The 140,623-nt window shown below is 54.7% G+C and overlaps 4 protein-coding genes across 6 annotated transcripts; 2 read left to right on the forward strand and 2 right to left on the reverse strand.

Annotated features, from left to right (window-relative positions):
* The first annotated feature begins 51,587 nt into the window (after nt 1-51,587).
* LOC102444210 (uncharacterized) lies at nt 51,588-53,611 on the forward strand. 2 transcript variants are annotated; one of them, XM_075917381.1, is made up of 4 exons: nt 51,590-52,230; nt 52,305-52,583; nt 52,665-52,706; nt 52,791-53,611. In XM_075917381.1, exons 1-4 carry the CDS (start codon nt 52,027-52,029, stop codon nt 53,370-53,372), a joined length of 1,107 nt encoding a protein of 368 aa, XP_075773496.1. In that variant the 5' UTR covers nt 51,590-52,026; the 3' UTR covers nt 53,373-53,611. The 2 variants fall into 2 exon arrangements, with proteins under 2 accessions (XP_075773497.1, XP_075773496.1); XM_075917382.1 differs by lacking the exon at nt 52,665-52,706 and having other exon boundaries at nt 51,588-52,230.
* Nucleotides 53,612-54,262: 651 nt separating this feature from the next.
* On the reverse strand, nt 54,263-55,950 carry LOC142825444 (uncharacterized). Of its 2 annotated transcripts, XM_075917383.1 has the most exons (4): nt 55,644-55,950; nt 55,291-55,569; nt 55,168-55,209; nt 54,263-55,083 (listed from the first exon to the last, which is right to left on the reverse strand). In XM_075917383.1, the coding sequence occupies exons 1-4, from the start codon at nt 55,845-55,847 to the stop codon at nt 54,502-54,504; spliced, it is 1,107 nt and encodes a 368-aa protein (XP_075773498.1). In that variant the 5' UTR covers nt 55,848-55,950; the 3' UTR covers nt 54,263-54,501. The 2 variants fall into 2 exon arrangements, with proteins under 2 accessions (XP_075773498.1, XP_075773499.1); XM_075917384.1 differs by lacking the exon at nt 55,168-55,209.
* Nucleotides 55,951-63,759: 7,809 nt separating this feature from the next.
* Nucleotides 63,760-81,613, reverse strand: LOC102462091 (BRI3-binding protein-like). The gene is made up of 3 exons (XM_075917378.1): nt 81,187-81,613; nt 78,728-78,830; nt 63,760-69,902 (listed from the first exon to the last, which is right to left on the reverse strand). Exons 1-3 carry the CDS (start codon nt 81,367-81,369, stop codon nt 69,493-69,495), a joined length of 696 nt encoding a protein of 231 aa, XP_075773493.1. The 5' UTR covers nt 81,370-81,613; the 3' UTR covers nt 63,760-69,492.
* Nucleotides 81,614-114,782: 33,169 nt separating this feature from the next.
* On the forward strand, nt 114,783-116,295 carry LOC142825447 (uncharacterized). Its single transcript, XM_075917385.1, has 2 exons — nt 114,783-115,603; nt 115,799-116,295. Exons 1-2 carry the CDS (start codon nt 115,054-115,056, stop codon nt 116,293-116,295), a joined length of 1,047 nt encoding a protein of 348 aa, XP_075773500.1. The 5' UTR covers nt 114,783-115,053.
* Nucleotides 116,296-140,623: the final 24,328 nt, after the last annotated feature.

The following is a 140,623-nucleotide window of genomic DNA, read 5'->3' on the forward strand; positions in this document are numbered from 1 at the left end:
GGAGTAATGGGCTTAAAGTGCAGCAGGGGAGGTTTAGATTGGACATTAGGAAAAAATTCCTAACTGTCAGGGTGGTCAAATATTGGAATAAATTGCTAAGGGAGGTGGTGGAATCTCCCTCTCTGGAGATATTTAAGAACAGGTTAGATAAACATCTGTCAGGGATGGTGTAGGTGGAGCTTGGTCCTGCCTTGAGGGCGGGGGGCTGGACTCGATGACCTCTTGAGGTCCCTTCCAGTCCTATTATTATTCTATGAGGTGTCAAATGAAAGCTTATGTTATGCTGACTCCATCTAGGCTACTCACGTACTTGTACACTCTGTGTGTGTAAAATTATGAATACGGGCTTTGTGTTGATATTTGAAATGTTTTCTGCTGGGAGGGACAGTTGCTCAGTACTGCATAGAGAATGTCTCAAGTGTTGCCAATTGACACCTGAGGAGCACGCAATGGCCCCTTGCTTGAGAAGAACACACCTGAGGACACCATGGCTCCTTGACTAAAGAGGACAGAAACTGGTTTGCGGGTCATGTGATCAGCCTATTTTGGGAGGCACCAGCACGCAGAAGAATGGGTTTTCCCTCTGCATGGGCCAGATTATAAAAGTATCCTGAGGGTGCCTCCATCTTGTCTTTACTCCGGCCTTCCGCTCCAGAAGTACCAGTGGTTAGGACAGAGGGCCCAGAAGGATTTTTTGACCCATCCTACCATAGGATGTGCACCAGAGACTTTTCAGTTGGCAGTTTGTAACATCTCTGCTAAGAGCCTGCATCAAGAACTACTTGATGTATGTAATGTATTCTCCTTAACAATCTTACTCTCAACATTTTCTTTCTTTTATTAATAAACCTTTAGATTTTAGATTCTAAAGAATTGGCCCAGTGTGCTCTTGTGGGTAAGATCTAAGGTATAAATTGACCTGGGACTGTTGCTGGTCCTTTGGGACTGGGAGAACCTGTTTGAAGTTGGTGAGATTGGTTTTATAACTTCTCATCTGTGTAAAGTGTGGTGCTGATTGTGGCACGGGGAATGCTGTGATGGACCGGGCCGTGTCTAGGCACAGCTGAGGGCGTCCGCTCAGGGCGAATTGCTCGAATCCGGGGCTCCTTACAGCCCCCGACTGGTGACCTCTCCAAACAGGCCACAAACCAGTCCCACAGAGCGCTTCAGCAGCCTGCCTGAAGCCTCATGAGCAAAACCCCTCCGACACCCCAGCAATATCCATGCCCCAGATGGCCCCGGGCCTATACACAGGTGGTGGGGGGGGTCCTAGCACCCAATCCCACCTACCCCGAACAAGTTCTGTCCGGTTCCAAGAAACCAGCCACAGATCCCTGGTCAATTTACCCTCTGGACCTTACCCACAAATCACGCTGGGCCAATCCTTTAGAATCGATATCTAAAGGTTTATTATTACAAGAAAGAAAAGCCTGAGAGTAAGGTTATTAAAGTACAGTACGTTACATGCACCGAATCTCCCAGTCCTCGATGCAGGCTCTAGCAGAGATGTTACAGCTGCTGAGTTAAAAGTTCTTATTGCACATCCTACGATCAGGATGGGTTCACAGGTCTTCCGGGCTCTTCGATCCCTGCAATGCTGCCTCTGGGATGAAGTGCTGAGCTGAGAACAAAATGGCATCGACCACATGGCCTCTTTATACCTCCTTCCTGGCCTCTTCTAGTATGTAGCAGGTCACCTGGACAGAGGCCAATCTCTGTGTTACCTGCTGGCTGCTCTCAGGTGACAGCCCCCATTCTTTAGGTGTGTCCTTGGCTCATTGAGAGCCATTGTCCCACAGGGCCTCGGTAATTAGCATGTCCACAGGCCCGGCCCTGCCCAATGCTTAACCACATGCAGGGAAATCTTCAGTGTCCATACAAGTACATGCTAATAATTGCACACAGACATTATACAAACACATGAACAGCGTACATAGGATTATCAGATAATAAGCTTCTATTCAATACCTCACATGGCCCCCTCCTATACCATTTTTGGGGCCAACACCCCCACCTATGGGTGCATCAGTGATCTGGCTGCTCCCCTCAAGATCCAGCAACGTGACAGTTGTATTGCATGAAGGCCAGATCTTTGCTATGTGGTAGAGTTCTGGCTCTTATGAGTCAGAAGTAGCAAGTACTAGGTGTGATGCTAGTTGTTTTGTAGGCTGAAACCTTATTTGCAAGCTCTTAGAAACATGCATCTGTCTATAAACCCTGATGCCATGTGTTAATGTGTTCTGGGGCCTCCACTCTTTTTGAGTTGGGTGCATCTACACTGCAGTGTTTTTCCAGAAAAACAATACTTGTGTCCACACTGCCATTGAGTTCTTTCGACAGAAAGTCAAAAGAATGGAGGGGTTTTTCCGACAGCGGTAAACCTCATTCTATGAGAATCAAGCCTTTTTCCGAAAAAGCATTTTTAGAAAAAGGCGTGTGGACGCAGAAGAGGGAGTTCTTTCGAAAGAGGCGGTCTCCAGGAAATAACACAGGTGCCCTGGTGGCCACTGCATCCAGACTAATCACAACTTAAACGTGAGAGTGTCCAATCAATGTGGATGCTCTCTTTTGAAATAAGCTTTTCCGGACGATCTCTTCCAGAAAAGCTTCTTCCGAAAGAAGCTTGCAGTCTAGACGTAGCCTTAGTGACATACACAAGATGAAAGTTTCAAACCAGGAGAACTTTTATCTGTTTATACGGGTCTCTGTTTCACTTGTTCTTCTATGGCGTGGATCCTAAACATTCCCCAGAGAAACTGTATAAGCCTGAGTGAATGCCTTTCCCTCTCCTTTCCAGTGTCACGATATTGTATTAGTCATGCTCTCCTTGCAAATACTATTTCTAGTTAACTCCATAGATTTGTTTAGCATCTTAAAGCTGAGCTATGTGTGGATAATATGCATTGTGGTGTGTTTACTAGCTTGAGTTGTTAGAAAGGATGATACAACATGTACTCCAAGGGTGGTGTTAATTTTCTTTTTATTTGATTTCATATTAAATGGGCTTAAATTGCAGCAAGGGAGGTTTAGGTTGGACATTAGGAAAGACTTCCTAACTGTCAGGGTGGTTTAACACTGGAATAAATTGCCTAGGGGGGTTGTGTAATCTCCATCACTGGAAATATTTAAGAGCATGTTGAATAGACATCTATCAGGGATGATATAGACACTGCTTGGTGTTAGAAAAAAACCTGCCCCCCCAGTAAAAAGTTTGGCCAGGCCGCTTTTGTTATAGTGGGCTGCAGTACTCCTTGGGAGAATCCAGCCGCACCCTTCCTGCACACCATTGCCTTTAGAAAAAGGGAAGGTGTGAAAAGGAGAAAACAGCCTCGGACTCTCCCACCTGTCACCTTGGCGTGAGAACTGCGGGGCTTACCTGGTTGCATGAAACCTGCTCCGTTTCGGCCCAACCCCTGCGACACAGACCCCCCACTTGGTGACCATTGGGCCACATATGGTAATATGCAAGTGCGGGAAAGCGATGTGCAGATTTGGGGATAAATACCCATCGCACAGTTCGCTCGAAGAGGTCTTCACAACACATGTACCACCATGCGTGTGCCTTCCCGTATACTCCAAAGCACTGCCGGCCTGATCAACCGACCAGCCACCTCCCCTGACTCTCGGGCGTAACCAAGGCCTTCGCAACCGAACTGATATCTTTGAAATGTTCCATGTGCTGTGTAAGTTGGTATGTAGGATTTGATTTTTTCTTGTTGTATAAGCTTAGTGTTGTAGGTGTTTTGGGTAGTACATAGAGTTTGTAGTTATCACTGTTATTTAATTAGTGTAACTGAATATTTTTAGAATAGAGAGTATTCCCCTCGTCATTCCCATCCTTATATCTGACACGTTTAACTAGAAATCATAGAATAAATATAATAAATACTGTAAATTCATTAACACTGTCTATTAAAAATCTCAGAATAAATACTATAAATTCATCACTGTTATAAATAAATATTTTTTATTTGATAAAACGGTCCACCTGGTTCTGTCCTTCCCCCCTTGGGTATGCATCATCGGACCTGTGATTCTCGCGACACTTGGTCCTGTCGTGAGGGCAGGGGATTGGACTCAATGACTTCGAGGTCCCTTCCAGTTCTAGTATTCTATGATTCTATGAAATAAAAATTGTAACCATTGCTCCTTGTTAATTATCCCTTGTTTTAATATATTTTCTTCCACACCTATGGACTGTTTAAAATATATATTTATATCTAGGGTTTTTGTTTGTACTATTGGTGCACATCCACACACTACCTCAGTATTGGTGTTGCACATGAGAAATTTCAACCCACCCAAAAGAAAGTTCAGTCCCCCCGTAGGGGTAACATATTAATGTATTGAAAATGATTCCCCCAAATGGAAGCGACTCCCCATAATTTGTTCCCCACAACTTAAAGTGTTTAGATTTATTATTATTATTGCCCCTTTAGAATATAATGTATTAGGTCATGTAACTTAGAACTGTTAAGAATATAATCCTATGTAGCCAGAAACAGCTACCCTCTGTGTCCCAGGGCATGCTAAAGCTTGTGCAAGGGGCTGTTTGAAATTGACATTGCAGAGATACATTGTAACAATGCATTGTCAAGCCACTAACTCTGCTATGGGAGCCAAGCCCTGTAATTGACTAAGGGCATTGTTACATAATTGACGCCTGTTCTCGTTAAAACATTGTAACTTTACTTAGCACTCAGAGAATGTTTTAAGCAATACCACCCAGAAACTTTTGTAACTACAACTTTTATTATTATACAAAATACTGTATAGGAAACATTAATTAGGGAATGTATGTAAGAGAGAGAGTGCTTGGACGATGAATGAATGGTTCTGAGAGGTGCCAGCCTGAGAATACAGCAACAAAGGGCTGAAGAAGGAGTCAGGTGCCAGTGCAACCAAAAGGTGTCAAGTGGAGAAAACCAAGTACTGGAGGTCCACCCGATGAGATCACTGACGAGCACCTGGCAGCCACCCTGAAGACATCAGGATGATGCAGCAATTTCCAGACTGGCATAGGAAAAAATTCCTATAAGAGCTGGACTAAAAAACTATGGAATCAGAGTCCAAGGTTCTGCTGCCAGCCTACCAGGCGCTTCAGATGCACATCTGATCAGGACTTCGCTCCCTACTACCATCACTTGTGTACAGAATACCTGGCCAGTATTCTGTCACAAGCAACTTCCAGGCTGGTAACTATAACAAATACACAGAACCTGAATGAATGGATGAATGAATGTTTATATGTATAAGGGTTAAGTAGTTAAACAACGTTGTTTGCTTCTATCTTTTCTTTATTTTTTTATTATTATCTTTACAATAAATGTGGCTTTTTGCCTTATCCCCCTCATAAGATCCTGCTTGCTTTTATTGGTACAACAGCCCAAGGATGGAAAATGTTAGAGGGGACACTGTCTCCAACCCAGGGATGGGGCATCCATGACTTACATAAATGTTGGTTGCAGAGAAATGAAGGAAACTCCTGCACAAGTGGTCTGAGGGTCTGTCCACCTGTCTAGAGAGGACAGTTTATCTCTGGAACACAAGTTACTCTGTCTAGACAATGACAAACTCAAAGTCAGACACAGGACTCACAAATTTGTCAGACCACTCTGTTTATTAGCAAAGCCGCTCTGCTAATACACCCAGAAAATGTGAGTATCATACAAGGCTCAAACCCCTTGATTTATACAGGCAAAAGAAAGCAAAATTAACATGATCCAAAAAGGAGGCAAAACTCTCATGATTAGCATGAGACTAGTCAGATATCTTCATTTCCATATCAAGCCTCAGCAATCTCCTGTCCATATCCCCTGTCCATATCTCCCTGGTTATCTCAATTACTTTCTGCCTAACACCTAATGTTCCTTTTCCTGTTTTCCCACACACACCTGGTTCCACTCTGATCCATCCTGCATACCTACAAACAACATTAACATAATCCTTTCTTTCCTGTTCAAGGACAAACAGTATTCCTTGAACTTTTTCCATTATTACAATATAATTCTTTCTACTTTCACAACAAGGGACATATACTGATTCTAGTCCTCCCTGAAGCCTCCTGAGGAATAGTCTATCATTTTACACCATGTAGCTACCTGCTGCCACATGCCCCAGAAGTCTGAGGAAAAGCGTGCACTGTAATAATGGGATGTGCTTTTTAGATCCATGAGTGGGTCTCAGATCTTTTGAAACCTTGAGTGGGTGGAAATGCTCTGGTTTGAACAGCATTCAGGAATGCTCTGATAAATTACTCTTTGCACAGGTTTTTAGCATTGATCTGACTTGAATGAGTAACAAACCCAGTGTATTGCAGGTGGACTGAATGACAACCACACTGGACAGCACTGCCTATCACCAACCACAAATAGTCTAGTAGCACCTTAAAGACTAACAAAACATGTAGATGGTATCATGAGCTTTCGCATGATACCATCTACATGTTTTGTTAGTTTTTAAGGTGCTGCTAGATTTTTTGTTTAAGTTTTTCCAGTTACAGACGAACTCAGCTATCCCTCTGAAGCTTTATCACCAACCAGTCATCCAGATAGGGGAATGCATGAGCGGCGAGGAGTCCTGTGGCACCTTATAGACTAACTGAAGTGTAGGAGCATAAGCTTTCGTGGGCAAAGACCCACTTCGTCAGATGCATGTAGTGGAAATTTCCAGAGGCAGGTATAAATATGCAGGCCAGAATCAGGCTGGAGATGACGAGGTGGATCCAATCAAGGAGGATGAGGCCCACTTCTAGCAGCTGATCTGGAGGTGTGAATTCCAAGAGAGCAGAAGCTGCTTTTGTAGTTAGCAAGCCATTCACAGTCTTTGTTTAATCCAGAGTTGATTGTGTCAAACTTGAAGATGAACTGTAGCTCAGCAGTTTCTCTTTGAAGTCTGGTCCTGAAGTTTTTTTGCTGCAGGATGGCTACCTTGAGATCTGCAATTGTGTGTCCAGGAAGATTGAAGTGTTTCCCTACAGGTTTTTGTACGTTGCCATTCCTAATATCACGAGTGGGTCTCAGATCTTTTGAAACCTTGAGTGGGTGGGAATGCATGGGTTCCCAATTCTCTCAGGTCCATAACTACCTTACCTTACTGTCGCAGGGCAGCTTTTCTTTCCCCCCTCCCAGGTCTACTGTCTGCCCCGCGCGCTCTACCCTGGGATGTAGCCTGGCCCCGACTCTGGGGCCTGACGGGCTGCAGAACCAGAACTGGTCATCTAAAAAGGCTCGCCGGCCCACTGGCCAGAGTCAATACACAAAGTCACGGGTAGGGGGGGTATACCCCTGGTAGGGGAACCCAGGCCCACCCTACTCTACCAGGTCTCGGCCCAGGGCCCTGTGAGTGGCAGGAGGACTCACCACTCGCTTGGCGGGGAATCCATCCAAAACGCGCCAAGGATTCCAGGGTGGGAGAGGTGGCTCCGGTCCCCTCCCTACCTGGTCTGGCGGGATAGAGTCCCAGGTGCTCGCCGGGTCCACTACTTCCCTAGGGGCTGCTTCTCCCTCATCGATGGCTGGGGAGACGTCCCAACTGGCCCTCGGGTCTCTCTGGCAGTCAGCCCAGACTGAGCTTCCTTCCAGGCTTTTATACTTGGGCTGCAGTCTGAGCATGCCCAGCAGAGTTGTGGGGGCAGGGCTTCTTCAGCCAGGTGGGCCTGATTAGGCTCAGCCTTCGGTGCGGGGCTGATACACCCCATCACACACCCTCTCCCTTAAGAGGGACACCTGGGAGGCTGCCCCTTCACCATCCTCCCCAGCCTGTACAAAGATGTCTGCATTACCATGGGCTTTCCCTAGTCGGTGTGCTACGTTAAAAGCATAGGGCTGAAGGGACAGGTACCAACACACAATCCATGCATTGGTGTCCTTCATCGTGTGGAGCCACCTTAAGGGTGCGTGGTCTGTGACCAATGTGAACTGACCCCCCAATAGATAATACCTGAGGGTTTCCACAGCCCACTTCACCGCGAGGGCCTCCTTTTCTATTGTTGCGTACTGCGTCTCTCGTGGGAACAGCTTCCGGCTCAAATATAGAACGGGGTGTTCTTCCCTGCCTACCTCTTGAGACAGCACCACTCCTAGACCAACCTCAGAGGCATCTGTCTGCAAAATAAAGGGGTGGGTGAAGTCTGGCTGGATGAGTACTGGTTCCCAGGTCAGCTGTTCCCGCAGAGTCTGAAAAGCAACATCGCAATCGTCTGACCATTCCAAGTTCCGTGACCGAGGATTCTTGGTGAGATCTGTAAGCGGGGGGGACACTAAGGTAGCAAAGTTTGGTATGAAGCGCCAGTAATACCCGGCCAGCCCTAAAAACTGTCGCACTTGCCTCTGTCTTTGGGTGGTGTAATCTTGTAGTGCTTGCACTTTATCTACCAATGGTCGGCGTTGTCCCCTACCGCCCATGTAGCCCAAATAGCTCACCTCGCACTGTCCCCAGTGGCATTTGGCTGGATTAGCCGTGAGGCCTGCCTCTGCCAAGGCCTGCAGTACTTGGGTAAGGTGCTGCAGGTGTTCCACCCAGCTCGCACTGTAAGTTACAATATCGTCAATATAGGCAGTGGCATAGGCATTGTGCAGGCTCAGCACTTTGTTCATTAGCCGCTGAAAGGTGGCTGCAGCCCCACGCAGGTCGAAGGGCATGGTGGTAAACTGGAACAGCCCGAATGGGGTTGGGAATGTTGTTTTTTCCTTGGAGGCAGGTGTTAAGGGGACCTGCCAGTAGCCTTTGGTAAGATCGAGGGTGGATACGAACTTGGCTCGGCCTAATCGTTCCAGTAGTTGATCCACGCGTGGCATTGGTACGTGTCAAATCGTGATATGGCGTTCACTTTCCTGAAGTCCACGCAGAACCTAACCACCCCATCCGATTTAGGGTCCAGGACTATGGGGCTCCTCCATTCACTCCTGGACTCTTCCATTACACCCAGGGCTAACATCCGGTCCAGTTCCTCCTTCACCATGTGTCAGCCGACGGTCAGGGCAGTGTGTGTGTGTATGTTTCCGAGAAAAGGTTTAACGTCCGTGTCTTTACTGCTAGGACCGGGGTCCCGGCGCAGAGGGTGGCCAGCAGGCCAACAGACGCCCCGTTATATAGGAAGAACTTATTACACCTTAGATTTTAGCTGCTAGAACACAGGGGTTCCTTCGCAGCGGGCAGCCTAGGAAAGGCTGGAAAGGTGCCCCAACGGATCTTGTCACCTGGGAGTGACACAGATCCAAACGCCCAAGCTCTCCCTATGTCTGTCCCTTTATGACCGGCTGAAGTTCTTTTAAATTGTGCTTGGTTCTATTACAGCAACTGAAGGAGTCAGGTTAAAGCTTAAACAGTTACAGGTTTATTAAAGAAGCTTATAAATCATATGGTTACAATGGCTATTGCTCTATTTCTTAAATGCTAGCAAATATATATATATATATAGGTCTTAAAAAGATTACAGGAAAAAGGTAAAGATAGAAAATAGAAATAATGGTACCAAGTGACAGCTTAATCTTTAAAGAGCTCTAACACTATGTATATATATACTTAAACAAAGGACCACATCCAGGTACAATTTTTACCCCTTTCTGTGCCTCTCGACTCCAGCGTGTCAGGCCAGGGCCGGTCTCTCAATTCCTCGGAAAGACGAATACGAGGTGGACGTCCCCTCTGGAACCTCGGGAGGTCAAACACCAAACCCGACCAGCAGATAGATGGTAGATTTTCTCTGAGTGTCAATGTGCTGCTGGACCCATCTATATACCCCTGGGGGCCTGTATCCTCTTTCTTATCTTAAGATGCCAAATTGTACTGGTAGGTTTTGTGGCGCCAGTTCTTACAAGCAAGTTTCAAGTTAATTTACACTTGCAAGAGAGATAACTAAATTGTGTGTACTAGACATTTTTTTACTGGGCGAGAGATTCCTCCCCCCGCGGACGGCTGTGTGTTCGTATCAATATGGGTTAAGTCAAGGACACTCCTTGGGGGCCTCTTGGTCAGCAATTGGCGTATCTCTGTTTACAGCCATTCATGGTCACAGCAGCCTGGGCCTTCTGCTCTGTGTGCCCTGTATGCTCCAGGCAAGCAAAAATGGATGTTACAGGGGGGTTCCTGTCTGGCTATACCATGTCCCACATCTTTCTCGGGAGTGGTGGTCTCTCACCTTCTGGCCTGCGGGGGTGGCTATATGGTGGCACATTAGTTTTTTTTTTCCTGGTTTAACTGACAGGACATGCACAAAGTCCCTCAGGAGCCTGTATAATTGTTCTCGCTGTTCTGGGTCGAGTTCTTGTCCAATATCGATGGGTGATGGGTCTGGGGCCCTCTTGGTCCATGGTCCCAATTCTGGCTCTGGGGGATACGGTGTGATCATCAGGGCCTCCTGCTCCTTCCAGGCCTTGAGGAGGGTCACATGATACACTCTGGTTTCTCTCCGACATCCTGGGAGCCACACCTCATAATCTACCGGTCCTACTTGGCGAATCACCTCAAATGGTCCTTGCCACTTGGCTAACAGTTTTGACTCAGAGGAAGGCAGTAGCAGTAACACCCGATCTCCCGGCTGGAAGGTCCATGTTTTCGTGCCACAGTTATAACCTACAGTTTGGACCTCCTGTGCCTGGCGCAGATTTTCCTGGGCTAACTGGCTCAATTCCCGCAACTGCTCTGAGTTGTAGACTATACTGCACTGACCCTTGAGCGTGGGTTTCCTGTTCCTCCCAGATCTCCCGCACCAGATCTAGAATTCCCCATGGCTGATGCCCGTGGAGGAGCTCAAAGGGTGAGAAACCTCTCGAAGCTTGGGGAACTTCCCTCACCGCAAACATCAGGGCCAGCAACAACTTATCCCAATGACGGACATTGTCTTCTACAAACTTCCTCAGCATGGACTTGAGGGTCTTGTTGAACCATTGTACCAACCTGTCTGTCTAGGGGTGGTACACTGAGGTCTTAAGCGTGCGGATGTTCAACAAACGGCACAATTCTGCCATAAGCCTTGATGTCACATTTGTCCCTTGGTCTGTCAGCATTTCCCGCGGCAGCCCCACCCTTGAGAATATCTCCAGGAGTTCCTCCGCAATAGTGCGGGCTGTGGCTGTCCATAAGGGCACTGCCTCTGGGTACTGTGTGGCATAGTCCACTACCACCAAAATATACTTATATCCGGTATTACTACTTTCTAGTGGGCCCACCAGATCCAGGCCGATTCATTCGAATGGGGTCCCTACTATCGGTAAGGGGACTAAAGGGGCTCGGGAACACTTGTGGTGCTGGTCCTTTGGCACTCCAGGCATGACGTGCAATACTTGCACACTTCCTGGTGGATCCTGGGCCAGAAGAATTGCTATGCTACCCTCTGGAGTGCTGTAAAGGCTTCCCGCTCGCCACAGCGCCACCTGCCGTCGAGTTGGGGAATTAGCACTGCTGGCAGGTGGCCAGATCCCTTTCAGGACACTGCCCTCCGGCAATGTCCACAACAGCCTGAACTTTTCCCCCTTCCGGGGGGGTTTGTGATAGGCCGGTGGGCCTTCAGGGGGCGGCTCCTCTGCCTCCAGCACATTGGGAGACGTGCCTGCCTCCTTGCGTTACCGCGCCTTACAACAGTCCAGGCGGGCGAGTCTCTTCCCAGCCTTCCTTCAGGTCGGGCCCAGAGGTAATCGTTCACGTGCCTGGCCTTGCTTCAGGTCCAGGCCGCAGAGAAATAAGCCCACCACTTGTCAGTCTATTTTCATACAGTTCTGGGCAGGGAAACCGTTCTAGTCCTGTCCCTTTAAGAGTTTCCGCCCGATGCATGGACGGTCCCAAACGCACCGTAGGTAAGTCCGGGCTCTTGAGCAGGGCAGGCAATCAATACTGTCTATTAGGTTTGGCCCTCGAGCAGGGCGGTCAACAAATACAGCAAGCAAAACCCAGGCTCTAACTCCGGGCGGGGTGGCCAATGGCAGCCAGGCCCTGACGCAAGGCATGGCTGCAACCAAACACCAGTTTGTAGAAGTTCCTCATTCAGGAGCAGGCCCGGGAGGTCACCAGCAGCAGCGGTGAGAGGGAGACTACCACCCGGTTAGGGGGTGGCGGGGGGGCGCGCAGGCCCACCCACCTCACTGCGCCCCGGCCCAGGGGCCCTGAATGCAGCAGTGCAACTGCGACTGGCTCAGCAGGACTCCGGCCCGTAACTTGCTGGCCGTGGGCTGCTCTCGGCCCGGGCTACCCCAAGGCCACTTCTCGTCTCCCTGTTCCCAAGTACCTGTAGCTCCAGCATGTCCGTCAGGGAGTCAAGGCACCGTCGTCCCCACAGCGTCCGACGGGCCCAATCCAGGGGTCAAGGGGTTGGAGCTTTGCAGTGTCCCGCACGCTCATCCGGCCCGGCGTTCCAGTACCCATCGGGGGGTCCAGCCGGTCCACCAGGTCGGGCCCATCCTCTGGGTCCACGGGTGGTTCTGCTGGCGCACTTGGCCAGGCCTCAGTAGCCCGGGCAGGGAAGCCTTGACCGGCCTCCAGGAAGGCAGCTGAGAGCAGCCTAATCCGGGTCTTAGCCTCCCTAAGCAGGAGCCCCGGACAGGCCTCCGGCTCCTTCAGAGACTAGGCCCTGACTGAGCTCCCCAGCAGCCTTCTTATAGTCCTAGCCCCGCCCTTTGACTTCCAGTCAGGTGAGGGGGCGGGGCTAGGCTGGGCCCAAAATGGCTCCCAGAAGGGTTCCTTTGCTTCTGGCTCTGTGGGTGCCCATTCCCCTGCACTCCACTGGCGAGAAGGAGACGAGGCAGCGGGGTGCAGGGGCTGCTCTCTTCCTTCTCCCCCCACCCCGTTGGTTCCTGGTTCCTGCTCCTGCACCAGCCGGAGTCCTCCCCACCCAGCTGCCTACCCGCCCGTCTGCTGAGACCTGCTCCCCGGACGTCACTGCACCCCACCACCACCACCACCACCACCACCTGCTGCTGTTGCTGCCTGGGGGGAGAGGGGGGGCCTGCCAGCTGCCCTCCCTCTCCCCTCCACCACTGCTCCAGAGGAGGAGGACCACCCCACCAGCACCTACCACCCGGAGGCCTTCCACTGCCATCTGCCTGCTGCTGCTGCTGCACCCCGCTGAGGGGGAGAAGAGGAGATCATCACCACTGAGAACAGTGGAGGGGGTTCGTTCACAAACTGAGCTTTTTCAATCTGCTCCGGGGTGGTGGTGAATTGAACTGTTAAAAGGGGGACTGGGGGAGAGGCTCAGAGCCCTCCCCCCAGTCCAGTTGCCCCCCCACCCCACCCGCTGCCACCACCCCCAACGCCCCCTCCACCACCCCTTACCATCTGGACTGTCTCTTCTCCCCCTGGTGGGGTTTGCTGCCCCGCCTGCCACCTGGGACTCTGCTGCAGCGGTGGGCGAGGTTGAGCCCCACACAGTGCTCGTGGGTGTGCTCCCTCCCCCCTCTTCTGGACTTGGCCCCCCTCCCTCAGCTACATCTGGCTGGGGGGCCACCCTTACCCCCGGTCACCCACCCTACCCCAGCAGCTTGGTTTTTCCCCCACTGCCTGCCCCTCCCTGTTAGCTTAGTTTGGTTCCTTCCCTCCCTTCCCAAATCCACTTACCCACCACACCTGCTCCCAAAGTCATCTGCCACGCCCCTGCCCCAGCCAGCCCAAGAGTGTGTGCCCCGCCCCACCCAGCTGTTGTTTGCCTCCATTTTATCCCTCCCCACCCCCCCCCAGCCCTTGAGCACCACCTGATTTGCCTCGCCCCCTCCCTGCCCTGAGCGCTTGTGCCCCCCCTTTTAGTTAGCCCCCTTGTTCACTGCACCTCCCCAACGGCCCCACAACCCCCCCCCCCCCCCGTATCCCAGTGCAGCCGGAGGAGCCGGCCCCCGCCCTGTACCCGTTACCTTGCCCCCTGCCTGCCCTGCCGGCACCCTCCTCCTCCGCTCCAGCCTTGCGGGGAGGAGTGGTTGCTGGCCCCTCGGTTCCCCTGCTCTATCCGCCCCTTTTGGTTCTCTCCCTCCCAGCAACCAGTCGGCGGGAGGGAGTAGTTGCCCCCCCTTTTTCCCCTTCTCCCCTTCCCTCCCAATTATACGCCCCCCCCACCCTTCCCTTCCCTTGCGTGCCCCCGCCCCCGTATTAGCGCCCTCCTCCTCTGCTACAGCCTCAGCAGGGAGGTGAGGCTGCTAACTCCCCCCCCCATATCTTCAGTTGCCCTCCCCAAAACCAACACCCTCCCTCTCCCCCACCCCCTCCATTTCAGACACCCTCCTCCCTCGCCTGCTGTCTGGTAAGGAGGAGCGGTAAACCCCTCCTCCCCTTCCTGCTATCTGTGCCTCCTTCCTACCCCCCCCCTTCCATGATGGAGGCAGTCCCTACCGCGGCCCCCTCACTACCACCAGGCCCGACAACTGCTGCGGCTGACCTCCCGACCCCAGGCCCGAGCTCCGCCGCCGCCACGGCCACCGCTCCCTCAGACACGGGAGCAACCATCACCTCGGCCGGAAAAAAGGGCGGGGGGAAGAAAAAGGGCAAAAGCCCGGCCCCGAAGGCCAAATCCATCATGGCCAAAGCCGCCCCGCACTCCGCAGCCCCTCCTTCCCCTGCTATCCCCTCCACCAGCTCTGGGGGTGACACAACTAAGGCCCCCAGAGCGTACGCCCAGGTGGCCGCTGCTACCCCCTCACCTGCCCTGTCATCAGCCCCGACTGCCGCCTCCAGCTCCATCCCTGGCGGCCGCGGCCCCTTTCCCACCATGACCAGGAGGCACGGCGTCCGCTGCCTCCTGGTTGCCGCCTCGCCCCACATGGAAACCTACGTGCGGGCGATGGCGAGGGTGGTGGGGGCCTCGGCCGTGGTGGCGGCCTCCAAGATGTACGGCAAGGCGGTCTTCTTCCTTGCCTCGGAGGCCGCCGCCCAGGAGGCGGTGGAGAGGGGCCTGGCGGTGGGAGGCGTGCACGTGCCCCTCGAACCTTTGGAGGACCTGGGCGTACGGGTGGTGCTCACCTCCGTCCCGCCCTTCCTCCCTAATGCCGCCCTGTTACCTTCCCTCTCCACCCTGGGGAAGCCCATCTCGACCATCAGCCCTCTCCCGCTGGGCTGTAAGGACCCCGCCCTCCGCCACGTTCTATCTTTCCGCCGGCAGGTACAACTGCAGCTGCCGCCGGCGGCGCGTGGCGGGGAGGCGCTCGAGGGGTCCTTCTTGGTGCCCTACCAGGGGGCCCATTATCGGATTCATTACTCCTCGGGGGAGACCCGGTGCTTCCTCTGCCGGGCGATGGGGCACGTCCGGAGGGACTGTCCCTTGGCCCGGTCGGAGGAGGCGTCCGGGCCCCCCGGGGCCCGTAAGGGCGCCGGCCCCACCACCGCCGGCCCCCCTGGTAGTCCGGGATCCGCGGCCGCCCCTCCTCCAACCGACGGCCCTGCTCGGGAGCCAGAGGCGTCCCCCCTGGCGCGCCCGAGCGGGCAGGCGGGCCCCACCTCTAATCGGTCAGTCACCGCGGGGCCCGAGGAGGAGAGGGTGGCGCGGTTGCCGCAGGGCGAGGGAGAGGGCCCTCCCCGGGTGGAGGTATCCCCTTCCTTCCCACCCTTGCCACAACGCCGTCCCCGAACCCCAAAAGTGCCCCCCGGCCTTGCCCTCGCTGACCGGCCCTCCACTTCCACCTTGGAGGGCTGGACGCTCGTCGGGGGCAAGCGCAAAGCCCGCCGGTTGCGGGCCCAATCTCCCCCCTCCGATGAGGAGGGCGGGAAGGCCCCCCTCCGAAAGATCCCGAGGGGGGCCAGCGCTGCCCAGAGCGCCCCCGACGAGCATCAGCGGGAGGCGCCGGCCGAGGAAGCCGCGGCGGCGAGGGGGGACGACGCCGCCCCCCCTGCGGAGCTTCTCCACGAGGAGGCCTCGGGTGGAGCCCCCCCGACCCCGGTTCCAACTGAGCCCCCCTCCGTTCCCGCTGAGGTAATTGTTGCCTCGGCGGCCGGAGGGGAAGGCTCCGGGGCCGAGGGGATGGAGCTTAGCTCCATCTTCGAGGAGATCGAGGCCCTGGGTCTGACCCCGCTCACCCAGGGGGAGGACGACCCTCCGCCAGCGGGCCTCGGTCTGGGCGGCGACTCTATGGCGCCGCCCCCTCCTCTCCCCGATCCCGTGTCCCAGGTGGCTGACCCCGTCCTCACACTTGGGGCGCCCCTGATACTGCCCACTGGCCCGGCCGACTCGAGCGCCGGAACGGATGCCGCCGAGCCCTCCGGGGCGACGGCTGGCGCCGAGCGGCCGGGTCCCGGGGTTGGGGGTGCCCCCTCTCCAGCTACCGAGGCGGGGCAGTCATCCCCCTTTCCCGTTGGGGGCCCAGCAGAAAATGCCATCCAGGCCGACGCCGTGGCATTAATACCTGCCTCTCCACCTGAGCCCGGCGTCGGCGCGGGCCCCCTTCCTGTTCCCGACCCCCCACTTTCCATTCGGGAGGCGCCGCAGCCCGGTGGGATTGCCACACGGGACCCTTTCCCAGACCCCGTCCAGGATCCCGATTCCCTCCCACGTCCCGATCCTCCCCCTACTCCCGCTTCCGCCCTTTACGAACCCATCTCCAGCCCCGAGTCCTCCCCTGTTCCCGATCCCTTTCCTACCCCGACCTCTGCCCCATTCCCTGCCCCCGACCCACTGTCCGGCCCTGAACCTACCCCTCCCCCCGGCTCTGCCGTGGAGGTAACCCCTCCCTTGCCGTCCCCCCCTTCTTTTCCCATCCTGGTCCCCGTCATGTTGCCCGATCCGTCCCTACCGCCCCCCCAAACATCCGCCAGTGCCACCCCCGCGAGGGCCGTCTCGTTCCCGCTAGCTGCGGGCGGCCCTTCGGGGGTCGTTTTTGTATCCCCGGTCCCCAACCCGTTGGGGGCTGCCTTGTTCCCTCCGCCGCCTCCTTCCCTGCCGGGGTCGGGGGCGGGCAGCGCGGCGCCAGCAGCAACGGCGCCGCGTCGGGGATCGGATCCCTGTTTGCCCGTCTCCGTGGCCCGTGAGCTTCTTCCGGGGGCCCGGACGGAGGAGAATCCTGGTTCCCCCTCGGTGCTGAGGGGCGAGCTGCGCCAATTCCTCGCGGATAACCGCGGGGCGAAGGGAAAGGTGCAGCTCGCCCTCCAGCGCTGGGGGGACTTCCACTCCATCCTCCAGGCCACTAGAGCCTTGTTGCAGGAGGGGAGAGGGACCAGTAGGCAGGACGACGCGGCCTACCGTCAGACCCGCAGGTTTCGGGACGCTCTCCTGACCTTCGGGTCGGGGAGCGGTCTGCTGCGGGGCCTGCGTGAGGCCGCCGACTCGCCTGTCCGCGAGGATCTACCCCAGCCCTCACTATGAATTCTACCATCTTCGCAACATTGAATGCCCGGGGCTGTAGGGCGGGTCTCCGCAGGAGCCGGGTGCTCTCCTTCCTTCGGGAGGGGGGGTACTCGGTGGTTTTCCTGCAGGAGACCCACACGACTCCAGCCGTCGAGGCTGGCTGGCGGCTGGAGTGGGGGGACGGGGTGTATTTTAGCCACCTCGGCGCCCACTCGGCCGGGGTGGCCACCCTGTTCTCCCCTGCCCTACGGCCCGAGGTGCTGGGGACCGCCGAGGTTGTCCCGGGCCGCCTGCTGCACGTCCGGGCCCGCGTGGAGGGGCGGACGTTGAACCTGGTCAACGTCTATGCCCCGAACGCGGGCCCGGACCAGGTCACCTTTTATCGGCAGGCGGCCACCTTCCTCGGCACTCTGGATCCTCGCGAGGGCCTGGTCCTGGGCGGGGACTTCAACACCACCCTCGATGACCGGGACCGTGTAGGACTCGCGAACTGCCAGGCCGCGGCGGACGTCCTCAGGGAGATAGTGGAACATCACTCCCTGGTGGACGTCTGGCGAGACCACCACCCGGACGACAGTACCACCTTCACTTACGTCCGGGTGGGGAAAACACGGTCGAGCCACTCCCGGTTGGATCGCATTTACCTGTCGCGATTCCACCTGGCACGAGCCCACTCCTCCAGCATCCGGCCGGCCCCGTTCACGGACCACCATTTGGTGTCCGTGAAGGCCTCTCTGACTTCGGAGAGGCTGGGGCCGGCCTATTGGCATTTTAACAATAGCTTGCTGGAGGACGTGGGCTTCGTGGCGTCCTTCCGGGAGTTCTGGCAGGCCTGGCGGGGGCAGCGGCCCGCCTTTCCCTCGGCGCGGCGATGGTGGGATGTGGGGAAGGTGCGCGCCCGGCTCTTCTGCCGTGACTACTCCCGGGGCGCCAGCCGGCGGAGGGATGCGGCGATAGGGCAGCTGGAGCGGGAGGTCTTGAAGCTTGAGAGGCGCCTGGCGTCCGCCCCCGAGGATCCACTCCTCCGCGAGGCGTGCCGGGAGAAGCGGGAGGAGCTCCGAGCCCTGGAAGATCACAGGGCCCGGGGCGCTTTTGTTCGATCCCGCATCCACCTCCTTCGGGAGATGGATCGCGGCTCCCGCTTCTTCTATGCCCTGGAGAAAAGGAGGGGGGCAAAAAAGCACGTCACCTGCCTCTTGGCGGAGGACGGCACCCCCCTCACGGATCCGGTGGAGATGCGTGGAAGGGCCAGGGCCTTCTACGCCAGTTTGTTCTCCCCGGATCCGACCGAAGCCGACGCCTGCAGGGCGCTCTGGACCGAGCTCCCGACGGTCAGCGCGGGCGACCGAGACCGGCTGGAGCTGCCTCTCACTCTGGCCGAGTTCTCGGAAGCCCTCCGTCTCATGCCCAACAACAAAACCCCGGGCATGGACGGGCTGACCGTGGAGTTCTACCGCGTGTTCTGGGACGTCCTCGGCCCGGACCTCGTCACCGTCTGGGCCGAGTCCCTGGAGAGCGGGGTCCTCCCTCTGTCGTGCAGGCGAGCGGTGCTCGCCTTACTGCCGAAGAAGGGGGACCTCCGCGACCTACGGAATTGGCGTCCCGTCTCGCTCCTCAGCACGGACTACAAGATCGTAGCAAAAACCATCTCGCTGCGACTGCGGTCCGTGCTGGCGGACGTGATCCATCCCGACCAGACCTACACCGTCCCGGGCCGTAGTATATTTGATAACTTGTATTTGGTCCGGGATCTCTTAGAGCTCGGGTGTAGGGACGGCTTGTCGTTCGCCCTCCTGTCCCTGGACCAGGAGAAGGCGTTCGACAGGATGGACCACGGGTATCTCCTGGGCACCCTGCAGGCCTTCGGCTTCGGGCCCCGGTTTGTGGGTTTTCTCCGGGTGCTGTACGCCCTCGCGGAGTGTTTGGTCAGGCTCAACTGGACCCTGACCGAGCCGGTCAGCTTCGGGCGGGGGGTACGTCAGGGGTGTCCGCTGTCGGGCCAGCTGTACGCTCTGGCGATCGAGCCCTTCCTCTGTCTCCTCCGTAGGAGGTTGACGGGGTTGGTGCTTCGGGAGCCGGAGCTGCGGCTGGTCCTGTCGGCGTACGCCGATGACGTGCTCCTCGTGGTCCAGGACCCGGGCGACCTGGCGCGGGTGGAGGCTTGCCAAGCCGTCTACTCGGCAGCCTCCTCCGCCCGGGTCAACTGGGTCAAGAGCTCTGGCCTGGTGGTCGGGGACGGGTGGCGGGCCGGCTCCCTCCCACCCGCGCTTCAGGCCATCAGGTGGAGCGCGGGTCCGCTGCTCTATCTGGGCGTTTATTTATCCGCCACGCATCCCTCTCCGCCGGAAAACTGGCAAGGTTTGGAGGCCAGGGTGGGTGAGCGGTTGCGGAGATGGACGGGACTGCTCCGGTGTCTCTCCCTTCGCGGGAGAGCGCTGGTACTCAATCAGCTGGTCCTGTCCATGCTCTGGCACCGGCTCAACACCCTGCGCCCGGCCCCGGAGGTCCTGGCCAAGCTCCAGAGGGCAGCTTTGGGGTTCTTTTGGCCAGGACTGCACTGGGTCTCTGCAGGGGTCCTGTCCCTCCCCCGGGAGGGGGGGGGTCAGGGCCTGGTCTGCATACGCAGCCAGGTCCGGACCTTCCGCCTCCAGGCCCTGCAGAGACTCCTCTTCAGTGCAGGTAGTCCGGCATGGGGCACCTTGGCGCGCGCTTTCCTCCGCCGCCTCCGAGGGCTCCGATACGACCGGCAGCTCTTTTTTATCCACCCGAGGGGTCTTCCGCGAGACCTCTCAGAGCTGCCGGAATTCTACCAGGACCTCCTCCAGACCTGGAAGCTGTTCTCGGCGACCAGGTCCGTTGTGGCCTCCGAGGGGGCAGACCTCCTCGCGGAGCCCCTGCTCCACAATCCAGCCTTGTGCGTGCAGGTGGCGGAGTCTCCCTCGGTGCGCCGGAGGCTGATCCTGGCAGAAACTACCACGGTCGGAGACCTCCTGGACTACGACAGGGGGGACTGGGTGGATCCCCGAGCGCTCGCTCGGCGCATGGGGCTCTCCACCCCCCGAACCCCTCTGCGCCTACTCCAGGAGGTGAAGGCGGCTTTGCCGCGGCCCGCTCTCGACTTCCTGCAGCGGTCCTTGCGAGAGGGTACACCCCGCCCCTCCCCTCCTGCAAAGCCTCCGTCCCTGATTATTGGGCCCCTGTTCCACGGGCCCCCCCGGCCTCCCCACCCCCGGACCCCCAGCCGGCTGCAAAATCTGCAGCCGGTCTGTTTCCAAGCCGCGCCAAGGCAACATCTGTACACGCTCGTGCTCCACACCCTGCATTTCCCCACCCTCGTGTCCCGCCCTGATACCAAATGGCGGGACTATCTAAGACCCGTAGAGGGTGGGGAACCCCGGTGGGCCAGCGTCTATTCCGATCTAATTCCGCGGCCCATCGGGGACATCAGTTGGCGGCTCCTTCACGGAGCCGTGAGCACGGGCGTGTACTTGGCGCGGTTTACCCCCATCCCAGACACCTGCCCCTTCTGCGGCGTGAGGGAGAACCTGGCGCACGCCTACCTCGAATGCGCCAGGTTGCAGCCCCTATTCCGGCTCCTCCAGAACCTCTTATTGAGGTTCTGGCTGCACTTTTCCCCCCACCTATTCATTTACGCACACCCTATCCGTGGCCCCACAAAGTCGCGAGACCTCCTCGTCAACCTCCTCCTGGCCCTAGCTAAGAGCACCATCTACAATACCAGGAGGAGGATGCTAGACGAGGGGGTTCTCTGCGACTGTGGGGCCTATTTCCGCTCCTCCCTTGTGTCACGAATCCGGGCAGAGTTCCTCTGGGCGGCGTCCACTGGCTCCATCGACAGCTTTGAGGAGCAGTGGGCGCTGTCCGGGGTTCTCTGCTCGGTGTCCCCATCCGGCTCCCTTATTTTGAACCTCTAACCCGCACTCCTTGATCCTTTATTCATTATTTGTCCCAAGGAATTAGTTGGACATGGGTCCAGTGTCCCTCCCATAAGGCTGGGGAGGGGCTTTTAGAAGGTGGGTGGGCCGGCAATGTCCACAACAGCCTGAACTTTTCCCCCTTCCGGGGGGGTTTGTGATAGGCCGGTGGGCCTTCAGGGGGCGGCTCCTCTGCCTCCAGCACATTGGGAGACGTGCCTGCCTCCTTGCGTTACCGCGCCTTACAACAGTCCAGGCGGGCGAGTCTCTTCCCAGCCTTCCTTCAGGTCGGGCCCAGAGGTAATCGTTCACGTGCCTGGCCTTGCTTCAGGTCCAGGCCGCAGAGAAATAAGCCCACCACTTGTCAGTCTATTTTCATACAGTTCTGGGCAGGGAAACCGTTCTAGTCCTGTCCCTTTAAGAGTTTCCGCCCGATGCATGGACGGTCCCAAACGCACCGTAGGTAAGTCCGGGCTCTTGAGCAGGGCAGGCAATCAATACTGTCTATTAGGTTTGGCCCTCGAGCAGGGCGGTCAACAAATACAGCAAGCAAAACCCAGGCTCTAACTCCGGGCGGGGTGGCCAATGGCAGCCAGGCCCTGACGCAAGGCATGGCTGCAACCAAACACCAGTTTGTAGAAGTTCCTCATTCAGGAGCAGGCCCGGGAGGTCACCAGCAGCAGCGGTGAGGGGGAGACTACCACCCGGTTAGGGGGTGGCGGGGGGGCGCGCAGGCCCACCCACCTCACTGCGCCCCGGCCCAGGGGCCCTGAATGCAGCAGTGCAACTGCGACTGGCTCAGCAGGACTCCGGCCCGTAACTTGCTGGCCGTGGGCTGCTCTCGGCCCGGGCTACCCCAAGGCCACTTCTCGTCTCCCTGTTCCCAAGTACCTGTAGCTCCAGCATGTCCGTCAGGGAGTCAAGGCACCGTCGTCCCCACAGCGTCCGACGGGCCCAATCCAGGGGTCAAGGGGTTGGAGCTTTGCAGTGTCCCGCACGCTCATCCGGCCCGGCGTTCCAGTACCCATCGGGGGGTCCAGCCGGTCCACCAGGTCGGGCCCATCCTCTGGGTCCACGGGTGGTTCTGCTGGCGCACTTGGCCAGGCCTCAGTAGCCCGGGCAGGGAAGCCTTGACCGGCCTCCAGGAAGGCAGCTGAGAGCAGCCTAATCCGGGTCTTAGCCTCCCTAAGCAGGAGCCCCGGACAGGCCTCCGGCTCCTTCAGAGACTAGGCCCTGACTGAGCTCCCCAGCAGCCTTCTTATAGTCCTAGCCCCGCCCTTTGACTTCCAGTCAGGTGAGGGGGCGGGGCTAGGCTGGGCCCAAAATGGCTCCCAGAAGGGTTCCTTTGCTTCTGGCTCTGTGGGTGCCCATTCCCCTGCACTCCACTGGCGAGAAGGAGACGAGGCAGCGGGGTGCAGGGGCTGCTCTCTTCCTTCTCCCCCCACCCCGTTGGTTCCTGGTTCCTGCTCCTGCACCAGCCGGAGTCCTCCCCACCCAGCTGCCTACCCGCCCGTCTGCTGAGACCTGCTCCCCGGACGTCACTGCACCCCACCACCACCACCACCACCACCACCTGCTGCTGTTGCTGCCTGGGGGGAGAGGGGGGGCCTGCCAGCTGCCCTCCCTCTCCCCTCCACCACTGCTCCAGAGGAGGAGGACCACCCCACCAGCACCTACCACCCGGAGGCCTTCCACTGCCATCTGCCTGCTGCTGCTGCTGCACCCCGCTGAGGGGGAGAAGAGGAGATCATCACCACTGAGAACAGTGGAGGGGGTTCGTTCACAAACTGAGCTTTTTCAATCTGCTCCGGGGTGGTGGTGAATTGAACTGTTAAAAGGGGGACTGGGGGAGAGGCTCAGAGCCCTCCCCCCAGTCCAGTTGCCCCCCCACCCCACCCGCTGCCACCACCCCCAACGCCCCCTCCACCACCCCTTACCATCTGGACTGTCTCTTCTCCCCCTGGTGGGGTTTGCTGCCCCGCCTGCCACCTGGGACTCTGCTGCAGCGGTGGGCGAGGTTGAGCCCCACACAGTGCTCGTGGGTGTGCTCCCTCCCCCCTCTTCTGGACTTGGCCCCCCTCCCTCAGCTACATCTGGCTGGGGGGCCACCCTTACCCCCGGTCACCCACCCTACCCCAGCAGCTTGGTTTTTCCCCCACTGCCTGCCCCTCCCTGTTAGCTTAGTTTGGTTCCTTCCCTCCCTTCCCAAATCCACTTACCCACCACACCTGCTCCCAAAGTCATCTGCCACGCCCCTGCCCCAGCCAGCCCAAGAGTGTGTGCCCCGCCCCACCCAGCTGTTGTTTGCCTCCATTTTATCCCTCCCCACCCCCCCCCAGCCCTTGAGCACCACCTGATTTGCCTCGCCCCCTCCCTGCCCTGAGCGCTTGTGCCCCCCCTTTTAGTTAGCCCCCTTGTTCACTGCACCTCCCCAACGGCCCCACAACCCCCCCCCCCCCCCGTATCCCAGTGCAGCCGGAGGAGCCGGCCCCCGCCCTGTACCCGTTACCTTGCCCCCTGCCTGCCCTGCCGGCACCCTCCTCCTCCGCTCCAGCCTTGCGGGGAGGAGTGGTTGCTGGCCCCTCGGTTCCCCTGCTCTATCCGCCCCTTTTGGTTCTCTCCCTCCCAGCAACCAGTCGGCGGGAGGGAGTAGTTGCCCCCCCTTTTTCCCCTTCTCCCCTTCCCTCCCAATTATACGCCCCCCCCACCCTTCCCTTCCCTTGCGTGCCCCCGCCCCCGTATTAGCGCCCTCCTCCTCTGCTACAGCCTCAGCAGGGAGGTGAGGCTGCTAACTCCCCCCCCCATATCTTCAGTTGCCCTCCCCAAAACCAACACCCTCCCTCTCCCCCACCCCCTCCATTTCAGACACCCTCCTCCCTCGCCTGCTGTCTGGTAAGGAGGAGCGGTAAACCCCTCCTCCCCTTCCTGCTATCTGTGCCTCCTTCCTACCCCCCCCCTTCCATGATGGAGGCAGTCCCTACCGCGGCCCCCTCACTACCACCAGGCCCGACAACTGCTGCGGCTGACCTCCCGACCCCAGGCCCGAGCTCCGCCGCCGCCACGGCCACCGCTCCCTCAGACACGGGAGCAACCATCACCTCGGCCGGAAAAAAGGGCGGGGGGAAGAAAAAGGGCAAAAGCCCGGCCCCGAAGGCCAAATCCATCATGGCCAAAGCCGCCCCGCACTCCGCAGCCCCTCCTTCCCCTGCTATCCCCTCCACCAGCTCTGAGCTCTGGGGGTGACACAACTAAGCCCCCAGAGCGTACGCCCAGGTGGCCGCTGCTACCCCCTCACCTGCCCCGTCATCGGCCCCGACTGCCGCCTCCAGCTCCATCCCTGGCGGCCGCGGCCCCTTTCCCCCCATGACCAGGAGGCACGGCGTCCGCTGCCTCCTGGTTGCCGCCTCGCCCCACATGGAAACCTACGTGCGGGCGATGGCGAGGGTGGTGGGGGCCTCGGCCGTGGTGGCGGCCTCCAAAATGTACGGCAAGGCGGTCTTCTTCCTTGCCTCGGAGGCCGCCGCCCAGGAGGCGGTGGAGAGGGGCCTGGCGGTGGGGGGCGTGCACGTGCCCCTCGAACCTCTGGAGGACCTGGGCGTACGGGTGGTGCTCACCTCCGTCCCGCCCTTCCTCCCTAATGCTGCCCTGTTACCTTCCCTCTCCACCCTGGGGAAGCCCATCTCGACCATCAGCCCTCTCCCGCTGGGCTGTAAGGACCCCGCCCTCCGCCACGTCCTATCCTTCCGCCGGCAGGTACAGCTGCAGCTGCCGCCGGCGGCGCGTGGCGGGGAGGCGCTCGAGGGGTCCTTCATGGTGCCCTACCAGGGGGCCCATTATCGGATTCATTACTCCTCGGGGGAGACCCGGTGCTTCCTCTGCCGGGCGATGGGGCACGTCCGGAGGGACTGTCCCTTGGCCCGGTCGGAGGAGGCGTCCGGGCCCCCCGGGGCCCGTAAGGGCGCCGGCCCCACCACCGCCGGCCCCCCTGGTAGTCCGGGATCCGCGGCCGCCCCCCCTCCAACCGACGGCCCTGCTCGGGAGCCAGAGGCGTCCCCCCTGGCGTGCCCGAGCGGGCAGGCGGGCCCCACCTCTATTAGGTCAGTCACTGCGGGGCCCGAGGAGGAGAGGGTGGCGCGGTTGCCGCAGGGAGAGGGCCCTCCCCGGGTGGAGGTATCCCCTTCCTTCCCACCCTTGCCACAACGCCGTCCCCGAACCCCAAAAGTGCCCCCCGGCCTTGCCCTCGCTGACCGGCCCTCCACTTCCACCTCGGAGGGCTGGACGCTCGTTGGGGGCAAGCGCAAAGCCCGCCGGTTGCGGGCCCAATCTCCCCCCTCCGATGAGGAGGGCGGGAAGGCCCCCCTCCGAAAGATCCCGAGGGGGGCCGGCGCTGCCCAGAGCGCCCCCGACGAGCATCAGCGGGAGGCGCCGGCCGAGGAAGCCGCGGCGGCGAGGGGGGACGACGCCGCCCCCCCTGCGGAGCTTCTCCACGAGGAGGCCTCGAGTGGAGCCCCCCCGACCCCGGTTCCAACTGAGCCCCCCTCCGTCCCCGCTGAGGTAATTGTTGCCTCGGCGGCCGGAGGGGAAGGCTCCGGGGCCGAGGGGATGGAGCTTAGCTCCATCTTCGAGGAGATCGAGGCCCTGGGTCTGACCCCGCTCACCCAGGGGGAGGACGACCCTCCGCCAGCGGGCCTCGGTCTGGGCGGCGACTCTATGGCGCCGCCCCCTCCTCTCCCCGATCCCGTGTCCCAGGTGGCTGACCCCGTCCTCACGCTCGGGGCGCCCCTGATACTGCCCACTGGCCCGGCCGACTCGAGCGCCGGAACGGATGCCGCCGAGCCCTCTGGGGCGACGGCTGGCGCCGAGCGGCCGGGTCCCGGGGTTGGGGGTGCCCCCTCTCCAGCTACCGAGGCGGGGCAGTCATCCCCCTTTCCCGTTGGGGGCCCAGCAGAAAACGCCATCCAGGCCGACGCCGAGGCATTAACACTTGCCTCTCCACCTGAGCCCGGCGTCGGCGCGGGCCCCCTTCCTGTTCCCGACCCCCAACTTCCCATTCGGGAGGCGCCGCAGCCCGGTGGGATTGCCACAGGGGACCCTTTCCCAGACCCCGTCCAGGATCCCGATTCCCTCCCATGTCCCGATCCTCCCCCTACTCCCGCTTCCGCCCTTTACGAACCCATCTCCAGCCCCGAGTCCTCCCCTGTTCCCGATCCCTTCCCTACCTCTACCTCTGCCCCATTCCCTATCCCCGACCCACTGTCTGGCCCTGAACCTATCCCTCCCCCCGGCTCTGCCGTGGAGGTAACCCCTCCCTTGCCGTCCCCCCCTTCTTTTCCCATCCTGGTCCCCGTCATGTTGCCCGATCCGTCCCTACTGCCCCCCCAAACATCCGCCAGTGCCACCCCCGCGAGGGCCGTCTCGTTCCCGCTAGCTGCGGGCGGCCCTTCGGGGGTCGTTTTTGTATCCCCGGTCCCCAACCCGTTGGGGGCTGCCTTGTTCCCTCCGCCGCCTCCTTCCCTGCCGGGGTCGGGGGCGGGCAGCGTGGCGCCAGCAGCAACGGCGCCGCGTCGGGGATCGGATCCCTGTTTGTCCGTCTCCGTGGCCCGTGAGCTTCATCCGGGGGCCCGGACGGAGGAGAATCCTGGTTCCCCCTCGGTGCTGAAGGGCGAGCTGCGCCAATTCCTCGCGGATAACCGCGGGGCGAAGGGAAAGGTGCAGCTCGCCCTCCAGCGCTGGGGGGACTTCCACTCCATCCTCCAGGCCACTAGAGCCTTGTTGCAGGAGGGGAGAGGGACCAGTAGGCAGGACGACGCGGCCCACCGTCAGACCCGCAGGTTTCGGGACGCTCTCCTGACCTTCGGGTCGGGGAGCGGTCTGCTGCGGGGCCTGCGTGAGGCCGCCGACTCGCCTGTCCGCGAGGATCTACCCCAGCCCTCATTATGAATTCTACCATCTTTGCAACATTGAATGCCCGGGGCTGTAGGGCGGGTCTCCGCAGGAACCGGGTGCTCTCCTTCCTTCGGGAGGGGGGGTACTCGGTGGTTTTCCTGCAGGAGACCCACACGACTCCAGCCGTCGAGGCTGGCTGGCGGCTGGAGTGGGGGGACTGGGTGTATTTTAGCCACCTCGGCGCCCGCTCGGCCGGGGTGGCCACCCTGTTCTCCCCTGCCCTACGGCCCGAGGTGCTGGGGACCGCCGAGGTTGTCCCGGGCCGCCTGCTGCACGTCCGGGCCCGCGTGGAGGGGCGGACGTTGAACCTGGTCAACGTCTATGCCCCGAACGCGGGCCCGGACCAGGTCACCTTTTATCGGCAGGCGGCCACCTTCCTCGGCACTCTGGATCCTCGCGAGGGCCTGGTCCTGGGCGGGGACTTCAACACCACCCTCGATGACCGGGACCGTGTAGGACTCGCGAACTGCCAGGCCGCGGCGGACGTCCTCAGGGAGATCGTGGAACATCACTCCCTGGTGGACGTCTGGCGAGACCACCACCCGGACGACAGTACCACCTTCACTTACGTCCGGGTGGGGAAAACACGGTCGAGCCACTCCCGGTTGGATCGCATTTACCTATCACGATTCCATCTGGCACGAGCCCACTCCTCCAGCATCCGGGCGGCCCCGTTCACGGACCACCATTTGGCGTCCGTGAAGGCCTCTCTGACTTCGGAGAGGCTGGGGCCGGCCTATTGGCATTTTAACAATAGCTTGCTGGAGGACGTGGGCTTCGTGGCGTCCTTCCGGGAGTTCTGGCAGGCCTGGCGGGGGCAGCGGCCCGCCTTTCCCTCGGCGCGGCGATGGTGGGATGTGGGGAAGGTGCGCGCCCGGCTCTTCTGCCGTGACTACTCCCGGGGCGCCAGCCGGCGGAGGGATGCGGCGATAGAGCAGCTGGAGCGGGAGGTCTTGAAGCTTGAGAGGCGCCTGGCGTCCGCCCCCGAGGATCCACTCCTCCGTGAGGCGTGCCGGGAGAAGCGGGAGGAGCTCCGAGCCCTGGAAGATCACAGGGCCCGGGGCGCTTTTGTCCGATCCCGCATCCACCTCCTTCGGGAGATGGATCGCGGCTCCCGCTTCTTCTATGCCCTGGAGAAAAGGAGGGGGGCAAAAAAGCACATCACCTGCCTCTTGGCGGAGGACGGCACCCCCCTCACGGACCCGGCGGAGATGCGTGGAAGGGCCAGGGCCTTCTACGCCAGTTTGTTCTCCCCGGATCCGACCGAATCAGACGCCTGCAAGGCGCTCTGGACCGAGCTCCCGACGGTCAGCGCGGGCGACCGAGACCGGCTGGAGCTGCCTCTCACTCTGGCCGAGTTCTCGGAAGCCCTCCGTCTCATGCCCAACAACAAAACCCCGGGCATGGACGGGCTGACCGTGGAGTTCTACCGCGTGTTCTGGGACGTCCTCGGCCCGGACCTCGTCACCGTCTGGGCCGAGTCCCTGGAGAGCGGGGTCCTCCCTCTGTCGTGCAGGCGAGCGGTGCTCGCCTTACTGCCGAAGAAGGGGGACCTCCGCGACCTACGGAATTGGCGTCCCGTCTCGCTCCTCAGCACGGACTACAAGATCGTAGCGAAAACCATCTCGCTGCGACTGCGGTCCGTGCTGGCGGACGTGATCCATCCCGACCAGACCTACACCGTCCCGGGCCGTAGTATATTTGATAACTTGTATTTGGTCCGGGATCTCTTAGAGCTCGGGTGTAGGGACGGCTTGTCGTTCGCCCTCCTGTCCCTGGACCAGGAGAAGGCGTTCGACAGGATGGACCACGGGTATCTCCTGGGCACCCTGCAGGCCTTCGGCTTCGGGCCCCGGTTTGTGGGTTTTCTCCGGGTGCTGTACGCCCTCGCGGAGTGTTTGGTCAGGCTCAACTGGACCCTGACCGAGCCGGTCAGCTTCGGGCGGGGGGTACGTCAGGGGTGTCCGCTGTCGGGCCAGCTGTACGCTCTGGCGATCGAGCCCTTCCTCTGTCTCCTCCGTAGGAGGTTGACGGGGTTGGTGCTTTGGGAGCCGGAGCTGCGGCTGGTCCTGTCGGCGTACGCCGATGACGTGCTCCTCGTGGTCCAGGACCCGGGCGACCTGGCGCGGGTGGAGGCTTGCCAAGCCGTCTACTCGGCAGCCTCCTCCGCCCGGGTCAACTGGGTCAAGAGCTCTGGCCTGGTGGTCGGGGACGGGTGGCGGGCCGGCTCCCTCCCACCCGCGCTTCAGGCCATCAGGTGGAGCGCGGGTCCGCTGCTCTATCTGGGCGTTTATTTATCCGCCACGCATCCCTCTCCGCCGGAAAACTGGCAAGGTTTGGAGGCCAGGGTGGGTGAGCGGCTGCGGAGATGGACGGGACTGCTCCGGTGTCTCTCCCTTCGCGGGAGAGCGCTGGTACTCAATCAGCTGGTCCTGTCCATGCTCTGGCACCGGCTCAACACCCTGCGCCCGGCCCTGGAGGTCCTGGCCAAGCTCCAGAGGGCAGCTTTGGGGTTCTTTTGGCCAGGACTGCACTGGGTCTCTGCAGGGGTCCTGTCCCTCCCCCTGGAGGAGGGGGGTCAGGGCCTGGTCTGCATACGCAGCCAGGTCCGGACCTTCCGCCTCCAGGCCCTGCAGAGACTCCTCTTCAGTGCAGGTAGTCCGGCATGGGGCACCTTGGCGCGCGCTTTCCTCCGCCGCCTCCGAGGGCTCCGATACGACCGGCAGCTCTTTTTTATCCACCCGAGGGGTCTTCCGCGAGACCTCTCAGAGCTGCCGGAATTCTACCAGGACCTCCTCCAGACCTGGAAGCTGTTCTCGGCGACCAGGTCCGTTGTGGCCTCCGAGGGGGCAGACCTCCTCGCGGAGCCCCTGCTCCACAATCCAGCCTTGTGCGTGCAGGTGGCGGAGTCTCCCTCGGTGCGCCGGAGGCTGATCCTGGCAGAAACCACCATGGTCGGAGACCTCCTGGACTACGACAGGGGGGACTGGGTGGATCCCCGAGCGCTCGCTCGGCGCATGGGGCTCTCCACCCCCCGAACCCCTCTGCGCCTACTCCAGGAGGTGAAGGCGGCTTTGCCGCGGCCCGCTCTCGACTTCCTGCAGCGGTCCTTGCGAGAGGGTACGCCCCGCCCCTCCCCTCCTGCAAAGCCTCCGTCCCTTATTATTGGGCCCCTGTTCCACGGGCCCCCCCCGGCCTCCCCACCCCGGACCCCCAGCCGGCTGCAAAATCTGCAGCCGGTCTGTTTCCAAACCGCGCCAAGGCAACATCTGTACACGCTCGTGCTCCACACCCTGCATTTCCCCACCCTCGTGTCCCGCCCTGATACCAAATGGCGGGACTATCTAAGACCCGTAGAGGGTGGGGAACCCCGGTGGGCCAGCGTCTATTCCGATCTAATTCCGCGGCCCATCGGGGACATCAGTTGGCGGCTTCTTCACGGAGCCGTGAGCACGGGCGTGTACTTGGCGCGGTTTACCCCCATTCCAGACACCTGCCCCTTCTGCGGCGTGAGGGAGAACCTGGCGCACGCCTACCTCGAATGCGCCAGGTTGCAGCCCCTATTCCGGCTCCTCCAGAACCTCTTATTGAGGTTCTGGCTGCACTTTTCCCCCCACCTATTCATTTACGCACACCCTATCCGTGGCCCCACAAAGTCGCGAGACCTCCTCGTCAACCTCCTCCTGTCTCTAGCTAAGAGCACCATCTACAATACCAGGAGGAGGATGCTGGACGAGGGGGTTCTCTGCGACTGTGGGGCCTATTTCCGCTCCTCCCTTGTGTCACGAATCCGGGCAGAGTTCCTCTGGGCGGCGTCCACTGGCTCCATCGACAGCTTTGAGGAGCAGTGGGCGCTGTCCGGGGTTCTCTGCTCGGTGTCCCCATCCGGCTCCCTTATTTTGAACCTCTAACCCGCACTCCTTGATCCTTTATTCATTCTTTGTCCCAAGCAATTAGTTGGACATGGGTCCAGTGTCCCTCCCATAAGGCTGGGGAGGGGCTTTTAGAAGGTGGGCGGGCTTCGCCCGCCCACCATCCCATGTTTTCAAATAGACCCCACTACAGATGCATACTAAGGATGTTAAGTAATGGTTAATGAACTAGTCGAGTAGTCGATGGAATTTCCATCGACTACTCGACTAGTCGATAGGCACAGCCGCATTCCTCCTTTGAAACATACAAGAGCCCTCGCCGTGCTGGAGCCCGGGATCAGCTAGGGAGTCCCCAGCTGACCCTGGGCTTCACACATGGCAGCACTGCACAGCTGATCCCCGGATCAGCTGTGTGACGTTGCCCCTTTGAACGCCGCCTTGGCATTTCAAAGGGGCAGCCACACAGCTGATCCCCAGCTCAGCTGTGTGGCGCTGCCACTTTTAAGTACCCCCTCTTCCACACCCCCCACCCCCGTTTGCTGCCTCTATCTGATAGAGGCAGCAAGGGGGGGGGGTAATCAACTAGTCGACGGACTATCCGATAAGCATTTGCTTATCGTATAGTTGACTAGTCCTTTGACATCCCTAATGCATACCCTAGGGCGGGAAGTCCATGGTGGGAGGAGGCAATAGATGTGGAAATTGTGCTCTGGTGGGCACTCTTCCAGTATCATGTTCCAAAAACCAGATTGTAACAAATCCACGCTTGTACCTCATTCAAATATCCATTTTTATTGAAATTTCCGTCCCCTTTTTACCCACTACAACCCATTTTCGCGTCCAAACCTGCTTGGAAGTAGCATACAGGGAATAACCACCATCAATAGCCGTCCTCCGACGATGGAGAAGGGGGGCCTGGGCCCACCCTCTCTCCCTGCCTCTGGCCCTAATGTAGGGAGTCTAGCTCCCCACTCTAGCAAACTGGGGAGATGCCCCTAAACGCATTTCCTCTTGGGCTTTGCGACCCTGCCCTGGGCCACTTCCTACCTCCGTCATCCAAGTGCTTACTGGGAGATATGGGATGCACCTTTCATGCCTCCACCACCTACTCCCCCTGTTCCTGATTCACCTTCCTCCCCCCTTTTCCTTTTCCCCGGGCTTCCTCCATTTTATAGACAGCCCAGTGCTCTGCAGGTGATGTCACGCTCATCCCAGCGTCTCCTCCCGCCCCCTCATGAGTTCCGCGGCATTGGTCTGACATCACGCCGCCCCGGTGCATGACGTCATCCCCCGGCACCGAGTTTGTGGATGCTTTTGGGACTCGTGCCTCCCTGCACGGCCCCTCCCCCTTCCTTGATCGGGGTTTCCAAAGCCGGCCCCGCTGCTTTTTGCTCCTGGTGGGTGCCGGCGTCTTTTGGCTTCCGCGCCTCATCCAGCTCTGGGCAGGGGCAGGGTTCCTTCACCCCGCCACACTCCTCCCCCCTTAAATTGTCCCTTATACTCGCCCCTGTTCTGTTTTCAGATTCTGGAATTCGTGAAAGGAAGTCCGCATTTTGGTTTTTCGTCCCTGCTCGGTGTACTACTTCAAAGTGGTACAATTGGAGGCTCAGGTACCACCGTAAGATTCGGGGATTTGCATTCTTCATGGTTTGGATCCATTTCAGGGGGGGCGTGGTCTGTCACCAACGTGAAGTGGTTTCCTAAAAGGAAATAACATAAAGTATCGACAGCCCACTTAATGGCTAAGGCTTCCTTCTCTATAGTAGCATCGTTTTTCTCTTGGGGAAATAACTTTAGACTTAAATACAATATTGGGTGTTCGGCCCCTCCTTCTTCTTGTGCTAGCACTGCTCCAAGGCCCACGTCTGAAGCATCAGTTTGGAGTAAAAAGGGTTTATTAAAATCCAGTTGGTGTAACACCGGTGTGGTAGTGAAACACTTTCATAAGGTATTAAAGGTGTGGGTACCCTGCACCCTCCATACCACCCTCTGAGGCTGCCCCTTCTTTGTGAGGTCTGTCAGGGGAGTGGCCAAAGAGGCAAAATGGGCTATTAACCACCGGTAGTACCCGGCCAGACCTAAAAACTGGCGTACCTGTCTTTTTGTTGTTGGGAGGGGGTAGTCTCTGATCGTTTGGACTTTGTCTATCAGGGGTTTTAATCTGCCCTTACCCACAGTATACCCCAGGTACGATACCTCACTCTTACCGAAACAGCATTTCTTAGGGTTAGCTGTAAATCCAGCCTGAATTAGGGCATCTAGCACTGTGGCTATATGTTGCAGGTGTTCTTTCCACGATACACTGAAAATTATGATATCGTTGATATACACTGCTGCGTATTGATGGTAGTCATTTAGGATTCGGTTCATCAACCGCTGGAAGGTAGCTGCGGCTCCATGAAGTCCGAACGGCATAGTTATGAATTGGTACAGGCCGAAGGGTGTCGTGAAGGCCATTTTCTCTCTAGACTCGGGTGATAGAGGAATCTGCCAGTATCCTTTTGTTAAGTCGATTGTTGACAGATACTTGGCTTGCCCCAGTTGTTCCAACAGTTCATCTATGCGGGGCATTGGATATGCGTCAAAACGTGAGATAGCATTAACTTTTCTAAAATCTATACAGAACCGCGTAGATCCGTCGCATTTCGGCACGAACACGATGGGACTTCTCCAATCGCTATAGGACTCTTCAACCACCCCCCACCGTATCATGGCTTGTAGCTCTGTATGCACGGTTTCCCATAGCTTACGGGGCATGCGGTGGATAGCGTCACGTACCTTCTGTCTGGGTTCAGTAGCTGTGGCGTGACTGGCCAGGTTCGTTCTTCCGGGTTGGTTGGTGAGTCCCTGCTGGAACGTCGTGAGTACTTCGTGTAACTCTTTTTGCTGGGTTGCATCCAGGTCCTCTCCCATCTGGATTTCTTCCCAGGTTATCTCTTTCTCACCCCAGGGGCCGAATTCCACATCTCTCGTTATGGTTTCACCGAGGAGTGCCTCTCGGGGAATCCACTTCAATAAATTTACATGGTAGATTTGAGTGTTTTTTCTCTTCCCATTTAACTGGACCTTGTAATCTACTTGTCCCACCCTTCTTATTATCTTGAACGGTCCTCGCCAGCGTGATAATAATTTGGAATCTCCCATGGGCAATAGTATCAAAACCTGGTCTCCTGCTTCAAACTCCCTCATTTTGGCCTTTTGATTGTATTGGCGTGTTTGGGTTTCCTGGGCTTTCTGTAAGCTCTCTTTGGCCCACTGGCCCAGGGAGCTAAGTCTTTGTTTTAACCTTATCACATATTGAGTTGAACCCACGGCTGAGGAAGTTTGTTCCTCCCATCCTTCCCTTAATAAGTCTAACATCCCCCGGGGTCAGCGCCGGTATAATAGTTCAAATGGGGAGTATCCTACTGAAGCTTGTGGAACCTCCCGCACCGCAAATAGGAGGGCGGGTAGCAATTTGTCCCAGTCCCGGGGGTCCTCCTGTACCAACTTACGTAGCATTGTCTTCAATGTTCAATTGACCCTCTCGAGGAGTCTGTCCGTCTGGGGGTGGTACGCGGATGTTCTGATCTTTTTGATTTGTAACCACTTACATAACTCCGTCATTATCCAGGAGGTCAGATTTGGGCCCTGGTCTGTCAATATCTCCTTAGGCAGACCTACCCTCGAAAACATTTTCATTAGTTCTTCAGCCAGAATGGGGGTTGTTGTTTTCCAGAGGAGCACAGCTTCGGGGTTCCACGTGGCGTAGTCTAGAACTACGAGTATGTACTGGTGACCCCTCCCCGAGCGTACTAGGGGTCCCACCAGATCTAGGGCGATACGTTCGTAAGGTACGCCGACTATTGGGAGAGGTATCAAGGAAGCCTTTGGCACTTTTATCGCTGAAGTTTGTTGGCATTGCAGGCATGACACGCAAAAGTCTTTGATTTCTTTATATACCCCGGGCCAATAGAACCGTTGTAATATCCGTTGCTGGGTTTTATCCAGCCCTACCTAAATGCCCTGCCCAGGGGTTATTGTGTGCTAATTCCATGACCCGCCACCTGTAAGCTCGGGGAACCAACAATTGGGCCGATTCCTCTCGGTCTTCCCCCTCTCTTACCACTCTATAGAGTCGATCTCCTCGCACCTCAAAATGGGGGCCCTGGGTGATAGGCAGGTCGTCCCCCTCCTGTCCTTTTCCATCTGCTGAGTGCTTTCCCACGCTCTCTGTAAGGTCAGGTCCTCTCGTTGGAGTGTCAGGAAGTCGCCCACTTCTGGTTCCAGAGCTATGGGCGGTAACGGTTCGTTCTCCCTAGTTTCTCGCATGGCCATAGGGCTGGGACTTTCTTCCCCCTGTGCTACCCATGCAGCTTCACCCTCTGTCTCCCGGTCCCTTCTCCACTGCTGGCACCCACCTCTGCTTCCCCTATTAGTTCCTCCCTGTTTGTGAGCACAAGGTCAAGCTGCACACAGCCCCTGGTCGGATCCTTCAGCACTTGTACCAAGAAGTTATCCCCAACATTCTCCAAAAATGTCTTGGATTGCCTGTGTACTGCTGTATTGGTTTCCCAACAGATGTCAGGGTGATTGAAGTCCCCCACGAGAACCAGGGCCTGCAATCTGGAAGCTTCTTTCAGTTGTCCAAAGAAAGCCTCATCTACCTCATCCACCTGATTCGGTGGCCTGTAGCAGACACCAACCACAACATCACTGCTGTTGTTTGCACCTCTAAACTTAACCCATAGACTCTCAACAGGTTTTGCTCCCTCTATATATACTGGAGTTCTGAGCAATCATAGTGCTCTCTTACATATAGTGCAACTCCTCCTCCTTTTCTCCCCCACCTGTTCTTCCTGAACAGTCTATACCCTTCCATGACAGCACTCCAGTCATGCGAGTCATCCCACCAAATCTCTGGTATCCCAATTAAATCATATTTCTTGGACTGGGCCAGGGCCTCCAGTTCTTCCTGTTTGTTGCCCAGGCTTCTTACATTGGTGTACAAACACCTCAGATAACCAGTTGATCGCCCTATCTTCTCCATTTGAATCAGGGGTCCTCCTTTCTTGCACGTTCCTCTTTGTATTTCTTCCTGGTATCCGACTTTCCCACTCCCCTCAGGGTTTTGGTCACCATCCCCCAACAAACCTAGTTTAAAGCCCTCCTCACTAGGTTTGCAAGCCTGCAAAGTCGCTGAGCCTTGGTAGGGGGAGGGGCTTTATAAAGCAGTGGGCAAGCGACCAAGGAGCTTGCGAACAGGTGAGTGCTAACAGGGAGTTTTGAGAGGGAGTTCTCCAGGTGAAGGAGAAGCAGATACAGGACTCTTGAGGGAAGTGTGTTTTGTTATTAGGGCTTTCTTACTGTGTGCTGAGCTTGTGTTTGTTTGGTGTGTGGTGGTGTTGGTGTTTTTTTTTTTTTCTCCCCACCTCCCCTCTGCCCTCCCCCTCCCCTTGATGGAGTTTGTGCTGTGATTGGCAGGTGGAAACTGTTGGCTTCTAATTAAAGTTTGAATTCTAGAAGCCTCTGCTGATTGGCTGGTGTGACGGGGCGACCCCCGCCCGTCCCTGGGGCGCCGCCGAGCAGGCCTTTCTAGCGGCAAGGGGGAGGGCTTGCCAGCGGTGTGCGGCGTGCACGCGAGCCGCGCCGGGGCAGGGAAAGCGGGCCGCCCCCACAAGCAGCGGCGAAGCGGCAGACGGCGCAGGGGCAGCGTGGGTGGCGTTTCCCCGCCCTGATGGGCAGGAGAGCTGGCCAATCAGGGGACCGGGCGGACGGCCGTGGCAACGCCTGCCCGGTGACGTGGGCGGGGGCCGTAGCCCGGCGGGGAGTTTAAAAAGGGTAACCCCTTCCGCTCGGGGGGGGGGGGGGGGGGGGGGGAGAAACGCGCGGCAGCGAGCAGGAGGGGAGGGTTACTGAAAGGGAGGCGGAGGTCAGGAGGAGCAACTCCCCTCTCGGAGCCCAGTGCCGGCAGCCACCCCGACTGTAGAGCCAGCCCAGCGCAGGTTGCGGGCGTACGGACGCCCGACCGCCAGGCTGACGGACGAATCAAAGGTGACCACCCCGAGGAGGGGGGGAGGAGGGTCACCTGAAGAGGGAGAGGAAGCAGCCCAGGGCAGAGCTCACTTGTGCTCGCGGGCTGACGAGTTGCGGCAAGGAGCCCCGTCAGCCGGACCGGAGTTAGCTACTTCCGTGTCCTTAGGGCCCTGGGGCCCGTGAGTGAGGGCGGGCCCGGGCCCCCCTTTCCCTCCCCCTCCGCAAAGGGGGGGAGAAGCATATGGTCCAAGGACCGCCCGAGCGGCTGTATCAAACGCGTTCGACAATTCGAATCTCCCGCCTTGAAAGTGGGAGGATTAGACTTGCGGGGGACGCGCACTCGCGGGGAGGGGGCAGGAGGCCCGGCGGCCCGACGAGCTCGGGTCCCCTTTGGTACAGCTGGGCCTTGGTAGGGGGAGGGGCTTTATAAAGCAGTGGGTAAGCGACCAAGGAGCTTGTGAACAGGTGAGTGCTAACAGGGAGTTTTGAGAGTTCTCCAGGTGAAGGAGAGGCAGATACAGGACTCTTGAGGGAAGTGTGTTTTGTTATTGGGGAGAGGGAAGGGCGGGAGGTTCTCTTGCCTTTCTTTTTAAATCCCTTTTCCAGGATAGCAGCGATGGTTGGTGATGGGTCTGCTGTTGTTACCTGCATAGCGTGTGCCATGTTTGTCTTCCTCCCGGAAGAAAGAACGGATTTCATCTGCACCAAGTTCAAGCTGGTTGACATTTTGGAAGAAAAAATTAGAGGACTGGAGGCCCAAGTGTCGACCCTACGCTTGATCAGAGAGGATGAAGACTTCCTCGATAGAAGGCAGCATTTAATCCTTCAAGCACGGCAGGCAGAAGAGCCAGAAAGGGCAGTACGTGACCAAGAAGAGAACTGGCAGCATGTAACTTCTAGAAGGGGAAAAAGGCCAGCATGGGAATCCCCCAATGCTATAGAGGTAAGCAATCGCTTTCAAGCTCTCTCCACAGGCTCTGCAGTGCTGAAAGCTCTGGAAGGGACCTCACAAGGAAGAAACCAGAAGGGAACAGCATCTACTGGAAGGCATGGGATGCGTAGTCCTACGGATGGGGGTTCCACAGCCACCACCCCGAAAAGGAAACGATGGGTGGTGGTGGTCGGGGACTCCCTCCTAAGAGTGACTGAGCCATCCCTCTGCCGTCCGGACCTGGAATCTCAAGAGGTGTGCTGCTTACCGGGAGCTCGCATTCAGGATGTCACTGAGAGGCTTACCAAGCTGATCAAACCTTCGGATCGCTACCCCTTCCTGCTTCTCCATGTGGGAACTAATGATACGGCCAAGAATGATCTTGAGCGTGTTACTGCGGATTATGTAGCGCTAGGAAGAAGGATCCAAGAATTTGGAGCGCAAGTGGTATTCTCCTCCATCCTCCCTGTTGAAGGGAAAGGACTGGGCAGGGATCGTCGAATTGAGGACGTAAATGCGTGGTTGCGCAGATGGTGTCACAGAGAGGGCTTTGGTTTCTTCGACCATGGGACTCTGTTCCGGGCACAAGGATTGTTAGGAAGAGATGGGATCCACCTAACAATGGGTATGTCTACACTACCCCGCTAGTTCGAACTAGCGGGGTAATGTAGGCATACCGCACTTGCAAATGAAGCCCGGGATTTGAATTTCCCGGGCTTCATTTGCATAAGCGGGGCGCCGCCATTTTTAAAACCCCGCTCGTTCGAACCCCGTGCAGCGCGGCTACACGGGGCACGAACTAGGTAGTTCGAACTAGGCTTCCTAGTTCGAACTACCGTTACTCCTCATTCCACGAGGAGTAACGGTAGTTCGAACTAGGAAGCCTAGTTCGAACTACCTAGTTCGTGCCCCGTGTAGCCGCGCTGCACGGGGTTCGAACGAGCGGGGTTTTAAAAATGGCGGCGCCCTGCTTATGCAAATGAAGCCCGGGAAATTCAAATCCCGGGCTTTATTTGCAAGTGCAGTATGCATACATTACCCTCCTAGTTCAAACTAGGAGGGTAGTGTAGACATACCCCAAGAGAGGAAGGAGCATCTTCGCGGGCACGCTTGCAAACCTAGTGAGGAGGTCTTTAAACTAGGTTCGTCAGGGGACGGTGACCAAAACCCTGAGGGGAGTGGGGAAGTCGGATACCGGGAAGAAATGCAGAGAGGAAGGGGCAAGAAAGGAGGACCCATGTTTCGAATGGAGAAGATAGGACGATCAACTGGTAACCTGAAGTGTTTGTACACTAACGCGAGAAGCCTGGGCAACAAACAGGAAGAACTGGAGGCCCTGGCCCAGACCAAGAAATATGATTTAATTGGGATAACAGAGACTTGGTGGGATGACTCGCATGACTGGAGCGCTGTCATGGAAGGGTATAGACTGTTCAGGAACAACAGGCAGGGGAGAACAGGAGGAGGAGTTGCACTATATGTAAGAGAGCACTACGATTGCTCTGAACTCCAGTATAAAGAGGGAGAAAAACCTGTTGAGAGTCTATGGGTTAAGTTTAAAGGAGCAAACAACAGCATTGATGTTGTGGTTGGTGTTTACTGCAGGCCACCGTATCAGGTGGATGAGGTAGATGAGGCTTTCTTCGGACAACTGAGCGAAGCTTCCAGATCGCAGACCCTGGTTCTCGTGGGGGACTTTAATCACCCTGACATCCGCTGGGAAACCTATACAGCAGTACACAGGCAATCCAGGAAGTTTTTGGAGAATGTTGGGGATAACTTCTTGACACAGGTGCTGAAGGATCCGACCAGGGGCCGTGCGCAGCTTGACCTTCTGCTCACAAACAGGGAGGAACTAATAGGGGAAGTGGAGGTGGGTGACAACCTGGGAAGCAGTGATCATGAGATGGTAGATTTCAGGATCCTGATCAAAGGAAGAAAAGAGACTAGTAAAATACACACCTTGGACTTCAAAAAAGCAGATTTTGACTCCCTCCGAGATCTGATGGGCAGAATCCCCTGGGATGTTAACATGAAGGGGAAAGGAGTCCAGGACAGCTGGCAGTATTTTAAAGAAGCCTTATTGAAGGCACAGAAAGAAACCATCCCGACGCGTAGCAAGAGAGGCAAACATGGTAGGAGACTGGACTGGCTTACAGGGGAAATCCTTGGTGAACTTAAGCACAAAAAGGAAGCTTACAAAAAGTGGAAACTTGGACAAATGACTAGGGAGGAGTTTAAAGGTATAGCTCGAGAATGCCGGGGGGTTATCAGGAAGGCGAAAGCGCAAATGGAATTGCGACTGGCTAAGGATGTGAAGGATAACAAGAAAGGTTTCTACAGGCATGTTAGCAAGAAGAAGGTGATCAGAGAGGGTGTGCGGCCCCTAATGGATGAAGGAGGTAACTTAGTGACAGATGATGTGGGGAAAGCTGAAGTACTCAATGCTTTCTTTGCCTCTGTATTCACGGACAAGGTCGGCTCCTGGACTTCTGCGCCAAGTGACGCAAGATGGGATGAAGATGGACAGCCCATGGTGGGTAAAGAACAGGTGAGGAACTATTTAGAAAAGCTAAACGTACATAAATCCATGGTTCCGGACTTAATGCATCCAAGGGTACAGAGGGAGTTGGCAAATGTCATTGCGGAGCCTTTGGCTATTATCTTTGAAAAGTCGTGGAGATCGGGAGAAATCCCGGATGACTGGAAAAAGGCAAATGTAGTGCCCATCTTCAAAAAAGGGAAGAAGGATGATCCAGGGAACTATAGGCCGGTCAGTCTTACCTCGGTTCCTGGAAAAATCATGGAAGGGATCCTTAAGGAATCCATATTGAGGCACTTGGATGAGAGGAAAGTGATTAGGAATAGTCAGCATGGATTCACAAAGGGCAAGTCGTGCCTGACCAATCTGATTAGCTTCTATGATGAGGTAACTGGCTCGGTGGACATGGGGAAGTCAGTGGATGTGATATACCTTGACTTTAGCAAGGCTTTTGATATGGTCTCCCACAATATTCTTGCCAGCAAGTTAAGGGATTGTGGATTGGATAAATGGACGGTAAGATGGGTAGAAAGATGGCTAGAAGGCTGGGCCCAGCGGGTAGTGATCAATGGCTTGATGTCAGGATGGCGGTCAGTTTCTAGCGGAGTGCCCCAAGGTTCGGTTCTAGGACCGGTTTTGTTCAATATCTTTATTAATGATCTGGATGAGGGGATGGATTGCACCCTCAGCAAGTTTGCAGATGACACTAAGCTGGGGGGAGAGGTAGATACGCTTAAGGGCAGAGATAGGGTACAGAATGACTTAGACAAATTGGAGGATTGGGCCACAAGAAATCTGATGAGGTTCAACAAGGACAAGTGTAGAGTCCTGCACTTGGGACGGAAGAATCCCAAGCATAGTTACAAGCGGGGGACCAACCGGTTAAGTAGTAGTTCTGCAGAAAAGGACCTGGGGGTTACAGTGGATGAGAAGCTGAATATGAGTCAACAGTGTGTCCTTGTAGCCAAGAAGGCTAATGGCATATTAGGTTGCATTAAGAGGAGCATTGCCAGCAGATCCAGAGATGTCATCATTCCCCTTTATTCGGCTTTGGTGAGGCCACATCTGGAGTATTGTGTCCAGTTCTGGGCCCCCCACTACAAAAAGGATGTGGACGCATTGGAAAGGGTCCAGCGGAGGGCAACCAAAATGATTAGGGGGCTGGAGCATATGACTTATGAGGAGAGGCTGAGGGACTTGGGTCTGTTTAGTCTGCAGAAGCGAAGAGTGAGGGGGGATTTGATAGCAGCCTTCAACTTCCTGAAGGGAGGTTCCAAAGAGGATGGAGAGAGGCTGTTCTCAGTAGTGACAGATGGCAGAACAAGGAGCAAGGGTCTCAAGTTGTGGTGGGAGAGGTCCAGGTTGGATATTAGGAAAAACTATTTCCCTAGGAGGGTGGTGAAGCACTGGAATGGGTTACCTAGGGAAGTAGTGGAGTCTCCATCCCTAGAGGTGTTTAAGTCTCGGCTTGACAAAGCCCTGGCTGGGTCGATTTAGTTGGGTTGGTCCTGCCTAGAGCAGGGGGCTGGACTTGATTACCTTCTGAGGTCTCTTCCAGCTCTAGGATTCTATGATTTAAAGCAGGCCGCTCTCTTGGGGTCAATACCACCCTGCGGCCCAGTCTCCAAAGCAGGGCCCTCTTTTAGGGTACATCTAGACTACAGGCTTTTGTCGACAGAAGATTTGTTGAGAGATAGGGTATGTCTAGACTGCATCCCTCTGTCGGCAGAGGGATGCAGATTAGGCAGGTCAACATTGCAAATGAGGCAGGGAGCTAAATAGCCCGTGCCTAATTTGCATAAAATGGCTGCCACATTTTACCGACTCAGCACTTTGTCAGCAAAAAGTGGCAGTCTAGAGAGTGATCTGTCAAGAAAGAAAACCTTTTTCGACAGATCCCTTATGCCTCCTGCAGTTTTTGCTCTGGTTGCCCTGCTTCCTCAGACACCACAGCAGTTTATTTTCAGGTTTGGTTTTTGGCTTTTGTGGGTTTTTTTTGTTTTTTTTGGCCATGGAGCTTGAGCTGCCCCTGGGCAGGCGATGGCCTCACACTGTGATGCTGGAAGTTCTCCTGCATGCTCAGGAGAGCATCATGACGTTTGCGGCAGAGCTGGATTCAGAGCCCAGCTTTGAGCCCCTCTCTCAGGCTGCAGCCCTGCTGCCCTTGCCCCCCAACTTATTCCTGGAGAGGCGAGTTTGGAGGCTGGACACCAGTTCTGACTGGTGGGACTGGCCAGTTATGCAGCAGTGGGACGACGACCAGTGGGTCCGAAACTTCCGGATGCAAAAGGCCACCTTCCAGGAGCTCTGTGCCTGGCTTGCCCCTGCCCTGCAACGCCAGGACACCTGCTTGCGGCCCGCCATCCCCCTGGAGAAGCGTGTCGCTATTGACCTGTGGAAGCTGGCCACCCCCAACAGCTACCGCTCTGTGGGGCATCAGTTTGGCGTGGGGAGGTCTACCGTCGGGGCCGTCTTGATGGAGGTAAGTCACTCTCGGGGGACGGTCCATGGTGGTGGGGGGCAGGTGGATAAGGGGGACAGTCAGGACCGGGCACAGGGGATGGGGTGGGAGTGGTAGAAGCCTGCCTGGCCTCACCCTGCGGTGGGGTGGGGGGCACGGGAGAGGGTTGCCTGAGGGGGGCTCTTGGGGTCTGGGAGGGGAGGGGTGGGGGGTACCTCTCACCAGCTCACGCAACTCCTCTCGTATCCTGTTATGTGTGTTTGTATGTGTCCCTTTCTGCAGGTAGTGATGGCCATCAATTCTGAGCTGCTCCACAGGACTGTCCATCTTGGAGACTTGCCTACCATCTTGGCTGGATTTGTGGGGCTGGGTTTTCTGAACTGTGGTGGAGCACTCGACGGGACTCACATCCCCATCCGTGCACCACCCCATCGAGCAGCACAGTACATTAATAGAAAGGGCTACTTTTCCATGGTGCAGCAGGCCCTGGTCGACCACCGGGGACAGTTCAGACATTTGTGTCAGGTGGTCAGGCCGGGCACACGCTGCCCCCATATTCCGGAAATCATACTTGTAATGCAGGCTTCAGGCTGGGGCATTTTTCCCGGAGAGAAACTACGCAGTCGGGGATGTGCAGAATGCCTACGTGCATCATGGCCGACGCAGCCTACCCCCTTATGCCCTGGCTCATGAAGCCCTACACCGGCCACCTGGATGCGAGCAGGGAACTGTTTAACTCCTGCCTGAATCGGGCTCGCTTCCAGGTGGAGTGCGCCTTTGGCCGGCTGAAGGGCAGATTTAGATGCCTGCTCACTCCTCTGGACATGGGGGAACACAACATCCCCGATGTGGTTGCAGCATGCTGTGTGCTGCACAACCTAGTGGTGAGGCCTTCCTCCCTGCGTGGGGGACACGGGCTGATATGGAGGGGAGGCACTTTGAGCAGCCCCGGACAGCTGCCATCCAGCAAGCCCACCAGCTGGGCTTGTGCATTCGGGAAGCCCTGAGGGAGCAATTCTCCCATGGAGGCCAATGATTTTCCCTAGGGCCTTCCAAATGTGGGATTGCCCCATGCCCCCGGTATCTTCCTCCCCAAAACCCCTCCCGGCCCCACATTCACACATTCTACTCATTCCTCACACACTGAGAACAGACACAGGTGTTGATGAAAAAATTTGTACAGTTATTGCACTGTTGCTTTTTTGAAAAACTAAAATACAGAACTCTTTTGTTCAGAGAAAATAAACTGTTTTTAAACAAAATAAAGTGCTTCTCTCAGTGACTCTCACAGGTGGGAAGGGGGAATTTCAACCTGGAAGCAGGGAGTAGGGTTGCCAGGTGTCTGGTATTCACCTGGACACTCCAGTATTTTTGGCTCCTGTCCGATAAAAAAATTAAGAGAATACCGGACATCTAAAATGTCGGGTATTTTCTGAATTTTTCCCCGGCCAGCAGGCGAAAAAGCCAGGCACCTGGCAACCCTACAAACGCTCAGCGCCCAGCCTCCCCTCCGCAACCTCCCCCTGGCCCCCCGACCCCAGCCCCCATGCTTACCTGGTTCCCCAAGGCTGCTGACACAAAATGGCCTAGGGGAAGCAATGCTTTCCTCTGGGTCTTAGTGCTCAACCGCTCCCCTGTTCCTATCCCTGCACTCACTTTTAATGAGTCCTTGGGGTCCTTTCCTGGGGTTTTTTTTGGGGGGGGGGGGGTGTTCAGTGTTTTTGTTTCAACCATCTGGCAACGCTAGCAGGGAGGGCGGCTCAGGGCTGAGGGGGCTGCCTGGAGGAAGAGCCCCTGGCAGTTTGGCTGTGGAGGCCTTCTCTCACCCGGCTGCGTGTGCGAGGTGGGACAGTAGGGGGCTGGGCAGGAGGTGGGGAGGTACCTGGGTCTGGGATGGCAGGGGCTGAGGGGGGAGCAGGCTGAGCAGGAGGAGCAGGACCAGGCACAGGACCGGGGAAGGCCATGGCCTCCCAGTTCGCAGCACAAATGTCTGTGCGCTGCTGGGCAAATTTGTCCAGCAAGTATCAGCACCACTCGGCCTCTGCCTCCATCCTCCTGTCCATTGAGTCCTGCATCCGTTGCAGGATGGAGATGTGCTGGTGCACCAGCTCTAGCTAGGTGCGCCAGTGCCGATGGGTTCCCTGCAGCCGTCTGGGTTGTCGGGCAGGTGGGGCGCCCCCCTCCTGGTCAGCTGGTCCGGCTGTGGAGGACAAGAGGGAAAAGTCGTCAGTCATGCATGCTCACCCTTTCCCTGAGAGGACATGCCCTCCTCCTTCTCAGCAGGCAGTGCCTGTCCTAGGGTCAGAGGCTGCTCATGTGTGTCTCAGTAAGGCATGGTGTGGTCTGGCCTGCACCCACGGCCTCCCTGGAGCCCAGAAGGTGTGCAGGCCACCATCCTGCCCCCCCTCACACACACCCCATGGCCGAGCAGCAGACAAGTGTCAGGCCACGGTTGGAGTTCCAGCAGAGTGCTGAGAGGCCTGAAGCTGTGTGGCAATCCCAGCGTCCCCAACCCATGCCTGCACCTGGCATCACTGCCTGCAGGAGCAGGTGGTGCCTAGCAGCCGTGCGGGTGCAGGGGTAGAACGGCCCTCCCTGAGGGTGGCCATGGGTGTGCCCCCCCTCCCAGGCTGTGATCATCATGACATGTCACAGCACTACACCATCCACTTTGCTCCCACCTGCCCTGCCCTGCCCTGTGTGTGTTGGACCCTCACAGCACTCACCTGATGTTCCCTCCCCGGGGTCCAAAGTTGCCTGGGAGGCCTCCTGCATCTGGCTTCTGGGTGCTGTTCTCCTCCTCCTCCTCCTCTTGGAGCTCCGGGTTGTCTGGCTGGAGTTGCAGCCACTGCTGCACAGGGGTCTCCGAGCCAGACTCCACAAGCCGCTCAGGATGCAAGGGTTCCCCTGCCCCCAGGATCCTGTCCAGGTCCTCGTAGTAGGCACAGGAGTGTGCCCTTTCCCCGGAGCGGGAGCTGTGCTCACGGGCCCTGACGTACCCCTGCCGCAGCTCCTTGACCTTGGCCCTGACCTGCGGTGCCGTGTGGGGGTGGTGGCCTTTCCTGGCCAGGCCATCAGCCTTTCTGGCATATATGTCTGCGTTCCTGTGCCTGGACTGTGGTAGCCTCCTCCTTGGCCCACAGCTCCAGGAGAGCTTTTATTTCGGACCCTGACCAGGAGGGTGCCCGGCGCTTTGTGCCCCAGGCTTCCTGGGGGGATGTGTCCCTGGAAGGGCCAGGGGGGTCTTGGGGGGCTTGTCCCTGGGACATGGTGTCACATTACTGAATTGGAGGGAAGCAGCCAGATCGCTGCTGCGCTCCTAGGTGGGGGTGTTGACCCCAGAAATTGGTATAAAAGGGAGCCATGTGGGGTATTGAATGGGAGATTATTGTTTGTTGATCTTATGTACGCTATTTATGTGAGTGTATAATGTCTGTGTGAGTAGATAGGAATCTGGAATCTGTGTGGAAGCTGAATATTTCTGTGAATGTGGTTGAGCATTGCTATGGACAGGCTGAGTAGCGAAGCCCTGTGGAACAATGGCACTTGATGGCCCAAGGACACACCTAAAGCAGGAGGGCGGAGACCCAAGAGCTGCCAGCAGAGAGAGGCTGAGGACCAGGTGACCGGCTGAGACCAGAAGAGGCCAGGAAGGGGGTATAAAGAGGCCATGTGGTCGATGCCATTTTGTTCTCAGCTCAGCACTTCATCCCAGAGGCAGCACTGCAGGGATTGAAGAGCCCGGAAGACCTGTGAACCCATCCTGATGATAGGATGTGCAACAAGAACTTTTAAACCAGCAGCTGCAACATCTCTGCTAGAGCCTGCATCGAGAACTGGGAGATTCGGTGCATGTAACGTACTATTCTTTAACAACCTTACTCTCAGACTTTTCTTTATTGTAATAATAAACCTTTAGTTGTTAGATGCTAAAGGATTGGCCCAGCGTGATTTGTGGGTAAGGTTCAGAGGGTAAATTGACCAAGGATCTGTGGCTGGTTTCTTGGAACCGGACAGAACTTGTTCGGGGTAGGTGGGATTGGGTGCTAGGACCCCCCCACCTGTGTATAGGCCCGGGGCCATCTGAGGCACGGATATTGCTGGGGTGTCGGAGGGGTTTTGCTCGGGAGGCTTCAGGCAGGCTGCTGAAGCGCTCTGTGGGACTGGTTTGTGGCCTGTTTGGAGAGGTCACCAGTCTGGGGGCTGTAAGGAGCCCCGAAGTTGAGCAATTCGCCCTGAGCGGACGCCCTCAGCTGTGCCCAGACACGGCCCGGTCCGTCACACATGGCTCTGACTTGGCTCACCAAACAGAGCTGCACAGTCAGGGTCCGCTCTGGAGCTGGCTTGCTGCCAGAATGCTGATCCTGGGTGCCTGTGCCTTTTAAAGATGGCTGCAGGCAGGAACAATAGAGTTGAAAGCAGTGGCAGGAGTGTCCACCAGGGCTTCTTCCTGGAGACCTTTAGGGTATGTCTAGACTACAGGGTTTTGTCGACAGAAGTTTTGTCAACAGATACTGTCGACAAAGCTTCTGTCGACAAAGAGTGTCTAGACTACATTCAGTTCTGTCGACAAAGCAAGCCGCTTTATCGACATAACAGTTTGGATGCAAAGGACAGTGTAGATGCAATAATGCCTTCTATCGACAGAACTCTGTCAACAAAAGGAGTTATTCCTCATAGAATGAGGTTTACATACATCAACAAAACTGCTGAGTTTTGTCGACGTTATGTCGACATAACTCAAAGGCAGTGTGGACAAAGGTATAGTTTTGTCCACAAAACCCTGTAGTTTAGACACACCCTTAGGGTACGTCTAAACTACATGCCTCTGTCGACGGAGGCATGTAGATTTGTGTATTCGAAAAAGGGAAATGAAGCCGCGATTAAAATAATCGCGGCTTCGTTTAAATTTACATGGCTGCCGCGCTGAGCCGACAAACAGCTGATCAGCTGTTTGTCCGCTCAGCGCGCTAGTCTGGACGCTCCCCTGCCGACATCAAAGCCCTTTGTCGGCAGCCCCGGTAAACCTCATTCCACGAGGAATAATGGGGCTGCCGACAAAGGGCTTTGATGTCGGCAGGGGAGCGTCCAGACTAGTGCGCTGAGCGGACAAACAGCTGATCAGCTGTTTGTTGGCTCAGCGCGGCAGCCCTGTAAATTTAAATGAAGCGGCGATTATTTTAATCGCCGCTTCATTTCCCTTTGCCTATAAGCCTCATCTACATGGCTCCGTCGACGGAGCCATGTAGTCTAGACACAGCCTTACTGTTGACATAAATTCTTCCTTGCGTCCACACTTACCTTTTGTCGACAGAACTGTCGACAAAGGTGTTATTCCTCGAAGAATGAGGTTTACTGCCGTCAACAAAACGTTATGTCAACAGAACTCAGTGGCTGTGTAGACGCAGGTATAGTTTTGTCTACAAAAGTCCACTTTTGTTGACAAAACCCTGTAGTCTAGACACACCCTTGGGGTATGTCTAGACTGCGTCCCTCTGTCAGCAGAGGGATGCAGATTAGGCAGGTCAACATTGCAAATGAGGCAGGGATTTAAATATCCCGTGCCTAATTTGCATAAAAATGGCCACCACATTTAGCTGACTCGGCACGTTGTTGGCAAAAAGCAGCAGTCTAGAGGAGGCTCTGTCGAGAAAGAAAACCTTTTCTGACAGATCACTTATGCCTCCTGCAAAGGATTTTCTGCCATTTTTTTTTCAAAAAAGCTCCATTTTGAAAAAAAGCAGTGGCCGTGTTTATGCTAATGAAACATGGGATATTTAAATCCCTGCTTCATTAGCAATTTCGACATGCCTAATCCACACCTCTCTGTTGACAGAGAGGTGTAGTCTAGACACAGCCTTATACTCCAGCTCACCTGTGAGCATGCCTGGCAAGGCCATGGGGGAGGGGCGCTTTCAGCCAACTGGGCCCAGCCCACAGGCTGTTCTACAGTGTGGGGCCGAGGCGCCCTGTCACAATACATAACTCAAAGGTGCTTTGAGCAAATTATTTCATGTAACCCATCAATCTTCATGTCATGATCTGCTGGTTCTGTTTATCTTACTTTGGTGTGTGTATCATTTGTGTGTGTAAAATTAGACATATGGAGCAGGGACTACTGTATGGGTTTCAAATGTGTGAATGAAAGTCATCAAGGGAGTCCTCAGCATCTCTGCAATCATATGCAAATAGCCTTTTGTCCTTAAGGCTTAGCAGTGGTTGGTAGGGAGTGGTCAGGTGACCCCCCGACAATAAGGGAATTATTTAAAAAGAATAGGAAGGGAGAAGTCTTTTGGCTGGGCTGCACCTGAAGGAAGGAGCTGAAGACCCCAGGGTGGGGGGACAGCCCTGGTTTGGAGGGGCAGCTGGGGAAGAGCTTTAGGGTGAGTGTGAAGAGTTTGCACTGAGGTTTCAGTGCAGAATCAGCCAAGCATTTTTGTTTCTTTTGATTTGTAACCTACTGTGCTCTGCCTGGTCTCTCTTATTGCCACTTAAATCCTGCTGCTTCAACTTAATAAATCACTTTTATTGTCTATCAAGCCCAGTGTAAACAATTATTACCTAGGGAAGCAACCAGTGTGCACATTCCCCCTTTCATTGCTAAAGGGGGCTTACCTAATTCTTTGGGGTTTGATCCCATTTGGGGAGCGGTATCCCAGGAAGCTGGGTCCAAAACTGCACTCTTCTTGGACCTTAAGAGGTTCGATGTCTGTGTTGCTTCGGGGGAGGGGGTGGAATCTCAGCTTGGGGCCTTGGCTGGGGGAGACCAGGGAGCTGGCTCAGCAGGACCGGGCGGTGAGGAGCCCCAGAGAACAGGAAGGCGAGTGGCAGTGGCCGTGGCAGCACCCTGGGAGGCACCCCCGAGGGGTCATCTGTGACTGTGCCCGATCACAGGTGTCTTCATTGTAGCTCTTCAACACATCTATGCAGCATGGGTGGGATGATGTATATATTTAGCCTTTTGAGGGCCACAGTTTGCTCATTGACAAGCCCTTTATTAATACTTTGTGATGCAGCATTGTCTGGAGGAATGAGCACAGGCTTGAGTAGCAGGAAACCTGGAGTTCTGATCCTTGATCTGCCACCAACTGACACTGGCTAAGTTACTCCTCTCTCCTCTCCCTCAGTTTCCACCTTTCAAATGTGCGAATAAAGATGCTTGCCCACCATTGTGAAACACTCAGTCCTGGTCTACACTAGGACTTTAATTTGAAATAACCCCCTCAAGGTCAAATTTATAAGCAGTGCATGCACACTACCAAGCCTGTTATTTCAAAATGATGGGCCGTGGAATTCGAACTCTGTACACCTGCTTTTTATGAGGAGTAACACTAATTTTGAAATTATTGCAAAATAACATTAGTGTGGATGCTCCAGTGCTGCTAACTTGAAATAATTGGTGTGGTCAGAGCTGCGGGAGACCTCCATATGCCGAGTGTCTCCACTGCTCTCCTCCTGCAGAGCTGTAACAGTCCCAGGAAGAGAAGAAGGGCTTCTCACACGTCACCAGCTGCACAAGCCCTGAGAGAGACCAGGACCCGAGGCAGACATGAGTGACCCCAATGCTCCTTCAGACCCTCCAATGGCTGCCAGCACTTCTGCTGCTCCCACAGCCTCCACTGCCCAGGGATGCAGGAGAGCTCTGGCCTGGACTGGTGCTGAGATCCTGAACCTCATTGAGGTGTGAGGAGAGAAGTCCAACCCCCAGGATCTTTGCACCAAGAAGCACAATGCCAACATCAGGAGTCTCCTCACCCATCTGGACATCAGCAATGCCATGGAACAGAGTGAATGCTCTGGGGTGGCAACACACACCTGCCGCTACTGTGACCAGCTGGATGACATCCTGGGAGGGGGATGTCAAGTCCAGCCAGGAGAGGCTGCAGGAGGGCAGGGTGGCAGAGGAGGAGGAGAAGGAGGAGGCCAGCCAGGCAACCATGCCCACCAGCCAGGAGCTGCTCCTCATCTTGGAGCCAGTCCCCACCTCCCAGGATGTCTCCCAGGCTTCTGAGGAACCTGGGGAAGGCACGCAGGGAAAGGTAGAGAACTCACCTCATCTACACATGGGGGCAGGCAACAGGTCACAAGAGGCTGCATGCTGCTTTCTCAGCCTACTTGGCCTGCAGGGGTCACACAACAGCTTGTCCATGTGCGTGCACATGGAGCACCAGTCCAGAGCACTGAGCTCCATGATGCTCTCATAGAGGAACCCTTCGGTCCTTCTCACAAGGTTCCTGGACAGGCCTGTCTTACTCCAGCCTATGTGGTAGGACACCCTCCCACGACAAGCCACCACTAAGCCACTGTGTGGAACCACACGGCCATGCCTCTCACAGCACAGGGTCATACCTGCACTCAGGCAGTATCCGCTCCCGGTCAAGCACAGCGATGCATAAAAGACGGATATTGTGCATAGGAACCTGCTGGGAGGAGGAATAGGAGGGGAACCCATTAGCACTCTCTCCGGCAAGCGGTGTCTGCCGCTCACACACACCTCCCCAAATCTCCCCCCACCACGTTCAGTGGGCAGGAGTAGTTATAAGCTCGATACCTTTTGTCACCATGCAATTTTGACAGGTGCCCCGCCCCCTGACGTCACCTAAACCCGCCCTCCTCATGACGTCAGGATGACGTCAGGCCCTGACGTCACCTCCGCCCTCCCGCCCCCCGACGACGTCACCAAGCGCCGCCCTCCCCCGACGTCACCAAGCGCCGCCCCCCTGATGAGATTACCTATCCCCGCCCCTTTATACAGAGCGGGGTTCAAGATGGCGGGGCCGTCATTTTTCCGGGGTTCGGGGGTCCTCCTGCGAAAAATAAAAAAGAAAAGGGAGCTCTCGGGCGGCCCGTCTGGACCCGCGGGAGCCGAAAGAGGGAATGACAGGAGGGCGGACGGAGAGGCCTAGTCATCTGTTAGGCGGAGCCAATAGAACTTTATCTCCGCCCTCGAGGCCGGACCAATAGAAGTTAGAGGGTGGCGTTATTGTGTTTTTTTTTATTGTGTATAAAGGCGGGTTAGTTTTAAAACCGAACGACACGGACCTACGGACTGGGCCCCCAAAACAGATCTATGGCCGGCCTAAAGGATTTTGCAGACGTTAAGGAACCCGATCGCTTTTGGGGCGCCCTGAAGGCCGCGCCGTTGGCTCAAATAAACATTCCTATAGACAGAGATTCGAAAATGTGGGGCGGTTTGACGCCCGTGAAAAAGAAGAAGAGCTGCGCGGAGGAAAACCCTAGGACGTCTACGGCGGACGAAGAGCCGAAAACAGCGGTAAGCGTCTTGGCGGGGGTCGTGGGGTTTTGTAGCCAAAGCGGTCGCGCGACACTAATGTTATATTTTTATAGGTTAGCGTTCCAAAAGCAGAGAGCACGCGCGAGGCGATGATCCCCGAGGAAGAAGAAGAAGACGCCGTGTACGAGGACATGGCCCCCGAAACACGGCCCGCTGTAAAAGAAGGAAAAAGCGCAGAGACGGCAACGGGTCCCGAGGAAACGGAGAAAGTATACGGGGCCGTGGGTCCCGAGCCAGAGGCCGGGGCGAGCGATAAGGAAAATTACCCGCCGCCGTCCGAGGTGCCGATAAACTCCCCGGGTTCGGGGGCAGAGGCTGAAGAACGAGAAACGGTAAAAGCAAAATTTATTTTATTAAAAAGAAATAAAATACGGCTCTAAACAACAAAAGTTAAATCTCGTGTTTAATAATAGGAAGCCGACGCGGGGTATGACACGGACGACGGGGTGATCGAGGTAAAAGGCTTTATTTTTACGGTAAAACGGGGGTCGCAAAAAAAAAAAGACGTAATTTTTGGTGTGTTTGTTTGATTGTAACAGCTGACCTCTTCAGAGGATGACGAGAGCGGGGCTCGGACGGGGGTAGCCGTGATATGCACTTGTTGCTTTTGCATAAGCACGGAGGAGAAAAAAAAAAGCGACGAAGAAAACAGCCAGGACGAGAGAGAGTTGGTTATGGACGATATCGTTAAAGCCGTGATAGTAAAAGTGTTTTACCATTGTTTGAAAAAGGTGATGTTCGAAACCTGCGCGCCGTGTGCGGAAAAATACCCCAATCCGTTTAATTTTAACATTTTGTTTTGGAACCGCTCGGAGGAGTTTTACCAACTTAGGCGTATCGCTACTAAGTTGGATGTCGCGCGGGTTTTGTACATTATTATGGCCGAAGGGCACAAATGGGATAAGCTAAACGTAACCTCCGAAACGGTAGCACACGTTATTAAAACGCTCAGGGAGGTAGCAGAGAGCGCAGACCCCACGAACTATTTGATAAACCTGTCAAAAAAGGTGATGGTAAAGGCGGGCCGCTCGGCATGCAGAAGGATCGGCAAAATTAACCCCGACACTTTCTACGCGTCGCGTCGCGGGCTTGAGGGGGTTCAAAAAAAAGTAGTGTTTTGAGTAAAGCGTGATGTGTAGGCCGAAGGCTTATGTATTTAATAAAGCAAAGGAAAAACGTTGTATTTACGAAAAACACCCCGACGCTGGGGGTGAGGTATTATTCTTCCGGGGAAACCGGTAGTTTTGGGGGCGCGGTGTTTAAAAAAAAAAAAAATTGTGTTTTGATTAAAGCGTGATGTGTAGACCCAAGGCTTATGTATTTAATAAAAGCAAAAGAAAAACATTGTATTCACGAGAAACATTCCGACGCCGGTGTGCTTATTAAAGCGAACGGAGGGGCGGTGCGGGGGGTTTAGACGTGACCGCCGGGCTAAAAGCGGTGTATTATTCTCCCGGGGAAGCCGGTAGTTTCGGGGGCGTGACGCCCCTATATCAAGCCGCTAAAAGGAGGAATGCGGCTTTAAGTAAAAAACAGGTCGCCGACTGGCTCGCGGACCTCACGCGGCCTTGTTCAAAGAACGCTTTAAACGCCTTAGCTACCTCGGGCCCCGTTTTGTTTTTTAGCGAAGCCGCCCAGGCGTGCTTAGACAAAATGTCTATCGCCGTTAAAATATATTTACGGCCGTCGTTGTGCCCGGCGTAGGGCGTCATGTCGACCAAATCCGCTTGCCATTGCGCGTCCACGTCGGACACCACGGTTTTATTTCTTTTAAACTTAATTCTTGCCGGCTTGTGTAAAGCGTAAGCATCTTGGTCCGCGAGCCAGTCGGCGACCTGTTTTTTACTTAAAGCCGCATTCCTCCTTTTAGCGGCTTGATATAGGGGCGTCACGCCCCCGAAACTACCGGCTTCCCCGGGAGAATAATACACCGCTTTTAGCCCGGCGGTCATGTCTAAACCCCCCGCACCGCCCCTCCGTTCGCTTTAATAAGCACACCGGCGTCGGAATGTTTCTCGTGAATACAATGTTTTTCTTTTGCTTTTATTAAATACATAAGCCTTGGGTCTACACATCACGCTTTAATCAAAACACAATTTTTTTTTTTTTTAAACACCGCGCCCCCAAAACTACCGGTTTCCCCGGAAGAATAATACCTCACCCCCAGCGTCGGGGTGTTTTTCGTAAATACAACGTTTTTCCTTTGCTTTATTAAATACATAAGCCTTCGGCCTACACATCACGCTTTACTCAAAACACTACTTTTTTTTGAACCCCCTCAAGCCCGCGACGCGACGCGTAGAAAGTGTCGGGGTTAATTTTGCCGATCCTTCTGCATGCCGAGCGGCCCGCCTTTACCATCACCTTTTTTGACAGGTTTATCAAATAGTTCGTGGGGTCTGCGCTCTCTGCTATCTCCCTGAGCGTTTTAATAACGTGTGCTACCGTTTCGGAGGTTACGTTTAGCTTATCCCATTTGTGCCCTTCGGCCATAATAATGTACAAAACCCGCGCGACATCCAACTTAGTAGCGATACGCCTAAGTTGGTAAAACTCCTCCGAGCGGTTCCAAAACAAAATGTTAAAATTAAACGGATTGGGGTATTTTTCCGCACACGGCGCGCAGGTTTCGAACATCACCTTTTTCAAACAATGGTAAAACACTTTTACTATCACGGCTTTAACGATATCGTCCATAACCAACTCTCTCTCGTCCTGGCTGTTTTCTTCGTCGCTTTTTTTTTTCTCCTCCGTGCTTACGCAAAAGCAACAAGTGCATATCACGGCTACCCCCGTCCGAGCCCCGCTCTCGTCATCCTCTGAAGAGGTCAGCTGTTACAATCAAACAAACACACCAAAAATTACGTCTTTTTTTTTTTGCGACCCCCGTTTTACCGTAAAAATAAAGCCTTTTACCTCGATCACCCCGTCGTCCGTGTCATACCCCGCGTCGGCTTCCTATTATTAAACACGAGATTTAACTTTTGTTGTTTAGAGCCGTATTTTATTTCTTTTTAATAAAATAAATTTTGCTTTTACCGTTTCTCGTTCTTCAGCCTCTGCCCCCGAACCCGGGGAGTTTATCGGCACCTCGGACGGCGGCGGGTAATTTTCCTTATCGCTCGCCCCGGCCTCTGGCTCGGGACCCACGGCCCCGTATACTTTCTCCGTTTCCTCGGGACCCGTTGCCGTCTCTGCGCTTTTTCCTTCTTTTACAGCGGGCCGTGTTTCGGGGGCCATGTCCTCGTACACGGCGTCTTCTTCTTCTTCCTCGGGGATCATCGCCTCGCGCGTGCTCTCTGCTTTTGGAACGCTAACCTATAAAAATATAACATTAGTGTCGCGCGACCGCTTTGGCTACAAAACCCCACGACCCCCGCCAAGACGCTTACCGCTGTTTTCGGCTCTTCGTCCGCCGTAGACGTCCTAGGGTTTTCCTCCGCGCAGCTCTTCTTCTTTTTCACGGGCGTCAAACCGCCCCACATTTTCGAATCTCTGTCTATAGGAATGTTTATTTGAGCCAACGGCGCGGCCTTCAGGGCGCCCCAAAAGCGATCGGGTTCCTTAACGTCTGCAAAATCCTTTAGGCCGGCCATAGATCTGTTTTGGGGGCCCAGTCCGTAGGTCCGTGTCGTTCGGTTTTAAAACTAACCCGCCTTTATACACAATAAAAAAAAACACAATAACGCCACCCTCTAACTTCTATTGGTCCGGCCTCGAGGGCGGAGATAAAGTTCTATTGGCTCCGCCTAACAGATGACTAGGCCTCTCCGTCCGCCCTCCTGTCATTCCCTCTTTCGGCTCCCGCGGGTCCAGACGGGCCGCCCGAGAGCTCCCTTTTCTTTTTTATTTTTCGCAGGAGGACCCCCGAACCCCGGAAAAATGACGGCCCCGCCATCTTGAACCCCGCTCTGTATAAAGGGGCGGGGATAGGTAATCTCATCAGGGGGGCGGCGCTTGGTGACGTCGGGGGAGGGCGGCGCTTGGTGACGTCGTCGGGGGGCGGGAGGGCGGAGGTGACGTCTCGGGGGGCGGGAGGGCGGAGGTGACGTCAGGGCCTGACGTCATCCTGACGTCATGAGGAGGGCGGGTTTAGGTGACGTCAGGGGGCGGGGCACCTGTCAAAATTGCATGGTGACAAAAGGTATCGAGCTTATAACTACTGGCAGGGATAGAAGTTCTCTCTCTGCAGGACGCCGCCAGTGCCAGACCCAGTGGCTGTGGGACACAGTAGGAAGCAGAGCTGCCCCGGCCCCTGCTCCTGGCCTGGCTGGCACACTTCCCATGCCTGCTTGTCCCTGGGCCGTGGGTGTTGCGATGCTCACCTGGGACGACTGTGCCCCTGCTGGAAAGCGCCCGCTTTCTAGGCAACATATGGCCTTGCTTGAAGCACATCACCATTGTCTGAACTGAGACCTTTGGTGTTGGCTCAGCAATTAGGGCTAAGCTTCATGCACAGTGTCTCCTGGGATGACTGCCCTTGTCACTTTTCTTCACAGCTGGGCCAGCTGTGAGCTTGGTGCATCCCCCACTTCCCACTCCATCTACCCGACTGAGCAGGATCTGCATGTCTACTGCCCTGACTCTGATGGTGTGGTTGGGGAAAAAAGTGCCAGCGTGCATCTTTTGGAACAGGCAGGAGTTCCGAAAGATGCGGGTGTCGAGCACCTTTTCCAACCATCTGACAATGTCGATGAAGCATCCCTTGTGATCCACCAGGGCCTGCAGCACCATGGAAAAGTACCCCTTTATGTTTATGTAGTGTGAGGTATGGTGGTCAGGGGCCAGGATGGGGATGTGCATGCTATCTATGCCCTGCCCCTCGCAGCTGGGGAAGCCCATGGTGGCAAAGCCATGGACGATGCTGTCCATGTTCCCCAGACTGACGACCCACCACAGCAGGATGTTGTTGATGGCCTTGGCTACCTGCACGAGCACAGCCCCGACTGGATTTCCCCACGCTGAACTGGTTCCTGACTGAGCGGTAGCTGTTCAACGTGGCGCGCTTCCACGGGGAGATGGTCACGTGCGTCTGCATGGGAATGATGGGGTCTCATGTGGGTGTCCTGTCACCTGAGGGCAGGGTCAAGCCACTCTGGGTATGTCTACACTACAAAGTTAATTCGAACTAACAGTTGTTAGTTCGAATTAACTTTCATAGGGTATGTATACACTACAGCGCTAATTCGAATTAGCACATCTAGACTTAATAACTAGTTCGAATTAGTGTTTTGCTAATTCGAACTAGCATGTCCACAGAGTGGACCCTGGACTGAGGTTAAGGATGGCCGGAAGCAGTGCCGGCAGGGCATCAGATTAGGACTTAGAGTGTGGAGCTGCTGTCTCAGGCTAGCCGAGGGCTGTGCTTAAAGGGACCCGACCCCCACCCTGGACAGACAGTTCTCAGGGCTTCCCCGCTTGCAAAGCAGTCCTGGCTTGGAGTGCCCTGAGTGCCCACACTGGGCACATCACACCACTCGGCCATCAGCCCGGCTGCACTTGCCGCAGGCTGCCATGCGGGGGGGGGGGGGGGTGTCAATCAAGGGGCTTCAGGAGAGCTTCCACCCCCAAAAGCCCACAGAGCCAGCCCAGTCCTCCCCATCGGGGGCTCGTACCCCCATTTCTCCCTCACCTTCCACTGACCCATCCCTAGCCCCCCCTTCCTGATGTACAAAATAAAGGACACGTGTGTTCAAAAATAGAAACTCTCTTTATTGAGCAAAACTCGGGGAGACTGGGAAAAGGAGGTGGGAGAGGGGAGGGCAACTAAAATGATCAGGGGGCTTGGAACAGGTCCCATATGAAGAGAGGCTAAAGAGACTGGGACTTTTCAGTTTAGAAAAGAGGAGACTGAGGGGAGATATGATAGAGGTCTATAAAAGCACGAGTGGTGCGGAGAGGGTGCATAAAGAAAAGTTCTTCATTAGTTCCCATAATAGAAGGACTAGAGGACACCAAATGAAATGAATGGGTAGCAGGCTTCAAACTAACAACAGGAAGTTCTTCTTCACAAAGCAAATAAACTTGTGGAACTCCTTGCTGCAGGAGGCTGTGAAGGCTAGAACTACTACTACTTAGCCAGTCAGTCCCCAGCCTGTAACAATGCTTGGGATTCTTCCCTCCCAAGTGCAGGACTCTACGCTTGTCCTTGTTGAACCTCATCAGATTTCTTTTGGCCCAATCCTCTAATCTGCCTAGGTCACTCTGGACCCTATCCCTGCCCCCCAGCGTATCGACATCTCCCCCTATCTTAGTGTCATCTGCAAACTTGCTGAGGGTGCAATCCGTCCCCTCATCCAGGTAATTAATAAAGATGTTGAACAAAACCAGCCCTAGAACCGATCCCTGGGGCACTCTACTAGAAACTGACCGCCAACCTGACATAAAGCCGTTGAGCACTACCCGTTGGGCCCGACAGTCTAGCCAGCTTTCTATCCATCTTACCGTCCATTTATCCAGTCCATACTCCCTTAACTTGCTGGCAAGAATATTGTGGGAGACCGTATCAAAAGCTTTGCTGAAGTCAAGGTATATCACATCCACTGACTTCCCCATATCCACAGAGCCAGTTATCTCATCATAGAAGCTAATCAGATTGGTCAGGCACGACTTGCCCTTCGTGAATCCAAGTTGACTATTCCTGATCACTTTCCTCTCTTCCAAGTGCTTCAAAATGGATTCTTTGAGGCTCCCCTCCATGATTTTTCCAGGGACTGAGGTAAGGCTGACTGGTCTGTAGTTCCCTGGATTGTCCTCCTTCCTTTTTTTTTTTTTTTTTAAAAAGATGGGCACTACATTTGCCTTTTTCCAGTCATCTGGGATCTCTCCCGATCTCCACGAGTTTTCAAAGATAATGGCCAAAGGTGCCGCAATGACATTTGCCAACTCCCTCAGTACCCTTGGATGCATTAAATCCGGGCCCATGGATTTGTGTGTGTTTAGCTTTTCTAAATAGTTCCTAACCTGTTCTTTTCCCACCAAGGGCTGTCCACCTCCTTCCCATACTGCGTTGTCTAGTGCATTAGTCTGGGAGCTGACCTTGTCCGCGAAGACAGAGGCAAAGACAGAGGCCAGTCCCAGTGGCCCATTGCCTAGGAGCTGCCCGGAGGCGTGAGCCCTTTCAACTGCTTCTCTTCAAAGGGCTTGTGCCTGCCGGGCAGCTGCCAGGCAACAGGTTAGCAGTGGGGGGCATGGCTTTGTTCTCCTCTCCTGTCACATGTGGTGGACAGTGCTCCAGGTGACCTCCAAATGGAGCTTACTGACTTGCAGAGTGACGCCTTGCTTGCGGAGCAATTCACATCAGCGCCGCTTCTGGAACTTTATGCATCTCTCAACGAACAAAGCTTTCCGAAGGCCAAGGCTCATGCCCAAAAGATGCTTGTATTGTGCGGAGCAACTTACAGCTGTGAGCAGACATTTTCTGTCATGAAATTCAGTAAATCAAAGACCAGCTCTTGGATCACCGATGACCACCTTGCAGTAGTGCTCCGCATTGCAACATCAGAAGTGACACCTGACTTCACGTCCCTTGTTAATGCCCAGCACAGACTTGCTTCTTCACACTGAGTTGCATTTTTTCTTTTACACTTAATTTAATGCACGTGAGTTGCATTAAGCTCAGGTGGGCAACAAGTCGGATGTGGCTTCTGCCAGTGCTTATTAACCTGTGGCTCTGCAGATGTGGCCATTTACAGCTCCTGTTGGCTGTGGATCACCGTTCCCAGCCCATGTGAGCCGTAGGAGGTGGTGTCCCAATTCACACAGTGCCCCTTGGCTGGAGATGGTGCTCCACGGTGAAGGGGAGGTCCAAGCGGCTGTACCAGTGGAGGTGCATGTAAATCAGGGGTGGGCAATAATTTTTGAAGGGGGGCCGTCTCGGAAGGGGCGGGGCCTTAGGCAGAAGGGACAGTCCATGTGCTGTAAAAAGACACCAATATGTTTTTTACACAACAAAGTAATTAAATGTTAATAATTATCAGCATACAACTTTGTCCAAAGATTATCATAGACAGCAACACTAACATTTTGAGAACACTTGTAACATTTGTAGTAACACCACTAACACTAAACTTTTAGTTGCATCAGTGGTGGGCAGTATCCGACCCGCGGAGCCGACACGGCTCACCAGGGTTAGCCCCGGCAGGCCACCAGTGCTTTATTTACATGCACCTCCACTGGTACAAGGGCTGGCAGCGTCTCCCCCTCAGCCAAACCCCAGCTCTAATCTCTCTCTCACACACGCACACACACACACACACACACACACACACCCACCCACCCACCCACCCCCCCCTGATTTTTACCTTTCAGACCCTCTTTTGCCTTGCCCTAAAGTTACTTGATCCTCCAGGCTGGTAAATCTCTGCCCCCTGCTCACACCCTGCCCATCTCCACCCCCCTGTGATTTGCCCCTAAACCTCTTTTCAACACTTGTAAAGAGCTAGAAGCAGCATCTGAATCCACGTAAGGGCAGAGCGAGGGCAGCAGCTCTGAGCGCAGCAGCTCTTACTGATCATGTTCAGTTCTAGTGCGCATGCTCAGTACACCCCAAGTAGTAAATTCTGAGACGCACTAGCTTCTGTCGCTACACGCCAGCTGCCTCTTCTTGCTGCAGCCTCAGCTGGACTGGACAGCAGTGGTGCTGGGTGCGGCAGAGCACCTGGGTCCGAGGCAGTGCAACGCTGGGCTGGGGGGGGGGGGGGGGGGTGGAGGGGGGAACCACAGCGAGTCCCCAGCTCTGGAGTTTCACTAGTGGCACCCGCTGAGGGGGGTGCCTGAGGCCACTTCCCCAGGCTCTGTCAACATCCAGTAGCAGACCTTCACTCCGCAGTGGTTCAGCAGGGGCAGCCCGCGTAACCAACCAGCAGCAACAGCCAGCTCCCTGCCCCCCTCTGCCCGGGGAGCCAACTGTCACCCACAGCCGGGCCCCATGCAGAAGCTGGCTTGGAGGGCAACCCACCCCTCCCCTGCATGCAGCTGTAAGCCTGGCGGAGGGGCAGTGTGAACCAGAGGCAGCCAGTCTGACACTACCAGGCTGCTGGGGGCTGATTGGGCTCTTTCAACACCAAGCGAGATGCAAAGTGCACCTGAAAGACAAGGCTCCATTGATGCTGTTGCACTGACACATGAGCAGCCACCTGGTGGCATGGAATAGTGCCTAGAAAGGAACAGGTGCAGGAGGAAGTATTACTACTGTAAAATGTGTGTAAGAAGGCAACAATCCACCCTTAGTTTTGTGTGTACTAGTCACATAGTTATGTAGAGACACTGTGGACATAGCTCACTGTCAACAGAGCTAGGTGTAATTACCAAGAGGCAGAGGCTTGCAACAACTTTTATAGCTAAACAAAGTGTCTGCTTCCTTTAAATTACTATTATATGATGTAGGATGCATATTTTCTCTAATTTAGACAAAAAGGCAGGTGCTATCATACCCCCCTCTCAAATACAGATTGGATATCCCCGATTCAGCACCCTCTGGACCAGATGAGTCTGGAACGAAGGAATTTGCCTGACCAGGGGAGGTCCCCTACCACCAGCCCACCAACCCTCCATGCCACGCACTGCTTCCAGCTCAGCAGGCCCCCCTGCCTCTGGCCTGGCTTGGTGGCTGGCCCTGGTCAGCCCCCAGTCCGCTGCCACTGGACTCCCAGCTCTCTGATCCAGGGACATCCATGGTCCTGCCAGATCATGTTACCAGACCAGAGTGTCCTGGTTTAGGGAGGTACAACCTGTAGTACAACTGGAGTTCCAGGAAATTACTTTTCTCCAACAGATGATTAGCAACAAAACAGTCTTAAGTGCCATTCAGGTCTCAGTGCAAAGTTTCAGTAAACATTTATTTTTACCATACTATAGTTCATTTGTGAAATCACTCTACAAATATTTAACTACATAATACATTGATCATGTATAGCTCTGTAAAAATAAGTTGATACTCAAAGTATCAGCAAATCTAGTATTTCTCTAAAGGTCACATGTAAAAAGGATACATACACAATTTTCTTCACAACAAATCATTTTACATAACACAATTTGCACGAACTTATAACTTGATTTAAACTTTAAATCTCATGTACAAAACAGTATGTGAAATTAAATGACTGACATCAGTGCTGATAACTAGTGCTATAATAGCAACTATAATACCTTGTTAAAAAGATCAATGTTTCATGTGCTAATTGTAATCACAGGTCAATTGAATTATTCAAAAGTTTAAAATACATGCAGATACAATAAAATCTTTATACTCAAAAAACAGACAAGTAGAACTTATGGTCAATCACATCATTAGCTGCCAAATACAGATTATTAGTATGTGAGGCAAATCACATTAAAAAAAAAACTTTACACTGTCAAAAAGCTAAGGTTAGTACTGAGTCTATTTTCCACACTAACTATGCAACAAGTCTTTAAAAGCAAATCAGAATTGGAAGAACACACTATTAAGTACAGTGCACCAAGCTACACCAGATTTGTACATTGTACTCTGACATTCAATACCACTTTTGAAAGCATTACATTCTGAATACAAAACAGTTAACTATAGGTGAGGCGTGTACTTTCAGAGAAATTGCTACTAATATAAAGCTTTGCAGAACGTTGCTGTGAAATACACACAGTTTCAGATATTAGGCCCTAACTATGACAAATAAACACTTAAGATGTTAAGTGGAATTTCTGTTAAATCCAGACAACTTTAGGTCCATCATAAACTACTGTCTATTGATAAGTAAGATGCAATTCTTCTAAATAGCTGCTGAAGACAGAACAATAAAAAGGGTTAGTTCAATATTACTAGCCTCTAGAATGGATGACAGGATTTGTTAAACTATGCCAACAAATACAAAGATACTACTGACCATCTCAGAATGAGCCATTTAGTGATTAGAGCAAAGTACTGTATGTCATGAGATCTCCGTTTTATTCCTATCCCTGATACTGACTTGCTGTGCAGTCTTGGGCATATCAGGCAAACTGAGGCACAGAATTTGAGTATTTGTAAAATGGGGCAATTACACATCTTTGTAAAGTGACCTGAAGCCCTCAGATAAAAGGCAACATTAACACAATTACTGCCTATAGAATGAATTATAAAGAATGGAGTAGAAGAGTCTAGTAGGAAAACGGCATAACTTTGTATGAAAAAATATTTGTAAAATGTATTTAAAAAAGTAACTTGAGACAACTTAAATACATCACCAGATTAGCCTCCCACCTACTACTGTACACCTTAAATTGAGAGCATTTTCAGGTACAATCATTTGATTTTTGTTTGTACTCTTTCAAAATAACTTCTGAGGTTAGCAGACTATACACTGAGGCTATGTCTAGACTGCCCCCTCTTGCGCAAAAAATATGCAAACGAGGCAAAGCATGGACTATCACCGTGCCTTATTTGCATAATTAATGAGGCTCCATTTTGCACAAAAACGGAGCCTCATTAATTATGCAAATGAGGCACGGCCATAGTCCATGCTTTGCCTCATTTGCATATTTTTTGCGCAAGAGGGGGCAGTCTAAACATAGCCTGAGAACTGAATATTGGGAAACAATGCTGATTAAAATAGCCAATTTTAAATAAATGCCTAAGCATATTTGTCTTGTCTGTTTAGAACACTGTAAATTTTCTACTGTGCTTAAAATGAAACATTTCATTGTACATGAGATGTAAGTCAACACAAAAATATTTTTTCCTGCATACAGCAGGGTGGACAAGTTTGGGAGAAGAGCACTGATACAAAAGCCTGAAACTAAAAAAGTGACAAAGACATAGGAACAATATACAAATAATTCTAAATTAAATTTTATGGAAACATTTTAATGTAAATCTATAATATGCAACTCTTTATTCTTATATTAATCTTTGTGTTTTTATCTTCAATACTAAAAATAGATTACCTAAAATACAAACATTTTATGTAAAATATAAATCAGAGGAAAGAAAAGAGGCATGAATGTACAGACTTCAGGTGACAGTGATATGTCCCCGTATTTCCTTATTTAGGACACGATTATGCAGAACTGACTTGTGCGGGTCACCTCTTCCAGGAATTGCCCCACTGAAGACAACGCAACTATACACTGCAGGCTTCAGTCCTTAGGCCCCAAATTCGCAAAGCATTTGGCTAAATTGGGGCTTTAATACCTAAGTTGAGTCTACTTTGTACCCAGATCCTTTAAGCACTACTGAGGGTAGTGATTTTTACTATGAATAGCCCCACTGATGTCAACAGTGCTACATCCATTAGAATTCACAGGGTTGACCTGCAGGACCCTAACCTGGTTTTTAAAGTTTTAACAATGAAGAACATTAGTTACACAAAATACTAAATTGCAGTTTAAATATGGCATTATTAATCTGGAAGCCTGCACATACATTTTATAGGCATGGTTTTTAGTTTTGCTGTTAAATCAGATACCTGTGCAATTTAAAAAAAAAAGTCATTAGGATTCAGGGTGTTTGTATTTGCATAGGTGGCCACTCATAGCATGAAAGATGAAAATGGCTCACACTACATACTGTCAATTGCATGTTATACCAATTAACTAAGTTTTAAGTGATCACGGATACAAGTTGGTGCCAAAGATTTAAAAAAAACAAACTACATTTTAAAATGCCCATAAACATGGATTTAAAAATAAATCATAGTATGATAAGTTTAATAGGACAGACCAAGAGAGATTAGGCAAGCAACATGCATTTTTAAAATAATCTTGTGTCAAAATTAAAAATTAAAAGGAAATTTGCAAAAAAAATTACATTTGATGAAATTTTAAAATCCTGATTAAACCCAAATCCAGCAAGTTGAAGACAGAATGCCAAATTCTGCTCAGGTGGATCTATGCAACTCCTCTGAAGAAAACAGGGATACACATGTGAAATAGCAGTTTTTGGCTCAGCACTACATTTTACTTTTACACAGCTTTTTAAAAATATTAGGAACGGGTGCTTCTGTAATGATGGTGATGTAATCTCACTTGGTGTTTCTTAAACTGTGTTCCGCGGCACACTGGCGTGCCGTGAGGCAGTTGGAGGTGTACCGCAGAGAACAACAGAATTCAAAATGGCCACCCTTAAAGGATGTTTTTAAGATGAGGACCACCAAACAATTTTTTTTTATGAGTAACACCAAGGCCCTCAATAACTTTCCCCCTGACCCCCCTTTTTTTTTGGGGGGGGGGGGGGCTTCAACAAAAAAAATCCTTGGTGTTCCTAAAAAATATATATATATGTTTGGCGTTCCTCGGTCTTAAAAAGTTTGATCTAATTTGTTAGCATGAGAATACAAATACATACACCCACTAAAATAAAGTTGCTTCAAAGCTCTGACATCACTTTGAAATAATCCCATATTTTGTATACTCCTCATAATGTGACTGACCTCCCCAAAGATCCACTGGAGACATGGACTTCAAGCAAAAAAGCACCTACAAGACTAATAAAATGTTAGAAAAAAAATCCGTATTTTCCTCAAGATAATTTATTGCTGCTTACTGGTCCTGAGAAAGCTTTAAGCAACAATGCCTTTGCAAGTATTTTATCTACCGCATTTTTTGTTCTTAAGACACATATGGGTCCTGAGATTTAAAAAACAAAAAAACAAAAAACCTATTTCTTCCTATGCACTCCGTGTGGAAAATGGTTTACTGTGAAGATCGAACAAACTTGTTCTGCCACTGAACGTTTGCCAGCATGCTATATTTCTTAGCCTCAGACCAATTTTTGTTTTTTAAACTGCGCTTAGTTTTTCATATTATGGACTTTGCCTTCAGTGGGGTTTTTTTCTAAGAAAGAAAAGCACATATGGATTCTTCAATTTGGAATGGCTTTAAAGGGCTTCTGATTTATGAATTAACCCCCTTCTTGCTAATAAAAGAACAATGATTTTTTTTTGGCCTCAAATGAGAGATAATTCTTCATACTATATGAAAAGGCAACTTCAGGCAATGAAATAAGTCCACGGTAAATTAGAATGCTCAATTAAAAAAACAACAAGTGGACCCACAATCACTACTTCTCAAGAAAATCATTTGGTAAGATTTTTTTAATGTCAAGTTTGCATAATGATCAGCTCAGCTTCAATATTTTAAATAGATCACTCAATTTGCTTTTATAAAAACCTCTACAAAAAGATGTTTTTAAATGCTTGTAAAAGTAAGCATTTATTCACTGATAAAATTCTAGTCATGGATAAAATTCTCTGAATATACAACTAACATTACACTTCTAAAATAAGAGGCAAGATGATTCTGAGTGTATAGTATCAGTGGTCCCTTTTTACACCCAAGATCACTTTTTAAATGTCAGGGCAAGCCAGGACCTACCCCACCCCTTCCCCAAGACCCCACCCCTTTCTTGAGGGCCCCGACCTCTCCAAACCAGTTGCTAATGAAAATTCACCATTAATTACATAATTACACCCGAGCCATTTTGCTAGTGCTTCAGCTGGGGAGAACAGTTTAATTTAAATTATTGAACAGACTAAGCATTTTCATTTTCTCATGTTAGTTTATCAAACTTCATTTTAAATTGGACATACATTAATATTTTATGTAGGGTTGCCAGGTGTCCGGTATTGACCCAGACAGTCCGGTATTTTTGCCCCCGTCCGGTAAAATTCAGAAAAATACCGGACACCTGGCAACCCCAGCCTCGCCCTCCCCCCCCGGGCCCCGACACCCCCAGCCTCCCGCCCCCGGACCCCATGCTTACCTGGTTCCGCAGGGAAACTAAGTTCTGGTTTGAACAAGAACACAAAATGGCCACCGGCAAAAAGCCTAAAGACCAAGGGGAAGCAATGCCTTCCCTGGGTCTTAGTGCTCAACCACTCCCCTGTTCCTATCCCTATTCTAACTCTGCACTCACTCTGAAAGGGGCCATGCTGGTTTGGTTTTGTTTTTTTGCGTAATAAGTCTCAGAGTCCTTTGCTCAACAACTTCAGTCCCCCCCCCCCCCCACACACACAGAATTTTTTCCCCTGCTGTTTTTTTTTGGGGGGGGGGGGGGGGTTCGGTATTTTTGGTTCAACCATCTGGCAACCCTTATTCTACGTCCAACACAAAAGCTTTCAATGTTTTCTTAATTTATGGCAGGGGTGGGGAACCTTTTTTGGAAAAATCAGTTGGGGACCACACAAGTGAGATGCAAAACTCCTCCCAAAACCCCCAACCCTCACTGATGTGCCCCGCAATTGAGACACCTCACTCTTTTGGTGCTCCAGCCCCACGGGGTGAGGGGAAGGGACAGGGAGGACGGAGGTTCAGGGCTTTTGCCATGATCAGAAGGAGTGCTGATCAACAACCGGTGACTAAGGAATTAACTCAGGTACCTAGCAAAGGTGTCAGCTAGTGGGGGTTTGGGGCAGTCAGCCAACAACAATGCAGGTAGGAATTTCAAACTGGGAAAGAGGGGTTTTTCCTCTCTCTCTTCTTTGTTTGAGATCAGGGCAGTTTCTCCCAGGTATTGAGGGAGATGCTTTCTCTCTCCAGGAACAGACTTCTTGAAATGTGTAAGTAGGGAAAAGTTTAGATAGTCCATCAGGGTTTATTGTTTTCCTTGTTTGGAAATCATGTCTGAGCTGGCTAATTGTTTTTCTCTTTTGTAACGAAGGATTACAGCCCAGGGACTTTCCCTGAGTATCTATAGCCATGGTGGCTCTTTCCATCTAGACAACTTACTATGCTTGCAACTGTAGTTTTGTTTTGATAATAAAAGATTGGGTTTTTTTCTAATTAACCGGGATTGGTTTATTGTTGTGCCCTTAGAACTAATTGCCTAGTTACAAGGGCAGAGTCCCTAGTTGTCTGTGGATTCTCTTTGGTTTTCCCAACTCCAAGCAAAACGGAGGTTGGGGCAGAGGGGAGAGCTTTACCTTAGGGAGGGGATTCCCAAGTGATCTCTTCCCTGATTTTTCTTGGAATCACTTGGGTGGTGGCAGCAAGGAACCAGTCTTGTTTTCTTTTTTGAATCTCAGAGGGACTGAGATTGAGTAAATTTGTCTCTGGGAACCACAGAGACAGAGGTTTTGCAGAGGCTATTCTGCTAGCTGCTCCCCCCCCCCCCCCCCCCCAATCTCTGCACATAGAGTGTCAGGTTAGGGGATTGAGCTGTGACAGCATCCCATAAGCCAGATTTACTTTTCTGGGGTTCCAGAGTTCGTGGATTTTGGGGACCCCCTTAGGCTGCCAGCAAGTGGGATAGGGATGCAGGATCTGGGCAGGAGGGGGTGAGGAGGGCTGGGTCTGGAAAAGAGTTTGGCAGCAGGAGAGGTGTGGGGTGGGGGTACGAAAGGGACTAACTCAGAAAAGGTGAGACGGTGAAAATGCAGCCAAATAGCTAGTTGGGGAGGGAGGCAAAGAAATGGGGAGTAAAGGAAAGTGCAGCTTCTGCAAAGTAAAATTGTATCCCCCCCCATCTTCCCTCTGTTCCAGCCTTGCTCCCCTCAACCCCATGATCCCCCCCCCAGCCTGATTCCCTGCATCACCCCATGTCCCCCAGTGCAACCCCTGCCCCCTCCCATCCTGCTCCGCATCCTCCTTTGCCCCCTGTCCTGTGCCCCCAGCGCACTCACCGGCAGGGCAGCAGCGTTGGGACTTATAGCATCCTGGGAGCAGCGCTGGGGAGAGGAGGTGGGGCAGTCTCTCTTCCCTGCCCAGCCCTTTGCCTGCAGGCAGCGGCGCTGGGACAGGCAGAGCCCAGGGCTGCCTCCAGCCCAGCCGGGTGCAGCGGGATGCTGGGGAAGGGACTCCCCAACCCTGCACACAGCCCACAGGGAACAGCGTGGCGTAGCCTGGTCCCCGGCATGCCACGTGTGCTGGCTGCCCAGCCTTGGCTCTGCAGAGCAGGCCCAGCCCTGCCCCATCCCAGAGCAGGAGGCCTCTGTGTGCCTCTGTCCCCTAACCGGCAAGTTAACAAAAAGAGGGGCAGCCACCCCTTTGCTCCAGCCCAGCTGGCTGTGGCGTTCAGCCTGCTGAGGTTGCGCCACACTCCAGCTGGGCTGGATCAAAGAGAGGCAGCCGCCCGGCCAGCTGGCCACAGTGATCAACTCCTAGGGGCACTGTGCTCGACTGGTTGGTGACCACTGCTCTAGATAAATTACTCTTATTCTTAACACATGATCTAAAATTTTAACATTGCACATTTTTACCATGTGAGGTTTTGTTTCTTAGTAGCTTCCAATAAGATAGTGCTTAATAACCTTCTAGTGAGCTGGTCTAAAGTGATCTATAGGTTTTATTTCATTGGTCATTGGCTCTGTCCATGTTTTCAATTATCCTAGTAAGACGTATGTTCAGAAGTCTAACTTGACTGTCAATATGGTCAATCTTCTCTTCCAGGCTGTTTCTCCCCCAGTAAAATCCAACTGGCCCAGTCATGAAGTAGACAGCTACAACAAAGCACAGCAGCAAGACTGCATGCTCTGGTTCTCCTTCATACTTCTGGAGGATGTACACGCATGAGACGGCAAAAAGAGCAACTCTTACAATCCAGAAGAAGTGACCAAACAGCATATGTAAAAGAGAGAAGAAGAATCCAAGGAAAACAGACAAAAACCAATAGGCAAGTAAAACAGCACCAATAAGCAGAAGCACATGAGTAGGGTTGTTGGCAACTGCTGCAGGGCTGAAATAATGAGTCAGGTTGGAAGCTGAAAAATAAAAACAAATTTATGAGAAATTAAAAGATAGTTTAATTACATAAGGCAAAGATAATAAGTGGTAAATTGTGAGCATAGCTAGTGAAGGGCCATACTGCAGAAGTTTCAAGGCCGTACTTTTTAAAAAGGAGGGGAAATGACTAAGTTCATCTGTTCCTGAATACTTATAAATATATATGTACCCCCTTCATAACACAGCAATCACTAGAGTATCTCTATGGTTGTAACTGAATTCACTTCAGTTAGAGAGAGGGCCACATTAGGCCAGGGCGTAAGTTTAGAACTAAGATCAAGAGTAAATTTGGGTTTCATGTAGTTATTTGTTAAGATAGATATAACAAATTTTAGATATTTGTTAAGCTGCATTCAGCATCACATAACAGAATAGTACATCCACCTTCAGTATTCAACTATTTCTACCCTTTGATTTAATTCTCCCTTGCCCCATCTTCCTTTTTTCTCCTACCCTTTCCTTACCTCTATTTCCTTTTACCCCTCTGTATTTCTTTTCCTGCAGCAACTCCATTTTATTAGATGGAATGGGATGAGGAAGAAGTCCACAGGATTAACTATCAGCAATAACAAGGGTGAGGAATCTTTTTTGGGTCGGGGGCACTGACCCACAGAAAAATCAATCAGGGGCTGCACACAAGTGCGATGCAAAAAAGACACCACACAGCCCCCGACTGCAACTGAGAAGGAGAAGACGACACTCCCCACATTCCCCTCACACACCAAAGCCTGGGGGGGGGGGGGGGGGGGGCAGGCTAGTAGATATTGTGTGCTCCAGCCCCACAGGGGAGTGGCAAGGGGGTTCGAGTGCCAGTGCAGGTTCCCCAATGCTAAGGGTGGAGCCCCAAGACTTGGGGACCAGAACCAGGCAAGCTGGGGGCTGCATCCAACCCCCGGACCTTAGGTTCCCCACCACAAGCAATAAAATAACAAAACCTTGTAAAGAAATGGATGACAGAAACTCCATATGCATTCAAAACTGATAAAAATTATTCAGCTTCTTGGAATCTACATCCCAAAACCATTAAAAAATAAAAAAAATTAAAATGTTTTTCCAACTAAGTTAAGTGTATTTTTCCTCTATATGCATTACAAGCACAGTCTCCGTAATCAGAGAGCCACATATCCCAAACTTTTTCTTCAAAATTCACACAATGCTGGAGCAAGGTGCTGTTTCCTAGGAAATGTTTATGGTGACACACTCATTTGTGCTTATATTAGAGCACACAGGCAAACCACTTCAACATGCCCTAGTTTAGGAAAAAGCTAAGCATTCAGTCAAACCAAAGATATCAGGTTAGAAATGGAGAGAACATTCTACTACTAACTATTGCAAAGCACATTATAGAAAAGTGCTCCATTAACTTCAACATGGTTTCCATTAGGGATGTGAAAGTGTAATTGTGTACACGGTTAACCAATGAGCCTGGACTCATCGGTTAACATGCATGGTTACACCCAGCCCTGTGTTGCTGCCTCTGTGTTAGAGGCAGCAGTGCAGGAGGGAGCCGGTATGCGCAAAAAGCCGGCTTTTAAGCCGGCTCCTGTGGAGCCGCCTACTCCCTTGTGCTGCTGCCTCTATCAGGCAGCAGTGCTGGAGGGGGGTGGTGCTTGCGTGGAGCCAGCTTCCTGCATGCAACCTCCCCTGCCCCGCTTGTAAATGCTGAAATTTTCAGTAGTTACACGTTTACATGAAGGGGAAAAAACACAACCATGTTAACATCCCTAATTTCCATCATCATATATATATAGTAGCCCAATGTCTGAGACTCTAACGCTGAAATGCTAGCTGTTCCCTCTGGGCGGCGCTGTTGCCGAGTCACGTCCTTTGCCTCCTGCCGTGGCGCTCGGCTAACTTCTATGCCGCTCAGCCGGACCGCCGCGGGGGAGCAAGCGGACGTTTGGGCACCGCGGTCCTCGTGCAGCACAGGGGTGCTGTATGGGGAGCGCAGAGCCCAAACGGCCGCTTGCTCCCCCACGGCGGCCCGGTTGAGCAGCACAGAAGTCAGCCGAGCGCCACAGCGGGAGAAGGGGGGGGCAGTGACATACACGGCCAGGGGGCGGGGCCTGGCCATGTACGTCGCCGTCCCGCCCCCCTTCGCTTTCCGCTGTGGTGTTCAGCTGACTTCTGCACCGCTCAGCTGGGCCGCTGCAGGGGAGCCCAAACAGCCGCTTGCTCCCCCGTGGCGGCCTGGCTGAGTGGCACAGAAGTCAGCCGAGCGCCACGGCGGGAAGCGAAGGGGGGTGGGGTGGTGACATGTGGCATGACAGCAGCTCCAGGACCTGCCCCCGGCCATGAATGTCACCGCCCTGCCTCCCGCAGTGGGACTTGGCTGACTTCTGCGCCTCTCAGCCAGGCCGCCATGTGGGAGTAAGTGGCGCAAGCGACCATTTGGGCTCCACGCTCCCCATGCAGCACGGGGAGCGTGGTGCCCAAACGGCTGTTTGGGCTCTGCAGTCCCCCGAGTGAGAGGCAGTGAGAGGCAGGAGGGGGAGGAGAAGAGAAAGAGAGAGACAGAGAGAGAGGCAGGAGGCGGAGGAGAGCTGGGGGGGGGGGGGGGGGGAGGCAGTAGGAAGAGAGAGAGACAGACAGACAGCGAGACACCGGAGGCTCAGGAGAGAAGACTGACATGGAGGAGAGACCTGAAAATCCCATCTTATGACGGGCTAATTGGCTAGTTAGTCAATAAACATTCTCTTAATGATGGGGTGCCTAAGGAGGAGGGCTCAGATGGCATCATGGCAGTTGTGACAGGTAGGGGAAGATATGGAAGTATGATCCGGACTGGCCAGCCAAGGGGAATGAGGTTTAGACAGTTATGTGCTATTCCTTTTTCCGGTCCTGTTCCCAGCCTTAAAAATGTTGGGAACTTAAATACCTGGCCATCAGCCCTGAGGGTGCTGTTGCTGAATGCCAGGTCGGTATCCCAGAAGACAGCTGTCATCCAGGATTTAATTCTGAATGAAGGGGCTGACCTGGCTTGTATCACTGAGACCTGGCTGAGAGTGGAGGGAGGCGTCGACCTTTCCCAATTGTGCCCGGCTGGGTTCTCAGTACAGCATCAGCCGTGGCTTAATGGTCGGGGAGGTGGGGTGGCAATTGTCTATCGAGATACTATCTCACTGGCTAGGGTTGCGGTCCAACAAAGTGTCAGATTTGAGTGTCTGTCCTTGATGTTGGGTGGCCGGGATAGGTTGGGTACGCTGCTTGTGTACCGCCCACCTTGCTCTATGGCAGATGCTCTGCTCGAGCTGGCCGACGTGGTCTCGGACGTGGCGTTGAAATAACTGACCCAACACATGTTGCAGGTCATACGCTCAATTTGGTTTTTTGGACTAAGGGCCATAGTCTAAACTTGACCAGGTAGTGATCAGTCCATGACAAAGGGAGTGTAGCCACATCCCTAATCCCAAGAAGTCTATCTGCTGACCTTCCCCTACACAGAGGCGGAGGACCAATTAAGATGATCCGCCCTCGGAGGCTGATGGATCTGGATGGTTTTCTGAGGTCCCTGAGGGATTGTTCAGCCATTATGGCAAATGGTCCTGTAGATACCCTAGTTGAAACATGGAACACCGAGGTAGCCGGGGCAGTTGATATGATTGCTCCTAAGCGCCCTCTTCGGACCAGTCGAGCCAAGTTTGCTCCCTGGTTTTTTGGGGAGCTGATGGCAGCAAAACAGTCTGTGCAACGGCTATAATGCCGCTGGAGGAGAACTAGAGCTGAGTCCGATCGACTGTGGGTTAGAGCTGAACTGCGAGCTTACTCTGTGGCGGTGCTGACAGCGAAGACAAGCTACTTCTCCACCCGTATCGCATCCGCACAATGCCGTCCAGCGGAATTGTTTCGAGTAGTGCGGGGCCTGTTGCAGTCTGGCATTCATGACGAAATAGAGGAGCCTCTGGCCCCCCGCTGCGATCTGTTTGCAAAGCATTTTGCTAATAAGATCGCCTGCATCCAGTTGGATTTAGACTCTGGTTGCTGTGTAAGTGGGGCACAGAATGTGTTGAGCGCACCACCCAGTCTTTTTTCTCTGGATCGGTTTCAGCTATTGCAGACTGAGGATGTGGACAAGGTGCTTGGAGAAGTGCGACCGACCACGTGCTCACTTGACTCCTGCCCTTCATGGCTTATTAAATCTAGCTGGGAAGGGATAACTGGCTGGGTCCAGGGGATTATTAATGCGTCTTTTAGATCTGGTATGGTTCCTGCTGCCTTGAAAGAGGCAGTGATAAAGCCGTTACTCAAGACGACTTCCCTAGACCCATGTGACTTAAATAACTATTGCCCAGTTGCTAATATTCCCTTCTTGGGCAAGGTACTCGAGCGGGTGGTGGTGCTGCAACTCCAAGCTTTCTTGGAAGAAACAGACGACTTAGATCCATTTCAGTCTGGCTTTAGGCCTGGTTTGGAACTGAAACAGCCTTGGTCGCCCTGGTAGACGATTTACGCCAGGAGATAGACAAGGGGAGTGCATCCCTGTTGATTCTCCTAGACCTCTCAGCGGCTTTTGATACCATTGACCATGATATCCTTCTGGGACGCCTGGCAGAGTTGGGTATCAGAGGCACTGTTTTGCAATGGTTCTGGTCCTACATATCAGGATGCTTTCAGAAGGTGGAGCTAAGGGGCTGCTATTCGATCCCATGGCGATTGTGCTATGGGGTCCCGCAAGGTTCCATCTTGTCCCCTATGCTGTTTAACATCTACATGAAGCCGCTGGGGGAGGTCATAAGGAGTTTTGGAGGACGGTGCCATCAATATGCAGATGACACCCAACTCTATTTCCCTGTGACATTAGAACCAGGTGTCGCAGTGACTGATCTAAATTGGTGTCTGGAGGCAGTGATGGTTTGGATGAAGTCAAATAAGATGAAGTTGAACCCAGATAAGACTGAGGTCCTGTGGATCAGGAGGCCATCTGTTCGGGAATGTGGCATGGCACCTGTTCTAGACGGGGTTACTCTCCCCCTGAAAGAACAGGTGCGCAGCTTGGGAGTCCTCCTGGACCCCTTTTTAACATTTGAAAATCAGATTTCTTCGGTGGCCAGGAGTGCCTTTGGGCAACTTCGTTTGATCCGCCAGCTGCGACCCTTACTGAACAAACATGACTTGGCCACAGTGATCCATGCTCTTGTTACATCCCGACTAGATTACTGTAATGCACTTTATGTGGGGCTGCCTCTAAAGAGCCTTCGAAAACTTCAACTGGTCCAGAATGCGGCTGCTCGAGTTTTAACTAACACTCGTTATACGGAGCACATTATGCCGGTGCTTCGGCAGCTGCACTGGCTTCCGGTATGTTTCCGGGCACAATTTAAGGTTTTAGTTATGACCTATAAAGCCTTAAATGAGTTGGGTCCGGGGTACCTGAAGGACCGTCTTCTCCCATATGAACCTGCCCGGGGATTGAGGTCAGCTGGGGAGGCTTTGCTTCGTGTTCCCCCACTTGTGGAGATAAGATTAACTTCTACGCGGAACAGGGCATTCTCAGCTTTTGCTCCCAGGCTGTGGAATTCTCTTCCTCGGGATAGTTGCATGGCGCCAACGCTAGCGTTGTTTCAGCGTCAGGCTAAAGCCACCCTTTTTACTCGTGCTTTTATTAATGTTTGAGTTTGTATGTGTGTGTTCCTCCTCTCTATATGTTTTTAGCTGGTTATGTCCCTCTGAGGTCTCATATTTTAAATTCTTGTATTTTAAATTTTTATATATTTGTATTTTTTTGTTTGCTCTTGTAAGCCGCTTTGAATATTTTAAATAGAAAGGCGAGGTAAAAATATTTAAATAAATAAATAAATAAATAAATCTTCATCATATGGACCCACGGAAAAGAGACTCTTGAAGAATTTCACAAGGATTTCAACAACTTCCACCCCACCATCAACCTCAGCCTGGACCAGTCCACACGAGAAATCCACTTCCTGGACACTACAGTACAATTGAATAACGGACAAATTTCCACCACCCTATGCCGGAAACCCACCGACCGCTACACTTCCCTTCATGCCTCCAGCTTCCATCCCAGACACATTTCTCAATCTATTGTATACAGCCAAGCCCTAAGATACAAACAGATTTGCTCTGATCCCAGACAGAGAAACACCTACAGGATCTTTACAGAGCATTCCTAAAACTGAAATACCCACCTGGAGAAGTGAAAAAACAGACTGACAGAGCCAAAAAAGTACCCAGACATGAACTACTTCAAGACAGACCCAAAAGAGAAAACAACAGAATTCCACATATTACATATACAGTAAAACTCCAATGGTCCGGCATCTGACGGTCCGGCACTCCTGATGGTCCGGCACCATCAGGAACCCGGAAGTGCTCCGGGCAGCCAGACCATTGGAGCTGCTCTGCCCCCAGCTTCCCCGATTCAGCCGCTGCTAAAACTGACCAGCGCTGAATCCGGGAAGCAAGGGGCAGAACAGCTGGGGTGCTGCCTGGGAGGTCCAGTAGCGCTGCCCCTCGGGACTGCAGGACCAACCCAGCAGCACCCCAGCTGTCCTGGATTCAGCCGCTGCTGAAATTGACCAGCGGCTGACTCCAGGAAGCCCAAGACAGAGCTGCTCTGCCCCAGCTTCCTGGAATCAGCCGCTGATCAGTTTCAGCAGCAGCTGACTTGGGGACACCTGGGGCAGAGCAGCTGGGGTGCTGCTGGGTTGGTCCAGTAGTGCCGAGGAGCGGCGCTGCGGGACCAACCCGTCAGCACCACAGCTGCTCTGCCCCAGGCGTCCCCAAGAGCAGCTGGGGTGCTGACGGGTTGGTCTCAGGGCGCCAAGGGTCGGCGCTACCGGACCAACCCAGCAGCACCCCAGCTGCTCTGCTGCAGGCGCCCCCGATTCAGCCGCTGCTGAAGCTGACCAGCAGCGGCTGAATCGGGGACTCCTGGGGCAGAGCCGGACTATCAGAAGGGAGGGCTATGAGGGGGTCTGGGTTAGCATCCCCCCACCCCACCCCAGACCCCTCATAGCCCCCCCCTTCTGATAGTCCGGCATATCTGATAATCCGGCACCCCCTGGGTCCTAAGGGTGCCAGATTATCAGAAGTTTACTGTAGTCCACAGCTCAAACCCCTCCAACGCATTATACACAAGGGCTGTGTCTACACTGCACCCCTTTTCCGGAAAAGGGATGCAGATTAGACACATCGGAATAGCAAAATCCACGGGGGATTTAAATATCCCCCGCGGCATTTGCATTTACATGGCTGCCGCTTTTTTCCGGCTTGGGGATAAGCCGGAGAAAAGCGCCAGTCTAGACGTGATTCTCTGGAAAATAAGCCCTTTTCCGGAGGATCTCTTATTCCTACTTGAAAGTAGGAATAAGAGATCCTCCAGAAAAGGGCTTATTTTCCGGAGAATCACGTCTAGACTGGCGCTTTTCTCCGTCTTATCCCCAAGCCGGAAAAAAGCGGCAGCCATGTAAATGCAAATGCCACGGGGGATATTTAAATCCCCCGCGGATTTTGCTATTCCGAAGTCTACATTAGCATCCCTTTTCCGGAAAGGGGTGCCAATGTAGACACAGCCAAGCTGTAACCCATCTTGGAAAATGATTCCCTCACTCTCAGAGGACTTGAGGGAAAAGCCTATTATTGCTTTCAGACAACCCCCCCCAACCTGAAACAAATTATTTCCAGTAACCATGCTACACAGCCACAACATAAGCATCCAGGAACCCAGCCGCGCAATCAGCTGTGGTGCCAACTCTGTCCACATATCTATACAAGCAAATTCATTACTGGAGCCAACAACATAAGCTACCAAATCACGGGATCATTCAACTGCACATCCAGTAATTTGATCTATGCCATCAAATGCCAGCAATGCCCCACTGCTACATATTATATATATATATATATATATATATATATATATATATATATATATATATATATATATATAGGACAAACTGGACAGTCCTGACAGGAAAGAATCAATGGACACAAATCAGATATACGTAAAGGGAACATACAGAAACCTGTTGGGGAACACTTCAATCTACCTAATCACTCCTTAAAAGATCTCCAGGTGGCTGTCTTGTCACAAACCAGTTCTACTAGCCAAATACACAGGAAGGCATTAGAATTACAATTCATCCAGAATGCATCCACAAATTCAGTTCTCACTCTGATCATCATCTCCTCAATCGGGACAATGGATGGCTGGGACATTACCTACCTAACATTCAATGAAGGTGCCAACAGCTCTCTGTGTGGATTCTTGTGTTAGTTCCCTTTTATCCTTATCTGCTTCCTTTTAACTATCCAATCTTCAGGTGCTTATAGGCACCAGCTCTGCCTACTTGTTTTTCCCTTTGATATTTTCAATCCCTCTGCTCTTTGTTCCTGCCCTTCTCTCCTATTTATTTTGGGTCTGCACATCCTAAACTCATAACTCCGGTCATCTGAAGAAGCGGACTGTGCCCATGAAAGCTCATGATCCCATCTACATGTTTTGTTAGTCTATACAGTGCTACCAGACCATTTGTTGTTTATTAGATCTTAGATTTTTTTTTTAGCTCACTGGTCAGATCTCTTTCTAGTCTTTGCTTTAAGGCTACAGAATGCAGACTTGCAGGATTGTTTTACTTCTTTTGTTTGGAAGTATTAATGGCAAAATGTAAACCTTAGGAAGTGCTCCCAGAAACTGAAGTAATGGATGACTTGTAGATGCATGTAATGAACAGGAATGAAAGATAATACATAATGTATTAATATTCTCCATCTTCAACATACATTTAAACACATCCATAAGGATTGCCTGCATAATTCTGGGTTTAACAGTCATCGTGCTTACCATCAATTCCAAGAACATCCAGCACATCAGTCCATATTCTCCAGAATGTGTCTACTAATACATCCACACCGTAAACAAATCTTTCTGTCAGCCTAGAGAAAAACTGTAAAATAAAATGCTACTGTAAAGAATGGCCATTGGAAATCAAGCTTGAGGGGTTTATACAGTTTATTCAATGTTCAGTCTATCAAAAATATTTTTGTGATCAGTCAAGGTACATATATATTTCCCATTACCATAGTATCGGAGGGCCTCCAAGTGTTTTAAGAATAAATGTAGCAAATCTCTCTTCCCTTTCAGATTACAGGAAAAACTGACTTAAGATAGGTTTTTGTTCACCTGCTTGTTCATATTCGCATGTTATTTGCAAAAAGTCCTTAACTGGTTGTGAAAACCAAAAACTGTCTCAATGCAATTCTCAGATATTTACTGAAAACCTGACGTGTCTAAAATCAATATCTACACAAAACTTTACTGACAGTGCAAGTTATACTCATTCAATTCAGTAAATTAACATACCTTTATGTTACTATGATACAGAGGGAGTTCAGATTGGGAATTGTGAAGTTAGAAGACTGAATGAGAAAATGAATACACCTGAAGGCTGATTTGGTTTCCATTGGGAACAGCCTAATCTAAATTTGTTTTCAACATTACAATACTTGTTAGTTTTATTTCAGTTCTTGCATGTATCCCTTAAGAATAGCAATCCTTGAGACATGAATCCCTGAGAAGTGTCACACAAAACTGGGAAAAACACCTGCAGCCTCTCAAAGCTACACCAAGTTTTCAGGTCAAAATTTTGCCAACAATAGTAACAGCCTCCAGAAGGCTACCACTATAAACTTCTTGAACAAAAAGCTAACTGATTATAAATGAAAAAGATGGATATTTGCCAGTTTGCTTCCTCTAATCCAGTGTTTCTCAAAGTGGTCCACGAAACCACTTTGAGAAACCTGTTAACTGGCTGCTTCGGTGTGTTTACTTACTGGTGCTGCAGCCACAGAGCCTCATGGCTCCCATTGGCTCCGTTTCGCAGTTTGCAGCCAAGGGGAGCCGCAGGTAGCAGCGGCCCAGCCCATGCCGTTTCCTGTGGCTCCTCTTGGCTGCAAACAGTGAAATGGAGCCAATGGGCACCAGTAAGTACACACACTGGAGCAGCCAGTTAACAGCTCTCTCAAAGTGGTTTTGGGGACCACTTTGAGAAACAATGCTCTAATCTAGTAACTGTATCTTTCATGCTACCCCCTAACATAACTATCAGTTATTTATTATGCAAGAACCTTCCTCTGGCCTGCTAACGACATCCAGCTCAGTCTGTCTCTCTCTTTTATATAATTTCAACAGTCTTATCTGAACACATTTTCTTCTCTTCCTTCCTGATGTGTCTTGATTCTTTCCGATATAGAATTGTTTGTATTCAATACAGTAAAGCATATCTCAAAAAGCACTGACAAAACTGAAATATATTCTTTGTATAAATTGTTTACTATTACTTCTAACTTACACTAGTGCTGGGAGAGTAATAATTCATCCACACTTCTATCTGTATTAACAACAAGGAGGAAGCAAAAGACTTTGCATTCATTTTTGGAGATGGAAAGGAGTTTTCCAATGGTTTTCCTTTGTTTTAGAACACTAGACATCAGAGGACTCTCTGTTTTACTACCATTAACATGTTTGACTTGCCTGCAAACATTAAAAGCACTTACCCTAAACGAATCACATGCTCTAAAATGGGCATATTTGATCAAACTGCAGCTGCAAAGCAAACAAAACACATATGCGTCCCACTGGCTTTGGCCACTGCTTCAATGTAAGCAGTACGAACCTAGCTGGTGGGATTAGAGATGCAACGCAGCCACCCACAGAGGGAGCCAGGCAGCTGGTTGCTGCGCCAAGCAGCTCGCAATGCCCTCCCTGCCCTTCAGGTATTCCTGAAGGCTCTTTTCTGCTGCTTAATCCTTACGGCGGAGGAGAAAGAAACGTCCAATGGGGGGGGGGGGGGCCCTGTTTCTTTGCTCATAAAGCACACGGAAAAGTGCGCGCGCCAAACCTCCCCCCTTCCAGCCTCACCACATATAACCAACCCAGAGACGCTTCGGAGTAGGAAAGCAACGAAGGGGAAGCGGCCTCGGCGGTGCTTCATCCCTACTTGCACCTCGGGCAGACACACCGCGGCTCCTGTACAGCGTTAGTTCCCAAAAGGCCGGGGTCGTACAAATCAGAAACTGTTATCAGTACCACAGTCTTACAAGGAAGCAGCTCTGTACAAAAGACCGGCGCGGCCGACTCTGGGCAGCGGAAGGACAGCAGTTCTGCGGAGAGCGCCCGAAGGCGGGAACAGGGCGGCGAGCGGCATGGAAGGGTCAGTGGGCGGGGGCTGGGATGTCTCGCAAGGCCCGCGCACTCTCCGCACCCCGCTAGCAGCGGCTCGGCGGGGGGGGGCGGTCTCTCACCTTCTGCAAGACCCGCATGTTCTCCTCGCCGCACAGGCTGCTCACCCCCTGGTAGACGCCGCTGGCCACCCGGCGCAGGCTGTTCTGCTTGTCGGCGCCCCGACTCCGGGCCGCCCAGGTGCTGGGTCCCACCAGCAGCAAGAGGAAGAGCAACAACCTACCTACCACAACCATGTCGCTCATCCCGAAGCACTTAGCACCAGACGCTGCCGCCGGCCCTCGCGGAGCCAAGAACCGCAGTTCCCAGTATCATCCCGCCACGCGGCGGCTGCAGCGCCCCCTGCGTGAAGGAGGTGGAGTGCGAGAGACACCCCCGTCGTCCCAGGAGCAGCCGCGAGCCCGGGCGCGGCGGCCCTCATTGCGGGGCACCTCGCCCAACCGAGTGACAGGCCCCTTCAGCGCAACACACACACTTCACAAGACACACTGACTGCACGCTGATCACCTATGTAGAAAGCTGCTCCCTTGTAGGAATGTGCTACCGATAGCAATTTCTGATATGTATGATCCTAAATGCAGGACAATGTAGCACTTTAAAGACTAACAAGATGGTTTATTAGATGATGAGCTTTCGTGGGCCAGACCCACTTCCTCAGATCAAATAGTGGAAGAAAATAGTCACAACCATATATACCAAAGGATATAATTAAAAAAAATGAACACATATGAAAAGGACAAATCACATTGCAGAACAGAAGGGGGATGCGGGGGGGTGGGAAGGGGGAGGAAGGAAGGTAAGTGTCTGTGAATTGCTGATATTAAAGGTAGGGAGAGTGGGATGTTTGTGAGTTAATGGTATTACAGGTGATAATTGGGGAAACTGTCTTGGTAATGGGTGAGAAAGTTCAAAGACTTGTTAAGTCCTTGTTGGTAAGTGTCGAATTTTAACATGAATGACAGTTCAGAGGATTCCCTTTCAAGTGCAGATGTAAAAGGTCTTTGTAGCAGAATGCAGGTGGCTAAGTCATTTAGAGAGTGTCCTTTCTGGTTAAAGTGGCAAGAAACTGTTTTCTCTTTGTGATCTTGTCTGATATCTGTTTTGTGGGCATTAATCCTTTGGCGAAGTGTCTGAGATGTTTGTCCAATGTACATAGCAGACGGACACTTTCGGCACATGATAGCGTAGATTATATTTCTGGAGGCGCAGGAATATGTGTTCTTGATCTTATAACTCACTTGGTTAGGTCCAATAATGGTATCAGCAGAATGAATATGTGGACAAAGCTGGCAACGGGGTTTGTTGCAAGGGAAGGTACCAGGGTTGGTATTAGTGTGGTATGTCCTGTGGTGGTTGGTAAGAATCATCTTGAGGTTAGGTGGTTGTCTATAGGAGACTATGGGTCTGTCTCCCAGAGCCTCTTTGAGTATGGTATCCTGTTCCAATATAGGCTGTAGTTTATTGATGATGTGTTGTACAGGTTTAAGTTGGGGGTTGTAGGTGATGACTTTGAACTTTCTCACCCATTACCAAGACAGTTTCCCCAATTATCACCTGTAATACCATTAACTCACTAACATCCCACTCTCCCTACCTTTAATATCAGCAATTCACAGACACTTACCTTCCTTCCTCCCCCTTCCCACCCCCCCGCATCCCCCTTCTGTTCTGCAATGTGATTTGTCCTTTTCATATTTGTTCACTTTTTTTTAATTGTATCCTTTGGTATATATGGTTGTGACTACTTTCTTCCACTATTTGATCTGAGGAAGTGGGTCTGGCCCACGAAAGCTCATCATCTAATAAACCATCTTGTTAGTCTTTAAAGTGCTACATTGTCCTGCATTTTGCTTCAACTACCCCAGACTAACACGGCTACATTTCTATCACTATTCTGTATGATCCTAAGGGACTGATCCTGTAAGAAACTGCTACCAGACATAGCATCGTCCTACAGAGAGCAGTTCCATGCAGTTCTTTGTATAGAACTAGGGATGTTAAAGATCGGTTAATTGAATAGTTGAGTAACCTCATGAATTCTTATTGGTTAGTCAACTATTCTATACTCCCCAGGGCGGGGTACACACCTTGGGGCCCCTGTGAGGCATGGCCCACTGTTCAGGCCACACATGGCCTTGCTCCTGGGACATCCCCGTCCTCTGGGCCATGGACTGTTGCTCACTGCTCACGGGGGGGGCATGGCCTCAGGGACAGTGTCTACATGGATGACTGACCACCTCTCCCTCTTTATTTTCCACAGCCAGACCAGCTGTCGCTGAAGGGTGATCCACGCCAGCCGAGGCAGCCACCCAACCTCAGGGTAGCCACAAGCACACAAGGGTCCATGAGGACCTCATGAGGCAGCATGTGGGCATCCTGCGCAACATGCAGCAGACCCTGGCCCAGAAGCTCTGTGGGACCAGCTTGTGCGGCAGGGCGACAACATGTGTGCCATCATGCAGGAAAAGATGGCACACCCAGCTGCTGTCCCTGCTCCTGTCTCCCACTCTCCTGCCCCCCCCTGCTATGCCCATTCCCCCTGCTATGCCTATGCCTCCTCCCCCTGCCATCTCTGACCCCACTCCATCCCCCCTCCTGCCCATCCACCCAACCCCAAGATTGCTGAGGTCCCCGGACCCAAGGTGATACTTCCAGCCACACCACGCACCACTCCCAGCCCTGAGCCCCCCTCCTCCCCAGTTTATTTTATTATAAAAAATACAAAGTGTCTTTTGTTCAACTCACAACTGGTGTGTTTATTGAGAGTACAGGGAAGAGGGGAAGGGAGGGGTTGTGGTGCAAAAGGTACAGTGGAGCAAGGCACAGGCCCCTAGTGGGGAGGCCCTGGGGAGAGTTACTGGGGTCCTTGAGAGAAACTCCCTCAGGGCCTCCTGGATGTGCACCCCCAACTGATGAGCTTGGCGGATGGCAGCTGTGCATGGCTGCTTGTAGGCCCTCCCTTCACAGCCGGACTCTGTCCCCAACCCCAGTAGAAGGCCTCCCCCTTCCTCTCCACAATGTTGTGGAGAACACAACATGCAGAGGCCACCTTGGGGATGTTGTGCTCCCTCACATCGAGGTGGGTCAGGAGGCACCTGAACCTCGCCTTCAGGTGCCCAAAGGCACATTCCACCTGCATGTGGGCCCAGCTGAGGTGCGCAGTGAATTAGTCCCTGCTGGGGTCCAGGTCGCCAGTGTAGGGCTTCATCAGCCACGGCATGAGGAGGTAGGCTGCGTCCCCCATGATGCACAGTGGCACCTGCATGTCCCCAACCCCAAAGTCACGCTGGGGGAAGAATGTGCCAGCCTCCAGCTTCTGGTGGAGGCTGGAGTTTCTAAATACGCAGTCATTGTGCGCCCTGCCCGACCACCTGACAAAAATGTCCGTGAACTGCCCATGGTGGTCGACAAGGGCCTGCAGCACCATCAGGAAATAGCCCTTCCCATAGGCGTGTGCAGCACATTTCATTAGAGTGTGCACCCAAAGAAATTTTTTAAATGTACTCTTTGACCCCCATTAGCCACACCCTTGACCCCTGACCCCCATTGGCCACACCCCCTGATTCCCATTGGTCACACCTCAGGAGGTAACACTGGGGGCAAGATGGGCACATAACCAGAAGTAAAAGGTGTCATGTGACCCCCCTCTAAGGACTCTTCCCACCATCCTCCTACCAACAGGGATTAATTTGGCCCCCACCAAACCCCCCTCATGCAACTATCCTGCACTTGCATTAACCCAATGTGTGTGACATTAACTTGGGGGCGGAGAGACTGGGGGAAGTGTTCCCTCTAAGTGTTTCCTCCCATGAGCAGAATGAATTTTGTGTTGTGCACCAGTATGGAGTTCATGTGGCTTGTTTGGATGTGCCACTGTGGCACCCAAGTTATTAATAAATATCTCATAAACCTCTACCTTTTCCCTCTCCTGCCATGTCTCCTCCTCTTGCTCCATCAGCTCCCCTGGTGCCTGCTGCCCCTGATGTGTAAAAGGGAAGTCAAATCCCCCGGAGCCATTGATTCCCCTATGAGGGGCACGTACAATATACATACATTGCTAATGATTAGATATATTTGCTATTTGTATAGGAGTAAGACATGACAAAGGTCAAGGCCTGTCACAGGTAATAACTTATAATAAGGAGACGAGGGGAAGTGAAACCAGTCTTCTGTTAAGTGGAGATATGGATAGATTCCACATCCTTTAAACTTGTGACCGGCTCAAGCAGGAAAGGAAAAAGGGAAGTATGGCTTGCCCATTGTTCAGCAAGTAGGCACTGTATTTAACCTCATTTGGAAAATTAACCTGACCTATAGGAATGCTAAATGTCAAAGATGAAGTAACCTATCATGTTAAGGCACCTAAACCAGGAAAGATGTGAACCCTATAAAAACCCCTGCCTATGAGATGTTGGGGGTCGGCTCTGATCTGAACATTGAGTTCCTTAGCCGTACCTTGGTTGCAACCAATAAACTTGAGTTGGACCCAGCCTGAAAGTGTGACTCTCTTCTTGGGGTAAATCAGACTAGCCTCCAAGGGGACGAAACCTTGCAATTTATGCAACAAATTGGCGACCCAGATGGGACATCCCTTGGACTACTCCGGAGTCGGACGACAAGATTCGCCGTAGGTGACCGTGAAGTGCGCACCGGACTGTTTGAGTCCGTCACGGCACCGAAAGCGTGAGTCGGGACATCCGGAAAGTTAAAGGAGTCTCTATTGAATGAGTCAACTAGGCTGTAAGGTCCGAAGAGAAGGCGCCGGGGCAGAGACAGAGTGAGTATACCGATAATTCCCTGTGTTTTGGGTAGTGTTGGTAATTCGAGAACTGTCCTTCGAGGACAGTAGGAACTTCGAATAAACACGGTGTATCCGGTAGGAAAACACGTATAGGGTAGGCGGGTCGCACCCGAATGGTAAAAGCCTCTGTAAGCCCCAGAAGGGACACCATGAACCTGTGGGTTGCGTGGGGAAGTTATGAGGAGTTAGGAAAACTCCAGTGGATTGCTTTTGTTTTTAGTAGGAGTACTCTTGTTCTTTGTTTTAATGATTTGTTGGAAACCTAAATTGTGAAACCACAGGTTTGTGTGTAAGCATGACTGTCGCTGACCAGGTCTGAGACTTAAGCTGACTCCAGCCGCCCCAAGAATCCTGCAAGGGGAAACCCGATGACCAGGATTTCTTGATTGCAAGGGGGGTCAGCCGAACCTCGTGACCCAGCGAGTCTCTAAGCCCCCTGTTTGTCTATATTTGTTACTGTTTGATAGGCCCGTCTTAAGTGTCACGGCTCCATAAGGGCACACCGGTGTCTCTAGTGAGACAGCCAAGCGCTGGACCCTCTGAGTTCGGACGCTAAAAGCTGGTGTGGTGTCATTCCATCGACACACGGAGCCGTGGTGAAAGCTTGTTGCCTGCATGTGTGTGTATAATAAATGTATAGACATGGGTTCGGGAAGTTCCCGGATAGAAAACTCTGCAACCCCATTGGGATGCATGTTACAGAATTTTAGTAATTTTAAAAGTGACTATAGAGTAAAAATGGCAAAAGATGAGTTAATTAAATTTTGTCAACTTGAGTGGCCTACTTTTGGTGTCGGATGGCCAGATACGGGCTCCTTTGATGTAAACCTGGTATCCCTAACACATAGCGTTGTGACGCGGGACGGACAGTGGGATCACTTCCCATATATTGATTGTTGGTTATTCCACGTCCAGATCGACCAAAATGGATATTAAAATGTAGTATGGGTGTGTGTAAGGTCATGGCTGCAAAAGCAAAGACCTTGAGAGGTAAAAGCCCTGGAATACTGGCTCCCTCTAGTGATGAGGAATTTGATCCCTATGGAAAGAAGAGGAAACCCCCTTCTTCTTCAGGAGGGTCTAGCCCTATTAGAGAGAATGAGAATTGTTCCTCTCCTGCCACTTCAGGAGGAAACAGTAACTCTGAAATCATAAGTGAACTTACATCTGAAAAGTTACCCCCCCCTTATCAGACTCCTGCTGGTCCTGGATTCACTTCAGCCCCCCCTGCAGAGGCTGAAGTGAGGGGGGCTGAGCCAACAGGGTAGACTACTCAATTCGGGCAAAAAAATACTTCTTGCGAAAAGGCCCATCAGATCTGGGATCATCATACCATCAGTACCCCCTTAGAGAAGTAATAGAGGAGGGAAGATAAGAGAGCGCAGAAGCAGATGGCAGTGCTGGCTGCAGCACTCTCCAGCAATCAGAGGCCGGACCATAAGGGGCCCCCTCAGAAAGGAAAGGGACGGGTAGCAGTTGATGGATGTGTGCACTGACGGGAAAAAGGACATTGGAAGAGAGACTGCCCAAAAATAGAAGGCAAAGGGGAAGAAAAGACAACCGGAGAACCGCCAGATGCGGGCAGAATCCTCCGGAGAAGAATCTAGTTGAAGGGGACGGGAATCTAAGGCCACTACCCTACGAGCTAAAGCTCGAAAGGATCCCATGGTAAAAATAAGGGTGGGTGGCAGGGACTATGAGGCTCTGGTGGATATTGGAGCCACGTTCTCTATGATCCCCATAAAACCCCCTTCAGCTAAAGAAAGTGGAAAGCATGTGACGATAGAAGGAATTGAGGGAAAGAGAAGCAGGCTACCCGTATGTAGACCCCTCCTCACGAAGATTAGAAAAAAATTATGTTAGAGCATGCCTTTGTTGTTTCATCTGCATGCCCAGTTGCCCTGCTAGAGCGAGATATGCTAATTAAGCTGCAAGCTAAAATTTTCTTCCGTAGTGATCAGAATGTAGTGCAGCTGCCGGTGAAACAGGGCTCAAATTACCAGATGGCCCTCTGTGCAGCTGAGATGCTGTTAGAGACAAAAGGGACTGAAGTCTTAGAAGGAGTCAATCCATGTGTATGGGCAGATGAGACCCCTGCCCGAGCAAAGTTTGTGACTCCAGTAAGAATTCCTCTCATTGAAGGAGAAGGCTCTGTGGGTGTAAAGCCATATCCCCTGAGAGAAAAAAGAGCCACCTGGATAGGCTTAAAGCCATTAATCGAACAATTCAAAAGATATGGCTAGGTAGTAGAAAGTTCCTCTCCCTTCAACACCCCTATTTTAGGGATGCCAAAACCGGATAGCGTCTCTTATAGACTCGTGCAAGACTTACGGGCAATAAATAAGAAAGTTCTTGTAGACCATCCTATGGTCCCCAATCCACACACTATCTTAACACAAATTCCAGCAGACACAACAGTGTTTATGGTATTAGACTTGAAAGATGCTTTCTTTTCTATACCTTTACACAAAGATAGTTGGAAATTATTTGCTTTTGAATGGGAAGACCCGGACACCCATCACAAAACCCAGCTGTTGTGGACTGTGTTGCCCCAGGGTTTTGTGTCATCCCCCCATATTTTTGGGACGACATTGCAAAAAGACTTAGAAGACTGGAGGGGGCAGCACCCTGAGGTAGCTCTCCTCCAGTATATTGATGATTTGTTGATTACCAGTCCTGATATGCAAAAGGGAAAAAGGGCAACGGAGCCCCTGTTGAATGCCCTAGGGAAGAAGGGATATAAAGTTTCACAAGAGAAGGCCCAAATATGCACCTTCCTAAGCTATGAGATTGAAAAGGGAATGCGGGCTTTGAGCAAGGATCGAATCCAAGCAACTTCAGGAAATTCTCGAGCCCTTCTTAGCAAATAGATAATGACAGCCTCTACGGCTAGAAACGCAGGCAACCCAAAGATGTTTCACAACATATGAGTGGGGGCCATCCAGAGGAAAAAACATAACAAACAGTTAAAACCTTTCCCTCACACGCCGTTATAATTGGCTTGAGGGCGTGGGGGAAGGTAACTTAAAAGCCACCCAGATGTCAACCAGTAGAAATTGAATGTGAAGATGTAATCACTAAAAACTAAATCTGCCTTAACAAGGAGACACATTCTGCAACATAAATCTCCTTACAGAACATGAGCAAGTGATTCACCCCAGAGTCAGCAGCATAACTCAACTGCTGCAGCCTGGATGTTATGAAAATCATATACTGAAAAGAATTAGGAAGTGTGGGGGCTAACTAGAAAGCCCACTCTCCTTACCAAATTAATGCTAGACAAATCTGTGTAATTAAGAAAAGTCATTTAGCAGGATCAAGACAGATCATAAGAGGAAAAAAAGAGCCCGGTCTGCAATACGAGAGGGAAACTGAACCATGCCACTGTTGGGGAGGGCTAGCAACTCTAAGGTAATTCAAGGGAGTGGAAGGTCACGAGTACCGATGAAGCGCTCTTGTTCTCAGAAAGTTGCAGCTCACTCGCACATGAAAATGGTAAGGAACTAGCTGTAACCTGTTCCCCTAGCAGATCTTAGGCAGTATTTTAAGTTATAATAGGCCACCCCGATGGGGGGGGGGAGAAATGTTTTCTTGTCTTTCAGATCATCAGAAAGCGCTGGCGCCAGTTGAAGAAAAACAACAACAAAATGCCATGGTTCTGTGTCATGACATGTGTTTGTGTTCTGTCCAAGTTTGTCTTGTGTGTCTTAATTGTAATACGTATTGCAAATGTTGTGAATAGAAAATTGTTTAGGCTAGGAGAATGTTAACAATGTCTCCACAGGTGAACAAAAAGAACTGGAAGGAAGCAAGGAGTACATCACGTGAACAGAAGGATGGGAGACAGTACTAGCTCCTTCCCACCAGACTAGTTTTGTTTTAATGGCCATTGCTAACTTGCCCTCATTTGGATATCATCAACCAGGACTTTAAGGACAAAATGGAGCCTCCCAGTTGTGCACCATGCCCTGAACAGGCCCCTGTTCCAGAACCAGGACAACTGTCACTGATCCTTACCTTGATGATGTTCCACACTGGTACAGACCAGCTGTGTGCTAGACTGGCTAATCAAATTGGCAAATGCCTGATTAGGCAATGACAAGGCTTAGCAGATACCATCACAGATTGGTTTGAGCCTGGTAACCCTATCAGCAACACTTATGTCATAGCCCAGAAATTGTATGAGAATCCAGACTTGTAAATGCAGTAATATCCAGTGCCCGTAAAGGCCTACACACCAGCCAAGCTAATCAATTGATCCTAAATAGTTTGAAGGATCTGTCCAGCTCTGTAGACCTAACCTGATGTTTGGACCAGAAGCTAATTGGATTAGAAGTAAAATAAAGAAATTAGAAGGCCAGTATTGAAGAATAAGGTAAGCTTTAGCCACTACCACTTAGTTCTTATGGTGGTGAGTCCCCAATCTCCCCTGTGCCTACCCATGGGAGTAGGGAAAGAGAGAATCCATGAGGACCCAAAGGCCCACCTGGACAGGGCATAGTACAACCATTTGTTTTTGGTCCCTCTGAGGATTCCTCACTCAGATCAGATCAGAATGGTAACCTCCCTGCTTGTACCAAAGCAAGGGCATATAGATAGAATAGAAGGCATTGCTTATTCTGAAGGTGTGGGAGCCTCCCTATACCCAGGGATTGTTGCACCCACTTTGATAAGGAAATTTTATGTACCTGCCCATTTAACATCATGACGAATCTGCCTAGGCTTGATGTGGTTGTCATAGAAAAACAAATGAACATCGAGCTGGTCCAAATGAACGGTACCTACTGGTGTTTGACTACCCAGACAGATTACTCCATCCTGCCCCTCTGTATATCCGTCTGTGTGCATAACGGTCCCTCATCAAGCGGCCTAACCGTCAATAGAATGTGGACATATCGCACTTTGGTAGTGGCGATAACTACACATGAGATGCTGAGTGGCATGGCGGAAGTAAGTACCAAGAGGAGGGTTTACTGGCCCTGCAGGCAAAGATCAAGAAGTTGGTGGCCAATGCCCAAAGATATATTGGGGCTAGCCGTCTGAGGTACACACAGATAGGGAAACACCGTGGACCATGCCAAACACCTATCTCTGCAGCACTCAACCAGGCAGTAGAGGTCAAACCTATAATCATGGGCAGTGCCAGTAAGGCAACGAAATATCTTGGGGATAGATTTGAATAGTGTTTGCCAAATTATGTAGAGAGTTTTGATTTTAACATTTATAATAATGATAGTGCTGTACCAGCACTTCCAGAGTAAATTAAAATCTCTTAAATTGTTGTATTTAACCTAGTAGATTAAGAAGAACCCCAAAGTCAAGAGAAAAGAACTATAGGAGTAAACTGAGGCAGTCCATGGTATCTTGCTAAGGACTGACAAACTCAAATCATTAAGTCAGCCTGAGAAGCGTATGCTACAGCAGTAACTGCGACCCTGGTTCCCCTGGCAACCACATGCCAAAAAGGCCTCACTTTGATAAGGCCGGTATCAAGCAACCGCGTGGGATTGTTTTTATGGTTTGCTTTATTCCTAGGAAATAACCTTGGTTCCAAAAGAGCTAGCTGGCTTTTGGCTCAGAGAATAAAGACTCTTATGTCCATCAGTGCTGTGAAGTGCCAAGAACTGACTGTTAGCCAATGCTTCCCATTGCAAAATGATCCTACCCCGACTGCTGATAAGCCTCTCTCTCCTGGTCCTGCTTTCCCACCTGTTGGACACCGGAAGAATCGAAATATTACAGGGTGATGTGCTAGTAACCTCTCCCCTGCATGATGCTGAACCACGACTGTTTCAAAGAAAAAGAGGAAAACTCTTGTTGTGCTATGTTGGTACACATTTCTGTTTAGTTTTGTTTTGTTGTGATTATATTATGCTTAATGCCCTGTTTTATACCTTGTATAATTGCCTCTATATGTCGCACTGTATTGACTACTGTCAACCGTGAAATGCTTGTACATTACCAAAGATTAGCCAAAGAAGAAACTGATGAGGTATAAGAAAGAGAAAGCCTCTTGAGGGGGGAATTGATGTGTAAAAGGGAAGTCAAATCCCCCGGAGCCATTGATTCCCCTATGAGGGGCACGTACAATATACATACATTGCTAATGATTAGATATATTTGCTATTTGTATAGGAGTAAGACATGACAAAGGTCAAGGCCTGTCACAGGTAATAACTTATAATAAGGAGACGAGGGGAAGTGAAACCAGTCTTCTGTTAAGTGGAGATATGGATAGATTCCACATCCTTTAAACTTGTGACCGGCTCAAGCAGGAAAGGAAAAAGGGAAGTATGGCTTGCCCATTGTTCAGCAAGTAGGCACTGTATTTAACCTCATTTGGAAAATTAACCTGACCTATAGGAATGCTAAATGTCAAAGATGAAGTAACCTATCATGTTAAGGCACCTAAACCAGGAAAGATGTGAACCCTATAAAAACCCCTGCCTATGAGATGTTGGGGGTCGGCTCTGATCTGAACATTGAGTTCCTTAGCCGTACCTTGGTTGCAACCAATAAACTTGAGTTGGACCCAGCCTGAAAGTGTGACTCTCTTCTTGGGGTAAATCAGACTAGCCTCCAAGGGGACGAAACCTTGCAATTTATGCAACACCCCCCAACCCCTCACCCTCCTCTGCGGTCCTGACTCCTGCCCTTCTCACTGCCCTCAACCTTCCTGAGACCTGCCCCCCTCCACCAGCCCTTCTCTCCCCCCCCCCGTGCCCACTCCTCCAGTAGCCCCACTCTGATCATGTGAGCTACCCCTCCTCATCCCCTCTCTTAACACCTCCGGGTATGTCTACACTACAGCACTAATTCGAACTAACTTATTTCGAATTAGTTAATTCAAACTAAGCTAATTCGAACTAGTGCATCTAGACCTAAAAGCTAATTCGAATTAGCGTTTTGCTAATTCGAACTAGCATGTCCACATTGAGTGGACCCAGAACCGAGGTTAAGGATGGCCGGAAGCAGTGCCGGCAGGGCATCAGGTTAGGACTTAGAGCGTGGAGCTCCTGCCTCAGGCTAGCCGAGGGCTGTGCTTAAAGGGACCCGACCCCCACCCCAGACAGACAGTTCTCACGGCTCCCCGCTTGCTTGTCTACCTCAATGAGGGACAGCAAAGCAGTCCTGTCTTGGAGTGCCTTGAGTGCCCACACTCGGCACATCACAGCACTCAGCCATCAGCCCGGCTACACTTGCTGCAGGCTGTCATCCGGGGGGGTGTCAATCGGGGGGCTGTCAGGATCCAGGAGACCCTGCAGGAGAGCTTCCACCCCGAGGAGCCCGCAGAGCCACCCCAGTCCTCCCCATCAGGGGCTCGTACCCCATTCCTCCCTCACCTCCTTCCACTTACCCCTCCCTAGCCCCCCTTCCTGATGTAAAAAATAAAGGACACGTGTGTTCAAAAATAGAAACTCTCTTTCTTTAACAAAACTGGGGGGGGGGGGGGGTTAACCTCTGGGGAGACTAGGAAAAGGAGGTGAGAGAGGGGAAGAGAGACTGTGGAAGAGGGGAGGGGGAAACCTGGGAGGAGGGAGCTGGAAGGAGGAAGCCAGGGGAAGAAGGAGGAGGGGAAGTATAAAACTATGGTAAGCCATATCTTCAGTACTGTGTACAGATGTGATCTCCTCACCTCAAAAGAGATGGTTTGGCCTTGGAAATGGTTCAGAAAAGGGCAACTACAATGATTAGGGGTTTGGAACAGGTCCCATATGAAGAGAGGCTAAAGAGACTGGGACTTTTCAGCTTAGAAAAGAGGAGACTGAGGGGGGATAGGATAGAGGTCTAAAAGCACGAGTGGTGTGGAGAGGGTGCATAAAGAAAAGTTCTTCATTAGTTCCCATAATAGAAGGACTAGAGGACACCAAATGAAATGAATGGGTAGCAGGCTTCAAACTAATAAAAGAAAGTTCTTCTTCACAAAGCAAATAGTCAACCTGTGGAACTCCTTGCGGCAGGAGGCTGTGAAGGCTAGAACTATAACAGAGTTTAAAGAGAAGTTAGACAAAGTCATGGAGGCTGGGTCCATGGAGTGGTATTAGCCAGGGGGTAGGAATGGTGTCCCTGGCCTTTGTTTGTGGAAGGCTGGAGATGGATGGCATGAGACAAATGTCTTGGTCATTGTCTTTGGTCCATCCCCTCCGGGGTAGCTGGTGTTGGCCGCTGTCAGCAGACAGGCTACTGGGCTAGATGGACCTTTGGTCTGACCCAGTACGGCCATTCTTATGTTCTTATGCTCTAAGCTCAGGGCTCAGGGTCGGGGGTCTCACTGGACCACCTTGATTTTCATGCACACCTGCTCCTGGGTTCGCATGTGGCCTTTGGTGGCCAGGCTGGCAGCTATCCTGCCCTAGACGGCCACTTTCCTGTGCCTAGTGTGGAGGTCGTGGACATTGGAGGCCTCCCCCAAACCTCAATGAGGTCCACGATCTCCGCACTAGACCAGGCGGGCGCCCGCCTCTTGCGGCCCCGGGCAGGCTCCTGGGAGCTGCCAGCCTGGTCCCGGGAAGAGGCGGAGGGCTGGGTGGCAGCGGGTGGCTGGCTCGTGCCATGCCAGGTTCAGGGTATGCTGGCTGGGTCCCGGCAGCCTTGCACGTAGCACAAGCACCGTAGCCAGACCGTGCCCCTTTAAGGGGTCCGGGGCCGGGAGGGGGGCAGAAGAGTTTCCCTGGTGGTGCCCAGAGTGGCCACCAGGGCAAGCTGGGGAGGGCTAGCCTCCCACTAGTTCGAATTAAGTGGCTACACAGCCCTTAATTCAAACTACTTAATTCGAACTAGGCGTTAGTCCTCGTGGAATCAGGTTTACCTAGTTCGAATTAAGTTCGAACTAGCGGTTTGTATGTGTAGCGCCTATTAAAGTTAATTCGAACTAACGGCTGTTAGTTCGAATTAACTTTGTAGTGTAGACATATCCTCCCTCTACACACCTGCCCTGCCTCTCTCCTCTGGTGCTGGTCCCTCCCCTGCAGGTGTCTGCCCTTCTGCTTCACCCCCAGAATCTCCTGGCATCTGCACCTTTCCTTAGCCCTGCACCCTCCTGGTGCCTCCCTCTTCCCTCACTGCCCCTGCCCCCTTTTTCCCTGGTGCCCACCCCCTCACCCCCCTCTGCCCCCATTCCCCTCATGCCCCTCTGTGCCCTCACACATGCCTTGCTCCATCCCTGCCTTCCTCATGCCCACCCCTTCTTTCAAGCCTTCTCCCAGCACCTCCCCCTCCCCCCTCTCCTCTCCCAGCATCACCCTGTCCCCGCTCCCACTGACACCTCCCCTCCTGCTCTTTCCCTCATTGTCTGCACTTGGCCCCCTGGCATTTGTCTCTCCTGCACCGTCCCTTGGTGCCTTCCCCTTTCTTCTCCTGACCTGCCCCCTCCCCTCAGCACAAGCCCCTTCCTCTCCCACCCCTTCCTCTTTTTTCCCCCCCTTCCCCGCCCATCCCCTCCCTTACCTTACCTTCAGCTTCTGCCTTCCTATTTGCGGGGCTGGAGTCAGAGCCGGCCCAAGCTACAGGCCGGCCAGGCCCTAGCCCAGGGCGCTCCTTCCTGGGTGGGAGCGCTTCCGGGCGCCTCAAGGGCACCGCGCCGTGCTGCTGTGCTGCCGTGCTGGGCGGGGGCATTCCTGGGCGCCTCAGGGCCACGTTAGGGGCGCCGCGCCGTGCTGCTGGGCCACGCGGTACTGCCGGGCTGGGTGGGGCCCAGGGCTCAAAAATGGCTCGGGCTAGCCGGCCTGAGACATTAGGGTGTGCCTGGGCACACCCGGCACACCCTGTGCACACGCCAATGGCCCTTCCTGTTGATGTACTGGGTGGCTCAATGATGTGGTGCGTGGATTGGGATGTAGGTTTCATCAGTCGCTCCCCCGTAGTTGGGGAAGCCCAGGGTGGCAAATCTAGCAATGATAGGGTCCAGGTCTCCCAGGCGGATGACCCTGAGCAGCAGGATGCAGTTGATGGCCCTCACCACCTGCAGAAGGAGACAAACAAACACACAAAACAGTTTTCTCACGTTTTTAAAAGGTCTCACGTTTTTAAAAGGAATACCATATCTCCTGCCTTTTGTCTCTCTAGGCCCCCAGTTAAAATTTTCAAAAGCACTTGAGTGACTAAAGTCATTTTTGATAATTGGACTTGGAAATCTAAGCTCAGATTTTCAAAGGTAATTAAGCTCCTGAAGAGACATTTGCCAACTCAGATCTTCAAAGATATCTATCTGATCTTTCCACACCTTTGAAAATCTGGTCATAAGTGTCCTAGTTAGTTCTGAACGTGAGATGTAGGAGCCCAGTCCTAATTCCTTCAGGCTTTTTTTTTTTTTTTTTTTTTTTTAATTTGAACATTTATCTACACTAATTCCCCTCCTTTCTCTTTCACTAGCCAATAACTGCATGGATCAAAATGATAGGTGCTTTGTGAATATGCTGACTTGAGAGTGGAAAGATTTCATATTGTCATGTATGATTCCTGGTAACCCATCTCAAATATGAAAAACTAGGTTGATACCTGTTCATATCAGGAGCTATTGTATTCAGTTCACCATTTGCAGTATCTCATTAGGATGTTTAGCGGAGAAGATATATATATTTTTTTTATACTGTGGGCAAAGCATGGGCTCACAAGAATTCCTCCATTGTTTTACCAGGAGTCTCAAAACATTTGGTGTTTTTCTAAAGGCCTGGAGTCAATTGATTATGTAGGAATCTCAGCTTTCATTTAAAAAAAGTTCTCTATACTTCTGGGCCTTACAGCTAAGGAGGAAAGCTTTAAAACACGAACCCTAAATACTCAAGAAACAAAAGGCCAATAAAAATCCAACATGTTTTAATTTTAAAAATTCATAAGATTTGTAGACCATTCTCATAACTTTGTGTAGGCGTTCCTTGTGATTTTGGGGTTGGCAATACTGCTCTTTGATTGGTGAATTTAGAGAGGTCTCTCCCTTCAGTTTCCCTTTCCACCCTCCTTTTTTGTCACAGGTCATCAGAGAATCATATATCAAAGGGGTAGCTATGTTAGTCTGAATCTGCAAAAGCGGCGAGGAGTCCTGTAGCATCTTATAGACTAACTGAAGTGTTGGAGCATAAGCTTTCGTGGGCAAAGACCCACTTCGTCAGATGCATGTCACAGAATCATAGAGACAATGGAGAGCAGGGTGAGTCCATGACTCTGGTTAATGACTGGTCAGGGTGACTAACTATTATCAGCCAGTGGTCTGAATGAGCTATCTACTGCCATCTGTTAATCAACTGTAGGAAAAGGCTTCACGAGCAGACCTTATTTATATAGACAACCTACTTTGCCACAGAGATCAGTACACACACTTGCTGTGTCAAGATGATCGATTTTGGCTCTTTTGGGTTGAAATTCACTTAAGACTTGGAGCTGGGAGAATGAAATGTTGTTATCCATATTGCAGGATTAAAAGGTAAAAGACCTGAGCTTAATATGACCTGGCTTAGGGTCTACCATAACTTGAACACTAAGCAGAGGATAGTGAGTCTCATCTAACTGAAAGTCACAGAAGATGGAAACAGGTTTTATTTCTGGTGGTGTAGAGTCTATTTGGGAGTCCTCAATTATATTTGAAGCAAAAACCAGGACTATGTAGCACTTTAAAGACTAACAAGATGGTTTATTAGATGATGAGCTTTCGTGGGCCAGACCCACTTCCTCAGATCAAATAGTGGAAGAAAATAGTCACAACCATATATACCAAAGGATTTCATTTTTTTTAAATTGTCACATCTGATATGTGATTTGTCCTTTTCATAACAGAAGGGGGATGTGGGGGGGGGAAGAAGGTAAATGTCTGTGAGCTAATGATATTAGAGGTGATAATTGGGGAAGCTATCTTGGTAATGGGTAAGATAGCTAGAGTGTTTGTTGAGACCCACGCGTAAAGTGTCGAATGCTCAAGAAAGCAGGGGGGCAGCTAGACACAGCTGGGGGAAGGGAACCAGTGTGCCCATGGACACCTGAGTGGCAGGCCCACAGCACCTGCTGCAGGACCCACCAGAGCAAGGGAGGGGCAGGGAGGCAAGCAGTGGGGCCAAGGATGGAGATGGCCCCTGCAGCACCTGAGGCTGGAGAGGGAGCAGCAATGGTAGCAGCAGAGATGCAGGGGAACCAGCGGGGGGGCAGAGCGCCCCACAAGAGCCGTACCAGCTGCCACCTAGGGACCCAGATGGAAGGTTCTGGAACGGCCTTCCAAGGGAAGTAGTGGGGGCAAAAGATCTATCTGGTTTCAAGATTAAACTAGATGGGTTTATGAAGGGGATGGTTTAATGAGATAACATGATCTTGGTAACTGACCATTCATTATCAGTGGGAAATAGGTCAATGGAGGGATGATAGGAGTTACTATAGAGAATTTCTGGGTGTCTGGCTGGTGAGTCTTGCCCACATGCTCAGGGTTTAGCTGATCGCCATATTTGGGGTCGGGAAGGAATTTTCCTCCAGGGTAGATTGGCAGAGGCCCTGGAGGTTTTTCGCCTTCCTCTGTAGCATGGGGCACAGATCACAGCTGGAGGATTCTCTGCATCTTGGGGTCCTTAAACCATTTGAGGACTTCAATATCTGAGATCTAGGTGAGAGGATTATTCTGGGAGGGGTGGGTGAGATTCTGTGGCCTGCACTGTGCAGGGGGTCAGACTAGATGATCATAATGGTCCCTTCTGACCTTAAAGTCTATGAGAGTCCCTTACAAACTCTCCCTCTGACACACACACACATACACACACACACACAAAAACTGTGGAGGGAAGGAAGAACCCCAGGACCTGCTCTACAGCAGCCCCCTTACCTCCTCCACTCCAGAGGGAGTAGTAGCCAGTGGAACGGTGAATTCCAGGCCTGCAGCAGTGAAGAAAGGGGCCAGGCAGTCCCCAAATAGATGGAAAATGGGGGGGTCTGCTCCCCCCACCCAGGGCAAGGGCAGCAGCGGCCCACCCACCCAGTAGCTCCTGCAGCCAGCTAAGGTGAAGGGGTGGCAGGAGGAAGCTGCCTGCAAACAGAGCACGTGAGAGAAGAGGGGGCCCAGCCCAAAATGTAGCCAGGGCCTGCCTGCCGCAACCCCAGTAGCCCCCCCCACACCCATCCCAAAAAAAGAGGAGGGGTGCAGGGGTAGGGTGGGGAAGAAAGCACAACAGGCCCAGACCAGTAGCCTGCTACACTCAGTGGAAAGAGTGGCTCCTCTCTCCACCTCAAGATCACTTCACAGGGCAGGTTAGAGGGCTTGATAGAAGGAGAGAGGCAACTCTGGAAAATAGCAACTGCCCTGGTTAATTAGGAGCAGTTGAGGCAGGGCAGCTGTAAATCAAATTTAAGGGCCAGGTGAGCTGATTCAGGCTGTGTCAGGGTCTCTTTAAAAACCTTCCCTTGGGGGTGGGTAGAGGAGAGTGAAGAGGAATGAACAATTGATAAGGAGAGTTAGAGGAGCTGAGCAGAACAACACCAGGGCTACGTGTAGACTGGCATGATTTTCCGGAAATGCAAAGAAGTCAGTTGCTGTCATGTTCCCTGGGCCACTTCCACCAGGAAGCTGCTCTGTCCAGCCCTTTCTCTTGGCTGGAAATGCTTTTAACAATATTCTCAGTCTCTAAGGACTTAGTTCGAGTTAACGTTTGACTGCCGTGTGTAGCCACGGGCAGTTAGTTCGGACTAGGGGGATTTAAAAATGGCGCCCGGACGGGAAGATGTAATAAAGCCTGGGATATTTAAATCCCGGGCTTCATTTGCAATTTTGAATGCCTACATTAGCCTCCCTAATTCGAACTAGGTATGTCTACACTAGCCCCCCTTTTTTGGGGGTTTAGCTGCCTGAGTTGTCCAGATCTGGTGCACCACCAGATGGGTTTGACCCAGTAGCAAGGAAAAGAGATCGCTTTTGAAATGCTCCAACAGGTTCCTGGCCTACCATTGCAACCGTGGAGGTAGGCAGTCCATGATGGGTACATCGGCAGGGCCTTCTGGGGGTTGCACCTCCGGCCCTAAATCCTCTGGTTCTTCCTCGGGGGGGGGGGGGGGGCGGGTCTACGAACAGGGCCTCCTGTGCTCTCCAGGGTTTTAGTAGATTCACGTGAAAAATCTGTTTCTCCTTTTTCTTGTCGGGACAACAGATTTCATAGTCCACCTCTCCCACTTGGCGTATAACTTCATAAGGGCCCTGCCATTTGGCCAAGAGTTTACTCTCAGAGCTGGGTAACAGCAGTAAGACTCGGTCTCCCAGTTGATAGAGCCTTTCGCAGGCACCTTCATTAATAATGACAAGCCTGGGTTTGTTGAGCTTTCTCTAGATTCTCTTGGACAAACCTGGTCACCCAGCCCAGCCGCTCCTGCATCTCCACCACCTCCTGGATTACAGTTTGGGACTGGGAGGCTTGTTCTTCCCAGGTCTCTTTGAGCAAGTCCAGTATCCCTCTAGGTCGTTGGCCATATAACAGCTCAAAGGGCAAAAAGCTTGTTGAGGTTTGCAGTACGGGAGGTACCCAAGCATCAAATAAGGCAGTAGTCGGTCCCAATTACAAGGGTCAGTATTCACAAATTTCTTCAGCATATTCTTTAGGGTCCTATTAAACCTCTCCACCAGGCTATCCATTTGAGGATGGTAAACTGAGGTTCGAAGGAACTTTACTTTGAGGAGTGTCCAGATCTCTTAACAGTTGTGACATAAAATTGGTCCCCTGGTTGGTCAGGATTTCTGTAGGAAGGCCCACCCAAGAGAAGAGGTGTACCAGCTCAGTGGCCACGGTTCGTGTCCTTATTGAGTGCAAGGGGATTGCTTCTGGGTAGTGCGTGGCATAATCTATGATGACCAATATGTACTGGTGGCCCTGGGCACTCTTTTCTAGGGGACCCATGATATCAACTCCTATTCTTTTGAAGGGTGTACCTACAAGAGGTAAGGGTATCGGGGGGGGGGGGGGGGGAAGAGACCATCCTGAACCCTTCGGTGATACTAGCTCACAGTCTGGACATGATGCATAGAAATCAGCAGCCTCCTTGTAGATCCCTGGCCAGAAGAATTGAGCCAGTAAGCAGGCTAAGGTTTTCTCCCACCCCAGATGGCCAGCAGAGGGGATTGAATGGGCCAAATGTAAAACCGCTCTTCGGGCCTCCCACGTTACTGGGAGTTGGTAGCTGATCTCCCCTATGTTTGGCTCCTTGTCAGCTTGATAGAGCAGGTCTTTCCTGTGCTCAAAATAGGGGAATTGGGAGGCTGGAGCCTCCTGAGCAATCACCCCATCAATGACCGTGATCTGGGAATATGCCCCCTTCAGGGTTTCATCTTCTTTTTGTCCTTGGACAAAATCAGATGAGCTAGTTAAATGTTCCAAATCTACCTCGGGGAGGGGAACCTCTTGCAAAGGTTGCCCTGGGTCAGAGGGCGCATAATCTCCTTGCTCATATGATTCCTCTTCTGGCTCAGTTTCCCCAGTCAGATGAGTTTGGAACCATGCTCTATTCTCTTTCCACCACTGCTGGCAGGATTTCCCTGCCTTCTCAGGAGAAGCAGGCCCTTCCAATAGGTCTGAGTTCACTATGGGAAATAATTCCTCCAACGTCTGGGGTGCTGGTTCCTCTGAAGTAGAGGTTCTTCAAGTGATGTCCCTGTGGGTGCTCCACTGTTGATGACGGGTCACCCGGAGCTGCAAATCGAAGCATTGAAAAGCAGTTCCCCCACCCCTGGTCGGACTGTGCACGTGCAGTAGGCATCTTGTGTTGCTGCCTCCTGAGCGCCTGACACGCCTGGCCCCTCCCCTTCAGTTCCTCTTCAACACCCCTCAGCTGAGGACGGAGCTTCAACACACTCTCGTTACCTCAGTTATTTAGTGTTTGGACAGTTCCTTTTATAGAGTTAGCATTAGAAATTTGTGCAAATAGTTTCCCTCCTTCATTGTTACCTCAGGAAAACAAATTTCCCCTCAGGGGATTTGAACGTAGTGTTAGCTGTTCAAGCGCAGTGAACTGGGCGTCTCCCCCTCTCCCTATTAAATAACATGTCTGCCTCCTCAGGCTTTAAGAAATGTACTGACTGCCGAGAGCCCACACCACTATCTGATGGCCATTCCCTCTGTTTGAGCTATTTGGGGGAAGCCCACAACCCACAAAAATGCGAGCACTGTTTAAGCCTGAGAGCAAGAAAAGATAGAGAACTCTGCCAGAGAATGATACTGTTTGATAAGGCTATACAGCCTGCTGAGGCCTCCTCTAACCAGGACAGTTCTCCAAAGAAAAGGGCTGCCTCCCCGCCCCCCAGGAAAGCTACGAAGAAGAGAGCTTCTCCAGGTGTTTTGGTTGGTCTGTCTGTCTCTTTCCTCCTCCTCCTCCCCAAGAATTAGCAGGGAGAGAGACCTAGAACATCTGGGGCCACTGCCACAAAATCAGCGGGCAGAGCCCATACTGCAGCACCTACACTGGTGCATGCCTCCTTGGTGCAGAGAGAAGCACCAGGGCGCTCTACTCTCCTGGTGCCGCTTAACAGCTTGGCACAACAAAAAGCTGCAGTGCCGCAGGCAAAAGCGACATGCTCTAATTAGCTGGTACCGCCTTCAAAGCTGCTGCCCTCGGCACCAGCTGTGCCAGCGCTTGATACAGACCTGCAGTTAACAGGGGCAATATCTGGCAGATCAAACTCATTACCTGACAGTCAGGGCAAGCTCCTTCAGTCACACCCTGCTTCTACAGGTCTGTCACCTTCAGTATCTCCAACTTGCAGTGCCCCACATGGGATTAGGTCTCCAGTACTCTCTCAGCGGAGTCCCTTGCCTGATGATGACCAAATCAGTGCATTCTCATTGCAGTACTCATCACCAATGGGCTCATGCTCACACTGTTGCAGAGAAAGACCTCATCAGCCTGCCTGGTACCCACACTGGGCTTACCCCCCTCCTCCTTACCCACCACAGTGGGCACCTTGGGATCACTGGGAATCTATATAGGCAGCGCTCATCAACCCACTCCACACCAGCAAAAAGATGCTTGCCTCAATCCCAATCCCTTCCCCCACCAGAAGATTCAGAGGAGGAGGAGGGACAGATAAATGATGGGGGTCCAGACCCTCATACACTGGATACCTCTCCCACAGATAATTCCTTGTCACTGCCAGATGATGCGCTCGTACCATCTGACACATGCCCAACTGATGAGCTTAAACAATTCCAGGAGTTATTCAAAAGAGTAGCAACAAGTCAGCAGGTTCCACTTCAAGAAGTGCAAGAAAAGCAGCACCGTTTGCTAAAGAATCTGCACCCCACATTGCAGGGGGAAAATTGCCTTTCCCATAGATGAGGCAATTATGGAGACATCTGACAAGCTGTGGCAAACGCCCACATCTACCCAACCTACCTGTAAAAGGGCGGACAGAAAATACTTTGTTCCCCGGAAAGAGACTGAATTTTTATTCACACACTCGCAGCCTAACTCTTTGGTTGTAGAGTCAGTTCAGCACAGATCTAAACTGCCCCAGTGTAAAACAGCTAACCAAGACAGGGACCACAAGAAGTTAAATCTTTTCGGTAGATTTTCGGTAGAAAGGTCTACTCTTCCTCCACACTGCAGCTTAGAATAGCAAATTACACTGCCCTCTTGGCAAATCATGATTTTGATAATTACTCAAAACTGCTTCAAAGAGCTCATGGGACAACTCCCCGAATCAAAGACCTATCTCGAAAGCAAGAGTCCATGAGGGCCACACTATCGCATGTACTGCAGTACAAACAGCCCTAGACATGGCCGATACCGCAGCCAGGGCAACAGCCACAGCAGTTGTGATGCGAAGGGCATCCTGGTTACAAGCTTTGGGTGTTCCTCACAACCTCCAGTCTAAGGTGGAGGACCTCCCATTTGACAAGCAAAAGTTATTTGCGTCCAAGTGTAGTCTGGTGGGGCGCACCCCAGGGGAGGAGGGGTGTCCCCCTCAGGGTCAGTGGGTGGCCACTCCAACCCACTACACGCGGTCTAAGTCAGAGCGGGGCTGCTGCACTAGCAGTCTCCAGCCCAGCCCTAGCACAGGGCAGGGCTGCAGTAATCAAGCAGGTAAACGAATTCACCATAGGTAAACACAAGCAGATAGTCTATCTCCTTCTTCAGAAGGGGTTCAGGCACCTGGTGTGGTAGCAGAAAGAGAGGGGGGAGACTGCCACCCGATTAGTGGGTGGCAGGGGGAAACACAGGCCCTCCCTACACCACTGTGTCCCAGCCCAGGGCCCTAACAGCAACCAAACAGTCAGCTGCTGGGTCAGCAGGGATCCGGGTCCAAAACACACTGAGCCTTTTGTTGCTGGGCCAACAGGGGTCTGTACCACAGGCCACTGACCCTCTGTCAGACCAAGGTCAGCTATCCTTGGGCTGGTTGCATTTTTCCCCCCTGTGCCTATTGGAGTCCGGGAGGTGGGTGGGCGTTAGCCCGTCCACATCTAAAGGACCTCTCCGCAGACTATGGGGAGGGTCCACTGAGCCCAGGAAACCAAGTGATTACTTGGAACAAATAAAAAGAAAACAGGGATGGATGTGAGGGTCAAAGGGCTAAAACAAGGGAACCGGATGGGGACACCAAGCAGAGAACCCCGGACAGCGCCCACTGCCCCTCAAAGGTCTCAAGAGAGCCAGCGGACACCGCCCAGTGGAACTCTGCCTGGATACGTGAGCGGATGCAGGAACGGAAATAGGCCCCACAATCACAGGCCCCTCCCTCGGCCAACCTCTGCTCCCTGGTCTTATAAATTACTATCTTGGCAATAACCAGGAGGAGGTTGACCAGGAGGTCCCGCGACTTTGTGGGGCCTAGGATGGGGTGTGCAGCCAGAACCTCAACAAAAGGTTCTGGAGGAGCCAAAAGAGGGGCTGTAACCCCCTCAGGGTAGACGTGCTCCAGGTTCTCCCTCTCGCCACAGAAGGGGCAAGTGTCGGGAATGGGGGTGAAACGCACCAAGTACACACCAGTGCTCACAGCACCGTGCAGGATTCTCCAGCAGATGTCCCCGGTGGGCTGTGGAACCAAGGTTGAATAGAGGATGACCCACCAGGGCTCCCCACCCTCTATTGGTGGAAGGAGGTCCCGCCACTTGCTGTCCGGGCAGGACACGAGGGTGGGGAAGTGGAGCGTGTGAAGAACGAGCGTGTATAGGTGTATCTTTGGCACGATTCGGAAGGGGACCGGCTGCAACGTGTGCAGCTGGCTCAGGTGATGAGGGGGAGGCGGTCGGGGAGGAACGTGGGGTTTAGGGCCGATGGATAGATCAGGTGGGCCGGGGGTGAGGGGCAGGCGAGGTGCACCCTCTCGCAGGACCTTGTCGAGATAAATCCGAGCGGTGGGCAGCAAAGCGTCCTTCACCTCCTGAAGTATGCACTGGGCGAGCACCCGAGGATCCACCCAGTCTCCCCGGTCGTAGTCCAGGAGGTCTCACGAAAACCTCTCAAATAAAAGGAGCTGCCGGTCATATCGGAGCCCTCGGAAGCGGCGAAGGAAGGCGTGCGCAAACGTGCTCCACGCCAGACTACCTGTATCAAATAGGAGCCTCTGGAGGGCCTGGAGGAGGAGGAGGACGACGACATGAACCCGCATGCGCAAACACGTCAGGCCCTGCCCTCCCTCCTCCAGGGGAAGATGGAGAACCCCTGCAGGGACCCAATGCAGTCCTGGCCAGAAGAACTGCAGCAGCAGCTGCTGGATCTGATCCAGGAAACCCAGGGGTGGGACCAGGGTGCTAATATGGTGCCAGAGCATGGACAGGACTAATTAGTTAAGCACCAGTACCCTCCCAGGCAGGGAGAGGCACCGGAGCAATCCAGGCCAGCTCCACAACCGCTCAGCCACCCTGGCCTCTAAACCTTTCCAGTTCTCCGGTGAAGAGCGATGCGTGGCAGAGAGAAAAACGCCGAGATAGAGCAGCGGACCCGCGCTCCACCTGAGGGACTGAAGCGCAGGTGGGAGGGAGCCGGCCTGCCACCCGTCCCCGACCACCAGGCCAGAGCTCTTGACCCAGCTGACCCGGGTGGAGGAGGCCGCTGAGTAGACGGCTTGGCAGGCCTCCACCCACGCCAGGTCTCCTGGGTCCCGGACCACGAGGAGCACGTCATTGGCATACGCTGACAGGACCAGCCGCAATTCCGGCTCTCGGAGCACCAACCCCATCAACCTCTTGTGAAGGAGACGGAGGAAGGGCTCCATGGCCAGAGTATACAGCTGGCCTGACAGTGGGCAGCCTTGACGTACCCCCCGCCCGAAGCTGGCTGGCGCAGTCAGGGTCCAGTTGAGCTTGACCAAACACTGTGCGGAAGCGTACAGCACCTGGAGAAAGACCACAAAGCGGGGCCCGAAGCCGAAGGCCTGCAGAGTGCCCAGGAGGTACCTGTGGTCCATCCGGTCGGACGCCTTCTCCTGATCCAAGGACAGGAGGGCAAACGACAGACCGTCCCTACACCCGAGCGCTACGAGATCCCGGACCAAATAAAGGCTGTCGAAGACGGTACGGCCCGGGACAGTGTAGGTCTGGTCTGGATGGACCACGTCCGCCAGCACGAACTTCAGCCTTAGGGAGATGGCTTTGGCAACGATTTCATCGTCCATGCTGAGGAGCAAGATGGGACGCCAGTTCTCAGATCGCGGAGGTCCCCCTTCTTGGGCAGCAAGGCGAGCACCGCCTGCCTGCACGATAGAGGGAGGACCCCGCTCTCCAGGGACTCGGCCCAGACGCTAGCAAGGGAAGCACAGGACGGTAAGAGCGGCTCCTCCGGCTGCACTGGGAATGTGAGAGGGTCAATCATTGAAAGGCATGTGGGAAGTGAAACGGTGTGTGTGTGTGGGGGGGGGGGGTAACTAAAGAAGAGTGGGAGGCTCAGGAGCTGAACGAGATGACGGGGGGGCATGGGCACACGGGTAGAGGAGAGGGGATGCAGGCTGTGCGAAGGGGCCTACTCAAGAATGCAGGAGGGCAGCAAGATACTTCAGGCTGGGGGGAGGGGGGGAAGGAAGCTAGTGTGCCCACGGGCGCCTGAGTGGCAGGCTCTCTGTACCTGCTGCAGGACTCACCAGAGCAAGGGAGGGGCAGGGAGGCAAGCAGTGGGGCCAAGGAAGGAGATGGCCCCTGCAGCACCTGAGGCTGGGGAGGGAGCAGCAACAGCAGCAGCAGAAATGCAGGGGAGACAGCAGGGAGCAGAGGGAACCACCCCCAGTCCCAACACCCCACAAAAGCTGCGCCAGCTGCCACCTAAGTGCCCAGATGGCAAGAGGCCCCTGACAAACACTCACCCTCCCCTCCAAACTTGTGGAGGGGAATTAAGAACCCCAGGAGTTGCTGTAAAGCAGCCCCCTTACCTCCTCCACTCCAGAGGGAGTAGCAACTGCAGGAACGGTGAAGTCCAGGCCTGCAACTGTGGAAAAGGGGCCAGGCAGTCCCCAAAAAGATGGAAAATAGGGGGTCCCGCTCCCCCCACCAGGGTGAGGCAGCAAAGTCCCCCCTGTCCACCCCCACACCCCCAGCAGCTCCTGCAGCCAGCTGAGGGGTGGGGGTGGGGAAAGGCTGCCTGCAGACAGTGCAGGCAGAAAGAAGAGGGGACCTGGCCCAGAATGTAGCCAGGGCCTGCCTGCCACAACCCCAGTGGCCCCCCCACACACCCCTCCCAAAAAGTGGAGGGGAGGGGTGCAGGGAAGGAAAAAGCACAACAAGCCCAGACCAGCAGCCTGCCGTGCTCAGTGGAAGACGGGTTCCTTTTCCACTCCAGTCAGGCGACAGAGCTTGGTACTATTTGGCATCCAGGAGGTGGGCGGGCATTAGCCCGCCCACATCTAAAAGACCACCCCCCAACCTGTGGGGAGGGTCCACAGAAACTGGACAAGCCAACTAATTACGGGGGACAACTAATGAAAAAACAGGTACAGGTGTGAGGGTCAAAATGAGGGAACCGGATGGGGATACTGAGCAGAGAACCCCGGACAGCGCCCACTGCCCCCCGAAGATCTCGAGAGAGCCAGTGGACGCTGCCCATTGGAACTCTGCCCGGATACGTGAGCGGATGCAGGAACGGAAATAGGCCCCACAGTCGCAGGCCCCTCCCCCGGCCAACCTCTTCTCCCTGGTTTTATAGATTGCCCATTTGGCCATCGCTAGGAGGAGGTTGACCAGGAGGTCCCGCGACTTTGTGGGGCCACGGATGGGATATGTGTAAATTAACAAGTGGGGGGAAAAAGTGCAGCCAGAACCGCAAGAGGAGGTTCTGGAGGAGCCGAAAGAGGGGTTGTAGCCTGGCGCACTCGATGTAGATGTGCGCCAGCGTCTCCCTCATGCTACAGAAGAGGCACGTGTCGGGGGTAGGGTTGAACCGTGCCAAGTACACGCCCGTGCTCACCGCGCCGTGCAGGATTCTCCAGCAGATGTCCCCGGTGGGCCGTGGAACCAAGGTCGAATAGAGGCTGGCCATTGGTGGTAGGAGGTCCCGCCACTTGGTGTCTGGGCGGGACACGAGGGTGGGGAAGTGGAGCGTGTGAAGCACGAGTGTGTACAGGTGACTCTTTGGCGCGGTTCGGAAGGGGACCGGCTGCATCGTGTGCAGCCGGCTAAGATGACGAGGGGGAGGCAGTCGGGAAGGTACACAGGGCTTGGGGCCGATGGAGAGTTCGGGAGGGCTGGGGGTGAGGGGTGGGCGAGGTGCACCCTCTCGCAGGACCTTTTCGAGGTAAACCCGAGCAGTGGGCGGCAAAGCGTCCTTCACCTCCTGAAGTACGCGCTGGGGAGTACGTAGGGTGGAGAGCCCCATGCACTGGGCGAGCGCCCGAGGATCCACCCAGTCTCCCCGGCGGTAGTCCAGGAGGTCTCTGACTCTGGTGGTTTCTGCCAGGACCAACCTCCGGCGCGCCGAGGGAGACTCCGCCACCTGCACACGTAGATGGGGGTTGTGTAGCAGGGGCTCCGCGAGGAGGTCTGCTCCCAAGGTGGCTCCCAAGGACCTGGTCGCCGCAAGCAGCTTCCAGGTGCGGAGGAGGTCCTGGTAGAAGGCTGGCAGCCCGGAGAGGTCTCGCGGAAGACCTCTCAAATAAAAGAGCTGCCGGTCATATCGGAGCCCTCGGAAGCGGCGAAGGAAGGCGTGCGCAAACGTGCTCCACGCCGGACTACCTGCATCAAAGAGGAGTCTCTGCAGGGCCCGGAGGCGGAGGACGTGAACCCGCGTGCGCAAACACGTCAGGCCCTGCCCTCCCTCCTCCAGGGGAGATGGAGAACCCCTGCAGGGACCCAATGCAGTCCTGGCCAGAAGAACTGCAGCATCAGCTGCTGGATACGGGCCAGGAAAACCGGGGGCGGGACCAGGGTGCTGAGACGGTGCCAGAGCATGGATAGGACCAATTGGTTAAGTACTAGTGCCCTCCCACGCAGGGAGAGGCACCGGAGCAATCCCGTCCACCTCTGCAACCGCTCAACCACCCTGGCCTCTAAACCTTGCCAGTTCTCTGGCGGAGAGGGATGCGTGGCAGAGAGAAAAACACCGAGATAGAGCAGCGGACCCGCGCTCCACCGGACGGCTTGAAGCGCGGGTGGGAGGGAGCCCGCCTGCCAGCCGGCCCCTACCACCAGGCCAGAGCTCTTGACCCAGTTGACCCGGGCGGAGGAGGCCGCCGAGTAAACGGCTTGGCAAGCCTCCACCCGAGCCAGGTCTCCCGGGTCCTGGACCACGAGGAGCACGTCGTCGGCATACGCCGACAGGACCAGCCTCGTCTCCGGCTCACGGAGCACCAACCCCGTCAACCTCTTGCGAAGGAGACGGAGGAAGGGCTCCATGGCCAGAGCGTAGAGCTGGCCCGACAGCGGACAGCCTTGACGTACTCCCCGCCCAAAGCTGACCGGTGCGGTCAGGGTCCAGTTGAGCTTGACCAAGCACTCTGCGGAGGCATACAGCACCCGGAGAAACCCCACAAAGTGGGGCCCGAAGCCGAAGGCCCGCAGGGTGCCCAGGAGGTACCCGTGGTCCATCCGGTCGAACGCCTTCTCCTGGTCCAAGGACAGGAGGGCGAACGACAGACCGTCCCTACACCCGAGCTCTAAGAGATCCCGGACCAGAAAGAGGTTGTCGAAGATGGTTCGGCCCGGGACGGTGTAGGTCTGGTCTGGATGAACCACGTCCGCCAGCACAGACTTTAGCCTTAGGGAGATGGCTTTGGCAACGATTTTATAGTCCGTGCTGAGGAGCGAGACGGGACGCCAGTTCCTCAGATCGCGGAGGTCCCCCTTCTTGGGAAGCAAGGCAAGCACGGCTCGCCTGCACGATAAAGGGAGGACCCCGCTCTCCAAGGACTCGGCCCAGACCTTGGTAAGGTCCGGGCCGAGGACGTCCCAGAACACGCGGTAGAACTCCACGGTCAGCCCGTCCATGCCCGGGGATTTATTGGTGGGCATGAGACGGAGGGCTTCCGAGAACTCGGCCAGGGAGAGAGGCAGCTCTAGCCGGTCCCGGTCGCCCGCGCTGACCGTCGGGAGTTCGTTCCAGAGAACCCTGCGGACGTCGGCGTCGGTCGGATCCGGGGAGAAGAGAGAGGCGTAGAAGGCACGAGCCCTCTCGCGCATCTCCACCGGATCCGTGAGGGGGGTGCCGTCCTCTGCCAGAAGGCAGACGATGTGTCTTTTAGCCCCCCTCTTTTTCTCCAGGGCATAGAAGAAGCGGGAACCTCGATCCATCTCCCGAAGGAGATGGATACGAGAACGAACAAAGGCACCCCGGGCTCGAAGGTCCTCAAGGGCCCGGAGTTCCTCCCGCTTCTCCCGGTACGCTCCGCAGAGGGGCGGATCCTCGGAGCCCGTGGCAAGCCGCCTCTCTAGCTCTAAAACCTCCCGCTCCAACTGTTCTATGGCCGCATCCCTCCGCCGGCTGGCCCCCCGGGTGTAGTCCCGGCAGAAGAGCCGCGTGCGCACCTTCCCCACATCCCACCACTGCCGTGCCGAGGGAAAGGCGCACTGCCACCCGCGCCAGGCCAGCCAGAACTCCCGGAAGGACACTACGAAGCCCACATCCTCCAGCAGGCTGTTATTGAAATGCCAGTAGGCCGGCCCCGGCCTCTCCGAAGAAAGAGAGGCCTTCACGGCCACTAAATGGTGGTCCGAGAACGGGGCCGGCCTAATGCCAGAGGAGTGGGCCCGGAAGAGATGATGGCGAGACAGATAAATGCGGTCCAACCGGGATTGGAAAGACCTTTCCCCAGAGTTTGTTGGTTGCCTGCCCCGTCCTTGCCCCAGCTAGCCTGCTGTAGTGTGTGCCCACAGTTGCTGCCTTGTCTCGTCCTGCCCTTTACTCATCCAGTATTTCCCTTCTCCCCCAACCTCCTGCTAGCCCTTTGCCACTGCCCTGTGTGCCTTGCTCCTCCCCCCCCCCGCCGAGTGCTTGTGTCCCTCCCCTCCCCTTTTAGTTAACCCCCCATGTACACTGCATTCCCCTTAATGGCCCCATAGTTCCCCCAGTGCAGCCAGAGGAGCTGGCCCCTGTCCTGCACCTGCTGCTGCATCCCCTGCCCCATCCTGCCAGCGCCCTCCTCCTCTGTCTCCAGCCTTACAGGGAGAAGCAGTTGCTGGCTCCTTGGTTCCCCATTTGTATCCTCCTCCAATAGCGCCCTCCCTTCCTGCAATCAGTCCAGCAGGAGGGAGTGGTTGCTTTCCCCTTCCCTTGCATCCCTACCCCTCCCTCCAGTGCCCTCCTCTTCTACCACCTATTTAAAGGGAGGAGTGGCTGCTAGCTCCCCCTTCATCAGTTTCCCTACCAGTGCTCTTCCTCTGCTAGCTCCCTGCCAACAATTTAGTGGGAGGGAGTGGTTGCTTCCCACTTTCCTTCTAACCCCCCCCCATACCACTGCCCCTGCCCCTCGTTTTCGCACCCTCCTCCTCCGCCTTTAGCTGGTGGGGAGGAGTGGCTGCTGCTCCCTTCCTTCAGTTTCCCCCTTTTTCCCCAAGTCTGGTGCTTCCCCCCCCCCCGCCTCTACTCTAGTGGGGAGTAGTGGCTGGCACCCCTCTCTGGACCCCTTCCTTGTTGAACGCCCTCCTCTTCTGCCTCAGAGGAGGAGTGGCTGGTTCGCCCTCCCTACCCCTCCCCTCCCCTGCCAGCTGACTTGTGGGGAGGAGAAGCTGATCCCCTAGCCCCTTCCCCACAATCTCTACCTCCTCCAACCCCCACCCCCATTGTGATGGAGGAGGTCCCCGCCCCCACTCCTGCCCCCACAGACCCTAAGGTTTCCCCGATGCAACCGACGCCACAGAAGGCTGTGGCTGACCTCCCGAAAAGCAATAGAAGGCCCCCCCCCGGCCTCCTCATCCCTGGACCCCCAGCCGGCTGTAAAATCTGCAGCCGGTCTGTTTCCGGACCGTGCCCAGAGAACAGCTGTACATGCTCGTGCTCCACACCCTGCATTTCCCCACCCTCGTGTCCCGCCCTGATACTAAATGGCGGGACTACCTCAGACCTATAGAGGGTGGGGAACCCCGGTGGGCCAGCGTCTATTCCGATCTAATTCCACGGCCCATCGGGGACATCAGTTGGCAGCTCCTTCACGGAGCCGTGAGCACGGGCGTGTACTTGGCGCGGTTCACCCCAATCCCAGAAGCCTGCCCCTTTTGCGGCGTGAGGGACAACCTGGCGCACGCATATCTTGAATGCGCCAGGTTTCAGCCCCTAGTCCGGCTCCTCCAGAACCTCTTATTGAGGTTCTGGCTGCACTTTTCCCCCCACCTATTCATTTACGCACACCCTATCCGTGGCCCCACAAAGTCGCGAGACCTCCTCGTCAACCTCCTCCTGGCCCTAGCTAAGAGCACCATCTACAATACCAGGAGGAGGATGCTAGACGAGGGGGTTCTCTGCGACTGTGGGGCCTATTTCCGCTCCTCCCTCGTGTCACGAATCCGGGCAGAGTTCCTCTGGGCGGCGTCCACTGGCTCCATCGACAGCTTTGAGGAGCAGTGGGCGCTGTCCGGGGTTCTCTGCTCAGTGTCCCCATCCGGTTCCCTAGTTATAAACCTTTAGCCTGCACCCCTTGTCCCCTTTTGTCATTATTTGTCCCAAGGAATTAATGGAACATGAGTCCAGTGTCCCTCCCATAAGGCTGGGGAGGGGCTTTTAGAACGTGGGCGGGCTTTGCCCGCCCACATTACCATGGTTCAAATAGACCAGCCAGAGCCCTCCCCACCCAGCTGCCTGCCTGCCTAGGCCTGCTCCCCGGACATTGCTCCAGCTGCTGCACTCCACCATGACCGCTGCTGCCTGAGGGGAGGGGGGGGCCTGCCGGCTGCCCTCCGCCCTCCCTCTCCCCTCCACCACTCCAAAGGAGGAGGACCACCCCACCAGCACCCACCACCTGGAGACCTTCCCCTGCTGCCTGCCCACTGCTGCACCCCGCTGAGGGGGAGAAGAGGAGATCACCACCATCTGGAACTGTGGAGGGGGTTCGTTTACAGACTGAGCTTTTTCTCATCTGCTCCAGGGGTGGTGGTGAACTGAACTGTTGAAAGGGGGGCTGGGGGAGAGGCTCAGAGCCCTCCCCTTAGTCCAGCTGCCACCACCCCCGCCACCACCCCTCACCACCTGGACTGTCTCTTCTCCCCCTGGTGGGGTTTGCTGCCCCGCCCTCCACCTGGGACTCTGCCGCAGCAGTGGGCGAGGTCAAGCCCCCACAGCGCTTGTGGGTGTGCTCCCTCCCCACCCCCTTGGACTTGGCCCCCCTCCCTCAGCGACATTGGCTGGCGGGCCACCCTCACCCCAGGTCACCCACCCTACCCCAGCAGCTTGCTTCCTTCCCCACTGCCTGCCCTCCCCAGCTAGTGTAGGTTGTCTTCCTCTCCCTCCCCAAAGTCACTTACTCACCACACCTGCTCCCAAGTTTGTCACCAGCCACGCCCCTACTCCAGCTAGCCCAACTGTGTGCCCCGCCCTACCCAGTTGCTGTATTGCCTCCATTTTATCCTCCCCCCCCGCCGCCCTCGAGCACTACCCAGTCTGCCTTGTCCCCCCCCGCCCCGAGCGCCTGTGCCCCATCCCTTCCCCCCCCTTTAGTTAGTCCCCCTGTTCACTGCACCTCCCCAACTGCCCCATAGCCCCCCCCTTGTAGCCCAGTGCAGCCGGAGGAGCTGGCCCCCACCCAGTACCCGTTACCCTGCCCCCTGTTTTCCCCACCAGCACCCTCCTCCGCCTCGAGCCTTGCGGGGAGGAGTGGTTGCTGGCTTCTTGGTTCCCCCATCTCTATCCTGCCCTTTTTGGTTCCCTCCCTCCCAGCAACTAGTCGGCGGGAGGGAGCGGTTGCCCCCTTCCCTTTCTCCCCTTCCTTCGTGTGTCCCTGCCCCCGCAATAGCGCCCTCCTCCTATGCCACAGCCTCAGCAAGGAGGAGAAGCCGCTAACTCCCCCACTTGCTTAGTTGTCCCTTCCCGAAACCAGTGCCCTCCCTTTCTCTTGCCCCCTCCATTTCAGACACCCTCCTCCCTCGCCAGCTGTCTGGTGGGGAGGAGCAGTGAACCTATGCTCCCCCTCCTGTCATCTGTGTCTCCTTCCTCCTCCCTTCCACGATGAAGTCCCCGCCCCATCACTCCCACGGTCCCCTCGTTACCACTGGGCCCAACAAATGCTGCGGGTGACCTCCCGACCCCAGGTCTGAGCTCTGCCACTGCCACGGCTGACGCTCCCCCAGACTTGGGAGCAACTACCGCCTCGGCCGGGAAAAAGGGCGGGGGGAAGAAAAAGGGCAAAGGCCCAGCACCGAAGGCCAAATCCACCACGGCCACGGCCGCCCCGTCCCCTGTGGCCCTATCACCTGCCACAGCCCCTCCTTCCCCTCCTTCCCCTGCTTCCCCTACACTAGCGCTCCGTTAGTTCGAACTTAATTCGAACTAACGGAGCGCTTAGTTCGAACTAGGTAAACCTCATTTTACGAGGACTAACGCCTAGTTCGAACTAGCTAGTTCGAACTAAGGGCTGTGTAGCCCTTTAGTTCGAACTAGTGGGAGGCTAAGGCTTCCCAGGTTTCCCTGGTGGCCACTCTGGCCAACACCAGGGAAACTCTATTGCCCCCCTCCCGGCCCCGGAGCCCTTAAAGGGCCACGGGCTGGCTACTCACTTTGTGCCAGTTGCAAGGCTGCAAGCACCCGTGCCTGCACAGCCTGCACCTGCCACAGGATGAGCCAGCCATCCGAGGGTTCCCAGCCCTCCACTGCTCCCCACGACCAGCCTGGCGGCTCCCGGGAGCCTGCCCGGGGGCGCAAAAGGCGTGCGCCCGCCTGGTCAAGTGCGGAGATCGTGGACCTCATCGAGGTTTGGGGGGAAGCCTCAAATGTCCACGATCTCCGCACTAGCCACCGGAACGCGGCCGTCTATGGACGCATGGCTGCCAGCCTGGCCGCCAGGGGCCACCAGCGCAGCCGGGAGCAGGTGCGCTGCAAGATTAAAGACTTGCGGCAGTCCTACTCCCGGGCCTGCCTGCCAGGGGCTGACCCGGAGGCCTGCCCCCACTTCCATGCCCTGGACCGCATCCTGGGGCCTCATGCCGTCCCTGCCCCCCGGGACGTGATTGACCCCGGGGCAGAGGGACCGCTCCTGGACACCGAGGAGGAGGAAGAGGGCTCTGAGAGCCAGGAGCCTGCCGCCAGCCTTCCCAGGACCCGGGACCCCCGAGGCACCCCACAGAGCCGCTCGCCTGCATCATCAGAGGCCGGGGAGGCGTCCACCTGTGAGTACCCTCGTGTTCCCCTTATGTGTACGGGGGGCTGGGGCGAGAGGGAGCCCCGGGACCGTGCGCCTGGGCCTTGCCCACCACGGAGCAGCAGCTGGGGATCCTGCAGGGGCCCTGGCCTTGCAGAGGGGAGCTGGGTTTCACACACCTGGGCCCCTGGGGTAATTGACCGCTGGTCTTCTTGCACCACAGCTGCAGCACCGGGGCCTGCAGGGCGCACCACACCGCCTGCAGCAGCCGCCCGCGCCCGGGCAAGCAGGACAGCCAGGAACCAGGAGGAGTACCAGAGGCGGCATCTCCGGTTCCTGGACCGACAGCTCCGTCTCCAGGACCACTGGGTCCAGGAGGACCTCAGGCTGCGCCAGAGGAGTCTGGAGGCCCTGGAGGAGCAGGGCCGTGCCCTGCGAGGCCACCTCCAGAGCCTGCTAGACCGCTTTCCATTTCCTCCTCCCCCTGCTCCCCCTCTTGCTCCCCCTCTTGCTCCCCCTGCTCCCCCTCTTGCTCCCCCTCTTGCTCCCCCTCTTGCTCCCCCTGCTCCCCCTGCTCCTCCTGCTTCCGCTCCTGCTTCCGCTCCTGCTTCCTCCACACCCCCTGTCCTCTCTGCCCCCCCCTCCACAACCATTCCCCACCGACGCCCCCGGACCCGCAGTGTGGCGAGACGGGAGAGGCACCCAGACTCCCACCCCTGAGCTTTCCTTTCCCTTCCTCCCTTCCCTCCCCTCCCCTTCCAGCTCCCTCGTCCCAGGTTTCCCCCTCCCTTCTCCCACCTTCATTCCTCCCTCCCCCACCCCAGTTCTCTGAAATAAACAGACGTTTTTGTTTGAAAAACAGGTGTCTTTATTGTACAGTAGATAGGGAGGGGAAAGGGGAAGGGGGGGGGGGTAGGGTGGAAGAAGGCCCCGGTGGGGCATGCAGGGAGAGGTCAGTCCTCCTCCTCCTCCACCTGGAAGCTCTCCCGCAGGGCTTCCCGGATCCGGATGGCCCCCCGCTGGGCTTCCCGGACGGCGGCGGTGCGGGGCTGACCGTAGTGTCCAGCCATGCGGTCAGCCTCAGCCATCCAGGCTGGCAAGAAAGCCTCCCCCTTCCGCTCACACAAATTGTGGAGCACACAACATGCCGCCACCACGGGAGGGATGTTGTGCTCCGCCAGGTCCAGACGGGTGAGGAGGCATCGAAAGCGGGCTTTCAGTCGCCCGAAGGCCCCCTCCACCACGATGCGGGCCCTGCTCAGCCTGTTATTGAAGGCCTGGCGGGAGGGATTGAGGTGCCCCGTGTAGGGCTTCATGAGCCACGGCTGCAGTGGGTAGGCGGCATCCCCCACCAGGCAGACGGGCATGTCCACGTCCCCGACCCTGATGTGGCGGTCGGGGAAGAAGGTCCCGTCCTGCAGCCGCTGGCACACGGAGGAGTTCCGGTACACCCGGGCGTCGTGTGCTTTGCCGGACCAGCCCACATTGATGTCCGTGAACTGTCCCCGGTGGTCACACACGGCCTGCAGGATGACGGAGAAGTACCCCTTGCGGTTCACGTACCGGGACGCCTGGTGTTCCGGGGCACGGATGGGGATGTGCGTCCCGTCGATGGCCCCCCCGCAGTTGGGGAAGCCGAGGGCGCCGAATCCCCGGATGACGGCATCCGGGTCGGCGAGGCGGACCACCCTGCGGAGCAGCACCCGGTTGATGGCCTTGACCACCTGCGGAGAGAGACACAGCAAAGCGTCAATCAGTGGGGCGCCCGGGTGGCTGGGAGCATTCATGCCCTGGCAGTGCCCCGCGCCCCACTCCCGGAAGCAACCCCCCTGGCGGCGTGTAGTACGGCCGGGACAGCCCGACCCCTCCGGTGCGGGGCGCCTTCGCCTCCTCCCGCCCCCCCCTTTGTCCCTGGGGCGGCCCATCCCCTCCTCGCAGCCCCCCTCCCCCCCGGCTCGGTGGCTGACGAGCGCCGTACCTGCATGAGCACTGCTCCGACAGTGGATCTCCCCACGCCGAACTGGTTCCCGACGGATCGGTAGCTGTCCGGCGTGGAGAGCTTCCAGAGGGCGATGGCCACCCGCTTCTGGAGGGGGATGGCGGGCCTCATGCGAGTGTCCCTTCTTTGCAGGGCAGGGGCGAGCCACTCGCAGAGCTCCAGGAAGGTGTCCCTCCTCATCCTAAAGTTCTGGGTCCACTGTCGGTCGTCCCAGTGCTCCAGGACGATGCGGTCCCACCAGTCGCTGCTGGTGTCCAGACGCCAGATGCGGCGGGGCACGCCGGTGCCGGGGCGCCGCCGCGGCTCCTCCACGGCCCCCAGGGCGGCCAGGCGGAGAGGCAGGGGGCTGACGTTCCCCAGGTGGTGCCAGGCAGCCTCGAGCCATTGCTGGCAGGCTTGCAGCAGCAAGTCCAGAACGTGCACCAGAAGGTGCAGGGCGAGCCGTGGCTCCATGTTGCCACTTGCGGCGGTCCCCCCCGAAGGGAAGCACCGACACAGACGGGCACAGAGACCGACGCTTTGCTGTCCCTCGGCGAGGTTGGCAAGCAAGCAGGAAAAGCTGAGAACCGGCTGTCCAGGGGGGGTCCCTTTAAGCACGAGCCTCAGATAGCCTCAGACAGCAGCCACACAAAGCAACTGCTGACCTGATGCCCTGCCAGAACCGGTTTCAGCTGCCCTTAAATGCCCCCCTGCGTCCAATCAGTGTGGACGCGCTAGTTCGAACTAGCAAAACGCTAGTTCGAACTAGTTTTAGTTCTAGATGCGCTAGTTCGAACTAGCTTAGTTCGAATTAACTAATTCGAACTAAGTTAGTTCGAACTAGCGCTGTAGTGTAGACGTACCCTCAATCTCTACAGGGCCCGAGGAGGAGAGGGTGGCGCGGTTGCCGCCGGGCGAGGGAGAGGGCCCTCCCCGGGTGGAGGTATCCCCCTCTTTCCCACCCTTGCCACAACGCCCTCCCCAAACACCGAAAGCGCCCCCCGGCCTTGCCCTTGCTGACCAGCCCTCCACCTCCACCTCAGAGGGCTGGACGCTCGCTCGGGGGAAGCACGGAGCCCGCCGTTCGCGGGCTCCCTCTCCCCCTCCGATACAGAGGGCGGGAAGGCCCCCCGAAAGATCCCGAGGGGGGCCAGCGCTGCCGAGATCCCCCACCCCCCCGGCGAGTGTCAGCAGGAGGTGCCGGCTGAGGTAGCCGTGGTGGTGAGAGGGGACAACAGTGTCCCCCCTGAGGAGCCTATCCACGAGGAGGCCTCGGGTGGAGCCCCCCCGGCCCCAGCTCCAACTGAACCCCCCCCTCCGTCCCCACTGAGGTAATAGTTGCCTCGGCGGCCAGAGGGGAAGGCTCCGGGGCCGAGGGGATGGAGTTGAGCTCCATCTTTGAGGAGATCGAGGCCCTGGGTCTGACCCCGCTCACCCAGGGGGAGGACGACCCTCCGCCAGCAGGCCTCTGTCTGGGCGGCGACTCTGTGGCACCGCCCCTCCTCTCCCTGATCCTGTGTCCCAGGTGGCTGACCCCGTCCTCACACTCGGGGTGCCCCTGATAATGCCCACTGGCCCGGCCGACTCGAGCGCCGGAATGGATGCCACTGAGCCCTCCGGGGCAACGGCTGGCGCCGAGCGGCCGAGTCCTGGGGCTGGGGGTGCCCCCTCTCTAGCAACTGAGGCGGGGCAGTCACCCCCCTTTCCCGTTGGGGGCCCAGCAGAAAACACCATCCAGGCCGACGCTGAGGCATTAACATCTGCCTCTCCACCTGAGCCCGGCGTCAGCGCGGGCCCCCTTCCTGTCTCCGACCCCCAAGCCCCCATTCGGGAGGCGCCGCAGCCCGGTGGGATTGCCACAGGGGACCCCTTCCCAGACCCCGTCCAGGATCCTGATTGCTTCCCACGTCCCGATCCTTCCCCTACTCCCGCTTCCGCCCTCTACGAACCCATTTCCAGTCCCGAAGCCTCCCCTGTTCCCAATCCCTCTCCTACCCCCATCTCTGCCCCATTCCCTGACCCAACCCACTGTCCAGCACTGAACCCACCCCTCCCCCCGTCCCTGCCGTGGAAGAAACCCCTCCCCTGCTGTCCCCCCTTTCCTTTCCCATCCTGGTCCCCGTCGTGTTGCCCGATTCGTCCCCACCGCCTTCCCAAACATCCGCCAGTGCCACCCCCGTGAGGGCCATCTCGTTCCCGCTAGCCGCGGGCAGCTCTCCGGGGGTCGTTTTTGTATCCCCCGTCCCCAACCCGTTGGGGGCTGCCTTGTTCCGTCCGCCGCCTCCTTCCCTGGCGGGGGCGGGCAGCACGGCGCCGGCAGTAACAGCGCCGTGTCAGGGATCGGATCCCTGCTTGTCCCTCTCCGTGGCCTACGAGCTTTATCCGGGGGCCCGGACGGAGGAGAATCCTGGTTCCCCCTCGGTGCTGAAGGGCGAGCTGCGCCAATTCCTTGCAGATAACTGTGGGGCGAAAGGAAAGGTGCAGCTCGCCCTCCAGCGCTGGGGGGACTTCCACTCCATCCTCCAGGCCACTAGAGCCCTGTTGCAGGAGGGGAGACGGACCAGTAGGCAGGACGACGCGGCCCACCGTCAGACCCGCAGGTTTCGGGACGCTCTCCTGACCTTCGGGTCGGGGAGCGGTCTGCTGCGGGGCCTGCGTGAGGCCGCCGATTCACCTGCCTGTGAGGATCCACCCCAGCCCTCAACATGAATTGCACCATCTTTGCAACATTGAATGCCCGGGGCTGTAGGGTGGGTCTCTGCAGGAGCCGGGTGCTCTCCTTCCTTCGGGAGGGGGGGTACTCGGTGGCTTTCCTGCAGGAGACCCACACGACTCCAGCCGTCGAGGCTGGCTGGCGGCTGTAGTGGGGGGACGGGGTGTATTTTTAGCCACCTCAGCGCTCACTCGGCCGGGGTGGCCACCCTGTTCTCCCCTGCCCTACGGCCCGAGGTGCTGGGGACCGCCGAGGTTGTCCCGGGCCGCCTGCTGCACGTCCGGGCCCGCGTGGAGGGGCGGACGTTGAACCTGGTCAACGTCTATGCCCCGAACGCGGGCCCGGACCAGGTCACCTTTTATCGGCAGGCGGCCACCTTCCTCGGCACTCTGGATCCTCGCGAGGGCCTGGTCCTGGGCGGGGACTTCAACACCACCCTCGATGACCAGGACCATGTAGGACTCACGAACTGCCAGGCCGCGGCAGACGTCCTCAGGGAGATCGTGGAACGTCACTCCCTGGTGGACGTCTGGCGGGACCACCACCCGGACGACAGTACCACCTTCACTTACGTCCGGGTGGGGAAAACACGGTTGAGCCACTCCCGGTTGGATCGCATTTACCTTTCACGATTCCATCTGGCACGGGCCCACTCCTCCAGCATCCGGCCGGCCCCGTTCATGGACCACCATTTGGTGTCCGTGAAGGCCTCTCTGACCTCGGAGAGGCTGGGGCCGGCCTATTGGCACTTTAACAATAGCTTGCTGGAGGACGTGGGCTTCGTGGCGTCCTTCCGGGAGTTCTGGCAGGCCTGGCGGGGGCAGCGGCCCGCCTTTCCCTCGGCGCGGCGATGGTGGGATGTGGGGAAGGTGCGCGCCCGGCTCTTCTGCCGTGAGTACACCTGGGGTGCCAGCCGGCAGAGGGATGCGGCGCCCCCTCACGGATGCGGCGGAGAAGCGCGGAAGGGCCAGGGCCTTCTACGCCAGTTTGTTCTCCCCGGATCCGACCGAAGCCGACGCCTGCAGGGCGCTCTGGACCGAGCTCCCGACGATCAGCGCGGGCAACCGAGACCGGCTGGAGCTGCCTCTCACTCTGGCCGAGTTCTCGGAAGCCCTCCGTCTCATGCCCACCAATAAATCCCCGGGCATGGACGGGCTGACCGTGGAGTTCTACCGCGTGTTCTGGGACGTCCTCGGCCCGGACCTCGTCACCGTCTGGGCCGAGTCCTTGGAGAGCGGGGTCCTCCCTCTGTCGTGCAGGCGAGCGGTGCTCGCCTTGCTGCCGAAGAAGGGGGACCTCTGCGACCTACGGAACTGGCATCCCGTCTCGCTCCTCAGCACGGACTACAAGGTCGTAGCAAAAGCCCTCTCGCTGCGACTGTGGTCCGTGCTGGCGGACGTGATCCATCCCGAGCAGACCTACACCGTCCCGGGCCGTAGTATATTTGACAACTTGTATTTGGTCCGGGATCTCTTAGAGCTCGGGTGAAGGGACGGCTTGTCGTTCGCCCTCCTGTCCCTGGACCAGGAGAAGGCGTTCGACAGGATGGACCACGGGTATCTCCTGGGCACCCTGCAGGCCTTCGGCTTCGGGCCCCGGTTTGTGGGTTTTCTCCGGGTGCTGTACGCCCTCGCGGAGTGTTTGGTCAGGCTCAACTGGACCCTGACCGAGCCGGTCCGCTTCGGGCGGGGGGTACGTCAGGGGTGTCAGCTGTCGGGCCAGCTGTACGCTCTGGCGATCGAGCCCTTCCTCTGTCTCCTCCATAGGAGGTTGACGGGGTTGGTGCTTCGGGAGCCGGAGCTGCGGCTGGTCCTGTCGGCGTACGCCGATGACGTGCTCCTCGTGGTCCAGGACCCGGGCGACCTGGCGCGGGTGGAGGCTTGCCAAGCCGTCTACTCGGCAGCCTCCTCCGCCCGAGTCAACTGGGTCAAGAGCTCTGGCCTGGTGGTCGGGGACGGGTGGCGGGCCGGCTCCCTCCCACCCGCGCTTCAGGCCATCAGATGGAGCGCGGGTCCGCTGCTCTATCTGGGCGTTTATTTATCCGCCACGCATCCTTCTCCGCCGGAAAACTGGCAAGGTTTGGAGGCCAGGGTGGGTGAGCGGCTGCGGAGATGGATGGGACTGCTCCGGTGTCTCTCCCTTCGCGGGAGAGCGCTGGTACTCAATCAGCTGGTCCTGTCCATGCTCTGGCACCGGCTCAACACCCTGCGCCCGGCCCCAGAGGTCCTGGCCAAGCTCCAGAGGGCAGCTTTGGGGTTCGTTTGGCCAGGACTGCACTGGGTCTCTGCAGGGGTCCTGTCCCTCCCCCTGGAGGAGGGGGGTCAGGGCCTGGTCTGCATGCGCAGCCAGGTCCGGACCTTCTGCCTCCAGGCCCTGCAGAGACTCCTCTTTAGTGCAGGTAGTCCGGCATGGGGCACCTTGGCGCGCGCCTTCCTCCGCCGCCTCCGAGGGCTCCGATACGACCGGCAGCTCTTTTTTTTTTTTTTTTTTTTTTTTTATTCACCCGAGGGGTCTTCCGCAAGACCTCTCAGAACTGCCGGAATTCTACCAGGACCTCCTCCAGACCTGGAAGCTGTTCTCGGCGACCAGGTCCGTTGTGGCCTCCGAGGGGGCAGACCTCCTCGCGGAGCCCCTGCTCCACAATCCAGCCTTGTGCGTGCAGGTGGCGGAGTCTCCCTTGGTGCGCCGGAGGCTGATCCTGGCAGAAACCACCATGGTCGGAGACTTCCTGGACTACGACGGGGGGGGACTGGGGGGACTCCCGGGTGCTCACTTGGCACATGGGGCTCTCCACCCCCTGAACCCCCCTGCGCCTACTCCAGGAGGTGAAGGCGGCTTTGTCACGGCCCGCTCTCGATTTCCTACAGAGAGCCCTGCGAGAGGGTACACCCCGCCCCTCCCCTCCTGCAAAGCCTCTGTCCCTTATTATTGGGCCCCTGTTCCACGGGCCCCTCATCCCTGGACCCCCAGCCAGCTGGAAAAATTGCAGCTGGTCTGTTTCCGGACCGCGCCCAGAGAACAGCTGTACATGCTCGTGCTCCACACCCTGCATTTCCCCACCCTCGTGTCCCGCCCTGATACCAAATGGCGGGACTATCTAAGACCCGTAGAGGGTGGGGAACCCCGATGGGCCAGCGTCTATTCCGATCTAATTCCACAGCCCATCGGGGACATCAGTTGGCAGCTCCTTCACAGAGCCGTGAGCACGGGCGTGTACTTGGCGCGGTTCACCCCTATCCCAGACACCTGCCCCTTTTGCAGCGTGAGGGAAAACCTGGCGCACGCATATCTTGAATGCGCCAGGTTTCAGCCCCTAGTCCGGCTCCTCCAGAACCTCTTATTGAGGTTCTGGCTGCACTTCTCCCCTCACCTTTTCCTACACACACACACACACACACACACCTATCCGTGGCCCCACAAAGTCGCGAGACCTCCTCGTCAACCTCCTCCTGGCCCTGGCAAAGACCGCTATCTATAATACCAGGAGGAGGATGTTGGATGAGGGGGTTGTCCACGACTGTGGGGCCTATTTCCGTTCCTCCCTGGTTTCACGAATCCGGGCAGAGTTCCTCTGGGCAGCGTCCACTGGCTCCTTCGATAGCTTTGAGGAGCAGTGGGCGCTGTCCGGGGTTCTCTGCTCGGTGTCCCCATCCGGCTCCCTAGTTTTAAACCTTTAGCCTGCACCCCTTGTCCCCTTTTGTCATTATTTGTCCCAAGTAATTGATTGAGCACGGGTCCAGTCGTCCCTCCCGCAAGGCTGGGGGAGGGGCTTTTAGGAAGTGGGCGGGCTTTGCCCAGCCATTCTCCCGTGTCCTCAGATAGACCCCTGGTCCCGGTTCCACTGCTGCCACAACCAATGCTCCCCCTGATGAGAGAGCGTTCTACCTCAGCTGCCAAGAAGGGCTAGGGGAAGAAGGGCCAAGACCCGACCCGGAAGGCCAAACCTCCCGTGGCTGAGGCTGCCCCATCTGCAGCGGCCCTGCCATCTGCTGCATCCCCTCATTCCCCTGCTGTTCCCACTACCGGCTCTGGGGGCGATCCATCCACAGCCCCCAGAGCGTACACCCAGGTGGCCACTGCTGCCCCTCTTGTGCTGCTGCGTCGTCATCCCCAACCGCCTCCTCCAGCTCCATCCCTGGTGGCCAAGGCCCCTTTCCCACCCTTGCCAGGAGGCATGGCATCCGTTGCCTCCTGGTTGCCGCCTTGTCCCATGTCTAAACGTACGTGCAGGTTTTGGCGAGGGTGGTGGGGGGCCTCGGCCATGGTGGTGGCCGCCAAGATGTACAGCCAGGTCGTGTTCTTCCTCTCCTTGAGGCCACCACCCAGGAGGCGGTGCAGAAGGGCCTGGCGGTGGGGGGACGTGCATGTACCCCTCAAGCCACTGGAGGACCTGGGTGTAAGGGTGGCCCTAACCTTTGTCCCACCTTTCCTCCCCAATGCTGCTTTGTTGCCTTCCCTCTCCATGGTGGGGAGGCCCATTTCCACCATCAGCCCTCTCCTGTTGGGCTGTAAGGAACCTACCCTCTGCTGTATCTTGTCCTTCTGCCAACAGGTACAGCTGCAAATGCCACTGCCGGCACGTGGCAGGGTGGCGCTAGAGGGGTCCTTCCTGGTGCCCTACCAGGGGGCCTTCTACTGGGCCCACTACTCATCGGGGGAGACCCAGTGCTTGCTCGGCCGGGTGATGAGGCACGTCGGGAGGGACTGCTCTCTGTCCAAGGTGGAGGAGGCATCCTGGGGCCCAGGAGGGTGCCAGCCCTAACACTGCTGGTAGTCTGGCCTCCGTGACTGCCCCTACTCCAACTGATGGCTCTGCTCAGGAGCCGGAGGCACCCCCTCCGGCATGTCCATGTGAGCAGGTGGGCCCCGCTTCTGTTCAATCCCTTTCTGAGGGGCCCAAGGAGGAGAGGGTGGCATGGTTGCTGCTGGGCAAGGGAGAGGGCTCCCCCCAGTGGGAGGTTTCCCTACCCCCCCTCCTCCCTTGTGTCTCTGACCCCCCCCCCGGAAAACTTCTGTGCCCCCCAGCCTTGCCCCTGCTGACCAGCCTTCCACCTCCACCTTGGAGGACTGGATGCTCATCGGGGGGAATTGCTGAGCCCATAGACTGTGGGCTCTGCAATTCCCCCTCCGACAAGGAGGGTGGGAAGGCCCCCCGAAAAATACCGAGGGGCGCCAGCGCTGCCGAGAATGCCCCTGATGAGCAGCATCAGGAGGTGCTGGCCGAGGAAGCCGTGGCAGCAAGCAGGGATGACACCGTCGCCCCTGCAGAGTCCATTCCTGAGGAGGCCTTGGGTGAAGCTCCCCCGATACCATCTGTGCTCCCCGTCACCACTGCCGAGGTAATTGTTGCCTCAACGGCCGGCGGGGAGGGCTCTGGAGCCGTGGGGATGGAGTTCAGCTCCATCTTCGAGGTGATCGAGGCCCTGGGTCTGACTCCACTCACCCAGGGGGAGGACGACCCTCCGCCAGCGGGCCTCGGTCTGGGTGGCAACGGAGTCGTGCTGCCCCCTCCTCCCCCCCCCCCCCCGTCACGTTACTGGATTTTGAGGGGAGCAGCCAGATTGCTGCTGCACCCATAAGGTGGGGGTGTTGGCCCCAGAAAATGGTATAAAAGGGGCCATGTGAGGTGTTGAATAGAAGCTCACTGTCTGCTAATCCTGTGTAGGCTGTTCATGTGTTTGTATAATGTCTGTGCAATTATAAGCATGTACTTGTATGGATACTGAATATTTCCCTGCATGTGGTTGAGCATTGGGCAGAGCCCGGCCTGTGGATATGCTAATCAGCGAGGCCCTGTGGGACAATGGCTCTCAATGGGCCAAGGACACACCTAAAGAATGAGGGCTGACACCTGAGGGCTGACAGCAGGGAACACAGATTGGCTGCTGGCCAGGTGACCTGCTGCAGCCAAGAAGAGACCAGGAAGGAGGGATAAAGAGGCCATGTGGTTGACGCCATCTTGGTCTTCAGCTCAGCACTTCGATCCCTGCATTGCTGCCTCTGGGATGAAGAGCCCAGAAGAACTGTGGACCCATCCTGATCCTAGGATGCGCAACAAGGACTCTTAAACCAGCAGCTGTAACATCTCTGCTAGAGCCTGCATCGAGAACTGGGAGATTCAATGCATGTAATGTACTATGCTTTAACAACCTTACACTCGTGCTTTTCTTTCTCATGGTAATAAACCTTTAGTTGTTAGATGCTAAAGGATTGGCCCAGCGTGATTTGTGGGTAAGGTCCAGAGGGTAAATTGACCAGGGATCTGTAGCTGGTTTCTTGGAACCGGACAGAACTTGTTCGGGGTAGGTGGGATTGGGTGCTAAGACCCCCCACCTGTGTATGAGGCCCGGGGCCATCTGGGGCAAGGATATTGCTGGGGTGTCGCAAGCAAAACCCCTCCGAGGCTTCAGGCAGCTGAAGCGCTCTGTGGGTCTGGTTTGTGGCCTGTTTTGGAGAGCTCACCAGTCTGGGGGCTGTAAGGAGCCCCCTGAAGTCGAGCAATTCACCCTGAGCGGACGCCCTCAGCTGTGCCCAGACACGGCCTGGTCTGTCACACCCCCACCCCCTGTGTCCCAGGCGGCTGCCTCTGTCATCATCCCTATGTCTCCCATTGGCCTGGCAGCTTTAGATGCCCCATCTGAGGCCGCCGAGCCCTCTGCGGTGACAGCTGGCACCAAGCGGCCAGGTCCTGGTCTTGAGGGTGCCCCCTCCTCCTTCTCCACCTCTGAGGCAGGGCAGTCACCTTCCCTTCTTGTCTGGGGCCCCATTGATACGGGCCCCCTCCCTGCTCCTGTCCCCCTGGTTCCCGTTCAAGAGGCACCACAGCCCAGTGGCCTGGACCTGGGGGGCTTTACCTGTGACCCTGCCCAAAGCTCTGGCCCCCCCTCCCTGTCCCAATCCCCCCTCATCCCCGTTCGTGCCCTCGCTCCTGATCCTACCTTTATATACGAACCCGTTTCCAGCCCTGAATCCACCCCCTTTCCTGATCCATCTCCTACCACCACCCTCATCCCCACCTCTGTTCCTGATCTACAACCCCTCCCAATTCCACCATGATATCCGTTCCCCCTCTCCCATCCTCCGCCTCCTCCTGCACCCACCTCAATGCCCACTCTGCCTCCACAGTCCCCCTCACCCACTGTTATTGCCACCCCTGCAGGGGCCACTATGTTCTCGCTAACTGCAGGTGGCCCTTGGGGTGGTATTTGTATTGCCAGTCCCATAGGGGCTGCCTTAATCCCTCCGCTACCCTTTTCCACGTTGGGGATGGGCAGCGCAGCGCCATCGCTCTTGGCACCGTGCCGGGGATCAGATCCCTGTTTGCCCATCTCCATGGCAAGTTCCTCGCAAATAACTGTGGGGGGGCAAGGTGCAGCTCACCCTTCAGCGCTGGGGGGACTGTCATTCCATCCTCTGGGCTACAAGAGCCCTGTTGCAGGAGGGGAGAGGGACCAAGAGACAGGATGGCATAGACTACAACCAGACCCCCAGGTTCCAGGATGCTCTCCTGACCTTCAGGTAGGAGTGTGGTCTGTTGCAGGGCCTGCGGGAGACCAATGATCACCCTGCCCCCGAGGATCCACCCCAGCCCTCATAATGAAGGATACCATCATTGCCACCTTAAATGCCCAGGGCTGTAGGGTGGGCTCCGCGGGAGCCGGGTGTTCTCCTTCCTTGGGGGGGGGGGGGGGGTACTTCAGTGATATTCCTACAGGAGACCCACATGATTCCAGCCGTCGAGGCTGGCTGGCAGCTGGAGTGGGGGGACGGGGTGTATTTTAGCCACCTCGGCGCTCGCTCGGCTGGAGTGGTCACCCTGTTCTCCCCTGCCTACAGCCCGAGGTGCTGGGGACCGCCGAGGTTGCCCGGGGCCGCCTGCTGCACGTCCGGGCCCGCCTGGAGGGGCTGACGTTGAACGTAGTCAACGTCTATGACCCGAACATGGGCCTGGACTGGGTCACCTTTTATCGGCAGGCGGCCACTTTCCTCAGCACCCTGGATCCTCACGAGTGCCTGGTCCTGAGCAGGGACTTTAACACCACCCTCGAGGACTGGGACCACTCAGGACTCGAACTGCCAGGCCACAGCAGGTGTCCTCAGGGAGATCATAGATCACCACTCCCTGGTGAACATCTGGTGCGACCACCACCTGGACGACAACACCACCTTCATCTGCGGCCGGGTGGGGGACGATCGGTTGCACCACGCCGGGTTGGATCGCATCTACCTGTCCTGATTCCATCTGGCACAGGCCCACTTCTCCAGCGTCCGGCCAGCCCCGTTCACGGACCACCATTTTGTGTCCATTAGAGCTTGTCTTAGTCAAGGAGGGGCTGGGGTCAGCCTATTGTCACTTCAATAATAGCCTGCTGGAGGATGTGGGCTTCGCGATGTCCTGCCGGGAGTTCTGGCGGGGGCAGCGGCCCGCCTTTCCCTCGGCGTGGCGATGGTGGGACGTGGGGAAGGTGTGCGCCCGGCTCTTCTGCCGTGACTACTCCCGGGGCGCCAGCCGGCGGAGGGATGTGGCGATAGAGCAGTTGGAGCGGGAGATCTCGAAGCTTGAGAGGCGCCTGGTATCCGACCCCGAGGCTCCGCCCCTCCGCAAGGCGTACTGAGAGAAGCAGGAGGAACTCCGGGCCCTCGAGGACCACCAGGCCCGGTGTGCCTTCATGAGATCCTGCATGTGACGGGGTGCCGCGGGATGGGTCCTTCCTGGTGCCCTAACAGGGGGCCCCTTACCGTGTCCACTGAGACCCGGTGCTTTCTCTGCTGGGTGACGGGGCATGGGCAGAGGGACTACCCTCTGGCCCAGTCAGAGGAGGCATCTGGGGCCCGGGAGGGCGGTGGCCCCCCTGGTAGTCCAGTCTCTGCAGCCGCCCCTCTTCCAACCAATGGCTCTGCTTGCGTGTGGGAGGTCGCCCCCCCCCCCCCCCGCCCGGGTATGGCCAAGCGAACAGACGGGCCCTGCTGCCGTACAACCCAACTTGGTGGGGCCCGAGGAGGAGAGGGTGGCGCCGGGCAAGGGAGAGTGATACTCCCCTTTCCCTACCCCCCCCTCCCTCCCTTGCCCCTGTTGGCAAAACTTCCACCTCCACTTCACAGGGCTGGACGCTCGTTCAGGGGAAGCGCAGACCCCATGGCCCACAGGCTCGATCTTCCCCCCTCCAACAAGGAGGGCGGGAATGCCCCCCTCCGCAAAATATCGATGAGGGCCAGCACTGTTGAACATCCCCAATGAGAACCAGCAGGAGGCGCCAACTGAGGAATCCACAGCAGTGCCATCCCCCCGGCAGAGTCCACTCTCAAGGAGGCCTCAGGAGGAGCATCCCCAGTCCCTGTACCATCTGAACCCCCTGTCATCTCTCTTGCTTCCATCTGGCACGGGCCCACTCCTCCAGCGTGCGGCCAGCCCCCTTCACAGACCACCATTTGGTGGCCATGAAAGTGTCTCTTAGCCAGTAGAGGCTGGGGCCGGCCTATTGGCACTTTAACAATAGCTTGCTGGAGCACATGGGCTTCGTGGCGTCCTTCCGGGAGTTCTGGTGGGGGCAGCGGCCCGCCTTTCCCTCGGCGCGGCGATGGTGGGACGTGGGGAAGGTGCGCGCCCGGCTCTTCTGCCGTGACTACTCCCGGGGCGCCAGCCAGCGGAGGGATGCGGCGATAGAGCAGTTGGAGTGGGAGGTTTTGGAGCTTGAGAGGTGTCTGGTATGTGACCCCAAGGATCCACTCCTCCGCGAGGCGTAGCGGGAGGAGCTCTGGGCCCTTGAGGATCACCCAGCCCGGGGTTCCTTTGTTTGATCCAGCATACGTTTCCTTCGGGAGATGGATCGCGGCTTCTACACCCTGGAAAAAAAGAGGGGGGCAAAAAGCACGTCACCTGCCTTTTGGGAGAGGACTGCACCCCGTTCACGGACCCGGCGGAGATGCGCGGAAGGGCCAGGGCCTTCTACGCCAGTTTGTTCTCCCCGGATCCGACCGAAGCCGACGCCTGCAGGGCGCTCTGGACCGAGCTCCCGACGGTCAGCGCGGGCGACCGAGACCAGCTGGAGCTGCCTCTCACTCTGGCCGAATTCTCGGAAGCCCTCCGTCTCATGCCCAACAACAAAACCCCGGGCATGGACGGGCTGACCGTGGAGTTCTACCGCGTGTTCTGGGACGTCCTCGGCCCAGACCTGGTTGGCCCCCTCAAAGACTTTGAGGATATTCGATCTCGATAGCGTCCTCAGAGGAAGCGTTCCAACCAGCATCACTCCGCTACCACTCAGGCCTCAAAGCAGCAGGTTTGAGGGTGTGGAGAAGTGTCTGCACGCTGCCCCCCCCCCATCCCATGCCAACACAGCAGTGTCATCTTTTTACCCACTGTTTGCACCCCTTCCTACCACACTGGGAGTCCATAATATTGGACTACTGAGTGCTGGAGATAATCTGGAGGGGTATGTCTACACTACAGCACTAACTCAAACTAACTTAATTCGAATTAGTTAATTTGAACTTGTGCATCTAGACCTAAAAGCTAATTCGAATTGGCGTTTTGCTAATTCGAACTAGCATGTCCACATTGAGTGGACTCTGAACCGGGGTTAAGGCTGGCCGGAAGCAGTGCCGGCAGGGCATCAGATTAGGACTTAAAGTGTGGAGCTGCTGCCTCAGGCTAGCCGAGGGCTGTGCTTAAAGGGACCCGACCCCCACCCCGGACAGACAGTTCTCAGGGTTCCCCGCTTGCTTGTCTAACTCAATGAGGGACAGCAAAGCAGTCCTGGCTTGGAGTGCCCTGAGTGCCCACACTCGGCACATCACAGCACTTGGCCATCAGCCCGGCTACACTTGCCGCAGGCTGCCATCTGGGGGGGGTCAATTGGGGGGCTGCAGGAGAGCTTCCACCCCGAGGAGCCCGCAGAGCCACCCCAGTCCTCCCCATCGGGGGCTAGTACCCCATTCCTCCCTCACCTCCTTCCACTTACCCCTCCCTAGCCCCCCTTCCTGATGTACAAAATAAAGGACACGTGTGTTCAAAAATAGAAACTCTCTTTATTGAACAAAACTGGGGGAGACTGGGAAAAGGAGGTGGGAGAGGGGAAGAGAGAGGGTGGGAGAGGGGAGGTCAACTAAAATGAACAGGGGTTTGGAACAGGTCCCATATGAAGAGAGGCTAAAGAGACTGGGACTTCTCAGCTTAGAAAAGAGGAGACTGGAGAGGGGATATGATAGAGGTCGATAAAAGCGTGAGTGGTGTGGAGAGGGTGCATAAAGAAAAGTTCTTCATTAGTTCCCATAATAGAAGGACTAGAGGACACCAAATGAAATGAATGGGTAGCAGGCTTCAAACCAATACAAGAAAGTTCTTCTTCACAAAGCAAATAGTCAACCTGTGGAACTCCTTGCTGCAGGAGGCTGTTAAGGCTAGAACTATAACAGAGTTTAAAGAGAAGTGAGAGAAAGTCATGGAGGTTGGGTCCATGAAGTGGTATTAGCCAGGGGGTAGGAACGGTGTCCCTGGCCTCTGTTTGTGGAAGGCTGGAGATGGATGGCACGAGACAAATGGCTTGGTCATTGTCTTCGGTCCATCCCCTCCAGGGTAGCTGATGTTGGCCGCTGTCAGTAGACAGGCTACTGGGCTAGATGAACCTTTGGTCTGACCCAGTAGGGCCATTCTTATGTTCTAAGCTCAGGGTCGGGGGTCTCACTGGACCACCTTGATTTTCATGCAAACCTGCTCCTGGGTTCGCATGTGGCCTTTGGTGGCCAGGCTGGCAGCTATCTGCCTAGTGCAGAGGTCGTGGACGTTGGAGGCCTCCCCGCAAACCTCGATGAGGTCCACGATCTCTGCACTAGACCAGGTGGGCGCCTGCCTCTTGCAGCCCCGGGCAAGCTCCTGGGAGCCGCCAGCCTGGTCCCGGGAAGAGGGGGAGGGCTGGGTGGCAGCGGGTGGCTGGCTCGTGCCGTGCCAGGTGCAGGGTCTGCTGGCTGGGTGCTGGCAGGCTTGCACCTGGCACAAGCACCGTAGCCAGACCGTGCCCCTTTAAGGGCTCTGGGGTCGGGAGGGGGGCAGACAAGTTTCCCTGGTGGTGCCCAGAGTGGCCACCAGGGCAAGCTGGGGAGGGCTAGCCTCCCACTAGTTCGAATTAAGTGGCTACACAGCCCTTAATTCAAACTACTTAATTCCAACTAGGCGTTAGTCCTCGTGGAATGAGGTTTACCTAGTTCGAATTAAGCGCTCCGCTAGTTCCAATTAAGTTCGAACTAGCGGTTTGTATGTGTAGCGCCTATCAAAGTTAATTCGAACTAACTTCTGTTAGTTCGAATTAACTTTGTAGTGTAGACATACCCATAGTGAATGCTAGTGGGAAGGGGGTAGGTTTAGAAGATAAAATACACAGGGTATGTCTACACAGCAAAGTTATTTGGAAATAACAGCCCTTATTTCAAAATAACTTTCCTAGCGTCTACACAACCAAACCGCTATTTTGAAATTAATTCGAAATAGCGGAGCGCTTATTTTGAATTTGGTAAACCTCATTCCACGAGGAATAACACCAAATTTGAAATAGCCAGGGCTCGACAATTAGGGCAATCTACTCGCCCATGGCGAGTAGATTTTAGCCCAACACGGTGCCGCAGCGTGATCAGCGCATGCGCAGTGTGCCAAAGTGTGTGGCTGGTGAGCGGGGCTCACTGCCGCTTGTCAAGCCCTGGAAATAGCTAATTTTAAATAAGCACTGCATAGACACTTAATTCGAAATAGGGGGCCTCCAGCCCTTCCCAGGGAGCCCTGGTGGCCACTCTGGGCACAACCAGGAAAACTTCCTCTCCTCTCCCCCAGCCCCGGAGCCATTAAAGGGGTAGACCCTGGCCACAGTGCCTGTGCCAGCTCCAAGCCTGCCAGCCCAGAGTCAGCTGTCACTGCCCCTGACCCAGTGGCCCCACCATGAGCCAGGCAGCCAGCGCCAGCCAGCCCTCCACTGCTCCCCGGGCCCAGTCTCCCAGGGTCCGGAGAAGACGGGCACCTTCCTGGTCTAGTGCGGAGATCATGGACCTCATTGAGGTTTGTGGGGAGGCCTCCAATGTCCACGACCTCCGCACTAGGCACAGGAATGCAGCCGTCTACAGACGGATGGCTGCCAGCCTGGCCACCAAAGGCCACATGCGCAGCCAGGAGCAGGTGCACATGAAAATAAAGGAGCTGCGGCAGGCCTATGCCAGGGCCACAGAGGGCAGCTCCCAAAGAGGGGCAGACACCTGCCCCTATTTTGACGCCCTGGACCGCATCCTGGACCGACAGTCTGTGCCACCTCAGGGGTCATTGATACTGGAGCAGAGGGCCTGACCAGGGCATGGAGCAGGAGCGCCAGGAGCTGCAGGAGCCCTGAGGGAGTGTGCCACGCAGCCAGGACCCCCGAGGCATCCCAGCAGACCCGTCACCAGTGTCATCTGGGGAGGCAACAACATGTGAGTGCCATCACTGTCCCCGTATTGGGGGGCGGGGAGGGAGACCAGGGACCACGCGCATGGGCCTTGCTTACCACAGATCACGCAGCAACCTGTGCACGTGCGAGCATGTACCGTGTCACCCCGGGCATGTGGCCCCAGCTGGCTGCCACCCCGGGGCCTTGACCTGTTAGCCACACATGTGTGTGAAGAGACATGAAATGCTCCTGACCCCAGGGTGGGACACAGCAGGACACCCTCCCTCCACAAGGCCATTCTACACAGAGGCAGGGGACATCTCCCCCCCACCTCACCCACACTATACACAGCACAGGGGCATGGGTGCAGTCTCAGGGCAGCTCCCACTCCCGGGGATAGCAGGACATTCCGACCGTGGCCTCTGGGCAAGCACAATGGCTCTGATGGTGCAGGGAATGGTCATCCTCACCTTGCGGGGGGGGGCTGGGCTTCACCCACTGTCCCCCCAGGGAGAACTGACCACTTCTCTTGTTTCTTCACAGCCGCACCAGCTGCGCATGCAGGGCGCATCACCCCACCCGGGACATGCTCCCGTAGCCGAGGGCTCCACAGTACCACCTGTGCAGTGCAGGGGTACCGACAGCAGCACCTGGGGGCCCTGCGAGCCCTGCACCGCACCCTCCAGAACTGGGCGCAAGAAGACCTGGAGCTCTGGCGGGAGCAGCTTGCCCAGGGCTGTGCCATCTGCCAACACCTGCAGGCCCTGGTGCAGAGCGTGCTGCCTCCTGCTGCTCCAGCGCCTGCTGCCTCCCCACCTACCGCTCCTCCCCCCACCTCCTCCCCACCCTCCATCCCCTCCCCATTCCCCCAGGGACGCCGAGGCCCCCGCATCAGCGGTGCTAGGAGACAATTGGCTTGGCGAGACCCCTACTCCTGAGCTTGCTTCCCCCTTCCAGCTCCCTCCTTCCAGGTTTCCCCCTCCCCTCTCCCACCCTCTCTCTTCCCCTCTCCCGCCTCCTTTCCCCAGTTTCACCAGAGTTTCATTCCCCCCACCCACCCCAGTTTTGTTAAATAAAGACAGTTTGTGTTTATGAAAAAACATGTATTTTATTTGACATCATCGAGGTAGACAAGCAAGCAGGGAAACCTGAGAACTGGCTGTCCGGGGGGGCGGGGGGGGGGGGGGGGGGGGTTAAGCACAGACCTCAGTTAGCCTCAGGCAGCAGCCACACCAGGTAAGTCCTGACCTGGTGCCCTGCCGGAACTGGTTCCGGCCAGCCTTAAATGCGATTCACAGTCCACTCAGTGTGGACGTGCTATTTCGAAATGCATTTTGTGTGTAGGCGCGTTATTTTGAAATAACTTATTTTGAATTAACTATTTTGAAATAAGATATTTTGAAATCATGCTGTAGTGTAGACATACCCACTGTGACAGGGCGAGGCAGCCCTGCACTGAACCTGCAGGGCCCAGCCAGGGTTACCTGGCTGCAGAGGCCCCTCCCCCACAGCTCTACCGAGCATGCTCGGGCTGCAGCAGGGCTATAAAAGCCTGGGCCAGGACTCAGTCAGGGGAGACAGCCGAAGGAGAAGGACTGGAGAAGGGAGCTCTCCCTCAGCTGTGGCCAGGGACTCCAGGAGAGGCCAGAAGGGATGCGGACGTGAGGTGGTGCAACCCGGAGACTGCCTGCCGAGAGGACGCCAGTCTGGAGATCGCAGCCAGCTGGGCAAGTACAGGGGAAGGAAGCCCGGGGATCCAGGTAGGAAGTGGCCCAGGGCAGGAGCGGGAGCCGCCTCTCCCGGCCCAAGAACCTCGGTGCGTTTCGGCTGGACGGCCGCCGAGGGAGTGACCCGTTACCTGGTTGCTCACAGGGCCCTGGGCTGGGACCCAGTGGAGTAGGGTGGGCCCGGGTTCCCCTACCTGGGGTGCATCCCCGCTACAACGATAAACTGCTTTGTGGACTCGGCCTTGCTTGAAGGGCCAGGTATAAACTGTTTTGTGGACTCGGGCCAGGGGGCCTTCGCCCTGCTTAAAGGGCCAGCTGTAAACTGTTTTGTGGACTCAAGAGGGCAGGCGAGAGGGGCCCGCCACACCCACAAAGAACAAGTTAAAAAATCACTTAGAAAAGTTAGATTTCTGCAAGTCACGAGGGCCTGATGAAATGCATCCCAGGATACTCAAGGAGCTGATAGAGGAGGTATCTGAGCCTCTAGCTATCATCTTTGAAAAATGGAAGACAGGAGCGATTCCAGAAGACTGGAAAAGGGCAAATCTAGTGCCCATCTATAAAAAGGGGAATAAGAACAACCCAGAAAACTACAGACCGGTCAGTTTAACTTCTGTGCCAGTAAAGATAATGGAGCAAGTAATTAAGGAATCCATCTGCAAATTGGTTTGACATGATTTGTTATTTACACATCCATGCTGGCTGTTACCTGATAGCTTTCTTTGATAGGATAACAAGTCTTGTGGACAAGGGAGAAGTGGTGGACTTGGTATACCTAGACTTTGTTAAGATCATGAGAGACTGTATCAAATGCCTTACTAAACTAGGCAAATACAACTTAGATGGAGCTACTATAAGGTGGGTGCATAACTGGCTGGATAACCGTACTGGGGGTATGTCTACACTACCACCCTAGTTCGAACTAGGGTGGTAATGTAGGCAACCGGAGTTCCTATTCCGAACTACCTAGTCCGTGCCGCGTGTAGCCGCGGGCATGGAGTCCGCACTAGCAGACATTTAAAAATGGCGGCGCCTGGCAAGATGCAAATGAAGCCCAGGAAATTCAAATCCCAGGCTTCATTTGCAACTCCGGTTGCCTACATTACCACCCTAGTTCGAACTAGGGTGGTAGTGTAGACATACCCTCAGAGAGTAGTTAGTAAAGGTTCACAATCATGCTGGAAGGGCATAACAAGTGGGGCTCCGCAGGGGTCTGTTTTGGGACTGGTTCTGTTCAATATCTTCAATGATTTAGATATTGGCATAGAGAGTATGATTATTAAGTTTGCAGATTATATGAAGCAGATTATATGCAACTTCTCTGGAGGATAATTCAAAATGATCTGGACAAATTGGAGAAATGGTCTGAGGTAAACAGGATGAAGTTTAATAAAGACAAATGCAAAGTGCTCCACTTAGGAAGGAACAATCAGTTTCACACACAGAATGGGAAGCGACTGTCTAGGAAGGAGTACGGCAGAAAGGGATCTAGGGGTCACAGTGGACCACAAGCTAAATATGAGTCAGCAGTGTGATGCTGTTGCAAAGAAAGCAAACGTGATTCTGGGATGCATTAACAGGTGTGTTGTGAGCAAGACACGAGAAGTCATTCTTCCGCTCTACTCTGCGCTGGTTAGACCTCAGTTGGAGTATTGTGTCCAGTTCTGGGCACCGCATTTCAAGGAAGATGTGGAGAAATTGGAGAGGGTCCAGAGAAGAGCAACAAGAATGATTAAAGGTCTGGAGAAGATGACCTATGAAGGAAGACTGAAAGAACGGGGCTTGTTTAGTTTGGAAAGGAGATGACTGAGAGGGGACGTGATAGTGGTTTTCAGGTATCTAAAAGGGTGTCACAAGGAGGAGGGAGAAAAATGGTTCTCCTTGGTCTCTGAGAATAGGACAAGAAGCAATGGGCTTAAACTGCAGCAAGGGAGGTTTAGGTTGGACAGTAGGGAAAACTTCCGAACTGTCAGGGTGGTTAAACACTGGAATAAGTTGCCTAGGGAGGTTGTGGAATCTCATCTCTGGAGATATTTAAGAGCAGTATCCGGGATGGTCTAGACAGTACTGGGTCCTGCTGTGAGAGCAGGGGACTGGACTCAATGACCTCTCAAGGTCCCTTCCAGTCCTAGTATTCTATGATTCTATGATTCTATCAGCTTCTCTGACTTTTTCCCCGGTACCGTCTCCCTCACCACTGCCATGGGAGTCTCCGGTACCAAGTGTACACCGACGTGAGCGGAGGGAGCTTTCATATCCCCCCGACACAGTCCACTGTCCCCATATCGGCAACCATCGCGAAGGGAGGCCAGTCATTATGAGAGACAACTCTCCATTTCTCCACCACCCTCCTCCAGAATTTCTCCTCACTGCCCTCGTTTGCCGACGCACTCCCCTCACTCGGCATACTATAGGCAGCACAGCAGTGTAGTATCCTCCAGACGCTCATCACTGATGCAGTTGGATTGCTACTATGGGCATTACCACAGACCTTATTTTCTCTCTCACCATTATTACAGATCGCATTCACATAGGTGATGCTCCTGCTGTTATCGCTCACCAAGTGACCAGCCTGTAGCTACTGAACCACAGCAGTGGTACCCGACTACCCCACCTCCGCAAAGCCCTATTGTGACGGACCCAGCGGGGTCCGCACTGGGAGTGGGGGAGGCCCCCCCTCCCGAGCAGGAAGCGGCGGCCGCAGACGGCCGAAAGCCGCTCGGCGCTGCGCCGCCGGCCCTGCCACGGCAGAAAGCGGGGGCAGGCACGCGCCGGGGGAAGCGGGGGAAGCCCCGGGCAGCCACAAAACGCCCGGTTAGGGCGCCACGGTTTGCGCCCCGGGGTGGAGCCCCGGGCGCGCTCCGGCGGGAGCCGGACCGGAGAGCCCCGGAGGGCGCGGGGCTTACGCCCCTGACGTCACCCGCCCATGCCCATAACAGGGGCGCAGAGATGCTCAGGGCAGGGGGAGCGAGAGGGCAGCCACCCTGGCTTCCCGGCACCCCAAGCACCCGGCCTTCCGGGCAACGAAGGGAGACGACACCGGCAGCTGGCGACTCGCCCTGGGATGGGCACGGCAGCTGTGACGGGGTAAGTGACTTAACCTTGTGCCGGCCCAGGGGGCCGGCGGCGCGGGAGTGGAAGAAGTCCGAGGCGGTACCGTTTTGGCGCCCGTGGGCAGGCGAGTTTCAGGCGGCTGCCCCGCCTGCCGTGGGGGGATCGCTTTAAAGCACCCACCCCACTTAGGGCCTCGGGCTGGGACCCGGTGGCGAGGGTGGGCCCGGGTCCCCCACTCCCCGCACCCCGACCTCCGCGCAGGTCTTCCAGGCTGTAATAGCCGGACACACTACCCCACCTCCCCCCCCCCCACCGAGAGGGTGCGAGTGGCAGTGGGATCGAGACTAGAGGGACGGCTCAAGAGTCCCGGCCGGCCCCCGGCTGGGGGCCGCCCGGGAAGGTACCGGACCGGGTCCGCCGAGCCCCCTCGTCCCCATACAGGGCGAGGGGTGATCGCACCCGGTCCCGGGCTCGCTTACGGACCCCGGATATCGGGACAATTAAGCTCTCAAAGGCGGTGGGTTCACGGAGCCCCACCCCACTCCGCTGGCCCCGGCCCGGGGCGCGGGCGGGAGCAGCGGGGTGTGGAGCTCGCACCCTTAAAACCCGCCACACCTATGTTCCAGGCACAACTGTTTGAGCCTGAGGAGGGACAGTTGTCTGAAGCAGAAGATCAGCAACCTAATGCTTTGCCAACGGACCAGTCATCATCCTCCCCCGATGAAGCAGTGATCCTGGGGGATGTTTCTCCACCCGACGACCTGAAGCAATTTCAGGAGTTGTTCAAATGGGTTGCAGAGAGCCAGGAGGTTCAACTAGTGGAAGTACAAACTAAACAACATCATCTTTTGAAAAACCTGCAACCGCAACATCGTTCTGGAATCACACTCCCTATTGACGAGGCAATCATGGAAGCTGTGGAGGAGATCTGGCAGACCCCAGTGTCGGCCCCACCAATGAGCAAATGGGCTGATTAAAAAATATTTTGTGCCCTCAAAAGGCCTGGAGTTCTTGTTTAACCACCTTCAACCAAATTCCCTCGTGGTGGACGCGGCCCAACACAGGTCCAAAGCGCCGCAATACAGGAACATCCTCGTTGACAAAGACAACAAGAAACTGGATATCTTCAGCAGGAAGGTGTATTTTTCAACCACACTATTGCTGCGTATTGCGAATTATGCCACCCTGCTTTCAAAGCACAATTTCAATATTTACACAAAATTGTCTGAGCTTATGCAACACCACCCGGATTCGAAGAGACCACTCTTAAGGTCCGTGGTACAGGAGGGATATGCATCAGCAAGTACGATGTGGCTGCTGTTGGCGGGAGTTCCTAAAGAACTCCAGAGCAAAGCAGAGGACCTCCCATTCGACAAACAAAAGCTTTTTGCCAACAAAACTGATGAGGTCCTCCACTTGGGAAAGGACTCTCGCACAACCCTCCGCACGCTTGGAATATATACACCCCCGTATAGGCGTAAATGGTACAACACCTACCAGAGGAAGTACGATTATACATTCCATAGACAGCAACACCGCACCTTTGACCAACCTCGCTTCAGGAAGCGGCCGCAATGGCGACAACCCCCGCCCGTTCGCTTGTCCAACCAACCCACCGCGAAGCAGAAAATTTGACTCCTCGGTCGAGGGCACGCAGATATCTTCCGTTGTCAGCATAGAGCACCATGGCTCTCCCCTTTTTCACCATCACCTAAGGCCATATTATCGCCAGTGGGCCAATATCACCTCAGACCGCTGGGTCTTAGAAGTCATAACATCCGGTTTCATGATCCCGTTCACTTCTATACCTCCAACCACCCCACCCACCCCATCCCTCTTCAGGGACCCTTCTTACGAGGACTTGCTAAAACAGGAGGTCCATCGTCTCCTCTCCATCGGAGCCATAGAGAGGGTACCTGCAGAGTTCAGGGGAAAAGGGTTTTATTCTCGCTACTTCCTCACCAGCAAGAAAACGGAAGGGTGGAGACCCATTCTCGACCTTCAGAAGCTAAATTGGCACCTCCGAAAGCAACGTTTCAAGATGGTGACTCTAACCACCATTATACCATTGCTAGACAATGGAGAATGGTTCGCGGCCCTCGACCTGCAAGATGCTTATTTCCATATTGCTATACATCTGGCGTACAGACAATTCCTTCGCTTTGTAGTGGGT

Source organism: Pelodiscus sinensis, unplaced genomic scaffold (genome assembly GCF_049634645.1).
Source record: "Pelodiscus sinensis isolate JC-2024 unplaced genomic scaffold, ASM4963464v1 ctg45, whole genome shotgun sequence".
NCBI classification, from domain to species: domain Eukaryota; kingdom Metazoa; phylum Chordata; order Testudines; family Trionychidae; genus Pelodiscus; species Pelodiscus sinensis.

Bases quoted from the DNA above. Each gene is read 5' to 3' on its own strand.
- LOC102444210 (XM_075917381.1), top strand. From the start codon at position 52,027: ATGGCCGGCCTAAAGGATTTTGCAGACGTTAAGGAACCCGATCGCTTT. The intron at 52,584-52,664 runs GTAAAAGCAAAA...GTTTAATAATAG, and splicing joins AGGCTGAAGAACGAGAAACG to GAAGCCGACGCGGGGTATGA. The intron at 52,707-52,790 runs GTAAAAGGCTTT...TGATTGTAACAG, and splicing joins CGGACGACGGGGTGATCGAG to CTGACCTCTTCAGAGGATGA.
- LOC142825447 (XM_075917385.1), top strand. From the start codon at position 115,054: ATGAGCCAGCCATCCGAGGGTTCCCAGCCCTCCACTGCTCCCCACGAC. The intron at 115,604-115,798 runs GTGAGTACCCTC...CTTGCACCACAG, and splicing joins GGCCGGGGAGGCGTCCACCT to CTGCAGCACCGGGGCCTGCA.
- LOC142825444 (XM_075917383.1), bottom strand. From the start codon at position 55,847: ATGGCCGGCCTAAAGGATTTTGCAGACGTTAAGGAACCCGATCGCTTT. The intron at 55,210-55,290 runs GTAAAAGCAAAA...GTTTAATAATAG, and splicing joins AGGCTGAAGAACGAGAAACG to GAAGCCGACGCGGGGTATGA. The intron at 55,084-55,167 runs GTAAAAGGCTTT...TGATTGTAACAG, and splicing joins CGGACGACGGGGTGATCGAG to CTGACCTCTTCAGAGGATGA.
- LOC102462091 (XM_075917378.1), bottom strand. From the start codon at position 81,369: ATGAGCGACATGGTTGTGGTAGGTAGGTTGTTGCTCTTCCTCTTGCTG. The intron at 78,831-81,186 runs GTGAGAGACCGC...TTTATTTTACAG, and splicing joins ACATGCGGGTCTTGCAGAAG to TTTTTCTCTAGGCTGACAGA. The intron at 69,903-78,727 runs GTAAGCACGATG...TTTATTTTTCAG, and splicing joins GGATGTTCTTGGAATTGATG to CTTCCAACCTGACTCATTAT.